At 41.0% G+C, this 126,531-nt stretch overlaps 2 long non-coding RNA genes across 2 annotated transcripts; both read left to right on the forward strand.

Annotated features, from left to right (window-relative positions):
• Positions 1-18,800: 18,800 nt before the first annotated feature.
• Positions 18,801-38,429, forward strand: LOC116467392 (uncharacterized). The gene is made up of 3 exons (XR_004247785.2): positions 18,801-19,053; positions 22,304-22,516; positions 38,264-38,429. It is a non-coding gene; the product is annotated as an uncharacterized LOC116467392 (long non-coding RNA).
• A 35,754-nt stretch (positions 38,430-74,183) lies between these two features.
• Positions 74,184-117,522, forward strand: LOC131380656 (uncharacterized). Its single transcript, XR_004247784.2, has 3 exons — positions 74,184-74,919; positions 111,105-111,266; positions 113,840-117,522. It is a non-coding gene; the product is annotated as an uncharacterized LOC131380656 (long non-coding RNA).
• Positions 117,523-126,531: the final 9,009 nt, after the last annotated feature.

Genomic DNA, 126,531 nt, shown 5'->3' on the forward strand with positions numbered 1-126,531 from the left:
ACCAGTAGAAGATGCTGTAAAGGAGCAGGCCCCCACCAGACATTGAACTTGCTGATGTCTTATCTTGGACTTCCCAACCTCTAGAACCATGAGGAATAAATTTTGTTCTTTATAAATTACCTAGTCTCAGATATTTTGTTATAGCAGCACAAATGAACTCAGTACTTATGAGGAACCACAAGTCAAGTGGGAGAGACAGATGCATGAACACAGCAGAGGCTATAACAGGGGTATGATGAGGTCCTGGAGCAGCTAAGCTCTGGGGGATGGGGGTGGGGTGGGGTGAAAAATCTTCTTGGTGATCATATTTACCCCAGGATCTGAAGGATGGCCAAGAATGCACCAAGCAAAGAAGGAAGGGAGGCACATTTTAGTAGAAGAAGAGCCTGGATAAAGGAAGACAGGTGGTGCCAGGGTGGCAGCACACACTGGGACAGCTGGAAATGTAGTGTGACTGGAGCATGATGCATGGGGACAATGGCTGGAAGTGAGACTAGAGAAGTAGGTGAGGGTTGGACAGGGGAAAAACTGTATTATGTAGAGTTTACTGCATTGCATGGACATCCTGATCAGATCTGTAATTTTGGATGCTGACCTGGGAGCACCACAGTGGAAAGACTGGGGGAGGAAGGGCAGCAGGAAAGCCAAAGGGAGTGGTCTAAGCAAGGCACAAGGGGGTGCTGCACTGGAAGTGCAATGGTAGGGATGGAGACAGAGGAATGGGCTACAGAGAAATAGGGTCAGCAGCTCAAGTGCTGGGGTTTCCAGCTAGATATGGGGGAGAGGAGTCAAGAATGAGACCTAGCTTGGAACACGGTGCCTGCTATGGAATGAATTGTATCCCCACCTTTATATTCATATACTGAAGTCCTAACTCACAGTGTGACCGCATTTGGAGATGGGGTCTTTAGGAAGTAATTAATATAAAATGAGGTCATAGGGTGGGACCCTGATTTGATAGGACTAGTGTTTGCCTAAGAGACATCAGAGAACTTTCTCTTCCTCTCGTGAGTACCTAGCAGGAAGGTGGCCATCTACAAGTCAGGAAGAGAGCTCTCACCGGGAACTGAACTGGCTGGCACCTTGATCTTGGATTTCTCAGACTTTGGAACTGTGAGAAGATAAATTCTTTTGTTTAAGTCACCCAGTCCATGGTGTTTTATTAAGGCAGCCTGAGCTAACTAAGACTGTGCCATTAACTCAGATAAAGAAAGAATACCAAGGGGACAGTATTTGTTTGTTGTAGTTGTTTATTTATTTATTTATTTATTTATTTTCTGTTGTGTTTCAGGCATGGAAAGCGTGAGATGCTAATAAGGCAGACAGGAGGAGCTGTCCAGCAGGCACCTGGGTCTATTGAGTAGGAACAATGAAGGAGCCGTCAGGTCAGGAGAGAGTTTAGGGAGTTCTTAGCACAGATGAAACAGAAGGCAAAGGAGTTGGGTGGTTGCCAAGGCAAGAACGTAGAACACATAAAAGAAGGCGACCCAGGGAAGGACGGGGGATCCAGACACTTACAGGCAGGAGAAACAGGAGGAGCAGCCAGAGAGAGTTGCAGGAAAGAGGTGCTCTAGAGGCCACGGGGGAGGGAGTTTCAAGGCCATTTATCCATGGTGTCTTGTACTGCAGAGGGCTCAAGTAGGCTGAAGACCAAAGAATAAAGCACTGAGCTGGTAATTAGGAGATAATTATTTGGAGCTGTGCCAGTGAAGTACTAGGGGTGAAGTCAGGTTGCAGGGCATTGCAACATGCTTGGGATGAACAGACAATGGGTATTGTCTTGGTCAGTTGTGGCTGCTGTAACAGAATACCATGAACTGGGAGGCTTATAAACAACAGACATTTGTTTCTCACAGTACTGGGGGCTAGAAGTTCGAGATCAGGGTGCCAGCATGGTCAGATTCTAGAAAACGCCGTCTTTGGGGTTGCAGATGGCTGACTTCTCATTGTGTCTTCCCAGGGTGAAAAGGGATTGAGAGAACTCTCTGGGGGCTCTTTTATAAGGACATTGATCCCATTCATGAGGATGACCTAATTACTTCCCAAAGGTCCTGCCTCCTAATACTGTCATAGTGAGATTAGGGTCTCAACATATGAATTTTGGGGTGACACAACTGTTTAGTCCATTGCAAGTATAGAATATGGTTTTATGATCTTTGCTTATGGAAAATGTAAGGAAGGTGGGACAGCAGCTTGAGGGAAGGCACACATGAGATAGTAATTTTCCCTTCTATCTTTCTCAAACTCCCTTTATGCTAAGGAGCCATAGACAGCTAAAGAAACAAAATTATACTTTCCTTTTATGCACATTAATCTCTTATTATTTTAGACTTTCAGGTGTCTGTTCATTGCCCAACTAGGGCAAATTCCCTGCCCCTTTCCGTGTAGAGTTTTCACCTCCTTGGTTCATTTCTATTATCCTCCTAACAAGCACCATGCTTTAACTGAGTATCCCAACTCCCAGAGTGGGGTCAGGGGCATGCATGTGTTTGTGAGTGTGAACATATGTGTGACTATGTGTCTCTGTGAGAATATATGGGTGTCTGAATGTGTGTACAAGTGTGTGAGTGATTGTGTGTGCAAGCATTTGAATGAGCGTGTGTGTGTGTGTGTGAACAGGAAGTGAATGCACAATGCAATTCCAGGGACCTATATTCTATAAATTGGATCAAATGTTAATGGCAATTTTTTGTTAGGCATATTTTACCAGAATAAAACAAAACCAAAACCAAAGCTCCCCACAACAACAATTTTTGTGGCCACCCTTCTTCCAACCTCAGATCACAGTTAGAAGAAAAAATGCTGAAGGAAACATATGTTTTTTCCCCTCCCACTGTACCTATCTCCCATTAGCAGAGAGCTGCTTGGGTATGCACGTGTGACTCTTTCCATCTTGGAGATTGGCAGTCCAAAGTGGGGTGATGGAGGCCTCTGTTTCAAATTGCTTAATAGTTGAAGCTAAAAGGCAATACGCATTAGAGCATTTTTCTTGGAACATCAAAATAATGTGTTAATTTGGGAAAAAAAGTGATTCATATGTGACCTTGTATAATATTTGACTTTTTAAATGCCACACATAGCATTTATCTGGTTTTTAGCCTTGCTGGAAAATGGCTGTATCCAGCAAAGATAAAAGACTTCCAGCTGGGATAACTATCCTATAATTAGTGATGCATTTTTTAAAAGGAAAACCAGAAATTATTGGAGACAGTCGATGTAAAAATCTGCACATTTCTAAAGTATGTGTGTTGCTAGCATGACAGGTTTAGCTCTATGGATGCAGCATTTTATACACACACACACACACACTCACATACACACAGAATGTACACACACACCAGTTCTTTTCCCAGGATATTTAAGGAAGTCAGTTTTCTTTCTATTGAATTTCAATAGAAGTCACTGGAAATCAAGGCTTAGTCTTGTGAATTTATGTCCACAATACATGACAATTTTATCATAATGGTGTGATATGATGGGACAAATAGTAAGATTTCTCCCCTAAGAGACTAAGATACCTTTGTTGTCTCTCAGCACAGGAAGCTGAAGCCACCCCCTACTTCATCAGGGCAATTTAGTCTCTCCTTCCTCAGTGCTTCCAGAACATTCAGCTCACATATGCCTAGCTGCATTTTCCATGTTGTTCTCCCCATTAGACTACGGGCAGACACATTGGTAGTTAGCACAGCTGGACAATGATTCTCAAATGTGGCTGACATCACAATTGCTTTGGGAGCTTTAAAAAATACTTAGAAGCTTGATGTGGTGGCTCATGCCTATGATCCCAGCATTTTGGGAGGATGAGGTGGGAGAATTGCTTGAGTCCAGGAATTTGTGACCAGCTTGGGCAACATAGGGAGACCCTGTTTCTATTGGGGAAAAAAAATTAGCCGAGGGTGGTGGCATGTGCCTGTGGTCCCAGCTACTTGAAAGGCTGAAGTGGGAGGATAGCCTGAGCCTGGGAGGTTGAGGCTGCAGCGAGTCATGATTGTGCCACTGCACTGCAGCCTGGGTGACAGTGTCTCAAAAAAAAAAAAAAGCGAGATCCTGTTTCAAAAAACAAAATTGATAAATGGGTCCCTGTGTCAATTCCTGTCCTCTAAGAATCAGGTGCCAAAACAGAATTAGACAGGTAAGAGATTGATTGAGAGAAATCCCTGGAAAAGATGAAGGGGGAAGAGTGGGAGCAGGCAGGGAGAGCCATCAGACCCCGAGGCAAGTGTGACCCCTGTGGACAGAGAGGGGAGAAAGAGGAGGCTTAGGCCAGCTGATCCTCAGACTGTAGCACAGTTCTGAGAAAGTTCAGGCTGGGCTGGTGGGAAGTCCCCAAGCAAAAACTGCTTGTCAGAGGATTTGTGTATGTGCAGGAGTGAGCCAGAACTCATATTCCACCATGCTCAGTCATTGGCGGCGAGCCATGTGTGAGCCATTGAGTGACCAACTGAACACTGTCCTAGTTTCCCTGGGACTGAAGGGGTTGCCAGGCTCTGGGACTTTGATTGTTAAAACTGGGAATATCTGAGGAAACCGGGACAAGTTGGTTTCCTCAGGACAAATGCAAGATGGGACCAAAAGGGTGGCATCTGGCGCCACTAGACCACTGTGATAATTCTTCCCTGGCAGGTTCTTTTGAAGGAGAGCTGAGTGCCGCTCTTCAGTGCTGCCACTGCCAATGTGACACCAACCAGTTCTCCAACTCTCTGGACTCTAGTGGGAGTCTGACAATTAAATTAAATTCTCAACTATCTCCCTGGAGTTAGCATAAGATTCCACATGCTAAAGGGCTCAGTCCCATGAGACTGCTGCACTTCAGATGCCAGCTGCCCATGGGGTCCCCAGGCAACCCATGCTTCTGCCCAGCCAACTCTAAATTTTAGGGTTCCCCTGGTTAGGAAGCCATCCTCACAGGGTTAACAAGAATTCTGGACAGAAATATATTTATAATTAAGCATTAATTAGGCTGTGCTTTGACCCACTTCCTTGTAACCAAAGTCACATAACACTAGATACTGACGGTTTGCATGCCCGCTGCTCCTACAGACAGGATTTCTAATGTTAAAATCATAAGACTTTTAAGAATTGCTTAAACAGAATCATAGGATCATGAGGATTTTGTTTAAGAATTGCTTAAGCCAACCCTGAATTCCACTGGAACAGTTGACGCCAACCAGTTGGTGTCAGAGGAACTGAATCAGCATGAGAATCTATATTCTTCACCTGCCTGTCTCATGACTTCGTCTGCACTCAGTCAACCATCACCACACTTCAGCCTGCTCCAAAACCCTTAAAAACCTTAGCCTCAGGCCGGGCGCGGTGGCTCACGCTTGTAATCCCAGCACTTTGGGAGGCCGAGGCGGGCGGATCACGAGGTCAGGAGATCGAGACCACGGTGAAACCCCGTCTCTACTAAAACTACAAAAAAATTAGCCGGGCGTGTTGGCGGGCGCCTGTAGTCCCAGCTACTCGGAGAGGCTGAGGCAGGAGAATGGCGTGAACCCAGGAGGCGGAGCTTGCAGTGAGCCGAGATTGCGCCACTGCACTCCAGCCTGGGCGACAGCGAGACTCCGTCTCCAGAAAAAAAAAAAAAAAAAAAACCTTAGCCTCAATCTCCTTGGGGAGACAAATTTGAGGTTTCCTCCCATCTCCTTGCTTGGCGGCCCTATGATTAAACCTCTTTCTCTGCTGCAACCTGCTATCTTGGAGTATTGACCTGCCATGCACATCAGGCAATGAACTTATTATGGTTACACTTCCCACTCCTTCTTCAGGTTCTGTGATTCGCTAGAATGACTCAGTGTTGCTGGTGGTGAATCTGTACAGGTCTGCAGTAACCTCAATTCTTGCCTCCTCAGAAGAAAGAATTCGACTGAGGGTCATAAGGCAGAGTGAGAGACCAAGGCAGGTTTTAGAGGAGGAGTGAAAGTTTATTAAAAAGCTTTAGAGCAGGAATGAAAGGGAGTAAAGTACACTTGGAAGAGGATCAGGCAGGTGACTTGAGGGGTCAAGTGCACAGTTTGACCGTTGACTTGGGGTCTTATACATTGTCATGTTTCTGGAGTTGTGTCTCTTCTCCCCTGATTCTTCCCTTGGGGTAGGCTGTCCTTATGCACAGTGGTCTGCTAGTGCTTGGAAGGAGCCGCATGTGCAGTGTGCTTACCGAAGTTGTATCCATGCTCACTTGAAGCGTTCTTCCCTTACTGACATAAGAGTTAAGAAATCACTTAGGAAGATAGTGTGGGTATGGGAGTCCTCAGTAGGCATTGTCTTTTTAATGCAAAGCAGCTCCAGATCATTTTCTAACAAAGAGCAGCCTGTAAAGTTGAGCTGTAGACATAGACAAGCCAGCTGAGAGTTTGCATGGGTGAATGCCGGCAAGAACTAGGGACTAGATATGTTCAAGATGGCGGCTCCATCCTCCCTTCTCTGCCAGCCATGTGTACAGTAAGGAAGATGGCCTGGCCAAAGCGAAAGTTCATTTGCATAATAAGATTAGGGTGGGTGACTGGCCTTCCCCGAGTGCTATGCAAACATCATAACTGATTGAACCAATCTGTGAACCCTACGTAAATCAGAAACTGCCTCCTCAAGGTGGACCATAAGATCCATCTCATCCACCACCAGTGGTCTTTCCTCTCGGGAGTCCCCTCTCTCTCATTAGAAAGAGAGAGATGTTTTTCTTTCTCTTTCTTCTGCCTATTAAACCTCCGCTCCTAAACTCCTCATGTGTGTCCAAGTCCTAACTTTTCCTGATGACAAACCCCGGGCATATACCCCAATGTAGCTGCTTTATTACTAGTCTAACATTCCTAGAGGAAGGTCATATACAAGTTAAACTTCTGTATTTTGCTACTTAGTGTGCATGCTTGAGTCTACTCACCCAACTCCTGAGATCTTATTGGGAAACTGCTGATCACGAGTTTCAGTTTTTTTCTATCTATTGAGAGACTGCCTTTCCCTGGCAATGGCTGTGACCAATTATTATTTTAGAAAAACTTTATAACAACCATCTGACTATCACCTGATGGTTGCCTGATGTTCCTGATTGCAGGGAAGAAGGAGCCCTCCCCTGCCCTGCTCATGCCTGACTAGCCACCTGCTGTAACAAAGGGACTCAGAAAAGTGCTGTACTTATGGTTCCAGCTTTATTGTCAAGGATTCCACTCAGGGACAGCCCGTGGAAGAGGCACAGAGGGCATGGCATTGGTGGGGGGAGGAGCATGCAGAGCTTCCATGCCTTGTGGGGGATGGACTAGGACACCCCCCTCCCAGGACTGCTGCATTCACCAGCCTGGAAACCCTCCAAATCTCATTCTTCAAGAGTTTTTATTGAACTCCCTCTCTAGCTTCCCTCCCCTCACCTCCCCGAAGGCCTGGGTTGGGTGCTGGGGGTTAGGCTGAAAGTTCCACCCCCTAATCATTTGCTCCTTCTGGTGACCAGCTACACCCTGAATCCCTCTAGGGGCCCCACCTGAGCCACTTGTTAACATCAATTCAGGTGTGGTCTACAGGGGTTCCTATGAAGACACTCCTCTCACTCAGGAAGTTCCAAGAGTCTTAGGAATTTGGGCCAGAAACTAGGAACGAAAAGCAAATATATATTTGTACTACACCACAGCCAACCAGTTGATCTGTTTGAAATGACCTGGAGAGGGGCCCAGGCATCTGCATTTTTAAAAAACCACCCTTAACCCAGCACTTTGGGAGGCCACAGCGGGTGGATCATTTGAGGTCAGGAGTTCAAGACCAGCCTGACCAACATGGTGAAACCGTCTCTACTAACAATACAAAAATTAGCCGGGCATGGTGGCGGGCACCTGTAGTCCAGCTACTCAGGAGGCTGAGGCAGGAGAATCGCTTGAACCTGGGAGGCAGAGGTTGCAGTGAGCCGAGATTGTGCCATTGCACTCTAGTCTAGGTGACATAGCGAGACTCTGTTTCAAACAAACAAAAAAAACACAACACCCTTAAAAGAACTGAGAACTGGCCGGTGTTGAGAAATATTAGAAGGCAGTCTTTAAATTTAATTTGGTGAATGAAGAGAAGGAAGGAAGACAGGCTGGTATAGTTGTGAGGGAGCTTGCTTGGGAAAAGTTTGAGGGAGTGGCCTGGGGCTGGGTCCTGAGGAGTGGGTGGGATCTCTGGACCCTGTGCTGAGTGCTGAAGGCCTGCAGTTGGGGAGGAGGCTGATGCCTGCAGCCAGGGTCCTGTCAGCCTGGGCTGGGCAGACTTGGGCTGTCTGTAGCCTCAGTGCAAACAGTGATAAACGATGAAGAGCCGGACACCAAGTGGTTGGGTCTTTATTTCACACACTAAATCCTTGGTGCAGGAGAGGCCGATCTTGGCAGATGGACCCAGGCTTTATAATTACATGAGCAAAGGAGTGGAAGGCACATCCATCCTCCTCTGTTGCCCATGGGGAGTTCACATTTAAACTTCATGCTCCAGGAGATTCCCATGATACTGAAAGCCAAATAGAAGGGAAAATACAGAAAAACTTCACCAGGGGAGAGTCAGTTCCACAGGCAATACATACATTCTTTAAATCTATTATTATTTTTTTTTAAAGATGTGGATCTCATTTTGTTTCCCAGGCTGGTCTTGAATTCCTGGGCTCAAGTGATCCTCCTTCCTCAGCCTCCCGAAGTGCCGGGATTACAGGCATGAGCCACCGCCCAGCCATACAATACACACATTCTTTTAGTCTCCTTTTTACCTTTGTATTAGTTTGCTAGGGCTATGGTAACAAAATACTTCAAACTAGGGGCTTAAACAACACTTATTGACTCACAGTTCTGGAGGCTAAAAGTCCAAGATAAAGATGTCAGCAGGGGTGGCTCCTTGTGAGGCTGGGAAGGAAGAATCTGTTCCAGGACCCTCTTCCTTGGCCTTAGGTGGCTGTCTTCTCTCTGTGTCTTCACATCATCTTCCCTCTATGCGTATTTATTTTATTTTTTAATTTTTAATTTTATTATTTTTGAGGTGACATTTTGCTCTGTTGCCCAGGTTGGAGTGCAGTGGCGGTCAGGGCTCACTGTATCCTCAACCCCCCAGGCTCAAGCAATCCTCCCACCTCAGCCTCCTGAGTGGCTGGGACTACAGGTGTGCACCCCCACTCCTGGCTAATTTTTTTTTTTTTTTAGTAGAGATGGGGGTCTCACTATGTTATCCAGGCTGGTCTTGAACTCTTGGGGTCAAGCGATCCTCCCACTGAGCCTCTCAAAGTGCTCGGATTACAGGCATGAGCCACTGTGCCCAGCCCTTTGATGCATGTTTATGTGTTCGAGTTTCTCTTTTTAGAATATCATATTGGATTAGGGCCCACCCTTATCACCTCATATTAACTAATGATATCTGTAATGACCCTTTTTCAAAATAAGATCACATTCTGAGGAACTGGGAGTTAGGATTTTAACATGTGAATTTGGGGAGGGGACATAAATCAACCCCCAACAACCTCTAAAAAATAGTTCTCATTCCATCTTTCTTTTTGGTGCATATCAGAAAAGAGTAATGCTCTGGTAATGAAATGGGATAGTTCCCTTGACCTCGACCCCCTTTGAGGGGTGGGAACTGGAGTGACTTATTTCACTCAGCCTGCTGCTGGCCACTTCTTGTGAGAGGGAGCCTATGAGCAAGCAAGTGTGGGAACCAGAGGGAATAAATGCTGGAACTAGTCAGTCGCTCCTCTCTGGCAGAAGCAGGCTCTGTGCGGGCCCCACAGCAGCATCCAAGCCCCTGCCCTCTCAGCACCCTGGTTCTTGTCCAGCATCCAGTAAGAACCAGGTCACACAAATGGATTGAAGGGTAGTGTATGCAGAGGATTTTATTGGGCGATGGAAGTGGCTGTCAGTGCAATGGGGAGGTGGAAAGGGGATGATGCAGGAAGAAGGTGATCATTCCCTGAAGCGGCGCCATCTGAAGTTAGCCGTGTCTATCCGTAGTCTCTGACACTCAGTCGCTTCTCTGCTCACCACCCAGCCACTTGTATCCCACAGCTCAGCTGCTTATGTTGCTGTGCCAGCTGAAGTCTTTTTTTGGGCACAGGATGGGACATGGCAGGCCAAAAAGGCAACAATGGGATGAAAAAGATGAGGTCACCTGCTTTCACTTAGGGGCACAGTTCAAGGCTTAAGGGTGGGATTTAGCCCGGAGCCGAGCTATTCTGTATCAGTAATGGCAAAATAGTCAAATGATAGAGCTGATGGACTGGGTTACTGGACATTGGCCTTTTTACTTGGTTTGTAGGATTGATGCTAACTTGATTTATCTTGGTCTGTGGAGTTATCATAGCACTCTTGTGTTCTAAGAAGCTGAAAACAGCTCAATGAATAAGTGCCATGAAAATAAAATGTGCTGTGTCCTTTTGTGATGCAGAACAGATGGTTCTACATCCTACAGTTGAGTGACAAAGAACTTTGGTCTGGGGCATACCAGTGCCTTTCACAGGTGAGTCCATCTGAAAAAGAAAAATACATTGAAATCTCTGTGCCAAGGGCTTCATCAGTGAGACTTTCACCAAGGGTATTGGCAGTTTAGATGACCATTGAATTTTCTTTTTGTAAAATGAATTTTTGCTTTGAACCTGAAACATAGTCTAAAAATAATTTGTTTCTGGGCCAGCATATGCACCAGACCCATACACGGGCTTCAGTAGGCATCTCCTGTTCTTAGTGATGCTCCAAGTTCTTCCCAGAGCTGACACTCAAGTACGTTGCTATGTGGACAAGGCCGACCCTCTTCACAGGTGCTTTGGCCGATTCTTTCCATACTGATCAGAAGAAGCAGTGAAGGTTATTGTTGGATGCAATGTGCCTAAGGACATACATTTTGTGCTTTCTCTCCAGTGAGAGCAGCTGATGGCAGAATTTCATTTTGTCCAGTTATTCCCAAGAGAGAACAAATATTTGTGTTGCAATCAAAGAGAATCTAAGAATAGCAAAGAGCCAGATAACAGCATGTGGGAAGGACATGAGGAATGTGACACATTGACCCTAAAATGGGGATCCCTGTATGTACAGATGTCCTTAGCAAAGCGGCTGTTGCCATAATAATCATTACTGCTGCCTGGAAATCACTTTGCAGTGTACAAATCATTTTCAGATATGTTTCATTTTCAAATCTCATTTCATCTCTCATCACTGCTGAGGTGGGCAGAAGAGAAATGGTCTTCATTGACCATTGGGGAAACAGGGTCTGATATGGTTTGGCTGTGTCCCCACTTAAAATCTCATCTTGAATTGTAATCCCCATAATCCCCATGTGTCAAGGGTGGAACCAGGTGGAGGTGATGGGGTCATGGGGGTGGTTTTCCCCATGCTGTTCTCGAGATAGTGAGTGAGTCTCACAAGATCTGATGGTTTTATAAGCATCTGGTGTTTCCCCTGCTTGCACTCACTCTGTCCTGCTGCCCTGTGAAGAAGGTGCCTACTTCTCCTTTGCCTTCCACCATGGTTGTAAGTTTCCTGAGGTCTCCCCAGCCATGTGGAACTGTGAGTCAATTAAACCTTTTTTTCTTTATAAATGTCTCGGGTATTTCTTCATAGCACTGTGAGAATGGACTAATACAGGGTCTCATGGGGAGAAGTGAATTGTCTAAAGTCGTAAGAATAGGAGAGAATCAGCGTGAAAATATATTTTCTTCATCTCTCTGTCTCCTGACTTCACCTTGCACCCAATCAACTATCTCCACACTTCAGCCCATTCCCAAACCCTTACAAACCCTAGCCTCAATCTAGGAGAGACAGGCCTCATGTATTGAGACCCCTGGGCCAGATGTCTTATTTTTAATTTTTAAAAATTGTGGCATGTACCATTCACATAGAAGAATGTATAAAATATATAGGTGCAGTTTAAAGGATGAGGATAAAATGAACACCATATACCCACCACTTGGGTTAAGACACAGGACATCCCCAGTCCTAGTCCTGTGGAAGCCCCTTTGCTCCTCTCTTAGTTCATTGTTCTCTTCCCCCAGAGGTAACTAAAACTGTGACTCATATGCTGATTACACTCTTGCTTTTCTTTATAGTGTTATTACATGAGTAAGTAACCCTAGTGATATTTATTTGGAAAAACTGAGCAGCAAGTACACCTCTAGTGTCATAAGAAAGGGGAAACATTGCCACTGTCAGATGAAGGCTCCTGGAAGAAAATAAGCCGATCTCTGGGTCATAGTAGGGCTTCAGCTTGCCTAAGAACTTGCAAGAGCCCTCTGGGGAAGTCAAGGCAAGGCACTGAGTGTATCCTGGGGAACCTGGGCTCAGGACATTCAGGGCACCTGGCAGGGCTGTTGTGTGGAGCAGGTATTGGATGATAGGCAGAAGAAGGCTCAGAGCCATTGGCTGCTCTGTACTTCCTGCTTCTAAGCTCATTGTGGGCTCTCTCAGACTCCTAGGAGGGGTGAGTGAGCCTCCCCAGCTAAACCAGGCAGCAGTTTTCAAAGGAAGAGCAGAATCTTCATCATCTAAGTACCCAATAAGAATCTGTGGTTAAGAGCTTCTGGAGCCAGCCTGTCTGCTTTTGAAATTTGGCCTCTCCATGACCGTTGGGCTATTTGACTACTCTGTACCTCATTTTCCTTGCCTGTAAAATGAGGACAATAATAATACCTACTTAGTAGGGTTAGTTAAAGGATAAATTAGTTAATATTTGTGAAGAACTTAGAACATTGCCTTACACATAGGATATGCTACATAAATAGGTGTGTGCATTACACGCGTGTGCGTGTGTGTTTAATTAGTCAATCTGTGCTAGGCTCACCTAGCTATTCTGGGCTCAGGGTAGAAAGCAGTGGCATCTTGGTGATGACAACTCTCAGTGAGCCTGGCTCCTGTGTCTCACTGCTCCAATATGGACTGACTTGTGACTGGCACTTAATGATAATCAGGGTTCTGTGTTTATCATCCTTCTGCCGGCTCCTCCTTACCTGCATGTCTTCCTTCTTCTGAGTTTTTTTCCTCATTTTACTGGAACACATCCTCCTGGAGCTTTCTAGAAAGAGTGTGTAGAGTCCAAGGGAAAACTTCCTCTTTGCCCACTGAGGGTTTCACTGACATCACTGACAAGGGCCAGATTAGTAGCAGAAAATCCATACAAATGTATTTAATCATAGTTTTATGTGACCCAGAAGCCTTCAGAATGAAGATCCAAAAATACAGGGGACACTGTTCATTTTATGCTTAGGTTCAACAAGGTATGGATAGCTGTGTAGAAATATCAGGGGACACTGTTCATTTATGCTTAGGTTCAACAAGGTATGGATAGCTGTGTAGAAATATCATTGGGCAAAGAGGATATGATCTATTGCTAATAGACTTAGTGGGGAAACCCAGCCAAGATTCTTCTTGGCCTCTCTGAGCATTCATTCCTTCCTTCTGGGTTTGAGATAGGGCCCTCTCTGGAAAGGGGGTCTTATGATCTACGATCAAAGAAGGTAGGTCAGATAATTCTTTTTAAATTTTTTATTGTTTAGATAGAATCTCATAGTGTTCAGGCTGGAGTGCAGTGGCACGATCTTGGCTCACTGCAACCTCTGCCTTCTGGGCTCAAGCGATCCTTCTGCCTCAGACTTCTGAGAAGCTGGGACTACAAGGCTCATGTCATCACACCAGGCTAATTTGTGTGTGTGTGTGTGTGTGTGTGTGTGTATATTTATTTTTATTTATTTATTTATTTTTGTAGAGACAGGGTTTCACCATGTTTCCCAGGCTGGTCTCAAACTCCTGGACTCAAGGGATTCATCTGCCTCGGCCTCCGAAAGTGCTGTGAGTACAAGCATGAGCCACCATTTTCAGCCCAGATAATTCTTTATGGCCACTTTTTACACAGAAAGATGTAGGGAAAGTAAGACTAATATTTTTAGGTTTTGTGGCTAGCTTTGGGGAAAAGAGGTTCTGGTTTCTATGACCTGCCTTGGGGAAGAGGGATTCTAGTTTTTATGGCTAGCCTCAGGGGAAAGTAAAAGGCCAGAGACTGAAGGGTAGGAGAAGGCCAGAGAGTTGCTTCCAAGGCCTTTATTTTGAGACATGGTTTCCTGAGACCCTTTAAGTGCAATGGGAGGTAAAGATTTTGCATTTATAAGAAAGTATTTCCATTGATAATTTGGCTCATATAGCCTTCTAAATTAGATATCACAGTAATTATTTTCTTTTAGAATTTTAAAGGCATTGCTCCATTGTTTTCTTACTTCCAATATTACTGTAGAGAGTTCTGAAGCCATTTGATGCCAGATCTTTTGCATGTCATCTATTTTTTTCTCTCTGCAGACTTTCAGAATCTACTATTACTCTTATGTTCTGAAATTTCTCAGTGATGTGCCTTGTGGTAGATCTATCTTTATTGTTCTGGATACTTGCTGGGCGGGTTCTGCATCAGAAAATTCACACCCTTTGGATCTGCTTATTTTCTTGTAGTATTTCATTGATGATTTTCTTCTCCTCCCTCCCTCCTTCCCTTCTTTCCCTCCTTCTTTCTTTTTTTTTTTTTTTTTTTGACAGAGTTTTACTCTGTCACCCAGCCTGGAGTGCAGTGGCCTGATCTCAGCTCACTGCAGCAGGCTGATCTCAGCTTACTGCAGTGGCCGGATCTCAGCTCACTGCAGCCTGGACCTCCCTGGGCTCAAGTGATTGTCTGATTTTAGCCTCTCATGTAACTAGGACTACAGGTGTGTGCCACCACATGCCTGGTTAATTTTTGTATTTGTAGAGATGGGGTTTCACCATGTTGGCTGGTCTCAAACTTTTGAGGCTCAAGTGATCCACCCACCTTAGCCTCCGAAGTGCTGGGATTACAGGTGTGAACCACTGTGCCCAGCTGCTCATCTATTTTATTCTTTTTTTTCTGAAATTTCTTTTATTTGAGATTAAACTTCTGGTCTGCTAACTTTTCTGGTTTTTCTTTTACATTTTCTACATCATTGTCTAGGAGACTTCCTCAATCCTATCTCTGAACACTTCAGTTGAGTTTTTAATCTGTGCAATCATGTTTTTAATTTCCAAGAACCATTTTTGTTTTTTTTGTTTTCTGAATCTCCTCCTCTTCCTCTTCCTCCTCCTCTCTTCTTCTAAAAATGGCATCTTTTTATTGTTTCGGGATGCAAACTTCTCTTATCTCTTGCAAACTTCTCTTATCTCTCTGAGGAGATTAAAGCTATTTTAAATTCTTTTTTTTTCTACACAGTGTCTCACAGCTAATAATTTTTAGAACTAAGATTTAAAATCAGGCAGTCTGACCCCAGAGCCTGCTCTCTTGACCATTGTACTAAAATGCCTTCTTTGAAATAAACACTGGGTTCTGGCCAGGCTAAGAAGCCAATTAAGCAAAAACATCAATTTTTGTCCTTTCTGAAACCACACTAAAATTAAATGAAAGGAATTTTAAAAGAAAGACAAGCTCACAAGGACAAGGAGAATAACATAGCTAATGACAGCAACAAAATATCAGAAATTAGATTTTTGTAAGAAATTATTAATTTATATAAGAGCTTAACAGTGCCTGACACCCAATATGTATATAATAAATGTTAGCTAATATTAATATAACAACTGAAAGCACTTTAAAAATATTCTAAATATGTTGTATATGATTTAAGAGCTTCCTTGCACTTCACCAAGTTCTTGTTCCAAATGAGAATGTTAAAGAAGACAAAAAAGTTAACTTATTGAAATGATATTATAATTTTTGGACTGAGTTAATTTCTATTCTACAGAAAAAAATCTGATGTATAACACGTAGAGAAAAGGAATGCATTATGAAAAATCTGGGTATGATGTAATTTAATGATGGATGGTATATTAAACTATATATATCTTAGTTCAACTTGAAAACTCCCATGGAAGATACCAAACTAACATGAAAACAGCAGATAAATTATTATAGGAAAGTATAATCTTGATATGATGGCAAAATTAAATAATGTCAACAAATGTTTTTAAACACAGATAAAACAGCAACAAGGTGCTGATTTGGGGGAGCATCCAAGGGTGAGGTCTCAATCTACACCTTCAAGAAGCTCATTAAGGAAGATTGATGTTTGCTAGTTAACTATAAATCAAAGCAGAATTAAGTAATGATGTTAACAGAATTACAAGCAAAGTGTGACTTAGGAGTTTGGCAAAGGGAACAATTAATGCCAACCAAGAACACTGGCAAAGGCTTCATGGATGAGGGGGCATTTGAACTTGATTTTGAGAGTGTGCCAAGGATGGTTTCTCTGGTCAAAGAAACTGCAAGATCAAGGCCCTGAAATGCAGAAATTCATTGTCTGTTCCAAGTCTTGTCTGGCTTTCTATGTACTGTCCATTTTCACCTTTTACTATGTCTGTGACTGGGATGCACAGTTTAAATGTTAAATGTTCTTAAATTTGTCCATTGGTCAATTTTCTTTCTCAAGTAGACAGTAAACTTATTAGGGACAGATATGTCATGGAATTCTTTTGTATTTTACCCTGCTAATCTCACAGTGTTAGTACATAGTAACTTCTCAGCAAATGCTTATTGATGATACAGGAACTTTTGCTGCTTGGATAATATGTTTTAATATGGGAAAACTTAGAGTGCAACAGGAAAGCAGCAATCAGGAAACTATTAGAATTTTAGAATTCTCAATTGTTTCAAAAATATTTTTGAACTTGGTTGTGAGTCTAGAGACCAATCACAAAACAAAACTCGAGTTGTCAAGAAGGAATTTATTTATATTTGACATCAATTGCCAAAAAAAACCATTTGAAAAGCACTTTCCTCCTGCTGAAAGTGCTCACATGAAAGTATTTAGAACTTAGAAGTTCTAAGAAGTAACATTAGCAGAGCTAGATGCTATTAGAAACTGTGATTGGTTCTAGGATTCTAAAAACAAAAGGGCATACTGTTTGCTATTCTTCAAGTGGCATTTATTTCAGGAGTCTTTATTGTGTGACTGGGTGGGCTCTTAGAATCATCCAGGCCATCTACTTGACTGCCTAAGGAGATGCCTGCCCTCAGAGTTGGACTTGTTTCCATAGAGCAAACTTTCTATTTATTAGTTATCAACGTTAGAATTAAAAGCTCAGATTCGACAATTAACTCATTTTACAATGTATCCCAAATGCATGCCACTTGTCATGACTTCCTGTTGTATGACCACTATCCTACACAATGCAGGCAGTGCCTTCATGCCTGAACCTATCCTACTAAATCAGTCAAAATGGAACTCTGGTTTCTGCAAGATTTCAGCATGGAAGAGAAGATTCTAAAAGATGTACTTCTATACCTGGAGAAATGTTGAAGAAAATTATATGCATCTGAAAGCCCCTTGAGAAGAACAGATTCTAGGGCAATAATATAAGAGCTCATAAAGTATAAATCCTGGCAGACCAATTTAATTTTTCAGGGACATTGTGGCAAGCCTGATCGATGGAGAGGAAGCCAAGGATGTAATCTGCCTTGACTTTGTGAACATTTTAGGTTTATACTTACAAGCACACCCATCAGAAACAGAAAATAAGCTGCTTCAGGGGCACATAAGTTTGCAGTACTGAGATGAAGGCACAGCTCTTTCACTGAGCTCTGGCTTTATTTTTGCCAGGGATGTTAGTTCATCTCACGTCCATGACAGCATGGGGAGGTGAAGGAGAAGAGCTATGCAGCACAGGTTGCTATGATGTCCAGGGCATCTTCTTCTACAAGGAATAGGAGGCGAGCAGGACATAATAGCAATACTTGTTGTTTGTGCATTGCTCTTGACATTTACGAAGCACATTGCATGAAAAATGGAAATTGGAAGATGTGTGTGTGTGTGCCTGTGTGTGTGTCCAAGTGTGTGTGTGTGTGTGTGTGTGTGTGTGTGTGTGTGTGTAGGGGGCATGAGGAGAGGCAGAAGCAGCACTGGTCCTTTGTATTAATTACCTTTCAACTCTTACATCTTTAATGAGCTTGTTTTCAGTGCCTAGCAATGCCCTATGCTAAGAAGACTGGATTAAGCAAAGAAGTTCAAGCACTGTCCTTTTGAAGGATATTATAGTAACTGAATTTGCTCAATGGGAGGCTTTTTGCTTCATAGGAAAATCCCTGCACCAGATTCAGTTGAGATGAACTGAAGAAACTCACCTTTTGCCATTCATGTAGTGCCCACCCTGGAGAACTCAAATTACTGAAATTTGCCTCAGTAGGACCTAGAACTTTCTACGTTGGTTGCCTGTTTTGGATGGTACATCCCTTAAGGAAAAGGACAATGTTTTCTTCTGTCTTTGTGTTTCCAGAGCTTCCAAGCTTGGTGCCTAACAAATAATATGGGCTCAGGAAAAGTTTTGGGAGAGGGAACATGAGGCAGGGAGGGAGGCAATGTGCTCAGGTCATGAAGCTAAAGTGGGCCAGCCAGCTCCAAAGCTAGATGTGGCAGAGGGAAAGGAATCGGGGCAGGTGGGGCTCAGGTATTGGCAATAAACAGGCAGATTCTAGCAGGGGTGAGAGTAATGGGAGTAAGAATTCAATCTCAAAAAACGTTCTGCGATCCGGACTGGGAGGGAGTAGCACACAGGACATGCGAGGGAGGAGGGTAAGCAGGTCCCGATTTCTGCCAATGACCTTGAACAGGCCTCTAGGAGGCTCTTCTGAAAGCGGCCCTGCCCCTCCTCCTGGTCAACAAGACTGCCCTTTGGAATCTGCTGTTAACCAAGTCTAAAGTTATCTTCTGCCCCCTTTCTCTGGCCTCCATAAGGCCAGAGAATATGTTCATAAAGGCAGAATCAGATGAAATGAATAGCCTGTGCTGCCTTCTTTTGTGTTAGTCTTATTTTCTCAAAAATCAAACTGTTTCTTTTTTTTAACATCCACAGCTCTGAACAGATACACGTAACAGGTGCTTTAGGAGCTCTGGGATGAGCAACTTTCTGTATCCCTGATGGAAATGCTTACAGAGTCCATCCTGCTGTCTGCTTCCTTTTGGGTCAAGTGGCGTCTGTCGGGCAGCTGCACATTGGATGATACTTCCTAGAGTGCGTTGGTGTTCTGCTGCCAGGAAAGGTGCCCTGTTGTTTAGAGATGGGAGAAAACAGCAAGAAATGAGTTCTAAGGATTTTGGTAAGCTTGATTCGGGGAATTGAGTCTAAAGTAGATGTTAGGTAAGAGATGTGGTGGTATGTGTCAGGGCCAGGGTGAGGCCAAACTGAAAGCAGGAGGGGAAAGGGGCAACAAGGCAGGGCAATGCAGGAGGCCGTGTGCCCCAGTGAGTCAGCAGACAGTTGTCTAGACATACCTGGAGATGTGGTCCCTGAGCTCATTGTTAGCTTTGCTTTTGGTTCACATTTGAGTGAGTGTCTGCCTCTAGAGAGGCCAGTTCAGGAGGGAAACATCCATTTTCCAGGAAGGGATAAGAGAAAGAGGGGCTAACCTTTAGCCTGAGCTGGTTGGCATCCAGACAAAGCGTCTCACACTAGACAGGTGACGGCTAACCCCCTCCTGTCCTTGCATGACTTTGCAAAATCTCCTGTTTTATTTTGATTACTTCCAAAAGATGGCCATCTAACCTGTTTGTACAAAGAAAAATGAGTATTCAGAACAGGAAACGTCATCCTGTGCACAGGGGGTAGCCGTTCAGAACTCTGACGTGCTTGACGCAATGCAGTATGCTGTGTTCAGGAAAAATTCATTTGGTATCTGTTGATGTCACAACCAAATATATGCCTGCTGCTAAGTACTCTAACTTTTGTTCATAAAGATGCAGCAAATGCTCTTGAAGGCAAAGAAAGAGCTTTGCACTGATGTTGCCTAGCAACCAATTACTCATTTTTTTTTTCAATTTGTTGTTTTTAAAAACTTCTACTATGTCATGTTAAATTAATCTGCGGCCGGGTGCAGTGGCTCATGCCTGTAATCCCAGAACTTTGGGAGGCTGAGGCAGGCAGATTATTTGAGGTCAGGAGCTCAAGACCAGCCTGGCCAACATAGTGAAACTCTGTTTCTACTAAAAATACAAAAATTAACTGGGTGTGGTGGTGCACACCTGTAATCTCAGCTGCTTGGGAGGCTGAGGCAGGAGAATCACTTGAACCCAGGAGGCGGAGCTTGCAGTGAGCTGAGATTGTTCCACTGCACTCCAGCCTGGGTGACAGAGTGAGACTCTGTCTTAAAAAAAAAATTAATTAATCTGGGTCTGAGGCACAAGTTTCCTATTTACTTAATGGCTGCTGTGCACAAATAAAAAGATGGTGGCACCTTTTTTGGGGTATTTAACTCCCTAACTGGGTTACAGAGTCTAGGGGCACTTGTCATCAACTTGAGGGAAATGTATAAACTGGGAAACGAGACCATCAAGGACAATATCACACCTCTGTCCTCTCGGCCTCCCTGGTCCTCTGTTGAAAGTTGAACACTGGGGCTTCTTTCCTTCCTGACCATTCCCCTCCTAATTCTGGACTTCAAGGTATGGGTACTGCCTCTTTACCAGTCCACATTTTGTCTGTTTTCATTTTCAACTGTCTGGTTCCTTTGCTTAAGATTTGGTTTGGTGGCGCCTATCCTGACTCTTAGGTGAGTGATGAAGTATGGCCCTCGACTGGTCAGTCAGGGGATTTGGATTCTAATCCTAGCTCTGCCATTAACTTGCTGACTGAACTTGAGTGAGTTGCTTAGTGTGTTTGTTAGAATAGGCTAAACTATGCTGCAAGAACAAATACATCTTGAAATCTCTGTGGCTGTGAACCACAAAGACAAAAACCTGATGAGTGCTGGACCATCTTCTAGAGCAGCTGCCTTCCATGGGGTGATCTGGAAATCCAGGTGGCTTTCATGCTGTGATTACTTCATCCCAACATGGGAGTCACCAAAGGGAAGGAGAGAGAGAGGGACATATCAGCTTGTCACAATTCCAGCCAGGAAGTGGCATGTCATATCTGTTCACAGTGTATGGGCCGGGACGGGTCACATGGCTGTAGCCTAACTGTGGAGGCAAGGTGTGGTTAGTGGGAGGACAGGCTGGAAAATGAAGAACATCTAAAACATTTGGGGAACAGCAGCCACCGCTGTCACTCTTGGCATCTTTGAGTTTCAGCCTAGTCATCTGCAAAATGACAGGGTTGGACTAGATAATTCCTAAGGGCCCTTTTATAGCTGTAAAGATCTAGGAGGTATGACTAACCAAACCACCATGATTCTAGATTAAGTATTTAAACTTCTCCTCTAAGCATAGTTCTATTTTTAAGAGGAATAGATTAGCATTATCTTCACCCACTCGCTTTATTGTCCTAAATTGAATAGTCTCACTTCTTTTACCATAAAACTCTTCCTTTTAAAAAGAAAAATCAGACAAAATACAGTATTTTTATAGGCTAACCCTCTTTCAAAACAAATTCTTCAGGCTGGGCACTGTGGCTCATGCCTGTAATCCCAGCACTTTGGGAGGCCAAGGTGGGCGGACCACCTGAGGTCAGGAGTTTGAGACCAGCCTGGTCAACATGGCGAAATCCCGTCTCTACTAAAATATACAAACATTAGCCAGGCATAGTGGTGCCAGCCTGTAATCTCAGCTACTCGGGAGGCTGAGGCAGGGAGAATTGTTTGAACCGGGGAGGTGGAGGTTGCAGTAGGTCGAGATCATGCCACTGCACCCCAGCCTGGGTGACAGAGTGAGACTCTATCTCAAAAACAAAACAACCCTAAATCAAAAAATTCTTCAGCTGGAAAGACTTAAGAAAGCTCTAGTTATTTATTGTCCTAACTACTTCTTAATCAGATGCTGTAGAAAATGTACAGTATGCAGACACAACTCATTTTTCACCAGTGAAAATAATGATTTGAGTTTGTGTATTACATGATTATAAACTGATATCTAAATTGGTACTGAATTTCTCAGAGAAGTAAGCAATTTTAAGTGAAGAACAGATACAAGGGAGGTACAATTTAAGTTTACTTCTCTTTTTGAAAGATATGTCCCTGAAAGTCTATAAATAAATAAATACTTTTAATTCCATCCTTATCCTTTGAAAAGTGGGACTTCTGGCAGCTTGGCAAATAAATAAAGTTTTATTGGCACACAGCCACACTCATTTTTGTGGTGCCAATATCTGTTTTTGTTCTACAAAACTCTCAGGCCCTTTTCAGAAAACCTTGTCCAACCCCTGAGTTAGGCAATCTAAATGTTAACCTGGTAGCTTATAGAAGCATTGAGAGTCAGTACGGATGACAACAGTAGTTCTCAAACTTGAGTGAGCATCAGAATGAATAATTTGTTAAGGGCTTGTTCAAGCACAGAGAGTGGGACCCCATCCCCCAGTGTCTGATTCAGTAGGGTCGAGGGTGGGGTCTGAGAATTTGCACTTGGACATGTTCCCAGGTGACGTCAATGCTGCCGGTCTGGGGACAGTACTTGGAGAAGCACTGGAGTACAGCTGACCCTTAACATGGGTTGGAACTGTGCAGGTCCACCTATATCTGGATTTTCTTCTGCCTCTGCCACTTCTGAGACAGCAAGATCAACTCCTCCTCTTCTTCCTACTCAACATAAGGACGACAAGGATGACGATGATCCATTTCTACTTAATGAATTGTAAATATACTTTCTCCTTTGTGATGGTTAATACTGAGTGTCAACTTGATTGGATGGAAGGATGTGAAGTATGTTCCTATGTGTGTCTGTGAGATATTGCCAAAGGAGATTAACATTTGAGTCAGTGGACTGGGAAAGGCAGACCCACACTTAATCTGGGTGGATGCAATCTAATCAGCTGCCAATGCAGCAAGAATAAAAGCAGGCAGAATAACATGAAGACTAGACTAGCCTAGCTCCTGGCCTACATCTTTCTCCCATGCTGGATGCTTCCTGCCCTTGAACATTAGATTCCAAGTTCTTCAGCTTTGGGACTTGGACTGGCTTCCTTGCTCCTCAGCCTGCAGATGGCCTATTGTGGAACCTTGTGATCATGTGACTCAATATTCCTTAGTAAACTCCCCTTTATATATACATTTATCCTATTAGTTCTGTCCCTCTAGAGAACCCTGACTAATCATCCTTCTTATGATTTTCTTAATAACATTTTCTTTCCTCTAGATTTATTGTAAGAATACAGTATATAATTCATATAGTACACAAAATATATGTTCATTGACAGTTTGTGTTATCAGTAAAGCTTCTGGCCAACAGTAGGCTATTAATAGTTAAGTTTTTGAGGGATCAAAAGTTGTATGTGGACTTTTGACTGAATAGAGGTTGGTGCCCCTAACCCCTGTGTTGTTCAAGGGTCAGCTGCAGCAAAAGCATCAATTAAGAGAGAAACTTAAAGCTCTACTCCTGGCTCTGTTTTGATTTTCTAGCTGAGTAATCTTGAGCAAAGATTCAGTTTCTTCCCCTGCAAAATGAGGAGACTGGCCTAAAGTAGGCCTTTTCAACTACTGTCTCCTGACAGCCCTTGGGGAGCTGATCTGGGCCTTGAGCCGATAGCCTTCTACCCTAGCAACCTCCTTCATTTATCTCAGAGCGCCTTATAAATATTGTCATTTTCTATGTGTATATGACCCAAAAAGGACTGGGAAATGTTGCACCTGAAAACTGCTGAGGCCCTTTTGGCTCTAAATTATTATAGGCTTACAAGTTTTGATAAACGCCTCCATCTCAATTATATTCATCATCGCCTGCTGGCTATGGCTGTTAATTCACATCATGCATATGTGGTGCTTGCATGTCTTTCTTATCAATCACATTTTTTGGATGTTTTCCTACCTCATTGCTTACTTTTTCTCAGATTGAGATCGGTTGCCTGATATCCTACCTAAAGCACATGGACTTGGTGTTCATTTAGTCATTCAACACTCGGCACTTCCCGATGCTGGGGGCTGCATGGGATTTATTCCTTCTTCCCTTTAATAACACTGTATTCTCCAATAGTGATGCGGCTGTATTACCTTCTCCACCTCCTCCTGCTCTTCTCTGCTCCAACAGAGAGAAAAATTAGAGGCAGCTGTAAAGAGACAAGAAATCTTCTTTTCCTCTATTCATAGTTCTTCCTGATGTGTCGTAACTTAATACATGTTGATTAAATGAAAGAATAACAGATGGCACAGTGTGGTGTATGTAGGACAATAAATAATCAAGTGCAACTACTCATGATTGCCTACAATGCAGGTGCTGTCTTACTTTCTCTCTGTATATATGTGTGAATATATGCACACACAAACACACATATATACATATGTACTCACACATAAACATATTTTGTTGAAGTCATTGCCCTGCTGAATTGAATTCATAGTTATTCCCATGCAATTCAGTATGTATCGAATACCTACTAAGCTCAAGTTGGTGCAAGATGTTATATAAAGGAAACTTAGACACAGCTATTATTCTCAGTGAGCTTACAGTTTTGCTCTATAATTATTCTTTGGAAAACCAACTGAGAGAGGAGGTGGGTGAAAACTCCTTACTGAGAGACCATCTTTTGTTGTAGAATTGGTTTATAGTCTTTTTGTCTCCAAATGATATCAAAATGGAAATAATTTGGAACATGGTGAGCATGAGTCATCATCTGGTGAAGTGGGCACTGCGAATTCCAGAGGCAGCACAGCTAGAACAAAATTTATGAAAGTCAAGGTTGGAAGGAAGCCTGCCTCCAGAATAAGCTGAATGATCAAAAGTACATGGTGTACCTTTCTGCATTGAATAGCTCTGTTTTTTTCTGTCTATATGTTTTTTTTTCTGTCTATATGGGTTTCTAACTTCTGGCCTTTCAGCTTCACTTCTGTAGGGATTTGTACATTTGCTGTCTGGGACCAATGATTTGCTACCCAACCTCAACCAGACATGATTGGCATCAAATAATTGATTTGACAAATATTTACCAAATGCTTAGTATATGATAGAGGCAGATGTAGCTACAGAGATGAATAAGATATAGTTCCCATCCTCAGGCTGGTGGAAGAGAAAACATCATTAGCACCATGACAAGATAAATTCTGAGCAAAGGTAGAAGAAGCAGCTAACTACCTGGGCAGCCGAGGAAATCTTCACAGGGAAAAACACAGTTCAGAGTTGGCATCTGAGGGTTTTAAAGATTTTATTGTCCATTAAAATGGCCTCCAACATAATATTAGTGAATTTTTGGATTAAAATCAAAGCCCTGTAAATAGGATGGAGAACAGAAGTTGCTATTTACTGATATGACTACATTTAAAGGGGGTTGATGTGTTTAATGTGAAAGGAATGTGTTGTTGAGTACCTGCCTGAGTGTGAATGTGTCAGGATGGGTCTGAAGCAGTGCCTGGGAATAGAAGTGGGGAGACAGAATTGTTTTGCACAGTAGAGGGAGAAGGGTTGGGAGCCGGATGAAGTAAGAGGGATAAGAGGAAGTGAGAAGCCAGTTAGAGAATGGAGAGTGGGCTAAAGTGGCCTCAAGTGGCCAGTGGAAAGACTCCTTACTACTTGAGTGCTCTGAAATGTCAGGCATGGTTGTTTGTTTAATGAATGTAAGGTATCGTTTAATATTCTATTTGAAGTTGCCTGCATTGTTGAGATGTAACCTGGGTCTTTCCAGAGCTTCATTAAACCTAATACACACACACACACACACGCACGCACAAGTGCTTTGTGTGGGTGATAATTTTGTTGAAAACTAAGAGCTGTATTCTATGGCTGGTTCTTTGTGCTGCAGCAGACAGAGCATGAGCAAGTGGTTAAGAAGTTTCAAAATGGAGCTGATTCACAAGTGAAGGGTCCTCAGACAAAGGTGGATACCAGAATGTGAGCTTCCCTGGAATTTGCTAAAACCGTCACAGGAGATTTAAACTTTAACCTGGAATGAAGGTTCACAGCAATTTTATCCAGATATTGGTGGAGGGAAGTGGTTCTTACAGCCAATATCCAGATTTTAACTAGAAATAAAGAATTTGTCACACGGTTCCACCGAGTCTATGCTGGTGCCTTGTGTAAATAATAATTACGTATGTGAAATATATAGGATAAAATTAAAACCATGACACAAATGGCAGATTATCTCACACTGAGATACCAAATTGTTTTGGAACACACAATTTTTTTTTTTGGTAGCATTTTTTGCTTTATTCTGCCCACGCATATTTTGGAATGAGGTGAGTAAATAAATGAATGAACAAACAAATAAGAACATTTACAAATTAGCTTCTTTTTGAAACATTTACTTTGGCAGTGTTGGTTAATTGTATGGTTTGTAATGTGAATTTATCTGATCCTTGGCCAATCACACTAATTTTGTCACACATGATTTATTGTAGCTTTTAGATTCGTAAATATCTTTCACATTTGAAATTGCTGTTTGGCAATGAGCTGCTTAAGCATAAATTAGGAATTTGTTTCTATCAACTCAATCAATTGTTGGAGGAAGTCCTATATTTTATCTTTTGAAAAATAACACAATGTTTTTCTCTAGAGGTTTAATATGAATCTTTCAACAGTGTATTCATTGAAGGCCTACTACGTGCAAAGAACCGTTTTAGAGACTGAGGGAGGAGCAGAAGTGCTGATTCTGTTTCTGAGGTGGTAACTTGGAAACATGCCCAATAAATGATAATTAATAACACAAGGCAGTAAATGTTAAGAGTCAAATGAATCATAGATCACTCAGTACTTACAGATCTCAGGGGAGACGTTGAACTGGAGTGATCAGAGATAGCTCCTAGAAGATTTGAGTTATGAACTGCATTTAAAACATAATTTTTATATTTTAGCAGATTTATTGAGCTAGAATTAACATAAATGAAGTATACATATTTAAAGTGAAACATTTGACCCATTTTGGCGTACATACACATCCTTGAAACCGTCATCAAAATCAAGACAATGAACACATTCATGACCCCCCAAAGTTTCTTCATGCCCTTTTATAATTCCTCTCTCCACACCTTTCTGCCTCCAGGCAGTCACTGGGACTGCTTGCTAGAATTTTTTGTCTGGCTTCTTTCACGTAGTACAATTATCTTGAAATTCTGCCAAGTTGTTGCAAGTATCAATAGCTTATTCTTTTTTATTGTTGAGTAGTAACCCTTTATGTGGATATACCACAGAATGTTTATATCCATATACCTTTTGTTGGGCATTTGTGTTGTTTTCATTTTTGGCTGTTATTAATAGAGATGCCATGAACATTCAGGTTCAAGTCTTCGATGAACATATGCTTTTATTTCTTTCGGGCAACTATCTAGCTGTGCAATTGTCAGGTCTTATGATGAGTGTCCCTTTAAGAAACTGTCCAACTGTTTTCTGTTTCTAAAATGATTGTACCATTTTACATCCCCACCAGCAGTGTATGAGAATTCCACTGGCTCTGTATCCACAGCAATACTTGGTTTGGCTGGTCTTTCTGATTTTAGCCATTCCAATAAGTGTCAGCAGTATCTCATGGTTTAATTTGCATTTCCCAAAAGACTAATGATGTTGACCATCCTTTATTGTGTTTAATTACAATCCAAATAACTTCTTTCAAGAAAGGTCTATTCAAATATTTTGTCTACTTTTTATTGGATTGTTTGCTTTCTTATTATTGAATTTTGAGAGTTCTTTATATATTCTGGATCCAAGTGCTTTATTAGATATGTAATTTGCATATATTTTCTCTCTATTTCATCTTTTCATTCTATTAAAGTGCCTTTGGAAGAACAAAATTTTGTTGAAGTCCAGTTTATAAAGCTTTCTATCTTGTACGTCATGCTTTTGGTATTGTGCCTAAAATGGCTGCTAACCCAAGTTCACAAGGTCTTTCTCCTATGTTTTCACTTATACATTTTATAGTTTTTGATTTTACATAAAGAGCTATGATCCATTTTGAGTTATGAACTAAATTTTAAAGAGAAAAGAGGAGAGTAACAAAATATATGAAAGCAAAACTGTTAAGGCTGCTGGGTCCAAGGTGTGGTCTGGGCCTAGCGAGGTGACTGGTGTGGGTGAAACTTGGAGGCTGGGTGCTCCCAGTACACCAGTCACACAGCGTCCTCTTGGTTTCATGAACATGTCAAGCTCCTTTTTGCCCCCAACGCCTTGTGCATACGAATCTCTGGACTTGGAATGATCTGCCTCTCTGCTTAGCCAATATGTCCTTTTGCTGACAACTCAAGTGTCTCTTACTCAGGACTTGTCTGACTGTCTAGAGCAGGGCTGCCATGCTGTGCAACTCCATGTGTGAATGCTGCCTCTGGAGTGGGACAAAGTTATGATGTTCCTCTTAATTAGCTCAAGAAACTTGCTATACATTTTCTTAACACAACTTTTTTGATATAGTGCTTATTACCATTTGTATGATTGTGTTAATATTTGATTTAAACCTCTTCCCCAGGAGACCACAGATTCTTGAGGACTGGTCCATGTCTTGTTTGTTTATTAATGAATCTCCACTGACTAGCACAGTGCCTGGCATATACTAGGTGCACCATAAACATTTACTGAAGGAGAGAAGAAGGAAGGAAGGATCGCTTCCTTTCAGCAGTAGAATCAGCTTGTGGAGAGTCTAGAATATCAGGATAAATGATTTCAGCTTTATCCTAGGCAACTGGGTTCTATCTAAACATCTGAACAGGGAAAATGCCATGAATGTGGGCGTGAATGGTATGTATTAGATGGATTTAAAGTATGAGAGTTAAACTTTCAAAAAAACAAAGTATCTGAAAATATATTTGGAGGAGAAGAGGTAGAAATGAAAAAATGGATGAAACAGCTATGATATAAGAAATCTATAGGATACATTGGCTGATGGGAACTGGGGAGGAAAAGGGACAGAGTGAAAGTTCACTCAGGTCAGGGAGCTCAGATTATTTGGAGAATGATATTGCCACATTGGTTGAAATGAAGATACTGAGAAGAACAGAAAATTTTATAGGAAAGATATGAAAAAACACTGTTAGTAAGTTTTAAAATATTTGCTTACATATTAGTCTCTCCTCATCCGTGGTTTTGCCTTGCATGGTTTCAGCTACCGGCAGTCAACAGTAGTCCAAATGTATTAAATGGAAAATTCCAGATATAAACAATTCATAAGTTTTCAATGGCAGTCAACAGTAGTCCAAATGTATTAAATGGAAAATTCTAGAAATAAACAATTCATGAGTTTTCAATTGAGTACCAGTTCAAGTAGTGTGATGAAATCTCACACTGTCCCATTCTGTCCTACCCAAGACAGGAATCATCCCTTTGTCCAGTGTATCCATGTTGTGTGCATTACACACCTGTGAGTCATTCAGTGACTGTCTTGGTTATTGGATTGACTGTCATGGTATTGGAGTGCTTGTCACCCTTATCTTACTTCATAATGGCTTCAAAGTGCAGGAATAGTGATGCTGGCAATTCAGATATGTCAAAGAGAGCCATAAAGTGCTTCCTTTAAGTGAAAAGTTAAAGTTCTTGACTTCATGAAAGAAAAAAATTGCATGCTGAGGTTGCTAAGATCTATAGTAAGAACAAAATTGTGAAGAGGGAAAAAATTCATGCTAGTTTTGCTGTCACACCTGAAACTGCAAAAGTTATGGCCGTAGTTTGTGGTAACCTTTATTATAGCATATTGTTATAATTGTTCTATTTTACTGTTAGCTATTATCGCTAATCTCTTATTGTTCCTGCTTTATAAATTAACATTTATTAAAGGTATGTATAAGAAAAAATAGTATGTGTAGGTCTTGGAACTCTCTGTGGTTTCAGGCATCCACTGGGGGTCTTGGAATGTATCCCCTGTGGATAAGGGGGCCTACTGTATTTTAACCTTTACTTGTCCTAAGTAAATATTATGTCTCTGTATTTTTATGCTATCTTAGGAAACATATTTTGGGGAAAAATTGTACATCTTTTGCTTATAGCAAAATAACTATGCAAAATTATCTAGAATACTGATTTATGATTTCTATAAAAATCCTATTTAGCCAGCCCCAGTGGTGAGTGTCTGTAGTTCCAGTTACTTCGGAGGCTGAGACAGAAGGATCACTTGAGCTCAGGAGTTTGAGGCCAGCCTGAACAACACAGTGAGACCCTGTCTCTAAAATAAAACAAAAAACTTATTTGTAATTATCCTGTTTGTTTGCTAAACTAGTAAGTAGTGGGGCATAGATTTTATCCCAGGCCTTTTGGCCTCTTAAGTCTGAATTTGTTTCTTAGTACCTGAAAGCTGTCTCAGCACTACATAATCTGGAAGCTGCTAAGAACTGTTAAAAGAAAAATCTTGGCCAGGCATGGTGGCTCACGCCTGTAAGCCCAGCACTTTGGGAGGCTGAGGCAGGCAGGTCACTTGAGGCCAGGAGTTCAAGACCAGCCTGGGCAACATGGGTGAAACTGTTTCTATTAAAAATACAAAAATTAGCTGGGTGTGGTAGTGCATGCCTGTAATCCCGGGTCCTTGGGAGGCTGAGGCAGAAGAATCGCTTGAACCTGGGAGGTGGAGGTTGCGGTGAGCTGAGATCATGCCACTGCACTCCAGCCTGGGCGACAGAGTGAGACTCTGTCTCTAAAGAAATACATAATCTTCAGACAGATTAAATTTAACAGAGTTCATTTGTGCAAAGAAAGATTCATGAATTGGGTAGCACTCTCAGGACAAGAAGCTGTTCAGAGACCTCCATCCAGAAGCATGGGCAGTGAGCTGTTTTACCCAGGCTGGATCATGGGGCTCGGCTCACTCACTGCAACCCCGGTTCACACCTTTCCCTGCCTCACCTCCGAAATCCGCGCCTGGCTAATTTTTGTATTTTTTAGTAGAGACGGGGTTTCACTGTGTTAGCCAGGATTGTCTCGATCTCCTGACCTCGTGATCCACCCGCCTCGGCCTCCCAAAGTGCTGGGATTATAGGTGTGAGCCACCGCGCCTAGCCAGCAGTGAGATTTTTATAGGCCAAACACAGAAGCAAAATAAAAAAATTACCTGGTTGTCTATAGCTAGGCATTTACCTTATGGGCATGGCGTGATGAGGCATTTGCCTTATTTGGTCTGATCAGTTGGATGCCTGTGATTGGCTGAAATCCAGCAATTTTTATTTACAAAAAAAATACTAAAATGTTATTAAAAAGTTAGGTTTGGGTCTGTTTATGTACTAAGTTAGACTGTGGTTTGTTACATAAGAATTCAAAGTATGGAGACAGCCTCAGGAAAATGGTCTCCTTATTTTGCCTTAACGATCCCTCCCTTTCAGCCAGCCTCTTAATTTTGAGAGATTCACTAAAACCTTGTGCATTGATGTTATTCTCTGTTACCATCATAACAGACTTCTTTGGTTGCTGTATGGAATTCATAGTCATGATATTAAGTCAGCTGAATAATGCTTCATGTTCTCTTTGTGTTATTGTTGCTATAACTGGAGTGAGACCATTTGACATACAGTAGATGACTGCATACAAGCAGTTAAGGCTTTTTAAAGGATACAGCATACCAGGGAGACTACTATGATGACTATCAGGAGGATCACACCAAGAGACTGAAATATGCTTCCTAACCAAGGCCCTTGTGAACCAAACCAATTATAATTAAATAAATCAAAGAATGATACAGAACAGAAATGTACTTGTTTTAACCAATTATCCAGTTTGTTGATTTCTTAAAAAAAAAAAAAAACAGAACAAGGTTGTTTTTCAACATTTAACTTCTATACAACCCCAAAATAAAACACCATAGTAAAATAAATGGGAAAAAACATAATATTTTATTTGCAAAGCTTGACAAAATGTTAATATCTTTAATGATAAATGAACTCTTAGAAATCAGTAACAAATAGACTAACATTACAAGGGAAGTGAAAAAAACACAGGAAAATGAAATAACACAAATGACTTACAAGGCTACGTGAAGATGATATAGCTTAACATTAATAGATGAAAAAGCAATTTCACTATAAATTACATTATCAGTGTTTACAAATATTGATATCTAATGTTTGTATAGTTTTAGGAAGTGGGAAATCCTCAAATACTAGGAAAATTTACTCCGGTTATAGGAAATTTACACAAGTATAGATTTTGCATATACTTTGCCCCAGCAGTTCCAGTTCATGGGGATCATTCCAACAAAGTAGTAGTTGGATGCATTTATATATATATATATATAAAAGCAGGTTCACTACATAGAAAATCTTTAGCTAATATGTCATCCCCCAAGAAACTACTTATGTACCAATTGGTTTATAAAATAATAGATGGGGGGTAGAGTTAGGAAGAAAAATGGCATGTAAGTAAAAAGATAAGATTTCACAAAATTCTGTGTTCTTTGAATTCTCGAAAAAGATCATTCTTTAAATGGATCAGTTTTATATTTACCCTGTGATAAGTGAAAAATTATAAATGTATACACTTCATACTTATGCAAGCACTGAGATGAAACCCTTTTAATTCCACTATCCTGGCTTCTTTGTTCAAAAATGTCTGTCATTCCAGCTCCTGAGATTGAGTCCAATGACAACCATGTAAACAATCACCGTGACTACTTAAGATCTACTTCAATGACACTCTTTAGGTCACTTTTCAAAAATGAGCTTTCTCGGTTAAGTTTTTCTGATCTGCAAGGAATGTCCACTGCAATGCATGTGAGGAGTCTCCATACGTCATGAAGACCATGCTTTGGTTTTGGTGAAGATGATGGTAGAAACAGTGGCACAGGTTCCCTCCTTCAGTCATTATGATCATATGGCCAAGACAATGAAGAATGCTTGAATGAGAATACTGCAATAGGTCATTCAGTGATAACTGAGGTTTTACAATACCTCAGTTATTGTACAAGTTCTTGGATACAATATCCAAGTTCAGGAGGAAGTGTTAGCTAATGTACACAGTGCCCCTTGTTCATCTAACAGACAGTCCAGGACAATTTGATTATCTACAAAAAATTTAGCAGGGGAGTTTAGAGAAGTTTCTTGGGCACCTATAGCCTTTGCAGTAAACTTAGCTATAGTAGCTGATGTTTGAGACAGATTTTTAACCATAACCTTATTTACATTTGTGCCAAGCCAATAAAGTAACATTCTACCAAAAGATGCCCATTTAGAGGAATTTACACAATTAAATCTACTCTATGATAAGTCATGGACTGCAGAGTTTTTAATAATGGAATCTTTAAGGACTCAAAAGACCAGGCAGCCATCCAAACCCTCTGTGAGTCCATGCTTAACATTAAATTTATATGCTTTTAGATACAAATTTTGTTTTTCCAAGTCAGGTACATATAACACTGCTTATTAAATAGGTTATTATAGGTGATTTGACTTGGATCAATCTTATGGAGTTCATTCAAATAGCATATTCTAACATTTTCAATACTAGCTAACTTAGCATGAAAATCTGCTGAGGAATTTGCTTGGTATTCAATTATTTCTTGTTCTGCTTGATGTTGGGTTAGCAATTCTATGAACCAATCAGTTCCTTCATTAGAGTTCTGGGACTTGTTATCCAGTTCAATGGTATGATCTTAAAGTTATCAAAACCCTGTACTTGTCAGAGTCCTTTCCATGAGTCACCTCAAAGACAAACACTAGGTTTGTAGTTGCTTGTAATAGTTTTCAGGAAAGTACCAGAGTAAACCAATTAACTGTTTGTGGATGACAAAATTTTAAATGGCCATGGTGAAAATCTGATGAGGGTTCATTATACCACAGTTGACAAGGAAATTTTATTTCTGTGACTTACACTATTTTAAGATAATAACTAAAATTATGACTGGTGGCATCATACCAAATCTATCAGATTTCTGGGCATTCTGTATAATTTATGAAACACATATTAATAATATATGGCTTCAAGAAGGTTCAGCATCACTTATTAGACAATACTTCCCAAACAATTTAACATATCAAATAAGCCTAGTTAGTTTCATATCTCTCTTCATAAGAAGAGAAACAAATTTTTTTGAAACACTCTAGCGACCCATCTGGAAGCTCCCAGAGCTAGTTTGAGGTAGAAAGATCTTAATTTAGGATTTGGTATTAGAAAGTTGTCAGGAATATCAAATGGTTTGAAATATTTGATTAAAATAGGATCACAAGTCATTGTGAAACAATACTTATTCATTTAACTAGAGCGTGAATTAAAGTCTTCGAAGGTAAATACAGAATGCCATATAGTTGTAGAAAAAACTTAGCTCTTTCAATATAGAGGATTTAGTTTTCTTAGTAATCAAAGACAGGAAATTATCTTGATAAAACACATAATCTTTGTTTCCTAGGCTAATTACTTAATAAGTAAAGAAAAACTTGTCATAATTTTTTATAAAGAACAGACCAATACTCCAAGAAAAGCTTATTGTTTTAACAGAAAGGACCAAATTCTACATTTGCATCAGTGTACTTTTGGTATTAATGCTCAGTTAAAAAAAACCTTATAATTCCCTTCAAATTTTAGCCAGTTGATCACACATAAAATTCCTTTACCAAGATTCCTCTTTCACAAACCTACAACTTTCTTATATCCATTTAGTTTTTGTTCTACACTTTTCAAAGTCTTTCTCCTTGTGGAACAACCAGTCACTCTACTTTGGGATAAAAATTAGTCTCCTTTTCCCTTTACAAAACAGAACACATACATCATAGCTTTCCTTGCAAAAACCACATCTTATCTTCCTTGTATGCTGGCATATGTTGTTGTTTCCCTTATTATTTCTAGTAATTTTAATTACATATCTTATTTAGAATTTTTAACTGCTAATTTCCAATGAAAACAAGGAAGCAAGCAATTGTGAACGGCCTGCAACATACCAGCATTTTGTAATTTAACATCATTTTATAATTCTAGAAGCATCTGCTTCCTCATGGTACAATTTTTGAATGTGGCACAGGACATGTTTATTAACAGACCTAGCTATCTTTAGTTTCTCTGTAATAAGAAGCTACAGGGAGGCAAAATTTTATCTGTCTTACAGCTTTTGGCTAGGCCTGAGAATTAAATCATTATTTGTATAGATTTCCCTCAGCCTCCATTTAATTGATGACAAGAATGTTAAAACCTCCCTGTATAGAGAGGACATCTTTTATATAGGAATTTTATCTCATTTATACCTATTTAACTCATTTAAAAAACAATTACACTTAAATGTTATGAAAATGAGATCATAAACACCATTATTTTAAGTTATTTTCCTTTTTTCTTTTTTTTTGGAGATGGAGTCTTGCTCTGTCACCCAAGCTGGAGTGCAGTGGCATGATCTTGTCTCACTGCAACCTCTGTCTCCCAGGTTCATGTGATTCTCCTGCCTCAGCCTCCTGAGTAGCTGGGACTACAGGTGTGTACCACCACGCCTGGCTCGTTTTTGTATTTTTAATAGAGATGGGGTTTCACTATGTTAGCCAGGATGGTCTCAAACTCCTGACCTCAGGCAATCTGCCTGCCTTGGCCTCCCAAAGTGCTGGGATTACAGGTTTCAGCCACCACACCTGGCCAAGTTATATATCTTTTAATATAGCGATAACTTGAGCTTATTTTACTAGTAAACTTAGGTAGAAAAAGTTGTACATCTGTATTATATTTAATGCTGATGACTCTGGAGACATGCCTATTTTTATCAAACCGACAAACTTTAACAAACTTTTATTTACCGAAAATTCTCCCAGATCACGTGAACTTGAAAAACAGTTTAGTTTCAACCTTTCTGAATAATTTAAGGAATAGTTAATCAATATAAGAGCTTATTTTTCTGTTAGCCAATTAAATATAGCTCTTTTACAAATTAATTTTGTCAATATTCTCCAGAGGTAGAAAAATGTCATGCATACATTCCCATAGGCAGACATAAATAAGCATGCAGATCAAGGCGGATCTTAAAGCTTTTATTTTAAAATTGTAGCTATATGCCAGGTACTAAAATACAAAGTTTACTAATTTATTAAAAAATACCTGTATCCAAATTGTTTTTCTCTGGCCAATGGAACAATATTACTCACCCTGATGGCTGAAGTTTTTTACTAATATTTGTGCAAAAGATTTCTAATATTTCTCATTTGCCTTTTATAAGGAGTCTTTTAGAAAGGCATTGGTTCCGGGTCTACAAATTTAGTACATAAAATTAACCGGTGTCTCAGAAAGTAGAGTCCCAGACTCCTGGATTTCCAGATTCCTTACATTTGAAAGAATCCATTTTCAAAAGGTACCTACCTGAGGCCTCTAACTGGACCCAGTACAATTATTTATTGGATCGACTCCTATTCCAAACTCTGGTAAAATAATTACTCAAAAAAGTTGAAGAGCTCAAAATGCAAATTCACGAGCTTGAATTTGGAGGAGACTCACTTACAACTTCCAGTTATGATGAGAGAGTAATGGGAACAGTAGGCCTGAGGGGTAGCTTTGCTTCATCACTCAATGCTCCTGGAGGGTCACTGGAGGTCTCTTCTGTATTCTGCTTCTGACATCAAAGTGTTAAAAGAAAAACTTTAGACAAATTAAATTTAATAGTTTATTTGAGCAAAGAATGGTTCATGAATCGGGCAGCACTCAGAACCAGAAGACGTTCGAAGAGTTCTGCACAGAAGCATGAGCAGTAGACTTTTACAGGCTGAACATGGTAGCAAAGTAGAGAAATCGCCTGACTGGCTATAGTTAGACATTTGCCTTAGGAGGCATTTGCCTTATGTGGGCATGATCTAATCAGCTGGCTGCCTGTGATTGGCTGAAGCTCAGCTGTTTGTGATTGGATGAAATCCAGCTATGTGTTCCAAAAAATAAACTAAGTTAGGTTTTGATTTGTTTCTGTACAAGTTAGGTTGTGGTGTTATATAGGAATTCAAAGTACACAGTCAGGCTAATGGCCTCCTACTTATTTTGCTTTAATAGAACACATTTTGTATGTGACCTGGCAGTGTCTCTTTATTACCCTCTGCTTTCCTTGATGGGCTGCTCCACAGCCATTGTAAACTTTCACTTCTCTACTAGATTTGGAGGAAGGGCTGCCTGTTGGGGGAGCTTTATGACTTTGAACAAAATTCATCTGTAAAATGAGAATGATTATAATATAGAGTTTGAATGGGATAGTACATGTGAAACTGCCTGGCACATAGTGTCTAATTAATGCTATTTTCTTTTGTACTGAAATAACAACAGCCTATAGTAGGAATGAAGACATTTGAGGTTATCAAATGTATGTGAGAATATATGTCAATAAGATCTCCCATCAACTAACTGGTATAGGGGAGTAATTTGGTGTAATATTTTTTGGAAAACTGTTTGTCATTGTCTTAAACAATTGAACCATCAATACTTCTGTGATGCAGAAATTCCACTTCTAAGTATGTATCTAAGTGTAATTCATATTCATACCCATTATGATGAAATATGTATAATAATGTTCATACATGTATTTGGAAGAACAACAACAACAAAGGCATTGATAATAGACATTCTAGTTTTATTCCTGTTTTTAAATGTGTTTCTTAAGCATGAGGTTAGATTTGGATTGAGACAGATTTATTTAATCATATTAAAGGAGTATTCATCTGTTTCTATTTTATTAAGAATCTTGACTAAGAATATATATTGAATTTATTAAACACAATTTCAGCATCACTCATGGAAAGTACATTATAATTATATGATTATATTAATTTTTATTCATAGAATATGATATGGTAAAGCATTAATAAATTAATTTTATTATTGATAATTTTTTTATTTCTAGGATAAAGTCCACTAAATCGGATGTGTTATCCTATTATAGCTGGATATTATTTGTTAATATTTTGTTAAAGATTTTTCTATTCATATTTATACAAAAGTTTGATCTATACTTTTCTGTTTAATCTTTGCTAAATTTTGGTGTCAATATTACTTCATTAAAAATATTTAGAAGTTTTTCTTCTTTTTTCATACTCTAAAACAATTCAAATAATGTTGAAAATATGTATTCTTTAAAGATTTGCCAAATTTCCCTGTGAAACTATCTGAGCCCATTGCTTTTTTCAATGGGAAGTTGGTAAGAGAGAGCTTTTTTGCAGTTTCCTCTATTTTTTTCTGTAGATACTAGTTTGTTCAGATTCACTGTTTTGTCTGAAGCTGGTCTGGGCTAATTGCATTTTTCTAGGAAATTATATATGTTATCTGGCTTCTCAAATTTATTTGCACAGAGTTGAGCAAGGGAATCTATATGGTTATTGTAATTTTCTGTAGTTACAGTTATTTCGTTCTTTTAAAAAAGTTTTGCATATTTGTGGTTTATTTCAGTTTTTCCCTGTTGTTTGTTGCTATATAACAAGCCACTCAAAATCTCAGAGGCTTGAAACATCAAACATTTATTTCTTGCTTGTGGATCTACAGGCTGGTGGCAACTCATCTAGGTTAGGCTGGGCTCTAGCTTCCAGGTTCCATGTTCCATGTGTTTCTCATTGTTTTCAGTTTAGTGGCTACCTGGAGTCCCGTTGCACAAGATGAATGGCAGTAGCACAAGAGGACAAATGGACATGTGATACCTCTTGAGTCATCCATCCTGGTACTTGCATGCTGTCATTTATGTCCACATTTCATTGGCCAAGACAAGTTCTATGGTTAAAACTAACATTAACAAGGTGAGAAAATACAGTCTGCCCACTATAGTTGGTGTAACTGTAAAGTCACATGGCAATGGAAGTGGCTATATAATTCTAATACTGAGTGGGCATAAAGAATGAAAGACAACAATTTATTCTGCCACAGTCCACTTATTTATTTATGTTTACATACCTCCCACGTACAAAATACACTTAGTCTTATAAAAGTCATGCCAAAGTCTCATCCAATTATTATATCTGGGATTTCATTTATATTAATTTTGAATTTGGTTCCCTTGACTGAAAGAATTATGAATTTAAAGAAATTATTTCCCCTTACTTATACAACATGCAGTGATGGAGCAGGGATAGGCTAACCTCCACAAGTATGCCCATTCAAAAGAGGATGCTGAGGATGTATACGGTCATCGCTGGTCTGTAGCAATCAATACTCAAGTCCTATGGGCAAATATTGCCTGATTACCTTATCTTGGAAGTAGAGTATTTTTCCTTATTAGCTTACATTTTGTTCCCTGGGAGTATGTCCTCATTTCATTGTTCCCCGTGGCTCTTGACTCTGCTGCCTGGGAAGTTCTTCCTTTATCCTCATATTCCTTAGCCACATCTGAAGTAATCATTAAAGAATATGCTATTTTAGCTTACTTCCTGCCAGTAGAAATCGGAGGAGGCCAAAAGTCTTTGACATCTTAAATAATTATAGTCTTAATCCTGACTGGCAGCACTTTTAATGATTTATTTCATAAGTTCTATAAGAAGAAATAGTACAAAACATCTACTTATCACAATGCAATGATTCTGGTATGTAATTAAAATAAAGGCTGAAAATAAAAAGTGTCCATCAATCAGAAAATTTAAATGATTTCATAAAGAACTTTTGGCTGAAATCTTTGAAATCAAAACCAAAATTTTAGAATATCTAAACAAATGATAAAAATACTATATGTAAGAACCTACAAATTTCATCTGATGGAGAGTCAGCAGATCCTTTCACCTGCGTAAAATGGCTCCTAAAAAGTCTATTGATGTGATCTTCTGATTTTCTCATAGCACCTGTAATTCTAGATAGGGAAGCATATTTCAAAGAGAAGTATGGGTATGTCTGTCAACAAAACAGGGATCAAATATTTAGAAAACCCATGAAACTTTTGAGACACTTGGATATTGATTTATACTTTATGAATATTTGTTCTATGAATAAATGTATTTATAATATATATATAATATAAGCTCTATAAATTTTTTTGGCACATAAATAATAAAAACTATTGTATCTTCAGATTGCTGTTTTATTCTGTTAGGACTTTTGCCACAAATTTAATCTTGCTTTCAGTCTTTTACAAAATTGAAAAATTGAAATTGTCTTCTACTTTTGTATTTTCTTGGTTATTTGTTTATCCTTTAATTTTCAGAATCAGTTTGTTTAGGTGTGTTTGTATAGGACGTAGAGTTGATGTTTGCTTTGGATTTCTTTTTCTTTTCTTTTCTTTTCTTTTTTTTTTTCTTTTGAGACAAGGCTTGCTCTGTTATCCAGGCTAGAGTACAGTGGCAGGATCATAGCTTACTGCAGCCTCGACCTCCCGGGTGCAAACAACCTTTTCACCTCAGCCTCCCAAGTAGCTGGGACCACAGATGCATGCCACCACATGCCTGGCTAATTTTTACATTTCTTGTAGCAAAAGGGTCTCACCATGTTGCCCAAGTTGGTCTGGAACTCTTAGGCTCAAGTGATCCTCCTGCCTTGGCCTCCGAAAATATTGGGATTACATGTGTGAGCCACCAGGCCCGGACTTGAACAGCTTCTTTTTAAAGGTGTTTTTCCATTCATATTTACTAATATGGCAGATCTATCTAGTCTCAGTTCTATTACTTTAGCTGCATCCCACAAACTTTGATATGTTGTGCCTTCATTTTTGTCCAATTAAGTGTACTTTCTCTCTTATAATTTCCTTTTTGGCTCATGAGTTATTTACATGTATGTTGCTTAACTTCCAAATACTTGAGGATATTCTGGCTATTTCTTTGTTCTTACAAGCCTATCAAACGTGGTCTTTATGTCTGTTACTCTTTTTTTGAATCTGTGAACTTGCACTGCCTCTCACATTCTTTTTCTTTCCTCTTTCAGTTTCTGTAAAATATATAATGTCTACATTGTTAGGGCTTATGGCATTTAGTTTTTGTTCTACCTCTGTTTTTTATTTTATATTTTTTAGTTATAATTCTACCATTAGTTCTTCTTACATCTTTGGCAGTTTAACCAGTCATCTCATGATTAAAGCCTTTTCTAAAATATACTCTCCAAGAAAGCTTATTATAAAAACAGTATTCCCCAAGTTCATTGTATATAATAGCTCTGTGACTGTTGCCTTTATGCTTGACAGTCTGTCTACAAAATTCATGGGTCACATTCTTTTTTCTTTGAGGATTTTGAAGTTCTTCCAGTATTTCCGAGAATTGAATATTGCTGTGATAAAGTCCAAGGATAGCTGAAATATTTTTCTCATATAAATGATTTGATAACTTACTTTGTTTTCTAAAGTATTATTTCATTATTTTTGAAATACAGTAAGTTCAGAGTATGTCTTGCCATTGAACATACTGGGTCAGTTTCTGCTGGGAGGTGATGTCCATTTAATATGTAAATTCAACATATCTTTTGTTTTTGGAAATAATTTGCCTTACTCCAATTTTTTCATTGCCTTCATTTGGATCTCTTTTTTTTTTTTTTTTTTTTTTTGAGATGGAGTCTTGCTCTGTTGCCCGGGCTGGAGTGCAGTGGCGTGATCTCGGCTCACTGCAAGCTCCGCCTCCTGGGTTCACGCCATTCTCCTGCCTCAGCCTCCCGAGTAGCCAGGACAACAGATGCCCACCACCACATCCGGCTAATTTTTGGTATTTTTAGCAGAGACAAGGTTTCACCATGTTAGCCAGGATGGTCTCGATCTCCTGACCTTGTGATCTGCCTGCCTCGGCCTCCCAAAATGCTGGGATTACAGGCGTGAGCCACAACACCCGGCCCATCTTGATCTCTTTTAAACAAGATCAGGCACGTTCAGGGAGGCATGGCTGTAGACTTGATCTCTTTCAGGTACCCATAATTTTCTTCTTAATATTTTAAGTATGTTTGGGTGCTAATTTCCATTTCTTGTTGTTTTCCCCAGTTTTATCTTCAATATCCTATGCAATATCTATCCTACTTTGTGCTTCTATCATTTTAACTTTTATTTCTGTGATGATTTTTCTTTCAATTCTTTTTTGAAATTTGCTAGTTCATGCTTTATTTTCTTCTGTCTTGACTAACTCTTCACTCTGTTTTCACTGCAGTTGCTTCAGAAGGGCAATTGATTCAAGAATTTTAAATTGACTATAGTTTTTGGTCACTCTTTTCATCTACTACTTGTCAGTGAATGTTCATTGTCTACCATTTATTTTCTTTTCCCTTTACTCTCTCCCTACTCCCATCATATCTAACCTATTTGGAATAGTTCTTGTGATGCTTCCTTTTGATTACTCCGTTGATTGAAATGAATTTTTCTTGGAGAAGCCATTTTCAGAAGTTTCATGTTGGGGAGGAACTAGGACTATGTTCTGGGCTAACTGGAATTTCCCTCATGGCCCAGGATTCTTGTGTCAGGTTAATTAGCCTTTACTTCTTCCCAGCCCTTAGAGATAGCTCCCATAAAGTTTTCACCGAGTTCTATCTCTGCTATTCTCTCATTGCTAAAGGGACAAGGTGCTTCTGGTAAATATGCTGTCTATGTGATTTCTCATGCAGTCCAACACTCTCTGCTTCCTAGTTCTGGGGAAGCTCTCAATGCTAGTTTATGCACTCCTTCTACTGCTGCAAATGAATGATTTTTATTTTGTCTTTGTCTCTCACTGCCAAGAAATATACTTTGCTGGCTCATCCATGATCCAGGGTCATGGTCTTTTTCCCCCCTTCACTTTCTGCCACATATATCTCCACTTGATCTCTGCTTTTGGCAGCCTTTCCATTTATTTGATGGCATGGGGTTTTCTCTTGCCTAGTTTTACCATAGATAAGTTTGCATTTCTTATTTCTCATTATCTTTGTGGCTTTCAGAACACTCCCAAGAAAATAAGGAAGATATTCTGACTTTAAACCCATCTTTAAACTAGAAGTTCAATTTATGATTTGTAAAGACAGGTGGGCTTTTTATGACATTGTATTGCAATGTGTTGATGCTAGTTTTGATAACAAAGACATTTTTAAGAGCACCACAATGACCAGTATTTTGATTTTACTTAGAAAAAAGAGGGCATCGAAACGATCTTTTTTGAATGAGTTTTCCAAAAAGCTTCAGATAGTATCAAAGTTGTATATGGCATATCCCCAAAGAAGTTTTTCTGATGTCCTTAATCATGATTCAAATGTTCATTCATTTTATGATTTTTAAAATATATAAAAGGAAGATAATATAAATAATATATGGAAGAACTTCCGTAATATTGAAGTAAATTGAAGCCAATTTAATGAGCATGGATCCTTGTTTGCCTTGTTTTATCAACCTATGTAGATTTCAAAAGTTTTGTCAATTGAAAAACCCCAAGTTCTATAAATTTGGAAAGGAGAACTTATTTATTCTTTTGAAAGTAGCTGTATCAAATAATGTATATACATATTTTCAAACCACAACATTAAGATTTGGAGATGGTGGCTGTTGCTTTATTTGTGTATTTGTTTTGCACTTATGCTCACAGTAAGCAGAAGTATTCTCAAGTGAAAAATATATAGAGGGTTACAGCCTCTAGGGTGGCCATCATCCTGACAGATTTGGAAGTGTAGTCTCTGGCAGGGACCTGAAGGAGGCACTTTGAGGGAGGGGAAAGTGGGGCTGGGATTTATGCTAAACAGGTTGGCCCGGTACACATATTCAACAGGTTATAGGAGGAGCTACAGATATTCATGAAGTGGGGCCTGACACATGAACAAACATGCATGTTTCATGCATCCTATGTTCACTTTGGTGTGGAGCCGTAACGTTTAAATGCATTACAGTTAGGCCTTATATGTCAAAAGGTGAAGCAGGGAGATGACACTCAAGTGTGCAGTCTCTTTAAACGGGCTGGGACCAGTCCATGGTCTCTGGTCTTTTATCAGGAAAGTTACTGAAATCAGTCTTGTCCAATCAAAGTTATAGTTATGGCTTGTGGAACAGGGGACCAATGAGTCAGCATCTGGTGGTAGAGGAGCTGCAATTATTTCAATATTGCTTCTCTTAAGGCCTTTGCTTGTTTAGCTTCTATAGAAGAAGAAAAACCTGTGCCAGTTAGAACACAGTTTATTCTTTAAGTGTAGGGGTATGTGGCTTAATCCTTGACTGAGTGGCCTTAGGTCCTGTTTGTAGTTTGGTATCTTATTGCTACAGAGTCCATTCCATCAGTCTTATGAACTCTATTTTAACACTAATGCTGATCAGTTGTGTCTAAACCACACAAAGAGGAGATATACCAATGTGTGTCCAACCTCCTGTCCTGTCATGGCCAGGAACTCAGTTTTTAAGGTTTCTCTGGGTCCTCTTGGCCAAGAGGGAGTACATTCAGTTGGTTGGGGGCTTAGGATTTTATTTTTAGTTCTCAGTTTTGTACTGTGAATGCTAGTTGATTAAGTGAGAAGTTTGTGGGAATTTTTAAAGAAAGGATAGATATTAGATTGCATTAAAGATTACCTCCTTGATTAAACTATTGTATTAGGGAGAAAGTAAGATTGGGCCTGAGTAATTTTGAATGTAAGAATGTCACTGTATAAACATTAGCGGTTTCTCTAATTGATGCTCCTTTATTAAAATATCACTTTTTATACTGATGAAAGAGAAAAACATTAAAGGAATTTTTATCTTAAAATATTCTCATTTTTATAATTTTGGGGTGCAGGTTTTTGGGAGTTTCTCTGTTTCTCACTCTTCAAAGGATAAAAGTCCTTTAGCCAAAAATAAAACATATCACATTACATTTTATTAAAGTAATTATTGTGGCTGAAAATAAAGGGTATTACATAACACTTTATTAAAATAATTCTCTGCAATTGACATCTATATTTTTTTCACTTGAGAATACTTCTGCTTACTGTGAGCATAAGTGCAAAACAAATACACAAACAAAGCAACAGCCACCATCTCCAAATCTTAATGTTGTGGTTTGAAAATATGTATATAAATTCTTTGAGGCACCTACTTTCAAAGGGTGGAGCCTAATGCCCTCCTGTTGATGGAGGCTAGACTTAGTGACTTACTTCTAACAGAATATGGTGAATGTGATGGTGTGTGGATTTTGAGAATAACTAAAAAAATCATTGTGTTTTTTCTCTTGATCCCTCTTTTGGATCACTCACTCTGAGGGGAGGCCAGCTGCCATGCTGTGAAAACACTCAAGCATTCTCACAGAGTGTTCAAGTGGCAAGGTACGGAGGTGCCCTGGCAACGGCAAGGAACTGAGGCCTTCGTCCAAAGCCATTAAGTGAGCCATACTGGAAGCAGGTGCTCCGGTCCCTGGTGGTCTTGAGATGACAGCAGCCTCAGTGTCTTGACTGCAACCTCAAGAAAGACCTTGAGCCAAAGCCATCCAGGTAAGCCACACCTGAATTCCTGACCTACAGAAATTGTTAGCTAATTCACTTGTTTTAAGTGAATATGGTTTTGGATAATTTGTTATATGGCAACATATAGCCAAAACATTTCATGTGGCCAATTTCACTCTCTCTGTAAGGACACACCAACCTATAGTCCCTGGAGTACACAGCAACCCATTTAATTTTGTACCTATAGTCCCCGGAGTACACAGCAACCCGCTTAATACCCAGCACTTGTTTGCTTACATTTTAGTTTCTTGGTTCTGTTTTCAAACATCTTGCTATACCTACATCTCTTTAACAGTCGAACGAATAATAAAGAAAAATATGAAAGCTTCCAAAAATTTTTTTTGGATTCAATTAAGTCAAAAAAGACTTAACATTTTTGCCAATTGAAGCAGACCTCTTGTTCAAATAAGCATATCAGACGCCTAAGTGGCTTTTGGCAAGAATTTCTAGAAAAAGAGTGATTGAAATTAAGACTTCTATGAGCCTCACTTCCTAAAAATGCTGCTAGTAAATAGAAAACAACAACAATAACCAACCCTTTTATCTCCCCTGCTATTCCATATAGGCCATAAAAGGAGAAGGACTTGAGGCTAATTATGAAATAACAGCCAAAACCTGATAAACAAGACAAAGGGCAAGCTCAGAACTGGAGACAATGGCACAAGAAAATGAGAAATAAACAGCCACATATAGGCAGCATTATCAGTGGTTGCATTACAAAGTGACAGGGGCTAAGGCAGGTACTTATAACTGGTGCTTTGCTAGATTTATACACCAACTAAATTCTAAACCTATTTTCTGCCACATGGAGTTAGGTTGTGGGGTGATGAGTGTTCAGTGATCAAACAATTCCTTCTACCTCATCTCCACTTAGAGATCAGTTGATTATTATTATTATTTTATTATTATTTTTTTTGAGAGAGTTTCGCTCTTGTTTCCTAGGCTGGAGTGCAATGATACAGTCTCAGCTCATTGCAGGCTCTGCCTCTTGGATTCAAGTGATTCTCATGCCTCAGCCTTCCAAGTAGCTGGGATTACAGGTGCCTGCCACCACACCTGGCTAATTTTTTGTATTTTTAGTAGAGACGGGGTTTCACCATGCTGCCCAGTCTGGTCTCAAACTCTTGACCTCAGGTAATCCACCCACCTCAGCCTCCCAAAATGCTGGGATTACAGGCGTGAGTCACCACACTCAACCTAATTATTTTTGAATGCCTTATTAGGAGCTAGAAAGGTTCTTCCCCCAAATATTTCCTCTACTTGAATTATACCATTTTGAATTTTATCTCAACAGTCACTAGAAGGCAGGTGTGTTCCAAAAAGATCTATTCAGATGATAGTAAGTGAAAATTGGTTCATTTTGATGGAAGATCAAAATGTATCATTTAAGAACAGTTTATTTCTTCAGAGAATTTATCTTAACACATCACCTCATAAAACTGTTATGAGTATAAATTAGTATATGTAGTTAGTTTATGAAACATGCTGTCTTTTGTGGGAGTAAATCATGAAGAAGCTTTATTTTCTCATACTACTACTGTCTTTCAACAGCGTCTTTAAAAGTGCTAGTTAAATCCCCCTCTCCTGTCCTTTAGCTGCATTTTAGTTTCAACTAAAAATGAAACAATAGCGGATTAAATGCTTATTCATCATTCTTCCTGGACCCTACTTATCACTGATTTATTTTGTTGTTGTTAATGCTCATACCAGTGTGTTCCTGGTCGCTTTCAGGTTTTATTTTCACATAGTAAAAATTTCAGTTTTATTTTAACTATTAAAATGTTGAGCCCAATCAGTAAATGTTGAAACTTGAAATGCTCATTCAATTTAAAGGTTCTTGCTTCCCCACCTCAGCCCGGTTTTGACACATGCCTGGAAACCTGTTAGTGGGAAGATAAGGGCATGATTGTTTCATTTGCTTCCTGCTATGGTCCAAATGTTTCTGTCCTTACCCCCAAATTCATATGTCAAGATCCTCACCCTCAAGATGATGGTATTAGGAAGTGGGGCCTTTGGGGGGTGATTTGGTCATGAGGATGGAGTCCATGTAGATGGTTGTGAATGGGATTAGTGCCTTTATAGAAGAGGCCTGAGAGAAACCCTTGCCTCTTCCACCATATGAGGATGCAGTGAGATGGCAAGATGGGATTAGATTGTAGACACTTACCTGACACTGAATCTGCAGATGTCTTGATCTTGGACTTACCAGCCTCCAGAACTGTGAGAGAGAGATTTCTGTTGTCTACAAGCCACCCAGTATATTCTGTGACAGCAGTTTGAACAGACTGAGGCACTTCCTTCTGTCTTCTTTGTGCTTTCTCCCCACGTTCTAGTTGCCCTTTCTGGCCCCTCTAGGGTTAAGCCCAGTGGAGGGAGGATTGGTGGGAAAGGTCAGAGTCTTTCCTGATCAGAGTTGCTCCTGATGGCCGAGCAGGGAGAGAAGGCTACCATGGAGCAAGGTAGCACCCACCAGTTGCAGGGAATGAGAGCTTCCTGGAGTGTTTTTCTAGAGTGTGCCCCGTGGAAAATAGTTGAGTTTGAGTCATTTTAAGAGGACCCCACCTTCAAAAAATCAATGAATCCAGGAGCTGGTTTTTTGAAAAGATCAACAAAATTGATAGACTGCTAGCAAGACTAATAAAGAAGAAAAGGGAGAAGAATCAAATAGACACAATAAAAAATGACAAAGGGGATATCACCACCGATCCCACAGAAATACAAACTACCATCAGAGAATACTATAAACACCTCTATGCAAATAAACTAGAAAATCTAGAAGAAATGGATAAATTCCTCCACACATACATCCTCCCAAGACTAAACCAGGAAGAAGTTGAATCTCTGAATAGACCAATAACAGGCTCTGAAATTGAGGCAATAATTAATAGCTTACCAACCAAAAAAAGTCCAGGACCAGATGGATTCACAGCCAAATTCCACCAGAGGTACAAGGAGGAGCTGGTACCATTCCTTCTGAAATTATTCCAATCAATAGAAAAAGAGGAAATCCTCCCTAACTCATTTTATGAGGGCAGCATCATCCTGATACCAAAGCCGGGCAGAGACACAACCAAAAAAGAGAATTTCAGACCAATATCCTTGATGAACATCGATGCAAAAATCCTCAATAAAATACTGGCAAATCGAATCCAGCAGCACATCAAAAAGCTTATCCACCAAGATCAAGTGGGCTTCATCCCTGGGATGTAAGGCTGGTTCAACATCTGCAAATTAATAAATGTAATCCAGCATATAAACAGAACCAAAGACAAAAACCACATGATTATCTCAAGAGATGCAGAAAAGGCCTTTGACAAAATTCAACAACCCTTCATGCTAAAAATGCTCAATAAATTAGGTATTGATGGGACGTATCTCAAAATAATAAGAGCTATCTATGACAAACCCACAGCCAATATCATACTGAATGGACAAAAACTAGAAGCATTCCCTTCAAAAACTGGCACAAGAAAGGGATGCCCTCTCTCACCACTCCTATTCAACATAGTGTTGGAAGTTCTGGCCAGGGCAATCAGGCAGAAGAAGGAAATAAAGGGCATTCAATTAGGAAAAGAGGAAGTCAAATTGTCCCTGTTTGCAGATGACATGATTGTATATCTAGAAAACCCCATTGTCTCAGCCCAAAATCTCCTTAAGCTGATAAGCAACTTCAGCAAAGTCTCAGGATACAAAATCAATGTACAAAACTCACAAGCATTCTTATACACCAATCACAGACAAACAGAGAGCCAAATCATGAGTGAACCCCCATTCACAATTGCTTCAAAGAGAATAAAATACCTAGGAATCCAACTTACAAGGGATGTGAAGGACCTCTTCAAGCAGAACTACAAACTGCTGCTCAATGAAATAAAAGAGGATACAAACAAATGGAAGAACATTCCATGCTCATGGGTTGGAAGAATCAATATCATGAAAATGGCCATACTGCCCAAGGTGATTTATAGATTCAATGCCATCCCCATCAAGCTACCAATGACTTCCTTCACAGAATTGGAAAAAACCACTTTAAAGTTCATATGGAACCAAAAAAGAGCCCACATCGCCAAGTCAATCCTAAGCCAAAAGAACAAAGCTGGAGGCATCACGCTACCAGACTTCAAACTATACTACAAGGCTACAGTAACCAAACCAGCATGGTACTGGTACGAAAACAGAGATATAGACCGATGGAACAGAACAGAGCCCTCAGAAATAATGCCACATATCTACAACTATCTGATCTTTGACAAACCTGACAAAAACAAGCAATGGGGAAAGGATTCCCTATTTAATAAATGGTGCTGGGAAAACTGGCTAGCCATATGTAGAAAGCTGAAACTGGATCCCTTCCTTACACCTTATACAAAAATTAATTCAAGATGGATTAAAGACTTACATGTTAGACCTAAAACCATAAAAACCCTAGAAAAAAACCTAGGCAATACCATTCAGGACATAGGCATGGGCAAGGACTTCATGTCTAAAATACCAAAAGCAATGGCAGCAAAAGCCAAAATTGACAAATGGGATCTCATTAAACTAAAGAGCTTCTGCACAGCAAAAGAAACTACCATCAGATTGAACAGGCAACCTACAGAATGGGAGAAAATTTTTGCAACCTACTCATCTGACAAAGGGCTAATATCCAGAATCTACAATGAACTCAAACAAATTTACAAGAAAAAAACAAACAACCCCATCAAAAAGTGGGTGAAGGATATGAACAGACATTTCTCAAAAGAAGACATTTATGCAGCCAAAAAACACATGAAAAAATGCTCATCATCACTGGCCATCAGAGAAATGCAAATCAAAACCGCAATGAGATACCATCTCACAGCAGTTAGAATGGCCATCATTAAAAAGTCAGGAAACAACAGGTGCTGGAGAGGATGTGGAGAAACAGGAACACTTTTACACTGTTGGTGGAACTGTAAACTAGTTCAACCATTGTGGAAGTCAGTGTGGCAATTCCTCAGGGATCTAGAACTAGAAATTCCATTTAACCCAGCCATCCCATTACTGGATATATACCCAAAGGATTATAAATCATGCTGCTATAAAGACACATGCACATGTATGTTTATTGTGGCACTATTCACAATAGCAAAGACTTGGAACCAACCCAAATGTCCAAAAATGATAGACTGGATTAAGCAAATGTGGCACATATACACCATGGAATACTACGCAGCCATAAAAAATGATGAGTTCATGTCCTTTGTAGGGACAGGGATGAAGCCGGAAACCATCATTCTCAGTAAACTATCGCAAGGACGAAAAACCAAACACCGCATGTTCTCACTCATAGGTGGGAATTGAACAATGAGAACACATGGACACAGGAAGGGGAACATCACACTCAGGGGCCTGTTGTGGGGTGGGGGGAGTGGGGAGGCATAGCATTAGCAGAGATACCCAATGCTAAATGATAAGTTAATGGGTGCAGCCCACCACCATGGCACATGTATACATATGTAATAAACGTGCACATTGTGCACATGTACCCTGAAACTTAAAGTATAATAATAAAAAATGAAGAGGACCCCACCTCTTGAGATCTGCCCTAGGAGGCTAAAGTAATCCTAATGGGGAAGAGTCCTGTGGGATATTTTGTTGAGGAGAGATTCCATGGGGCTGCTTAGGGGAGCAGTGCTAGGTACTGGTCACTAGTAAGTCCCCAGTAAGGGACCCACCCAGGTGCTCCACAGAACAAGAGTCAGCCTTTGTGTATATGCCATCCCCAGACGCCTCCTGGGTTCAAGCGATTCTCCTGCCTCAGCCTCCCGAGTAGCTGGGATTACAGGCGCCTGCCACCATGCCTGGCTAATCTTTTGTATTTTTAGTAGAGACGGGGTTTCACCATGTGACATGTGACAACAGCAGCTGACATCAGCACATGTTGGGTGAAGTTTTATCTGCTCCCTCCCTGCCCTTTTCTCCAACCAGTTAGAAGCAGGTGGTAATGGAGAAGGAGACAAAGTAAAAAAAAATTACAGAACTTCAACTATTGCCTGTCGCAGGTTTCTTCAGACTGAGTAAGGGTTGGGATTCAGAAGGAGGGGAAGCTTCAAGTTGGTTGAGTGTTCTAAGCTGTACTGGACTTTTGAATACATCAAAGTGAGGGTGTTTGTTAATATCTCAAGGTGACTTGCAAAATATCATCTGCCTGACATATTGGCCAGGTGTGTGATGGGACTGTACAACTGAAAGTCATTGGCAGGAGAAAAACAAAATTGTTTTACCTGCTTGTACCTTCTGAGTCTGGACTATTTTTTATTAAAAAACCAACTGACCTGACCCGACAAAAAAATCCATAAAAATCGAATAAAACATCTAGTGCCTGGCACATAGTAAGTGCTCAGTAAACATTATGTTATTATTGTCATCTTCAATATTATTACCACACCTAATTCTTTTATGCTCAGACCCTTTGGTGGAAAATGTCATGGAACAAGAAGGATGAGAGATTCATAGAGGTTATTTTGCATAGCTGTTAAGAGGTACTCTATTAGGGTACAAATAAGTACCTGCTAATTCCCATTTTCTGTTTAATAAGAGATACTCAATTAAGATTTGATGGTTTTAGTACTAATTTCCTCTTGGCTAAGCTGAAGTAATGATGGAGAATGAGGTGGTTCAGGTGTACTAAATCAAACGCTGGAGGGATAGGGGAGACAGAGAGGCCCATTGGAGAGGGTGCCCTACTTTCAAGCTTCATGAGATGATTGTAATGTAGAAATAGAGAAGGGAAGTGATCAGAACGAATTTTCTCACCCTCCGGGGATCCTAGAAAAGTGGTAGAATTCAGGCCAGATAAGTTTATTGCTGCCTTTATGAGGCAACACTTGTTCTAACCTGGATGTGACTCTTATAAAAATTTTTTTCAACAAAAAATAAAACAATAGCAGATTAAATCCTTATTCATCATTCTTCTTGGACATTACTCATCACTGATGATTTCTTTTGTTGTTGTTGTTGTTGTTGCTAATACACTTTTTATTTTAGAATAGTTTTAGATTTACAGAATTATTGTGAAGATAGTAGAGCTCCTATGTTCCCACATCCAGTTTCCCCTACTCCTAACATGTTAACATTAGCGTGGTACATTTGTTACAACTAATGAGCCAATATTGTTATGTTGTTATTAACTAAAGCCCATGCCTTCATTTATATTTCATCATTTTTGTCTCTGATGTACATTTTCAGTTCTCGGATCACATCCAGTACACCGCAGTACATCTGGCAGTCCTGTCTCCTTTGGTTCCTATTGGTTGTGACAGTTTCTTAGACTTTCTTTGGTTTTGATGACCTTGATAGCTTTGAGGATTGAAATACTGGCCAGGTATTTTGTAGAATGTCCCTTCCTCTTATGTTTTTCTGATGATAGACAGGGGTTATGGGTTTTTTGGGGGAAGACCACAGAAGCAAAGTGACATTCTCATGATAGCATATCAAGGGTACATATTGTTAACATGACTCATCGCTATCGAAGCTGACCTTGATCACCTGAGATTGTGTTTGTCAGGTTTGTCTACTGTCAAGTTACTCTTTTTTCTCCTCTTTCTATACTGTTTTTTAATTTTCTTTTTCTTATTTTTTGAGACAAGGTCTCACTCTGTTGCCCAGGCTGGAGTGCAGTGGCGTGATCACAGCTTACTGTAGCTGTGACCTCCCTGGGCTCAAGTGATCCTTCCACTTCATCCTCTCAAGTCACTGGGACTACATGCATGAGTCACTATGCCCAGCTAAATTTCTGTAGAGATAGGGTTTTGCTATGTTGACCAGGCTGGTCTTGAACTCTTGGGCTCGAGTGATCTGCCTCAGCCTCCCAAAGTGCTGGAATTATAGGCATGAGCCACTGGCCAAAGTTAATTTCTTTCTTTTCTTTTCTTTTTAAATTTATGTCCATGTTTACACATTACTTTTTTTATACTGTGCTCTCCAGAAGGAAGTCACTTTGTGCAGATCTGAGTATCTTTATAAATTTGTTCAAATTTTACTGCGTGGGAGATTTGTCTCATGTTCAACATTCATTTAATCACTTATATCAGTATGGACTTGATACTGATTTTATACATTGGGTCATAATCCAACAGTATGTTATTTTGATGCTCAAATTATCCCTCCTTCTAAGTATTGGGAGCTCTTTGATGTACCCCCATCATTGTGGAGTGGTTTTCTTTCTCTTTCTTTTTTCAGTTTTTATAATTTTTTAAATATTCTCTTACCTTATGGCATTAAAAGATACTCTAGGCTCATCTTGTATATGGCCCCCTTCTAGAATGAGCCATTTCTCCAAGGAGCCTGGGTTCCTTTTATTGGAGGTCATATTAGAAACAAAGAACAGGGCAGTAGTTGTGCTTGTTGCTCCTGTTGTGTTTTTGCTTCTAGCTTCTCTCAGCTGACAGAGTGAGGATATTTGTGTATTCTAACCAGTGTTTACACACATCTATAAACATTTCTATATGTAACCATCTGTATCTGTATTGAGTTGAGCATGAGTTTATACTGCTGTCTCCAGTTCTAATCCATTACCACAGGGATCATTCCAGGCTCCTCTTTTGCTTATTTGTAATCTCACACTTCAGTGAGAAACCTGGCTCCCGCCATCCTCCATCCGTTCACTCTATTGCTCAAGTCCCATGTACACGGAGAGCGGTTTCAGAATTGTTATCCTATGCTCTTACAGGAACCAACTTTAGCAACTAGATTGTGGTGCTTATGCATATTGCCTTTTACCTTTAGTCTTACAGACTCTACTTATTTCCAAAGGTATTTAAGTCAGTATCTTATTCCCCTATTCCCTTAAGTGAGATGTTTCATAACATTTGTAATATCATTGGATTCTTTTGTCACATTCTCCATTCCATCCTATCTTAGAGTAATGGCACAATCAAAGGTAGCTATTGCTGATATATAATATGTATTTATATATATCTGGGACGGGGTCTGGCTCTGTTGCCCAGGCTGGAGTGGTGCTGTAGTGGTGCTATCATGGCTTATTGTAGCCTTGACCTCCCAGGTCCAAGTGATTGTCTTACCTCAGCTTCCCAAGTAGCTGACACTACAGGCATGCACCACCACATCAGTCTAATTTTTTTGTATTTTTTATAGAGACAGGGTTTTGCCATGTTACCCAGGCTGGTCTCAAACTTCTGAGCTCAGGTGATCCACGTTCCTCGGCCTCCCAAAGTGCTCAGGCTACAGGTGTGAGCAGACGTGCCTCGGCCCACTAGCATATTTTTTATTTATTTATTTTTCTTTCTTCTATTACACGAGGAAAAATTAGTAGGCAACCTCTAACGTATTTTTTAATGGTTGCCTAATATTCATGGTTCAATGGCCCATAATTTACTTAGACAACTGCCTATTGACAAATGCTTAGCCAATTGTTCCCTATTGGACAATGGCCTATTATTGGACTGCTATAGATACCATGGTCAATAACGTTCTTATATATTAATCTTTGTGCACACTGATCATTTCATTATGGGAAATTTCTATAGATAGTTAAATCACTGAAGTAAAGAGTATGAACCTTTTTAAGGCCCATACTATTTCAAATTTTACCCTCTGAAAAATGTAAACTTCACCAGAACTAAATGAGAAGCCTCAAAAGACTGAAAATCATGATTTAAAATGTTTTTTCAATTTGACCTATCAAAAAAAAGGTCTGTTATGTGAGGTTGAGTTTTTTTTCCACCATTTGTGTCTCTTCATTCTTTCATTATCTCATGTCCCTTACTTTTTTTTTTTTTTTTTTTTTTTGAGATGGAGTTTTGCTCTTGTTGCCCAGGCTGGAGTGCAGTGGCGTGATCTGGGCTCACCGCAACCTCCGCCTCCCAGGTTCAAGTGATTCTCCTGCCTCAGCCTCCTGAGACCACCATCCTGGGTAATTTTATATAATATATATATATATATATATTTTTTTTTTTTTTTTTTCTCGATGTTGGTCAGGCTGGTCTCAAACTCCCGACCTCAGGTGATCCACCCGCCTCGGCCTCCCAAAGTGCTGGAATTACAGGCATGAGCTATCACACCCGGCCTATTTATTTATTTTATTTTATTTATATATATATATTTTTTTTAGTGTAAGCTTTGTTTTTCATCTGTAGCTGTTCATCTAAACTGGAAATCCGATGCTTCATTTGTAGCAAGTCAATGACCTTCCCCTGTCATTAGGAATACTGAATATTCTTGCTTTGTGGAACTTCCCGAGGGATCTTGCTTTCTGGATGCAAGGAGTGCAGGGGGATTTGCCTTTCCCCCTGACTAATCTCCAAGAATCCAGGCTGAGGCTCTTCTCTGTTTGCTCACAGATGCAGGATTTACTTCCTCCATAACTATAATTACCAAGGAATTACAGCAGTTGTTTTTATATTTCTCTTTAAAGTGCTGTTGATATTTGAAGGTTCTTCTCATGTGATCACTTTTCTAGATAGGGTCTCAGGACTCTTCAGATGGAGTGAGGGTTTTATATGGGTTTTTAATTTGTTAACTGATGTGTCTGTGTGCATTGGAGATGTTTCTTCTTTCAACCTATACAAAGAAGTTTGCATCCTCAAAAAGATTGATCACCTCAAGTGATGCTTCTAAATTTGATACTTGATGACAAATCTCTCAAAAATGTCTATCTTGGGCTGAGTCAAGGGCCTTCTTTTGCTCAGTTGGATCACATAGTCTCCAATTCTTAGAGTTCTCATGGTTTTTATCTTAGGGGCTTTGGCTTTTCAACCTGGAGCCTTGAACATTATACTAGTCAGTGTGAGAGAGTGGAGAGACCCTGGCGGTGCTGGCTGGTGGTAGTAGTCCCCATGCTGCAATCCAGTGGTGCAATCTTGGACAAGTTTCTTGACATTTCTGAGCGCCAATAAAAATGGTTAGTGGAATGAATAAGAAAATTAGACACTGTGGTTCCTCAATCCCTGAGGACCCTTCTGGCTCCACATCTAATCTGAATTGGTCTTATGGTCACATATCATAGACTTGGAAGGTAACAGAAAGGCCCAACCTAAAGGCTGTAGCTATGTTGTTAAACTCCTTCAACCCCTAGGGAAGGTCATATTCCTGCTCCAAATTCCTCCCTTACCACGTGTGGAGTCAGAGGCAAGGGGCCAGCAGCTATTCTCTTAGATGCAGTCAACTTCCCTCTTTACCTCCCCTCATTCTTGCTAAATTTAGCAACCTTTTCTTCTTTTCTGAAAAGGAGCTCTAAAAATCACTCTTATCCTCAAACTCAAATTATGCTTTGAACCAGAAAGTGTTCAGAATTTGGAAATGCAATGTTTTTCAAGTATTTAAATGAGAAGCAGAGACACCCAAAGACTATTTCATCATATTTTAATTCTATTTCATTTAGTGCTAATTTAAAACAGAAACCTGTGGAGTAGAACCAAGGAGGCAGCCATAAAGTCAGGAGGTAAAAGCCTGGGAAAGCAGATAACGTCCTTCTCCTCCTCCCTCTGACGACTGACTCATCCCCACTCTTCACTGTCTTCCTCCTGTCCAATGCTCAAAGTTACTATGTTTGAGTTAATAATTGCAAGAGATTCACTGGTCTAACTTCATTGTCTCTTCTCAAGTAACATGCCACCTGTCATGATGATTTTACTAGCTCCTTTGCAATGGAGCCTGTGCAGTCTGCTCTGCAAATCCAATCAAATCCACCAGTAAGATGCAGAGGCTGCTGGAGTAGATGAGGTTGACAGCTGGGGGTCTCAGAGAGAGATTTATCAGCATCTTCAACTGCACACTCTTCACTTGGCTCATTGACTACCAGTGTTTTTTATTTTCTGTTTTCTCCTTGTTCTTCAGAAACTCCAAGAACACTGGAACTTCCTGAGATTTCAGGCATCACTGAGAACTTCCTAGCACAAATAGGAGGACTAGTGAGACACAGGCTTGGTTGTGTGTGCTTTAAAAGGCTCCTTGTGGCAGGGCATGGTGGCTCATGCCTGTAGTCCTAGCACTTGGGAGGTAGACATGGGAGGATTGCTAGAGCCCTGGAGTTCGAGACCAGTCTGAGCCACATAGTGAGACCCTGTCTCTAGAAAATATAGAAAAATTAGCTGGGTGTGGTGGCATATGCCTGTAGTTCCAGCTACTCGGGAGGCTGAGGTGGGAAGATCATCTGAGCCTGGGGAGGTTGAGGCTGCAGTGAGCAGAGATCGCGCCAAAGTACTCCAGGCTGGGTGACAGTGTGACATCCTGCCTAAAAAAGAAATTAAGCCTCCTTGCTGCACTCCAAAAGCTGATACTGAAAGACTTGATGCAAATAAATGCTTTCTCTCAAGGAGATTATAGCAGGCAGAACTCACAGTCCAACTACCCAGCAGGATTCCCAGGGGCCCTTGCAGACAGTTTTACCAAGTACCAAGTGAAGCCTGAAGCTGGTGATGCCTTTACTTTAGTCTCCTACAATACTTTCAAAATGAGGACACAACAGGCAAGAGGCGACCAAGCCTCCCTAGCCTGAGGTGAGTGAGAAGACACCACCAGCTCTACACAAGTGGAATCATTCATGCCCTTGCTTCTCCAGTGCTCTCCTTACTCAGAGTGATGTAATTTGCTGGGAAGGAGATCTCGGGCTCTCGAGCTCTGTGTAATATTCAAATTCTCATTATGTAGACATGGTTGAAAATGTCAGGGGAATAATAACTAGAATTTCAAGATGCCCCCGATACGGTTTGGCTGTGTCCCCACCCAAATCTGATCTTGACTTGTAGCTCCCATAATCCCCACATGTTGTGGGACAGACCTGGTGGGACGTAATTAAATCATGGGAGCAGGTCTTTCCCTTGCTGGTCTCATGAGATCTGATGGTTTTATAAAGGGGAGTTCCTCTGCACATGCTCTCTTTGCTTGCTGCCATGTAAGACATGCCTTTGTTCCTTCTTCGCCTTCTGCCATGATTGTGAGGCCTCTGCAGCCTTGAGTCAATTAAACCTCTTTCCTTTATAAATTACTCAGTCTTGGGTATGCCTTTATTAGGAGCATGAGAAGGGACTAATACACCCCCTTTTCTCCCCTCAGGGTCACCTGCAATCCTTGGTGGGTGTGGGTGAGGGCAAGTAAACTTGCACCCCACCAGCCTTTTAAGAGATGGAGTCCCTAAGAACCTGGTCCACCAGACACTGGGGATAATGAGTTAGGACTAAATAAGTGTGACAGGGACTCAGGAGAACTAGAATTTCACCAACCTCTGTCAAAAGCAAGCCACGCCCCCTCTCTGGACTTCTGACTCTTCAACTGTAAATGTAAACTCTGAAATTCTGATTTTGAGGGGATTATTTCAGGAGATACAGTAAGATTATCCTAAACCTGTTTGAGAAGGCACAGGAAGATGAAGAAAGAAACACAAACTGGGTTTGTCCTCAGTTTGCACACAATTATGAGAAGCATATTTCATATTTGACTTTGAACCACAGCCTTTACCTGCAGATAAATAGAAACACCGCAACTTGGAAACCACAAATCTGTCTTCCGGGGTGAAGTGGCGATAGAACCCTTAAGGAGCTATGCTTGGGATGAACAGTGTCTGCTGTCATTGTAGTGAAGGGAGCACTTCAGGGCCCCCGTGAACTGTCCAGCACTGTCCAGTGCAGGGAGTCAATGCAGGCCCCACTCTGTGAATCCAGACTGAGTCGGCTTGGCCCCAAGGATTTCCAGGTTGGCCCCAAGTGAATGCCATCTGGCTGTAAGCATGGTCACACTCTGCCACAGAGCAGAATATTGCAGAATATTGTAGGATTTTGATAAACCTAGGGTAAGTCATGTTCTTTAGACTTAAGCACATAGTAAAAGCCTGCGACAACAGGGGAACTCATACAAAGAAAGATAGTCCTGTTTCCTATGTGAATGTTATAAACAGGCTTAACCACGTAATCAGTGCTTACTGCAGGCATTGTGTGCCATACACTCTGGGCACAAAGGAAAACACCAGGAGAAGTAACAACAGAATAATTTACCATTTACCCACTGTATGATCTTCCTTGGGCAAGTTACTCAACCTGTCTCTCAGATTTCCCAGTTCAAAATGAAAAGGAGGATAATGACACTACTGACCCTATAGGGTTGTTAAAATAAGGCATTTAGCAGACTAGCTGGCACCATACCAAAAATGTTAATTATTATTGTTTTTATTATATATAAAAAGTAGTGGTAAGCTTCTTGGGATTTTATGAAATTTTATGAGAACGCTTTACTTTTATCATGTCATCGGATTCCTATAACAACCTGGCAAAGAAGGCATTCTCATTTCCATTTTACAGATAGGAATGGAAGCCTACCTAGGATTACACACCTAAAAAGAGGAGAGAGGGCAAATTTGGATCAATTCACTGCTATTTTCGCTTCACTAAACTGCCTCCCATAAAGACTAGGAAAACAGAGCTCATGTACTTAAGAGCTCTGCTATTTATGAGGGTAGCCAAAAACTCAACAAATGAAAATGACATGGGATAAATAAGTGTCTGATACAATAGTGCTAGCAGTGCTTAGACATTTGCAACTAATTCTAGGCAGAATTGTGACTCAGCAATTGCTGCGGAAGTGCTGCAGTAGAGGGGCATTGGAGGAGAGGTTGGCTGCTACCTAGTGTTCACCCACTGGGCTGCTGTGGGCTGCTGTGGTTACTGGTCCATTACTAGTCTGCGCATGGGACATATCTAGCCATTGAGTGGAATTATGGCTCTTTCTTTTTCTTCAACTTTTATTTTGAGTTCTGGAATAAATGTGGAGGATGTGCAGGTTTGTTACATGACATGTAACACGTGCCATGGTGTTAGGACTAAATAAGTGTGACAGGGACTCAGGAGAACTAGAATTTCACCAACCTCTGTCAAAAGCAAGCCACGTCCCCTCTCTGGATTTCTGACTCTTTAACTGTAAATGTAAACTCTGAAATTCTGATTTTGGGGGGATTATTTCAGGAGATACAGTAAGATTACCCTAAACCTGTTTGAGAAGGCACAGGATCTGCTGTACAGATCAACCCATCACCTAGGTATTAAGCCCAGCATTCTCCCTCCCTTGGCCTCCCACCTCCACTGACAGATCCCAGTATGTGTTGTTTCCTACCATGTGTCCACGTGTTCTCATTGTTCAGCTTCCACTTATAAGTGAGAATATGTAGTGTTTGGTTTTCTGTTCCTGTGTTAGTTTGCTGAGGATGACGGCTTCCAGCTCCAACCATGTCCCTGCAAAGGACATGATCTCAATCCTTTTTATGGCTGCATAGTATTCCGTGGTGTAGATGTACCACATTTTCTTTATCCAGTCTATCACTGATGGGCATTTAGGTTGAATCCATGTCTTTGTTAATGTGAATAGTGCTGCAATAAACAATCTTTATAATGGAATGCTTTATATTCCTTTCGGTATATACCCAGTAATGGGATTGCTGGGTCAAATGGTATTTCTGTCTCTAGGTCTTTGAGAATTTGCCACACTGTCTTCCACAATGGTTGAACTAATACATTCTCACCAACAGTGTAAAAATATTCCTTTTTCTCCACAACCTTACCAGCAACTGCTGTTTCTTGACTTTCTAATAATCACCATTCTGACTGGTGTGAGATGGTATCTCATTGTGATTTTGATTTGGATTTCTCTAATGATCAGTGATATTGAGCTTTTTTTCATATGTTTGTTGGCTGCATGAATGTCTTCTTTTGAGAAATATCTGTTCATGCCCTTTGCCCACTTTTTAATGGGGTTGTTAGGTTTTGTTTTTCTTGTAAATTTGTTTAAATTCCTTGTAGACTCTGGATATTAGATCTTTGTTAGATGGAAAGATTGTAAAAATTTTCTCCCATTCTTCAGGTTGTCTGTTTACTCTGATGATAGTTTCTTTTGCTGCGAAGAAGCTCTTTATTTTAATTAGATTTCATTAGTCAAATTTTGCTTTCGTTGCTATTGCTTTTGGCATTTTTGTCATGAAATCTTTGCCTGTGTCTGTGTCCTGAATGGTATTGCTTGGCTGTCTTTAGTTCTGCACTCCCGTCTGTTGGCTTTCCCCTCTCTCTATCTCCAGTATCCTAGTGTCCTTTGGATCTCTCAATCCAGACGTCTGCTCTTCAGAATTTCATCACAGCAAAGATCAGATAAATTCTTACAGATGAAGGTGAAAATGACTGGGTTTTATATGGACCTCCTTCCCTAAACTGTGTTCCCTACCCTAATCTAAACCCTGGAATGTAGATACTCGTACAAGGCAGAAAGCCAGAAGACAAAGAGGTGGTGGATATTTAGGCATGAATAATTTAGGGTAGTGAGAAATTTTGAGGAAAGAGAGGATCTATTGGAGCCATTTAAAGATGCTATACAATTTGCCCATTTTATCTGCTTTTTAAAATTTTAGTAAATCTGAAATCAATAGGATCTTAAGTAAACAAGCTCCAAAAGGTCAGAGATTACATCTTTCTTATTTACTGTTATATCTACAGTACTGGCACAATCCCTAGTACATAGCAGGTACTCAATAAATATTGGTCAAGTGAATGAATTATTTGATGAATGACTCAATGAAGACTTACATTGTAGATTTACATTAAATTCATCCAACCTAGATGAGTATTTTGACTGGCTGGCCATGAAGGAATCTTGAAATTTTGACTGGTTATAGCCTCAAGATTGAAAAATACTTTTATTCTCATTTTTACAAAAAGAATCTCTTGAACAAGGACGAGGATGATAAATTGAATGAAACATATTGCTCATCTGCTATAGAAAAAAATGTATTATTCAACAGTTATTACTATCATATCATAGCACCTGTAGTATGTATGTTTCCTTTTTCTAACACATTGGAATGGTCAGGAATTGACTTGACATTGAATGATACTGACACGTGTGTTTCTCCAGCATCTCCAGCAAATGGTCCTAACACAGACTTTGCAGCTCACGGAGAACTGGAAGGCTGGCATCTTTAGACATTGGAGATAAGTTATAGAACACTATGCAGTTACCAGTTTCAGTGCTGTTTATTCCTTTGTATAAATCCACATTTCTATCTGGTATCATTCCTTCTGCCTGAGGGACTTCATTTGACATTTCTTGTTGTGTGAGTCTGCTGGTGATAAATTCATCTAGCCCTTGTATGTTTTAAAGAGTCTATGTTTAATGTTCATGTTTGAAAGATACTTTCACTGGTTATAGAATTTTAGGTTGACAAGTTTTGGGGAGTAAAGGGTGGAGTGGGGGTACGTTAGAGATGTTACTCCATAGTCTTCTTGCATGCAGTTTTCCTGATGAGAAATCTGTCCTCAGCATCTTTGTTTCTCTGTATTTTACCTGCCTTTTTCCCCTAAAGGCTGCTTTTATAATTTTGTTTATTAATTTTTTAAAGCAAGTTATTTTGATTCACTACGGTGTAGTTTTCTTCATGTTTATTTTGCCTGGGACTCATTTAACTTTTTAAATATGCGGATTTATAGCTTTTATCAAATTTGGAAAATTGTTAGCCTGTTTCTTCTAGTTTTTTTTTTTTCCTGTTCTTGCCCTCTTTGAAGACACCAATTAAAGACATATTAGTCCACTTGAAATTGTATTACAGCTCACTAATACTAAGGGTATTTTTTAAGGGTTGGCTTTTTCTTTATGTTTCATTTTGGCTAGTGTACATGGCTACTTGCTTCAAGTTTATTAATCTTTTTTCAGCAAAGTCTACTTTGCTTTTAATCCCATCCAGTATAGTTTTCCTCTAAGACACTGTTTTTCACTTGTAGAAGTTCAATTTGAGTTTTTTAATTTAATTTTTTTTTTTTTTTTTTTTTACAGAGTCCTTCTCTGTCGCCCAGGCTGGAGTGTAGCCACGTGATTTTGGATCACTGTAAACTTCACCTTCTGGGTTCAAGTGATTCTCCTGCCTCAACCTCCTGAGGAGCTGGGATTACAGGTACCTGCCACCACTCCTGGCTAATTTTTGTATTTTTAGTAGAGACGGGGTTTCACCATGTTGGCCAGGCTGGTCTTGAACTCCTGACCTCAGGTGATCCACCCGCCTCTCTTTTTAATTTTTAAATTTTTGTTTTATTTTATTTACTTATTTTTTTTGAGACAGGATCTCACTCATTTGCTGGAGTGTGCAGGCATGATTGTAGTTCACTGCAGCCTTGATTTCCTTGGCTCAAGCAATCCTCTTGCCTCAGCCTCCCTAATAGCTGGGACTACAGGTGTGTGCCACCATGCCTGGTTACTTTTTGGGGGATTTTTAGTAGAGACAAGGTCTTGCTATGTTGCTCAGGCTGGTTTCAAGCTCCTAAGCTCAACCGATCCTCCTGCCTTGGTCTCCCAAAGTGCTGGGATTACACATATGAGCCACCATGCCTGGGTGAGTTTCTTTTTCATATCATCCATGTCTCTACTTGACTTTTTAACCATATGGAATACAGTTATAATAGCTGTGTTATGTTTATCTTTCCTAAATATAATATCTGTATCAATTCTGGTTCAGTTTTGATAGATTAATCTTTCCCTTCACTATGGTTTATATTTTTCTACTTCTTTGCATACCTGGTAATTTTTTATTAGATCCCAAACATTATAGACAGCACCTTTTAACAATTCCTACATATATTCTTGAGCTTTGTTCTAGGACATAGTTCAGTAACTTGGAAACAGTTTAAGCTTTTCAGGTCTTGCTCTTGGGCATGACCTGAACAGCATTTAGACTAGGACAGGATTTTCCAACCTCAGTACTTTTGCCATTTTGTACAAGATAATACTTTTCTGTAGGATATTTAACAGCATCCCTGGCCTCTACTCACTAGATGCCACTAGAAGCTCCCTTCAGTGTTGACAATAAAAAAATATCTCTAGACATTGCCAAATGTCCCCTGGGGGCAAAATGTTCCCAGGTTGAGAATGACTTATGTAGGATTAATTTTGCCCACCACTGCAGCAAGAGCTTTCTGAATATTCTATTCAATTCCTGGTGAGACTTTGCAGCCTGACTGGTGGAACTGAGCATTATTGCTAGTGCTGTGTGCCTGCTTGGTACTTGCTCCCTCTAATCCTTTAGGGTGAGTCTTTCCCCAGCCTCAGGGAGTTCCCTTACGTTCATATGCTGACCAGGACTCTACTGAATGCATCATGGGGACCCTATGAATATCTCACCTCTCTGCTATTCTGTTCTGCAAATTCTAGCTGCTTGGTCCCCCAAGATCCCCAACTTAATCTTTTTGATTTAAGGAGTCTGCTGGTCTCCGCTTGCATCCACTCTCCCTGGGCTACAACCTGGAAACTCTCCCAGGGCAGTAACTTGGAAAATCATGGGGCCCACCTTGTTTGTTTCCTGCCTCTCAGTGTTTATTGATATCCTTTGTATTATGTTATCCACCATGGGTTTCAAATGTGTTTTTCATTTGGTAGGTAAAAATGGTGTGTATATTTTATTTAAAACTTTTGTCTCATTTTTCACTAGTTGAAGTTGAATTTTTTTTTTTTTTTTTTTTTTTTAAAGACAGAGTCTTGCTCTGTCGCCCAGGCTGGAGTACAGTGGTGCAATCTCGGCTCACTGCAAGCTCCGCTTCCTGGGTTCATGCCCTTCTCCTGCCTCAGCCTCCGGAGTAGCTGGGACTACAGGCGGTGCCCGCCACCGTGCCCGGCTAATTTTTTTTTTGTATTTTTAGTAGAGACGGGGTTTCACCGTGGTCTCGATCTCCTGACCTCATGATCCACCCGCCTCAGCCTCCCAAAGTGCTGGGATTACAGGCGTGAGCCACCGTGTCCGGCTGAGGTTGAATTTTTTTTTTAGTCATATTCTTTTTTTTTTTTTTTTAAAGGTCTTGCTCAATTGCCCAGGCCAGAGTGTAATGGCATGATCTCAGCTCACTGCAACCAGGGTTTGAGTGATCCTTGTACCTCAGCCTCCCAGGTAGCTACGACTATAGGTGTGTGCCACCACGCCTGGCTAAGTTTTGTATTTTCAGTAGAGATGGGGTTGGCCAGGCTGGTCTTGAACTCCTGGCCTCAAGTGATCCATCCACTTTGGCCTCCCATAGTGCTGGGATTATAGGTGTGAGCCACCACACCCAGTTAGCCATATTCTTTGTTATTGAATTATATGAGCTCTTAATATATTGAAGATATTAATCCTTTGTCTATCACATTAGAGGCAATTCCCCCCCTCCACTCAGTTTGACACTTATCTTTTAATTTAGATTTTTTTTTACAAATAAGTTAAAATTTCCATGTAGTCAAATCCGTTGCTCTTTTCTTTTGTAATCCTCTTCCTGCAGGTTTTATATTTAAAAAGTCCTTCCCATTCAGACATTAAATAAATATATTTTCTTCTGAGTTTTTCTTTTAATGGTTTAATTAAAATTCTTATCTCTCCAGTCCAGATAGAATTTATCAGTGAATGGAGAGCTGAAATGTGTATCTTCATGGATTTCCCCCTCCCCCACCCCACAAATAACATCCTGTTTTCCCAACACCTTTTGTGGAATAGCTTATCCTTTGCTCACCGGAGTGTTTTACAAAATTATTTAATACACCTTGGGTTCCTGTGTAGCAGGAGGATCTATGTCTGTAGCAGCCATTCTGTTTCCCAGGTCTAAGCTGAGCATCTGTTCTCAGGCCTGAGGTATTTTTGGACTTATACATCTCAGTGCACTGATGAATCGCCAGCACTTCCCTCTTCCTTGGCCAAAGAGCTCCAGGTGGAAACAGGGTGTGGACACCTACAAGTGCCATAATGGGAGCTATTTGCAGTAGCCACCGATCCTCAGACACCTCAACCCTGGTCACTTTCTTGTAGGATTAATAAAACAATCTGCTTCACATGGCAGCTCTTTCATACCAACACATGCATTCACACACGCACAAGCATGGTGCTATCTTGTCAGCTTATCACCCTCTCTGCCTGTCACTCTATCAGTTGATGAGCCAAAGTAGGGAGAAGGTGAGAAGAGAGATTGCTGGTGCGTATGAAACTGTCAAAAATCTAAATATAGGTCATGTGACTGACTAAAACTCATCTCCACAAACTCCATCCCTCCTTAGCACATTTTCTCTGATCTGCATCTCTAATCTGCTCGTAGCCCCTTCACTCATGTTTCCTTTAATTTTTCTACCTTTCTGATGACCTCCTCGCAGCAGGGGTATGTAGAACTTTTCACAAGAATGTAGTGGCTATAGGACTCTTCGCCAATACTCTGATTTTTATTCCTTTACGCACAGAGTGGGATTAAACTCAGGCATTTTCCAGTGGCGTGCTTTGGCCAGGGAAATATGAGCAGAAGATTGAAGAATTAGTGTGTTATTTGGTATAAAGTCTGAGTCTTAGAGCAGTCAGATGGCTGACTGCTCCATCAACTTGTGTCCCAATATGAGTAGAGCCTCAAGACAATAATGAAAAACATGACATGCAAGTGAGAAAGCAATCTTTGTTGTTTGAAGCCACCGGGATTTGCAGGATGTTTGTTCCAAGGTGCATCTAGTCGAATCTGACTGATATGTCACATACTCTGTGTTCAAAACAAATGAATGGGCATCTGGTTTGTGAGACATGAGGATGTATCTGTACCTTGAGCAAGTTATCATTTTCATCTCCTAAGAAACTAGGCAGGGTGGAATGGTCAAGCGTGGAGAATGGCTTCCTCCTTCCCCATCCAATCAGTGGAGCTGCAGAGAGCTCCCAGCCCATCAGTGACAACAGCAGAGACAAATGTTTTAAACCTGACCGTCCTTGTCCCTTGGATGCAAGGCACCATGGTTGCTTTTCTTAGTACTGGCCAGGAAGAAAATCATAGCCTCAGTCTCCTGTGGCTCAACTCTGTTTGGCCTTTATGATAGACACTTAGGGTTAGTATACCAGATGTAAAGATCAGTTCATGTTCATGTTTCAAATGATCTTGCAATTTTTTGCACTTCTCTAGCAGGTGTTCTGTGAAAGCAGGGCAAGAAATAAAGAAATTCCAAGCAGATGCTTAATCAGTGGTGAGTGCTGACATTTCTACATCTTATCTCAGGTCTAAAGCAAGGTCAGCCTATTTAATTTTGGCTTCAGTTGGCCCTTTGCAATCTGGAGATCTTTTTCATTTGCCCCCTTGTCTACAATATTATAGCCAATAACCTGATTAGGTAAATTCTTCAGCTCAGATTGTTGAATGGGTGGTCATTTCTTATTTTGATGAGTTATTTCAAGGGTTTTTCATAATTTGGATTTGAAAATATTTTATTGTGCCTTATTGATTCTAGCTTTCATATTCTAATGCTTTTGGCTCATTTTCTTGCCATCCACTCCTGTCTGCTGTGTTTAAGCCTCACTGATGGGTACTAATTGGGTGGAAGGTCAATGTAAATCAGTTACTAGGCTGAATTAAAGTCGATTTTTAAAGAAATATATTTTAAATGCAAACAGAAACTCAAACTAAATTTTCACAAAGTTCTGACAGAAGGCTTCCAAGTAGAAGTCCTGCTGAGCTGCTGTATTGATGAGATAAAACTCATTTATAATTAGCAACCCTGTTTGCATACAAATAGTTAATGGGTTAAAGTCCTTAAAAACGACTTGCTCTCTTCCAGAGATTGAATATGCTTCTGCAATCATGCACAGTCTAATCAGCTGCTTTGCAGAACATCTTTGCATTGGCCACATTGAACCCCAGTCTAACCTACACAGAAGTGTAACAAAGACTGAGTTCATACATTCTGAAGAAATAAAATGTTACTGAATGAATCCAGGTGTTTTTGAAGTAGTAATTGAGTTTTAAAAATAATCTCCAGGGCATGGGGCTTGGTGGCTTATGCCTGTAATCCCCGCATTTTGGGTGGCTGAGGTGGGCGGATCACTTGAGGTCAGGAGTTCAAGACCAGCCTGGCCAACAAGGTGAAACCCCGTCTGTACTAAAAATACAAAAATTAGCTGGCCATGTTGGTGCGTGCCTGTAATCCCAGCTGCTAGGGAGGCTGAGGCACGAGAATCGCTTGAACCCAGGAGGCCAAAGTTGCAGTAAGCCAAGATTGAGCCACAGCACTCCAGCCTGGGTGACAGCCTGGGTAACAGACTCTGTCTCAAAAAAAAAAAAAAAAAGAAAAAATCTCCTTGGGGCCAGGTGCAGTGGCTTATGTCCGTAATCCCAGCACTTTGGGAGGCTGAGGCAGGAGAATCACTTGAACCTAGGAGTTTGAGACCAGCCTGGGCAACATAGCAAGACCCTGTCTATACAGAAAAAAAGAAAGTCCTGATTTACCCATTTCATCCGAGAGGACAGGAAGAGAGCAGAAATCTCAAGAAGTTTCTGTCGTCTACAGAATGGGTTGTTTGAAATAGAAGTTACATCATAGAAATTCTAGAAAATAATATTTCATATGAAGCTTTGGACGTGGACTGAAATTGAATCCTACAATCATGCCCTTATCACATAACTCTAGATGCCATTCATGTAGAGTACAGTGTGAATGGTGTCCCATTAGACTTGAGCCAGTGTAGGTATAATGCTGTTGGAATTTGATATTTACTTGCCTGAGCTATGGATGCTAGAACATGTGTGGCTCTTGCTCTTTTAGTTGACAAGATTGCAGGCATTCTTCATGACTCAGATTGAACGTCATTTCTCCAGAGCCTTCCTATTTCCACTGTTTGTATGGGTCATGGTTTCAGCAGGAAACAGATGCATACACAAGTTCGGTAATTTGAGGACAGTTTACAAAGGGGCTATTTACAAAGGTATAGGCAGGGCATATGGAAATTACAAAGGATCAACTGCAGGACCTTTGAGCTTATAAAACGTCGGGGCCTGAAAAGGCAAAGGAATAGTGCAGTCACTAGGACCTGGTGCCAGTAACTGTAAGGGGGCAACCACTAAACGGAAACTGACACCTTTATGGCCAAGACACAGTGGCCAATAGGGGGGAAGCTGGGGAGTTGAATATCCCAACTCTGCTCCACAACCTTTCTCCCATCATAACCCTCATTAGCTGAACCCAGCTGGAAGTAAGAGTTGGGCAAGGGAGGCTGCTGATGCAGTCCAAAGAGGTTAGTGTATTATTTATCCATTGCTTTATAACAAATGATTCCAAAACTTAGTAGCTTAAAATAGCAGACTTCGCCTCATAGTCTCTGTGGAGCAGGAATTTGGATAGCTAGATTTTGGCTCAATGTCTCTTAAGAGGTTGCCTTTAAGAAGTCAGCTGAGGCTACAGTCATCTGAAGGCTAGAGAATTTGCTTCCAAGATCCCTCACTCACCTGGCTTTTAGCTGGAGACTTTTTAGTTCCATTATCACAGGGGGCTCCTCTATAAGGTTACATGGGTGTCCTCATGACATGGTAGCTTGCTTCCCCCAGAGCAGGTGATCTAAGAGAGAGCAACTGAGAAGTTGTGATATGTATGATGACCTAGCCTTGAGAGTCACATACCATCACATCTGACACAGACCAGCTCTCATATAACATGGGAGGGTGTTATCCAGGAGCAGGAAAACCAGAGGGCAGAGATCACTAGGTGCCACCTTGGAGGCTGATTATCACAACCAGCCTACCTGCAGGATGCAGACCTTTGAAAGTAGATATAGAAATGCAGACAGAAGACATCCAGCACAGCCCCAAGTAGGAGTACCCCTTCTCTAATCTGATCACATAATAAGTTACCCATATCTTGACTGCAGCACCAATTATATTGCTTAAAATTTGTTGTTTATCTATCTATCTCTCTGGAATGTAACCTCCTTGAAGAGGAGAACTGTCTTATTCTTTCTTATGTCTTTGGTGTTTACACAGTGCCAGGCTTATGATGGTTCCCCCAAATACTTGAAGTTTTTATTTTTTTATTTTTAAAAATATCTCTTTCATAATTTATTATATTGATTACATGTTGAAATGATATTCTAAATATACTGAGTTATATAATATACAATATTAAAATCAATTTTACCTATTTATTTTAAATTATTTAAATTTGGTTGTAAAATTTAACATTATATGTGTGGTATATGTTATTATATTATTATATTTTTATTGTATAGCCCTACCTTACTGTAGGGTTAACTCAATTCTGTTACTGAGTTATTTTTTCACATTCTCTGGATAACACATGTTTCAAAGTTCAGAAATACTTTATTAGTATTAACATCTTCAGTAGTGAATAGTCTTTCTGGAAAGAATTGTGTGATGACTAAAATTATTTTTGAGATAGTTGTATTATTAGTTGCTCTTAAAATGTTCATCATCTCGCTAGCACTTTCATAGAATGTTATAGGACTTGTGATACTCTGGAATCTGAATTTTGGTTCTTTTAAAGGTGCTTTATCTGTGTAGATAGTTGTTAAATTGGCGTCCTTGCCAGGGAGACCATTGGTGGAACCTTCTAGTTCACCACCTTGCTCTGCCTCCAGTCTGAAGTCTTGAATAAATGAAATCTAATAGCATTCTCTTGATGGTCTACAGTCAGTGATGTGGACTTTCCTTCATCTTTCTCCACCCCCTTCATCTTCCCTGCAGTTGCCCAGTGCTGTCAAAATGCCTTTGTGTCAATTAGAAAATTGACCTAATATGTGAATGCATACATCAGATGTTAGTGACTGTTAAATCCTATGTTTGCATATAACTATTTTTAATTTTAAGAAAGGAAAGATGAGCTGGAGTGTTAGCAGCCCATTACTTAATAACCCCCATGTCATTCCTCTGAGTTCTTTGTTAACTATTTTGGCTCAAGTTCTATCTCCCCTTGATATGACTTGGGTACTCCGTACTTGTGCCTCAAAGACATCTTGATGTGAAGTGCCCATGTGAAGGGGAAGGGCAGTGGCCATCCAGTTGTAGTAGGAAGTTTCTTGGGCACATAGTCCAGCCCTTAAAAGCCTTGGGCTTTGGTTCTTTAATTGAACAAAATTAAATAAAATGTAAAAACCTGAGAAATGATGAAGATTTTTCTGTGCTTTTTCTGGTGCTTTGTGAAGCACCAGTCTATTATTTCAGACTTCAAATGTGCATTTTCTTCATGTTCCTTGTTGAAATTATCTGCAAATTCTATATAAAAAAGGGATTACTCTATCACCAGCAAAAGTATCACATATATTTCCATAAAACACCTGTTCTGTATTTTGGCCAGTATCAGTTCAAGTTCCAAATATATAAAATAAAAAATATATAAATAAATATATATATGTGTGTGATAACGTTTTAAAATATCTTGATATCTTCAACCCCTAAACTTCTCTTTATGTCTAAATTATTTATCAAAACTGTTTATTTAAAACAGTGAGATACCATGATGCACCTATTAGAATTGCCAAAATCCAGAACACTGACACCACCAATTTCTGGTGAGGATATGGAGCAACAGGAACCCTCATTCACTGCAGGTGGAAATGCAAAATGGTACAGCCACTTTGGAAGACAGTTTGGTGATTTCTTGCAAAATGAAACATACTCTTACCATATGATTCAGTAATTGTGCTTCTTGGTATTTACCCAAAGGAGTGGAAAACTTATGTCCACGCAAAAACCTGCACATGCATATTTATAGCAGCTTTATTCATAATTGCCAAAACTTGGGAGCAATCAAGATGTCCCTCAGTAGGTTAATGGTTAAACTGTGATACATCCAGATGATGGAATGTTACTCAACACTAAAAAGAAATGAGCGATCACACCATGAAAAGACATGGAGGAAACTTAAACAGTTATTACTAAGTGAAAAAAGCTAGTCTGAAAAGGCTACTTACTCTATAATTCTGAATACATGACATTCTGGAAAAGGCAGATCTATGGAGAAAATAAAAAGATCAGTGGTTGCCATGGGGTTAGCCGGAGGGAGAGATGAATAGGAGCCCAGGGGATTTTTAAGGCAGTAAAACTACTGTGCATGATACTCTAATAGTGAATATATGTCATTATACATTTGTCCAAATCCATAGAATGTACAACACCAAAGTTGAGCCCTAATGTAAACTATGGACTGTGGGTGATAATGGTGTGTCAATGCAGGTTCATCAAATGTAATAATGTACCTCTCTGGTAGGAGATGTTGATAACGGGGGAGGCTATGCCTGTGTGGGGGCAAGGGATATACAGAAAATCTTGGTACTTTCTGCTCAATTTTGCTGGCTGGACATGGTGGCTCACACCTGTAATCCCAGCACTTTGGGAGGCTGAGGCGGGCAAACCACTTGAGGTCAAGAGTCCGAGACAAGCCTGGCCAACACGGTGAAACCCCGTCTCTACTAAAAATACAAAAATTTGCTGGGCGTTGGTGGTGTATGCCTGTAATCCCAGCTACTGGGGAGGCTGAGGCAGGAGAATTGCTTAAACCTGGGAGGCAGAGGTGGCAGTGGGCTGAGATCACACCACTGCACTGCAGCCTTGGAGACACAGTCTGTTTGAGACAGATTCTGTCTCAAAACAAAAACAAAAACAAAAATTTTGCTGTGAAACTAAAAGTGCTCTGCAAAACAAAGTCTCTTAAGAAAAAGGGTTGGGCTATAAATATTTTACTAAAGCAAGGGAAGAGGATCTAATGCCCCAGAGGAGAGATTTCTAATGAGGGATTTGAGGCTCTGTCATGATATAGGGGGGTTATGGGGAAGATTCTTGAGGCTAGAGAAGCTCCCCTGGAGCCTGGGGGGTGGCCGGTTCCATATATGTCCAGAACCACCTGAGATGTTTCCATCACTTTTGTATTTATTAGCTGTGCTGTCTGTCTCCTTGGCATTACCACTACCTCTAAGATCTCTGCAGAGGGAAAGTTAGGAAATATATTTCTCAGAATCTTCTTCCTCTGAATGGTCTTGGGTTAGAGTTTCCCAAAGAAAGGCAAGCAGGTGATTCTGGGGAGGCTGCTGTAGGCAGTGGTAAGATCCAGGGCAAGGCTCTAGAAAGCTCTAGAATAGTGGTTCTCAAACTTAAGCTGGATCAGAAGCACCCAGACAGCTTGATAAAGCACAGACTGCTGGAGCCCATCCTTGGAGTGCATGATTCAGTAGGTCTAGGGTAGGGCCTCAGATTTACATTTCTAGCAATTTCCAAGGTAAGGTTGATGCTGCTGGTTCCCATGCCCACTTAGAGAATCACAGCTTTAGAAAAATAACTGCTTCAATGCTTCCATTTCCTTGAATTAAGACTCATGATGTAGAGAACACATAGTATGGCCCGTGTTTTCCAGAGTACACTTGACCAGTATTCAGTGCATGAACATACAGAGCTTTCTGGCGTGCTTAAGTCTCCCCAAGAAGCATGATTACTGAATCATATGGTAAGAATGCTTAAGTTTAGAGAAGGGAATCAGGCAGGCTGGCATTGCTTCCAGGACCCATGTGGTTTCGATTTCCATGAGGCAAGGCCCCTGCTGCTATGCTAGTCTTCAGCTTCCTGTGGGGAAGGGACACTTGGGCCTCTTGCACCCGGCACTTCTGACTCTTTGCTTATTGACACTCCCCAGCTCTATGGAACATGCCAGGGCAGGACAAAGCCTCCAACTACTGGCCCTGGAAGATAGCTGTGTCAGTCCATTTGTACTGTCATAAAGAAATACCTGAGGCTGGGTAATTGATAAAGAAAAGAGATTTAATTTTCTCCTGGTTCTGCAGGCTGTACAGGAAGCATGACTCCAGCACCTACTTCTGGCGAGACCTCAGGAAGCTTCCGATCATGGTGGAAGGCGAAATGGGAGCAGGCATGTCACATGGCAAGACAGGAGCAAGACAGAGAAGAGGGAGGTCCCAGACTCTCTTAATAACCAGATCTTTTGTGAACTCAGAGAGAGAACTCTCTCATTATCACAAGGATGGCACAAAGTCATTCATGAGGGATCCGCCCCCATTACTCAAACACTTCCCACCAGACCCTACCTCAAACATTGGGGGTCACATTTCAACAGGGGATTTGGAGGGGACACACATCCAAGCCATATCAACAGCCCAGGGAGTTGCCCTGAGTCACAGCTGATAATAGGTCTGCTGTGATGGTGGGGACATGTATGGCTGGCAGCAGGCAATGTGACATCCAGTGGCTGTTGCAGTGGACGGGGGTGACCGCAAGCAGCTGTGTATAAATAAGAACAAAGTTGCTTCTTGTAAGCAAAGGCCTGGATTTGTGGTGAGGCTAAGAGGCTGAGTCACCTGTGGGCCACCTCAAGAGCTTTGCCGTGGCAGCCGAGGGACTTGAGCACCACATTGAAGGGGCTGCTGGCCTTAGACAGGTCTCTGGGGCCACGACTTATAGAAAGAACAGTCAGAATACCCAATATTTGCAAATCTGTAAGTGACCTTTTCTGAAAAAGAAAAATACAGGTAAAGAAACAGACTCAGAGGCTAAGCGGCATGACCAGAGTCAGTTAGTGGGAGAGTCAGGACCATGACCAAGTCCTTTAACTCCGAATTCCATGTTCAAACTAGCTGCCTGCAGTCCCCTCTGGGAACCCTGGCTCCAGGACAAAGGGACAAAGGGGACCACCGGGAGACACCACATGCTTAGGGGTTATGGGGAGCACCTCTTCCATGTCCCACTTTGGACACTGTATGTCTCACCTGTTGAACTACTCAGGTTATCTTTTCATTGCTAGTAATGTTAAATTTTGAAATAATTATAGATTCACAGTAATTTCACCCAACTTCGCCCAGCTGGTGCATCTCACGTAGCTGCAGTACAAGGTCAAAACCAGGGCAGGTTGTCTTGAAAGGAGCAGTTTCTCCCACAAATGTCCTCCAAGCCCTAAGACACAGGCATTTAGAAAATCCGGTAATTGCTGTCATTTTCATTATCAGTTAAATGAGTCCCCTAATGTTTCAGGACAACAGATGACATGAGATGTCCCTGCTGGGGAGAAAAACTTGATGACGCCATTGGCAAACCAGCTCCTGAGATTTGTATCAAGGCCTCTGCATCTCACAGCTACCTTGTGTCTCCTCTATTGAAAAGCGACTGGGACTTTCAGACATTCTACTACCGGCAAATTCTGAGGTTAGTGGATATAGTAAGATTGGCAGACCTCTCTGGAATTGTTTATGTAGCAGAGAAAACAGAATTTAGAGCCAGGCAAATCTGAGTTTTAATCCTTCTAATCAATCATGCATTAAGTATTGACATTTCTTCTGGTATTGCCTTAAAATGTTAAGGAAAATTATAAGTAATTTCTTGTAACTTAACTTTTCATGTACATCTGTTTTATTATGCCCACTAGATTATAAACTGCTAAATCACGTGTTTTGCTTTTTTTTTTTTTGCATTTGCCCCTATGGTGTGATGATTAGGTCTAGAAACACTGACAAGATTGTTGAAACACAGATAGGCTGGCTTCAAAACACTGAAATTCAATGACTATGCAAGGTATCATCTGCTAATTTGTAGTTATTAAAAAAATAAACTCACTGGTAAGCAAAGCAGGTATGTCGCCTTAGAAGTGGCATGTGAATGTTAATTTGGAGTTTGGTAATCAGTTTAATATTGTCCATCTTAAAAATCATTTTCTTGGGTCAGGAATGGTGGCTCATGCCTGTAATCCCAGCACTTTGGGTGGCCAAGGTGGGCGGATCACCTGAGGTCAGGAGTTTAAGCCTAGCCTGGCCAACATGGAAACCCCATCTCTACTAAAAATACAAAAATTGACTGGGCATGGTGGTAGGTGCCTGTAATCCCAGCTACTCAGGAGGCTGAGGCAGGAGAATTGCTTGAACCCGGGAGGCGGAGGTTGTAGTGAGCCGAGACTGTGCCAGTGCACTCCAGCCTGGGCAACAAGAGTGAAACTCCATTTCAAAGAGAAAAAAATCATTTTCTTGTGCTGTAGGTTTAAATACTAAGAACCCACAACATGAAGACATTTGAAGATCTCAGATGAGATCTCTCGGTGAATTTCAGGTCTCCTAAGAATTATGTTATATCCCTAAGGATACACATGGTTTTCACAGTTATTACGTGTTAGATGAAAGACACAAAACAACCGTTATGGACTATTTGTATCCCTTCAAAATTCATATGTTAAAATCTAACCCCCGATGTGATCATGATGCAGCCTTGAGAGGTAATTATGTCATGAGGGTGGGGCCTTCATGAATGGGACCAGTCCCCTTATAAGAAGAGGCCAGAGGGCTAGCTCACTCTCTTCCTACCATCTGAGGATACAATGAGGAGACTGCAGTCTGCAACCCTGAAGGGGGCCTTCGCCAAAACCTAACCATGCTGGTGCCCTGATCTCAGGCTTACCAACTATACCAACCTTAAAAAAATATGCTGGAAGTTTTTTTTTAAAGGGAAAAATAGGATTAGTTCCAGTGCTCCAAATAATGACAGAAATTGCTGAATACAAAAGCTATAGGTATTTATTGAACAGACGTGAGCTATGCAAGGGTATACCTTGTGTGTATACAGGTTGCCTTCTTTGTTTGCTTAATATTTTATCATAAAACACCCATGTTATAATGTATATGGAAACAACAGTGCCAGGTAGAAGGTGGATGGGCAATGAAAAATAGGTTATGGAAAATATACTGAAGCAAGATGTTTCCATCAAAACCAAGCTATTAATGTTCGGGTTTGGCAGTGACCTTCAGTCTATCAAACAAGGCTTTGGGGTTCAGGTAGTACAGAGAAAATACCCATAGACAGAAACCATAGGCATGCTACTTCAATCACAATTAATGTCAATATTGCATACATGTTCTTGACAATGTATATTGTAGCCAGCTTCTGTGGCCACGGCTGCTATTATCCCTGCCTTTTTCCCTGTTTGAAAAGAATCTTCTCAGCAGAGCTACAGTCAGTAGAGGGTGTGTTTTATGTTATTGTGTTTGTGCTGGTGTCCTTTGTGCTACTGGTAATTACTCAATTGTTTCAACCGGCAATATCATTTCCAACACTAAAACATGATCATTTCTAGAAATAAGTCATCATGATATTAGTGTCTTAGATTCCTAATCATTCGATGCTAATGATCCCTAAGCAATTTCAAAAGAGATCACTTTGCTGGTTACAAAAATAATGATGCCGAATATGGATTATGACTGTTCCTTGTGTGACTTGAAAGCTTTTCACCCATGTGTTTGCAATGACTGCTGTAAGAGCCTCATAAAGTTATTCAGTGCTTTCCCAGTGATGTTTAGGATAACCTGAGTGAATTCTTTGTTCATTTGAGGGCGGGAAGGTGTTTTTATAGCTTGTATGGTTCTTGACAACCAGACTTGTATTTGGACAATCAAAAATTGTGTGTTCTTTGCTTAGTGCCATCATGAAGAATTTCAGGAAGAGACGTGATTTGACCTTAGTGTTTTAAATGGGCATGGTCCTGCTGTCAAGTTCAGCAAAACAGCAGCTACTGCTGTCTGATGTACCCTGAAAGCCCGATCAGTCAGATCAGCCCATTAGAGACCTGACCTCATGGACCCAGTTGCAGGGTGGTGGCTGGATGATGGGCTGATATAAGGACAACTGCTCCATTGTGCTCAGCGCTGCTGGGTTGTACTGCATGAGGAGCCAAGCTCAGTTTTATTTCTCTGCCCCTTTGCAAACAATTATTCTAGCAACATACACTAGGCATACAGAAAATAATATGAAATGGATTCTGATGTTTCTTGTGCTTGGATTAGTTTGCTTCACTGTAGCCCTTGAACTCTTGAAACAGAAGTATCAAGAACCTGCTCTTCTCTTAGTGGGCTCTGACCATGTGGTGCCCCAGAAGTTATCTCCAAATATACTTCAAAATATCAGGCAGAGGTTTCCTGTCTAAAGTTACCATGTGCCATATACCTGTTAAGGTGGCCACCGGTGGCATCTTTCTGATGATGACCCTGAATGTTCACAGTGATGCTTGAGAAAGGGGGAAAGAGGCAAAATATGCTGGTGAATATATTGAGTGTCTTTTGGGAACTTTGTTCTTTTCACTAGATCGTCTTTCATGACACTCAGGGGAACTTAGGCTTTTGTTTTGTTGGACTGTCTTTTGTTTTTCAGCTTGTGTGTTCATTGGAAATTCAGAGATAAGCCATTTGTGAACTAGGGATCTAGAAAACTTGTCACCAGATGACACATCTATTTTAGGGGCTGCTGAGCTCCAGGTGGCCTGATTGCTTGTCTCAGGCTCCCCCCACCACTGGAACTCCATGCATATAGTCTCAGCTAATGTGGAACACGGTGGGTGTCTATCCTGAAGGTGGGTTCCTTCTGGGATGCCACCTGTGCAACCAAGTGAGTCCCGTCTGGGTTTGATGTAAATTCTACAGTGTCACACAGTTTGGGTTATAATATAGGCTGTATTGGGAAGATGAAAAACTAACATAGGCCAATGGTTGTTGAGAGAGACAAGGCACTGGTTTCCTGATTCCCTCATTATCCCAGGGAGGTGTGTGAGGCCAGGGCACCATTCCAGTGTTTGGACCCCACACTCTAGGGGATTCCATTTTTCACAGGGCATTTAAGAGAAAGTACCCATGTCAGTGGGGGAAAACACACTCATTATCCGGCAGCTGGCAGTCTGAATTTGGGCTGCCAACTGTAGGTAGGAGTTATCTGGGAATGTTAGCTGCCTAGACCTCGAGACATTGGGCATGAAGGAAGTTATGCACCCCACTTCTAGAAGGAGGACGTTACTCATCCTATGGGAAGCTAATTCCTTGCATGCAGCCCCATCTGCTGATTCCAGCTAATTTGTTCAGGCCACCCAGAGACAGTTCCTAGGGCTACATTCAGACGATTCTGGTAATCACCCCACAGGGCCATATAACCATGGTTTAACAACAAAGAGTAGGACAGAAAGAAAAGAATTACTTTGGCCCCAGTTAATTATATCCATCTAGTTTTATGCCATTTTGACCATTAATTGAGCAGAAAAGAAACACTGAAGGAAAGAAAAATATTCAAGCACCCTAAGCAGACTTGTGATCACCTGGAATACTATGTAATAATTTTAGATCAATGGCTCTGCGGACATTTAATGAGCAACTACTATGTGTCTATCACTGTGCTAGGTATTGGGGTGACATAGTCTCTGATCTTAAGGACCCACAGTCCAGTGTACCCCATAGGAATATAATAAATATTCATGACTGATAATTGATGATGCTGAATTACATGGGTTGAATCTTAGGGTAAGAGTGATAAAAGAAAAAAGAAATAATGCATTAGGTGCAACTATTTTCTCTTTGGGTGCAGCTCGGAAACTCTGCTTGCATTAACATCGTGGTAAAATCTAATTGTTGGTAACAGCCACAGGCAGTGGTGTGCTGCAGCCAGTTTGCACCAGCCCACAAGAGCCAATTGTTAGATTTTCAGCAATTTTGTGAGCCAGTTGGTAAACATAGCCAATATAAAAATTAAATTATATAAACTTACAAGTAAATAAATTATACTAAAGACAAAGACAGTAATATTTAAAATTCATCTCTTCTTAAACATTTTAGTGCTCTTAAGGTAATCCACATCGCCTGCATCTGAGTGGTGGAAATGTCCTATAATGCTGTGCTATTGCACATCTCTTCTCAACTCTGCATTCAATGATGGCACCATTGTAGTTTGAAATTGGCTGTCATGTATTATTTACACCATGGAAATCAGCAGATACCACGAATTAGGGCTTGATTTACTACCAAAGCTGAAAAAAATTTAGTTTAATGAATACAATTAATATAAGGGTAAAAAATAGTTTAACAGAAGATCACATATCAGGTTTAATGACAATAGATTTATTGGGGAAAAACTGGATTGGGATAAAATTCCACTTGTCAAGCACAGTCAAATTGCTGTTCTAGGTTGGCTGTGGTGTGATGGTTAATTTTATGTGTCAGCTTGACTGGGCCATGGGATGCCCAGATAGCTGGTAAAACATTACTTCGGGGTATGTCAGCGAGGGTGTTACTGGAAGAGATTGGCATTTGAAACAGTAGACTGAGAGAGATGATGGCCCTTCCTCTGTGGGTGGGCCGCATCTGATCTGTTGAGGATCGGAACAGAACAAAAAGGTAGAGGAAAGCTGGAGGAACTCTGCCTGACTGCTTCAGCTGGGACATTAATCTTCTCCCGCCCTCACTGCTTCTGGGTCTCAGGCCTTCAGACTTGGACTGGAATCTACACCATCAACTCTTTGACTTCCAGGCCTTCAAATGACACCACCATCTTTCCTGGGTCTTCAGCTTGCAGGTGGCAGATCATGGGACTTCTCAGCCTCCATAATCATGTGAGCCACTGTATTATAATGAGTCTATCTATCTATCTATCTATCTATCTATCTATCTATCTATCTATCATCTATCTATCATCTGTGTATCTATCTATCTCTATCATCTTTTTATCCATGTAGAGTTTCTATCTAGGTAGACAGATAGCTCTGAGTATCTAGATAGGTACAGAAGTAATATCCTATTAGTTCTGTTTCTCTGGAGAGCCCCAACACATAAGGATTTGGCAAAAATCAATGGAAACATTCTGTAAGAATAAATGAGCTCTATGGAATTGGCAATAAATAATATTTTTTGTAAATTGTATACTATACATCCTTTATATTATTGAAATTTATAACAAACATACATATTTACGTGTGTTTTTTTGGAGCACCAGTTTACTCTACATGTATTTACTGTAATACCACTAAGTACAAGCCCATCATTGAAGCTGCTAGCAGGAGACAGACTGTTAAGACAGAGGTGGTTTCCTCAAATGAGATGGAGAGAAGGAGGCAGTCACTGCTGGCCTCCTGGAAGGAGAGCCCTCTTCACCCTTGTTCTCCAGGTCCTTTCTCCTTAGCAGCTCACCAGAGCTCCCTGACATCCACCTCTCAGGGTGCAGAGACTGTAAAGGTGTCTTTCCTTTGATCGTGAAGACAAAACGGAATTAGAAACACTTTATTTTTAGTGCAAATGATTGTGGCAAATCATTTGAAGTCTTCATATTCTTTTCTCATAAGTATGCTGTATTAGTTTGCTAGGGCTGCAGTAACAAAGTACTGTGAATTACATGGCTTAAACCACAGAAATATATTTACACAGTTCTGGAGGCTGGAAGTCCAAGGTCAGGCTGTCAGCAGGGTTGGTTCCTTCTAAGGCTCTGAGGAAGAATCTGTTTCCTGCTTCTCCTCTAGCTTCTGGTGGTTTTATGGCAATCTTTGGTGTTCCTTGGCATCACCCAGATCCCTGCCTTCATCTTCACATAGGTGAAGGAGGAGTTGATCCCATCCTGTGTCATCCCTGTCCAAATTCCCTGTTTTACAAGGACACAGTTAGATTAGGTTAGGGGTCACACTAATGACCACATCATAACTTGATCATACGCAAAGACCCTATTTCCAAATAAGGTCACATTCACAGGTACTGGGGATTAGGACTTCAATATGTTTTTGGTGGACACACTTCAACCCATAGCATTTGCTCAATGAACAATGAAAATAAACCTGAACTCCAAGGGATAGGAAATTGGTGCTTGGAGTCACAAGGTGGTTTGATGAAATTACAAATTCTTATATAGCTAAAGATGACCATATGGAGCAGAGGCTGTCGGTGATCCCCTAAATCCAATTCTTGACGTTTTGCATAATAGTAGCATTAATAGCTGAACCACAGCCACCAGAATAAAGATTTGATTTCCAAGTCCCCCTTGCAGCTAACTGCAGTCATGTGATAGCTTCTAGTACATTTAGGAGGTGTGGTTTGCCTCCTTCCTACCTATTCCAATCCTATTGCTTGGAATACAGTTGTGATGGTTTATGCGCCATCTTGGACTATTTGGGTGGAGGCTGCACCCCGGGAATGGCAGAGGAGAAAGCTGGAAGGCACTTGGGTTCCCCAAGGAGCTTGTGAAAGAGCTGCCACACCCACCCCAGATGCTCCCCCTCTGCACTTTAACATGAACGAGAAGCAACCTTCCCTCTTTATTAAACCCTGTTTATTTTGGGTCTTTCTCACTTTTCACAAATATATTGTATATTTTGAATTTGTTCTACTTCGCCAGGGATATTCAGGGGCTCTCACATAGCTACAATTATGTGCCTATTTGTCTTTTCTCTCCTTATATCTTAAGGGGGAGCATGGTTTAAAGGAGTGGTTTTTAACCAGAGCAATTTTGCATCCCCTGGGTAATGTCTGACACTGTCTAGAGATATATTCGATTGTCACACTTGGGGGAGAGGTTCTACTGCTGTGTAGTGGGTAGAGGTCAGGATGCTGCTAAACAGCCTACTATGCCCAGGATAGGTCCTCACGACAAAGAATGATCTGGCCCCAAACTGTCAATAATACAGAGGTTGAGAAACCCCGGTTTAAAGGGAAAAGCATAGACTTTGGAACCAAGCTGGCATGGGTTCAAATCCTGGCTCTGCTAGTTATCATTGTGACCTCGGTTATATGGGCCTCTACACTAGTGCAATCAGGTTACTAATATCTACTGTTTAGGGCTGTTTGGGAGGTAGGTGAGATCATCCTTAGATAAGGCACACATCAGGCACTCAATAAATGGTAGTTTTCATTCCTTGAAAGGATTTCTTCTTCAGTACACTTCTTGTACACCAGGGAAGGGGAGGCCTTGCCTGCAGTTTAAATACTCAGGAAAATCAATCATCATCACTCACACAGGCTTAGTCGTGCCCATGCCCCTCAGCGTTGCCTGTCAAGGTCCCCAATCTGATTTTTAGTCCCTCCTGCAGCCTCAGTTCTTGCCCCTTTCAGTCTGCATGGGGGACTCCAGCCCCTCCAATCTGCACATACCTCCCCCATGACTGAGCACACCCATTACCCTCTCTGCCTGAAGCACCCTCCACACCTTTATTGGCAGATCAACTCCTCACTCTGCAAGGCTTGGTGCAGAGGCACCTTTTCTGGAGGTGTTACAGATGGGCAGACAAAGACACAGATAGACTAACTTGCCAAATAGTACAGAATTAGTACTCATGTGTTCTTAATCACTCCCCCCAACACTGCAAGATCTGAAGATAAAAACAATATTGGGAATAAAAGATTTAGGGCTAGAAACTATTACAAGGCAAGCATCTGTGTAGTTAGTTGATCTCTGAGAGCTTAATTTACAATATTAACACATTTTATTCATTCCGAAAATGAAACACGTGTTTAGAAAAGCCAATTATTAACAAAATCAGATGGAAAGGGGTGTAAATTTTCTCCAGGAGCTTACCAAATGCACCAGTGTGGGTGCCCCTGGGAACTGGTGAAAACTGATGACTTATCATCATAAATGGAGATTGAAGTCCTCCCGCCCAGGTGAGGTTTGCCCTGCCTCAGTTGACCGGGACATGAGATGCATGGTAAAGGTTTTGGCTGTCATTTTCTATCAGGACAGTGGGCAAAAAACTGTCAGAGTCACAACAACCCCACCTTCCCCATCGTTATCCTTGTGGTCTTCCTAACAGCCCTGAAAGGAGAGAAAGACAGGGATTTGACCTCCATTTCACAGATTAGAAAACAGAGGCCCAGAAAAGTTACGTGAAGGCATCTATGCTCCATCCTCCACTATTTTGGCATCTACTTTGACGTTTATCCATATGAAACCATTTTCTTTCAAGACGGCTTCCCGGAATTTTAGCAAGAATTTGAGAGCCAAGTATAAGGGGAGCTAGTCCCTCTGCCTTAGAAGGGAAATGTGCCCAATTTATTTTTGGTTTGACATTCTACTGCCGGATGTTTCCTCTTCGCTGCTGTTGTTTGTAGTCAGGCCCCAGCTTTTAACATGCTGGTCTGGGGATGCACCTTAAGACTGACCCAGAGTAAGGACATTTTGATGCTGACATTTCCTGTCTCAATTTCCTTCCCTGCTTCCTTATGATTAATGGTCAGGCCTCCTCCCACCTGCGTTCCTGCCTTCCAGCCAGAGATGCACTATCCGACAGGAACAGAAACTGTTTGCCTGCAGTTTTGTAACTAAAAATAACAATGAGAAAAATGTTCAATTAATCTCTTGCCTCCCCAGCCTGCCTTGCACTGGCTCTCTGGGTCGTGCTCACATGTTAGGTCGGGCAAGGTGCTAGCCAGTTGCAGAGTCTCTTTAAACTGCTAAGGAAAGCAGAGGCTGGAGGATTCCAAGCCAGGTCACAACAGGTAGCAGGCAGGACCTCAGGCCTGCTTTACTTTAAAAATGATCTCATGTTCACTGAAAGATTACTGTGTGCCAAACACTGTGCTAAGCATGCCATCTACATGATGTCATTTAATCCTCATTAATCAACCCAATGAGATAGTTTGCATCATCTACATTTTAAAAATAATAAACAGAATCAGAGAGGTTAAGTAAAGTGCCCAAGGTACACAGCTATTAGAGACAGGATTTAAGCCCAGGATTCTCTTGATGCATTTTCGTGAGCATCTGATTTGGTTTTTCATTTTAGTAGTTATAATTATTAAAATTGTAAACACTGAATTAACAAACCATTTTTAAGTCTTTAGTATTCACTGGGAAAGATGTCAAGTTTAGGGGGAAAAGAGAAGTAAGAATAATTCCTGCCTTCAAGAAGTTTTCCATTAAGTGAAGCAAGTCTGTTGTCTCTCACTTCTTATACTGAAGAAATATGGGAGTTGTTTGAAATAAAATCGTATTTGTCCCACTCAATCTCAACATGACATAGTTGCTCTTCTATTTTGGACCCACTAGCAGACATTTGATGAGTGTTTTTTTTCCCAACCATTAAAAAAATGTAATTCAGGTCTCAAGGAAACGATTACTCCTTTTCTATTGTGTTTTAACAGGTAGCACAGAGGGGTCAGTAGACCATTGGTAATAGACAGAACCTGTATTATACCCAACAACAAAAGGATGCCGGACCACCCCTGCCGCATGTCAGTAGGAGGCAGTCTGGCTTTGCACACACTGTGTGCCTGGGCTCAAGTGGGTTTCACAAATCCACGTGCCGTGGAAATTCCCATCACCAACCTTTTCAGAGCTTTCTGGCCCTAAAAGCAATGCATTATCTAAACCTGAAGACATAAATGTTGTGATTGAGACATTTCAAAGAAACTCTTATTAACTTGTCTTAGTTGAACTTTGGGAAGAATCTTACAGGGACTCAGATCCATAGCTGCTGTGTTTTACCATCAACTCCACCTTGTCCGTGGATGTCGTGCCTGCTCAGCACTCTCTCAGGTCTCACCCACCTGCACTAGTCCCTGAAATGGGCTACCACTGCTCACCTGAATGGCTGCCTTCTTGTATAGCTAACTCAGAGGATTCAAATATCTATGCCTTCCTCGAGGAATTCTCAATCTCCCAAGATATCATCAGTTGTGATGAAATGATTGTAGGACTTTAATATAACCCTGTCAATGAAGACACCAACAATATGATATTTGTAATAATAATGGCTGACAAGTTTACCTCTGAATTATCTATAAAAAAAAACTTGTTTGCTAAGAAAACAACCCCTAAAGATGAGATTATGGGAATCCTGTTGAATTAAAGGGAGCCAAAAATCATATATGCAATCATACATTGCATGAATTGTACCATTGTCTAGATGAAGTGGTAGAAAAGTACATTCCATTTGTGGAATCAAGTTCTGAAGAAACTCTGGAAATTTTGAGTTAGCGGTAATCTTGAGTCAGTCCATTTACTAGAAAGAAGAAGGCAGCCTTTCTTCAGATGTTTAAATCATATTATAGACTTTACACTTATAGTAGTCCAGTTTCTTTAAATTAATAGATGAACTAAATTAGTTTTACTCTATTTGGAGATCTAAGTAATTTGGCTAGTTTGACTAAATGAGTTTTACTCTGTTTTTGAGCTTCATATAGAAGCAAGAAATTGACATAATTATCTAATGACTTTCCTCATCACAAGATATTGGGTCAATTTCCTCTTTTTCTTTTTCAGGAAATACCTATTGGTGAGTGCCAAATAAAGCTCCTTAGGAAGCATCAGGAGCTCTTTAAATAAGCTGCTGGAAGCCACTTTTCATTTCTTTGCTGACAGAGATGAGTGCCTATATCCTGGAATTAAACTTGGGCCAGAAGGACTTTGTCCCATCTGCTGGTGTGACAGAAAGGGTCCCAGGAGGGCATCTGCCCTGAAGTCCCTCCTCCATGATGCCAGGCATCTGAAATTCCACTTTTAGAGATGACCCCGATAGACTCTCAGTCTTTAAAGATTCACTCATACTAATGCAAATATTTCTGCGGGCCATAAATTAAAGCCTTGGGGCAGTTACCACTCACTTTCCCACTGAGAAAGCCACCCACGAGCTCCATCAAAAATGTGCCCAGGCAGACACTTTCAGAGGGGAGGCATGTGTGGGGATCCTGGGGTGGAGGAAGGGCACTGAGAGCAGAGATGACAGTAACCAGACTCCATCCATGACCCCCATGGCCCTCTAGGACCTGGGCCTGCCCTCCTGTCCAACCTCAGCTCCCACCATTCGCATCTTGGCTTCTTGGCCTTTCTCTTTGTGGACACGCCATCCTCTTTCCTGCCTTAGGGCATCTATGGTGGCTACTTCTGGAATATTCTTCTCCAAGACCTTCTTATGACTGGTTCACCTTATTATTAATGTCTCCAATAGCTCCAATATTCCTGTCTCTGAGAGGCCCCCGTTAATCACCAGCCTCAAGTCATCCTTCTTCCATGTGTACCCCAATCACTCTCTATTATGCTCTCCTGGATTGCTTTATTCCTAGCGCTTCCATGTTGAAATTATCTTCTTTATCCGGTTGACTACTTGGTTATTTACTGTTTCCTTACTAGCCTTTGTTTTATTATGTGACTTTTGTTTTTTATTAGAAGATTATGTTTTGCCTAATGCTGGACCCTTTAATCCACATCCTCTTGGAATTACCTACCATTGATGTGTTAGTCTGTTCTCACATTGCTATAGAGAAATACCTGAGGCTGGGTAATTTATTTAGAAAAGAGGTTTAATTGGCTCATGTTTCTGCAGACTGTACAGGAAGCATAGTGGCTTCTGCTTCTGGGAAGGTGATATCGTTTAGCTGTGTCCCCACCCAAATCCCATCTTGAATTGTAATCCCCATAATTCCCATGTGTCATGGCAGGGGGCCGATGGGAGGTAATTTAATCATGGGGGTGGCTACCCTCATGCTGTTCTCATGATAATGAGTGAGTTCTCACAAGATCTGATCGTTTCATAAGGGGCTTTTACCCCTTTTGCTCTGCACGTCTTCTTGCTGCTGTCATTTGAAGAAGGACGTGTTTGCTTCCCCTTCTGCCACGATTGTAAGTTTCCTGAGGCCTCCCCAGTCATGTGGAACTATGAGTCAATTAAGCCTCTTTCCTTATTAAATTACCCAGTCTCGGGTATGTCTTTATGAGCAGCATGAGAACTGACTAATACAGGGGGCCTCAGGAAACTTACAATAACGGTGGAAGGCCAAGGGGATGCGGGCACATCTCACATGGCCAGAGCAGGAGGAAAAGAGAGAGGGAGAAGGTGCCACCCGCTGTTAAACAACCAGACCTTATGAGAACTCTCTCACTATCACTAGAGTAGCACTGAGGGGATGATGCTAAACCATTCATGAGAACTCCACCCCTGTGATCCAATACCTCCCACCAGAACTCACCTCCAACATTAGGGATTACAATTCGACATGAGATTTGGGCAGGGACACAGACACAAACCATGTCAATTGATTCGATACTCAATATTTTTTATAGTGTGAATAAATGAAGCATCAAATATAAACTTATTACTTCAAGGCATGAGCTTGTCTGTTGGAATCAGTAACATGAGGCCATCAAGAACAGGGAAGGAGCTGAGATTTTATTTTACCTGCAAGCTAATGAGCTAGCTTGCCACAATTTCAGATATACTGCAAGAAGATATGATATTCCTGTCATAGCAGTAGCCAGAGTATTAGGAGTTGCTGCAATTTAGGCCCTAAGCCTGAATTTCCATAGGAAAACATATAGAGGGCAACCTGAGTGGGTACATTATAGGGGAAGAACCCTGAGCTTAGGAATCCCAAACAGTTTATAACAGGAAGTAAGCCTGCCTGACTCTTTTCCTGGAGGGAGAAATTATCTTTAATTATACTGGACAGTAGACAAACCTGCTCTTTGCTCCAGAGGAAGTCACAATCTCTGTATTCAAGCATATTCTTTTTCAGCGTATTTGATTGTATAAAAACATCTTTGAAAAGAGAGTCCACTCTGTTGGCAAGATATATAGAAATGTGAGAGACCCATGGAGAGGTGCCTCCTAACAAAGCCCATCTTCCTGGTCTATCTTTAATCATTCCTTTATCCCATCTCTCCTTCCTATCCCACGAAAAGCTCAAATAATGTTTGTTTGATGGAACACTTACTGCATCCCACCTCACGTTTCTTTCTTTAGGGAGATAACTTGTCAGTAAATGGACCCATTCTTACTGGAATGGCTGTGTGAGTAGCCCTGTTTCTAGAAGTGTGGAGCTTTTCTTCTCAAACCAGGATATCTGTTTGTTAGTGGGTTCCTAGCAGAGTGCCATAGGGCAAAGAAAGCCCTGGGGTTAAAAATGGAACACTTCCCTGGATCACAATTTTTCCTAGAAAAAAATGGAGAAAAGTCTATTAACTTTTATTAAAATACACGTAAATATATTGTGCAGTGAGTGCACATTCTCAAGGATTTTAAAGATAAAGAAAAGATTTCTTTGGGCAGTACTGCTACCTCTCCCCTGTCCCAGAGCATAGATGAACTTTTTCTTGCTGCTGTAGTGGAAAAATTTTAAGCTGTTTTATAGAACAGTGTTTTGCAAACTAGGGGTCATGACCTGGTAATGGGTTGTAAAATCATCCAGGTGAGTCTGGCCAACAATTAATGGTAATTTAAAATATTATAGAATGGACAATATCAGAGGGCATCTGTGATGGTTAATATTGAGTGTCAACTTGATTGGACTGAAGGATGCAAAGTATTGGGTGTGTCTGTGAGGGTGTTGCCAAAGGAGATGAACATTTGAGTCAGTGGACTGCGAGAGGCAGACCCACCCTCAATTTGAGTGGGCACCATCTAATCAATTGCCAGCACAGCTAGAATAAAGCAGGCCTGAAAAGGTGGGAGAAACGGACTTGCTGAGTCTTCTGGCCTTCATCTCTCTCTCATGCTGGATGCTTCCTGCCCTCGAACATCAGACTCCAAGTTCTTTGGTTTTTGGACTCTTGGACTTATACCAGTGGTTTGCCAGGGGCTCTCGGGCCTTTGGCCACAGACTGAAGGCTGCCCTGTCAGCTTCCCTACTTTTGAGATTTTGGGACTCGCACTGGCTTCCTCACTCCTCAGCTTGCAGACGGCCTATTGTGGGACTTCACCTTGTGATGGTGTGAGTCAATACTCCTTAATAAACTCCCCTTCATATATAAATCTATGTTATTAGTTCTGTCCCTCTAGAGAACCCTGACTAATAAAGACAAATATTATTTTATTAAACATGTATTTCAGATTGTGTGTGTGAATGAGCTGGGCTGCGATGTTAAATGTATTTCTCACTTTGAGTTGCAGTCATAAAAATTTAAAATATACTACTCTAGAGGATGTTACAAAATCTAGAAATTATTGTTCATAAATATCTTAAAATCTATTGGGGAATTCAGACATGGGAACAAAATTAATACCAAATGGTGATGAAGACTTCAGAATCAGACTCTCAAATTTCTAGATAAAAAAGGTGAAAACATAGCAAACATGATGGATGATAGAATAAAAATGTCAAATAATCTCAGATTAAATTGGAGAACCATGAATGGAAAGGTAAATGATCAATGTGAAGTTCTGATTTTATATTTGAAAAAAAGGGATCCACCAAATTAGGAAACTACTGTTTCTAGGTCAAGCTGGATTATGGTTCTTGTGTATTTATTGCACATTTCATCACATCTGTGGAACTCTCTTCAGTTTGGGGAGTTTGTTTGCAGAGGCATTTATACACCTGGTAGATGGCATCTGGAAGAAGATGACCTGCAATGCGGAATTTTTACTTGGACAAGAGAACACTAGGGGAATAAAGGAAACAACATTTATTGATCATGTACTCTTATTTCAGGAAGCTTACACAACTGTCTTTATATATTTGGAAAATTTCAGCTGAAAGAGAGAGGGAGTAGAGATTGTGTCTGGCTTTAGACAGCTGCCAAAGCTATGGCATTATAATAGCTTCCATTCATCGAATGTCTACGGGTCACCAGGCATTGTAATTGACACACAGCGATATTTCCTAGACCAACAACCATTTATCAAGCCCTGACTATGTGTCAGATATGATGCAAAGCATTTTACTTGGACTATTTTATTTAATCTTCCCAATAATCTTTTGAGGAAGGTGCTAATTTTGTTTCCATTTGTAAATGGGGAAAGTGGGTCTCTGAGAGATAGTCCCTTGCTTGGCATTGCACTGTTGGAGTAACCTGGGTATTTGCTATTGTCAATAAAATAGAGAAGGGACTCTGTTGCAAACTGTCACTTTAAAACTTGTAAATTATTTCTTAATTCACTGAGACTTGGTTACAGGCTAACTTTGAAGACCCCAGTGACATCTGTTTTTCCTTGCGGAGCCCGAGATTCTGCATCTCAAGATGGTTCTCTGGGAATGAGATGGGAAGCCGCTGAGGAGTGAGCAGTGATGCTCCGGCTGCTTGGCTTCACTCGGAGGCGAGCTTTTCTTGCTGCAATGTTCTCTTCCAGCTCTCCCTGGCTCTCATGCCCTGGAGCACTTTTGGCTTCTTACCAGGCATCTACTTTAAACACAAAGCACAATTTTGCAATTTCATCATCATTTTCTGAATCCAGGGTAGTGCGTAGTGATGGTTTCCAACTGTTAAAGGTTTGATTCTGCATCTGTGTACTGGTCTGCAGTGCCGCCACCCCAGATGGAGGGCTGGTCCTGAGCCTTCACTTTGAACTTGAGTGCAGTTGGGGGCTTGCAGCTTAATGATTGCAAGGAAAAATGACAACAGATAAAAGGTCCCTTGAGTGGACGGAGGTGAAGGAGAAAGCCCTGAGCCCTTTGCAGAGGAGCACGTGGCTGAGGTTGAAGCAGGAGCAGCCTCTGGGTGTTGGCTCCCTGTCCTGCGAGCCTACGCTGCTGTGTCAGGGACATGCGCTAAGTCACAGCCACCTCTCCAGGGGCGTTTCTCGATCATCAAAGGCTTCTGTGGACCCCAACTGCCTCAGAATTATTTTGAGGTTTAGTGCTTCTGTCAGGAATTTCTCCCACCTAAACAAATTCTTCTTCCCACCCCCCCTTTTTCTCCCTCATCAGTCATTTGTTATCATGCAGTGAAGCTCTGACCTGGCAAATTTGAGATAAGTTTCATGTTTTTCTTATGTGATGCAGTGACAATCTCATATCTGGATCTTTGGGGCTTCTCCTTCTGCCCTTTTCTGGCTGAAATGGGCTTGGCAATGGTGGGGAATGGGTAGGCAGTTGTGTACAGAAGCACTTCTCAAATTTTGATATGCTTGCAAGCCACCTGGGGGTTTTGTTAAAAATGCAAATTCTGATTCAGTAGGTTTGGGTGGGCACCTGAGATTCAGCATTTCCAAAAAGCTCCCAGATGATTCTGATGCTACGGGTCCAGGGACCATACTTTATGGGTTTTAACTTTGCCTGAACATGAGAACCACCTGGGGGAATTAAAAAATTACTAATGCCCATGCTCCATTCCAGACCCAATAACTCAGAGTTTACAGGAGTGGGATCCAGACATAGGTAATTTTTTTTGTGTGTGTGTAACATTCTTCAGGTAGTTTTGTTTTGGAACCAGAGTTGATAAACATTAGATTTGGATTAGTGGGAAAAACTATTAAATTCAGAGACATAAGCCAAAGTTCTATCCCAATTATACTACTTCTGTCAGACCTCTGAGCCCAGGCTAAGCCATCATATCCCCTGTGACCTACACATACACATCCAGATGGCCGGTTCCTGCCTTAACTGATGACATTCCACCACAAAAGAAGTGAAAATGGCCTGTTCCTGCCCTAACTGATGACATTACCTTGTGAAAGTCCTTGTCCTGGCTCATCCTGGCTCAAAAGCTCCCCCACTGAGCACCTTGTGACCCCCCACCCCTGCCCACCAGAGAACACCCCCCTTTGACTGTAATTTTCCTTTACCTACCCAAATCTTATAAAACGGCCCCACCCCTATCTCCCTTTGCTGACTCTCTTTTTGGACTCGGCCCGCCTGCTCCCAGGTGATTAAAAAGCTTTATTGCTCATACAAAGCCTGTTTGGTGGTCTCTTCACATGGACACGAGTGAAAACTTCCTTAGCATGTATTAGAAAGATGCACTTACTTGCACTAGTTATGACATATAATAGTAATGGTGTTTTCCTCCACTCAGCCATTTAGTTTTTACCATTTTACAGAACAATCCTTGACGGCTCTCCATTCCATGTAACATACACTCTCGGCTCCTTGTTTGGCATTAGAAATCCTCCATATTTTGTCCATCTGTGGCCATTTCCTACTTGCTACAGTTTGATTTGTTTGTCCTCTCCAAATCTCATGCTGAAATTTGATCCTCAGTGTTGGGGATGAGGCTTAACAGGAGGTGTTTTCATCCTGGGGGTAGATCCCTCGTGAATAGATTAATGCCCTCCCTGAGACTGGGAGATTGCAGTGAGTGAGTGTTGCTCTATTAGTTCCTGCAAGAGCTGGTTGTTAAAAAGAGCCTGGTCGCCTCCTTGCCCTCTTTCTTGCTTTCTCTCTCACCATGTGGTCACATGCTGGCTCCTCTTCACCTTCCACCATGAGTGGAAGCTGTCTGAGGCCCTCATCAAAAGCAGATGCTGGTGCCATGCTGCTTGTATACCCTGCAGAACTGTGAACCAAATAAACTTCTTTTCTTTATAAGTTACCTGGCCTCAGGTATTCCTTTATAGCAACACAAATGGACTAAGACACTACTGCACATGAATTTTGGCCCCATCTTATCCCTGGGCACACTATGAGCTTTCCAATCACCTGCTTTGGCTTACATTAGTCCATCTGCTCTGCAATCTCCTTCTACTATGTCTTCTTCTCCGATTCCTCATAATATTTGGTCACAGCCATCCTTCAAGGCCTACTTCCAATTTCGGTTATTCTAAGACACCTTCCCTTACACCCTTTCTAGTGAGTATGAATTCATGTTTTATCATACCTTCCCTCTCTCTTGTATAATTTACCAGTCTACTTTGTGTCAGTTATTTTTATGAATATCCTTTTCCTGCTTCAGATTGTGAACTTCTAGAGGACAAAGACCACCTCTCATTTCTCTTTCTATCCCTCCTCGTGTTATAGGAGTTACTAAGAAATTATTTTAGGCAGATAGAGAGGAAAAGGGGTCCTTTTCGTTTCTTTTAAAGCAGGCCCAGAAACATTTCTCGTCTAGCAGGAAAGCCCTGGCTCTTGGAGCCAGTGGCAAGCTTTGATATGCAAATGACAGTCATTAGAAACTGGGTCCACCCAAACATGGCCATTCCCGCCCTCTTCTTCTTGCTCTTGCCCCCACATGTGCCTGGCAACATGGCCACCCCCACATAGCCCCACGTGTGTAGAACATCGTGGTGCACTGCATTTGCATATTAAAAGGCTAGGGTGGGATGGCCAATTTTTTCATGGGCTACATGAGTGACAAACCTGGTCAAACCAATCCCCTGAGCCCTATGCAAATGAAACACCACAACCTCCAGCCTCTGCATATAAGCAGCCACTTTTCCTCCTGCAAGAGCTGGTTGTTAAAAAGAGCCTGGTCGCCTCCTTGCCCTCTTTCTTGCTTTCTCTCTCACCATGTGGTCACATGCTGGCTCCTCTTCACCTTCCACCATGAGTGCAAGCTGTCTGAGGCCCTCATCAAAAGCAGATGCTGGTGCCATGCTGCTTGTATACCCTGCAGAACTGTGAACCAAATAAACTTCTTTTCTTCCTTGCAGGGTGTTCTCTTTGTTCGAATCCCCGCCTCCCTCAATCTCTGTACGGGGGAGCTGAGAACAGTGTCTGCAAGAGATAGATGATGGCCAGGGCTTTGGGTTCAGAGGCCTCCTCAGTCATAGCCAGACAGTGCGTCCAGCATGGAGTGACTCTTTTAATCTGAAGTAAATTCAAAAAATTCTGCACAGTCCAAGTCATCTTTGGTTCAAAGGCAGGCCATGTCTCTCTGACAGAGAACAGGAGAAGCTTGGGTTTGACTTCATCTTGGAAGGTTCACCTGGCATCTCAAACTGGGAATTCTTGAACTGGGAATGACTCAGGATGGGGTCGTAGTTCTTGAGGATGCTTTGTGCTGGAGGGAGGGGAAAGGAGCTAATGTGTATTGATCACCAACCATCTATTAGGCAGAATATTTTATCTGTATGATATCATTGACTGTGAGATGAATATTATTGTTCCTGTTTTAAGGATAAAGAAAGTGAAGATCAGCTAGATTACTTAACTGCCTGAGGCCACACAGTTAATACATGACATAGCCCAGGTTTGCACTAAACTCTGACTGACTCCAAAACCAATACTACCTGTTTTGAAGGAGAGAATTTACATCTGGTTGTCCCCCATCTCAAGCTGACATTCCCTTCTCATGAAGATAAAAGACAATCCACACTGCTCCTGTGTCTTCTTGACCAGGACTGGGTTAATCTCTTTGGGGACCCTCCTCCTCCTATTCATTCTAGATTGTAAACTCAGTGAAGGCAGGGATGGAGTATTTAACCATTGCTGCGGTCCCTTGGGATCCACTGGGGTTTGGTTTTAGGAGCCCCCACCACCTCAAGATACTAAAATCCAAGTCCCTTATATAAAGTGGCGTCATGAGGATCCATGGACGTGAGACCCATGGATACAGAGGACCAACTGCATATCTTGCTCTCCAGTAGGAGTTAGAATAGACCAAAGATTAATTCTACAGGCTTTGTTATCTGGCGATGGCTGGGGTTCTTAGCCTGCCACTCAATAACTTGGTAATCTTGGCAAACTACCTGAATTTCCTGAGCCTTGATTTCTTTTTACATGGTGGATTGTGGTGAACATTAAGTAGAGGAAAGTACTTAGCTGAGTTCCTCACACATAATAGACATTCAATAAATTTTAGATAATCCAAACTCTTCCAAATATTCTCTAGTAGGGTGACTCTGGACCTAAATGGACAAACACATGTTGTACCTTTCTATAATTCAACTTAATTCTAATGTAGATCCCCTTTCTTCTGGGAAGAGTGGAAATACTCAGTGTGAGTCTTCCCTTCCCTTTCCAGGTGGGTATATGTGTGGGCTTAAGTAGTGCAAGGCACGATAGGAAGGGGAACATCTGCTCCTTCATGGCATCAGTCCACAGAAACATCGATTATTCATTGGGTCTTCTGTTGATTCCTGTGCAGATCCATTCCCTCTCAAGAGCCTTGCTTCTTTCTTGGGGCTCAATCTGGGCCAAGAGATCAGTTTCTTCTACCATTGGGTCTCACCAATCCTCTCATGGGTTTTGCTGTCCCCATGAGACTCTAACCAGGAAGCAAGACCCAAGACCTTCCATCTGGGACCTGCCAATATTCTCTTCCTGTTGTTGACTGACTCCACGCAACACAGACATGCTGACATATACACTCACTGTCTGTCTCTCTCTTTTATCTTCCACAAGTCTGGAGAATCTTTTTCTAGCCTGAGAAGGAGAAAATGTCCTCTCTTACTCCCGGTGGGCAATTTGTCCAAGCTTTCTATTTCTCTAAAGGCATCTGACTTTGGAACCCAAAAGACAAAGGATTCTTTTTTATCCTCTCCTTTGCTCAAAGTCACACCTTTCCTCTGAGGCCAGGAGCAGAAAATGGCTTAATTAGGATGTGGGTGGAGGGGAAGAGGGCAACCAACAGGGGGAAATAGATGTGCAGGGGAAACCATGGGCTGGTGTTTGAGAGGCATCCAACCATCTCAGCTCCCCTTGGCTTCATTCTCCTCAGAGGTTCAGGTAAGACCCTGTTTTTGCCTTTCATCCTTCTTGTGTTCTTAATCTTTCACTTTGCTAATTCTGTGGGTATTCTGATTCTCTGTGTGATGAAAGCTTTGCATGCAATTGTTCCTGACGGCTTTGCCTTTCCGATTAGATGGTAAACTCATTAGTAATTTCCTACAGAGCCTATCTGTGTTCTCAGGGAGTGAATGTTTCTAAAGACTGTTGACTGACTCACACACAGAGGTGCGGGCGCATACACTGCTGTCTGTCTTCATTTTCTTTTCATTTGTCCTCATTAACAAAGAGGCTCTTATAAACGTTTCTAAGTCCTTGTTATCACATGAGGCTATTTCTATATAAATAATTATCTCAAATTACTTACGTGACATAAGACAAAAATCCACAAAAGAAATGTAGGCCTCTTAAAATATGAACTTTGAGTGATTGCTTACCTAGAAAGTCAGATAGCCTGTTTTAAAATATATCAACCACAAAATATTTCTTCCTGAGTCACATGATGTTTATCCTTATGGAGCCCAGGAAGGACAGAATGTATAGCATGGTGGGACCTCCACAGAGACGCAGGAAGGGAAGTCAATCAGGACTGAGCAAAAAGCCATTGCTCATGTTGTGGGCAGGGGGCAGGGGATGTTGGGGGAAACTAGACTTCTAGTTTCTGGTCAAGTATGAGAGGGACTTGGAACAATGAGGAAAAAACTGAACAAACTGAAAAATCAACAACTCTTCTTCTATCCATCAGAGAAGTGAGGTCACAGGCAAAATGCTGTCCCTAAGATTGAAGAGATGAAGGCAGATGGAGAGAATCACAGCTTACCAGATCAGAAGCCCCAAAGCAGAAAACTCTTCAGGAACCAGGACCAGGGTAGAAAAATCTAAACTCAAACTGATGAATTTCTCAAGGCTCATTGTGAACAAGCCTGAGAGTTAAAAACACCACGGGGTCTAGGTGTAGGGTGAGGTGGGGTCCTACTCTTTCATGAGTTTTGCCTCCAAAAGCCCTACAAGGTTCTCACAGTGAAATCCAGAAAAAAAAAAAAATCCCTTTGTCCTTCCAGCAGGTGAGAAAAAAAAAATAGCCTTTTTGAATTATACCCAGAAAATTCTGTGGTTTTTGTTGTTGTTGTTGTTTTAATGAGATCTGCTCTCAAGAGAAACTATTAAACTTTACCAGCGCTTAAACTACGGGGGTTTCACAAAAGACTGATTGACATGGGCAATGGAAATACCCAACTTCGGTACCCTCTGGTTTTCATGTTGGGAGGTGGGAAAAGGCAGTAGGAAACAAAAGAAGCAAAACTGAGAAGTGCTTGTGAAGGTTACAGCCTGAGGACACGAGCTCATCTGAAAACTGGGCCCTATTTATAGTACTATCGAGCACTTCTCCTTCCCCACATATAACCATCACATTAATAGGGCCTCTGTGGCATAATAGAGGATTACAACAGAAAAAAGCATGCAGCTCAGACATTATTTAAGAAGAGTTTGGAAAAAACGGATCCAGGTACTGAGGCTAGCACCAGAAAGGGCACCCAGGTGGCTGGGATGCCACAGTGAAGTGAACAAGAAGATGAGGCCAGGATGGGCCCAGCAGTAATGTGCCAAGCTCTGTACTTGGGGAAAAAACCAGCATAGAGTCTGCTACCTTGCAGATATCCATCAGTGACTCACAAACATCCTTGTAAAATTGCATCTATGACAAGGGACCCGAGGTAGAGGTATATTGTGCTATGAGAACCTATCACAGGGGAATTTGGTGTAATCGTGGAGGTCACAGAAAGCTTTCCGGAGGAGGGGCTTGAGGAAGATCTAAGAGTTGAGTGAGGATGCTTTCTAGGCAGAGGGAACAGTATGTGCAAAGGTTCTGAGATGGGAGCAGCGTGGTGAGTATGAACAACTGCCAAAACCTGGAACCCAGAAATCTTGAGTCTATGAGAGAGATTGTCAAAAGAGGATGGGTTTTGTTGAGAGGTTGGAAGGAACTGCTGGTTGATACTTACGAACTAGGCAATCTGTGTGTCGCAGACATTTTCTTTAAACCCCTAGGCAGTTTTAGAAAAATTTAGATATCACATATGAATGATATCCCGTCTAAGAATAGCATGAGACAAAGTAGGATGATGGCGTGTGTGTGTGTATAGGTATGCCAGTTCCAGAAATCATTTATATAGTCTAGCAGGAAGCTGAATCTGGGGTATAGGAACTTGATGCAAAAGTTAAAAAAAAAAAAATAAGGTGAGAACTCAGCCTGAACAAAAAGAGTCATGGCCTGAAAGTTGGAAGACCTTCATCCAGGCCCTGTCTGTGACTGCTCTGACTGTGAGCTTCTCTAGCCCCTTTAACTGCATACAGGGCAATTTTCTTATATCCAAGATGGAACTATTTCTTGATCTTGCCAGCTCTTGGGTGTGGTGAAAAACACCAAGTTAACATATGGAAAGCAGGTCTGTAGGAAGATGGTATAAACAGTATAGAGGCTGTCACTTCATTCATTCATGGCACCCATTTCAGTGGACACGTGTCTATTGAGCATCCTATATGCTAGATGCTAGGAATGCAGTGGTTAGTACAACCTGCAGGGTCCCTACACTCAGAGCTTGACTCCTGCCATCTGGCTAATGTCACTCAATGAATGTCAGTAGCTCTGCACAATCAAGGGCTGGATTAAAAGATAGAACAGGGTTTTTTGTTTTTTTTTTTTCTTTCATGGAACTCAGAGTTCACTGAGAAAGACATCTAATAAACTGTGGAGGGCACCATGAAATAGGAGTAAAAGACATGGTGGGGGGTGTTAGCAATTGAACTGGTGGGGATGCAGACAGGTGATTAGGAAATCTTTCAAAAGAGTTGAGTTTTGAAAGGAGGCAGGAGGGAGGATTATACAGTGATGTAGTTAATCAGTTTTTTTATTAGCATAAAATGTTTGACGTACTGGCACTTCTGCAAAAACTCAATATATGTTGCAAAAAACCATGTCTTCTGTAAAATTGCAGATTAAAAATAATAGGATTTATGAGGAAAATGGGATTAGAAGGATCCCTCAAAATCAATAGCACTTTGTAACCAAAGATAGATAAAAGCAAAAATAATCCAATAAAACACTAGCCTGGTGAAACCCGCATGCTGGCCTGTGCACCTAGTATTGGTCCTTTGCAGCCCAAAGCCCTGGAACTTATGCGTGGTTCATTTCTAATAGTGACAATTTTCATCAACATTAAAATTTAATTCAGGGCAAAGTTTTCTTCATCCTTTTCTTTCTTAACATGGAGAAAATATATTTGCAGCCTTTTCATCTGTAGTTGTAGCTTCCCCAAATAGGTTTAAAATAAATGTGGTTGTTTATGAAGTCTCTAAAGCAGCCAGTTTTGCACTAAAGTAACTTCTGTAGGATTTTAAGCTTTTGTCTTTATGTCTTCATATATTTCTAAGGCCTTTTCCTTATTTTGGAGAAAGCTTGTACTTGACTGCATGAAAAAAAAATGTGCTCAGGAAAATGACAGAAGCAGTCACAAAATTTCTGGATGCAAACATCATTCTTTCATTTCACAATCAGATGTGAGCTAATTTGTGTTTAAGAATTAAGCATTGTAGCAGAATTGATCATAAATCATTCCATGAAACAAAGTCCCTGGAAACTTGTTCATCGAAATAAGTGGTATTGTCTGCACAGTATGAAAATGGACAGATAATATGCTTTATGGCAACAAATGCTCAAAAACTTTTGGAAACTCTTCATTTGGAAATGCTTTCAGAACATGCTGTGGGCTGAATAGTGTTCCTCCCAAATTCATGTGTTGAAGCACTAACCTCCAATGTGACTGTATTTAGAGACAGAGTCTTTATGGAAGAAATTAAGGTTAAATGAGGTCATCTCCAGGGCTTTCTCTAAGAGATCCAATCGAGGCCAATATAGGTCCCTATTCTGATAGGATTAGTGTCCTCAGAAACAGAGACACCAGAGTGCTCTCTATCTCTCTGTTACTCTCTCAGTGTCTCTGCCATGTGAGGACATGGTGAGAAGGTGGCCATTTGCAAGCCAGGAAAGGAGTCCTTACCAGATCCAGCCATGCTGGATCCCATTCGGGACTCTCTCCCGTAACATTTCTTGTGTTTCACCCTCCTGGTCTATGGTATCTTGTTATGGTGGCTCAACTGACTAATACAGAGCCCTTATGCAGTCTTTCAAATATCCTCAGAATAGTACATTTTTGTCTTAAGAAGGCACATTTTACATTTGGAATCCACTAAATATTTGAAGCCAAGGATATAGAACAAAGTGGATGAGTGAACAGCATAAGAACATTTTTCAAAGTAAGAAAAAACAATGAAATGTAGTTATAAAGTAAAAACATTGCTTTGGACTGGATTTGGGAGTAATTTACAAAAATGAGCAAAGGACAGCATCTTTGTGATAATTGTGCAGTCTCCAACGGAACCACTTTGAAGGACAAAAGTCATTTACAAAATTATGTTTTTTCTGAATTACAAAAGAACAAAGACATATTAATTCATTGTAGAAAATTCCAAAATTTTGGGAAATTATAAATGAATTTAAAAAACCCAGAAATGTACTATCAAACCATCTCCAGAGATAACCACTACAAACATTTTTAAGAGTTTATTCCAGAATGCTTGGCCCCCAAATATCCACACGTGCACTTACACAAGCTCATATATTTGGGATCACACTGAATATGGTGTTATGTAACTTGTTTTGCTTCCTTTTAACATTATGTTATGAGTATTTCATAAGTAATTTAGCAGACTTGAAACAATGCAATTATATGTTTGTGTAATTTCCATTCTATAAATATGCCAATCACCTTTTCAAATTATCTACTGCCAGACACTAAAAATGTTCACATAGTTAAATGTTACAAATAATAAGATTTAAAATGATACAGTATTCCATGAACTTGTCCAAAAATGGATAATTAAAGGAGTTCTTGAATCTCACTTCTGTTCTAGAAAGCTAAGTGTGCCAATTCCTCCCAGTGGGGACAATTTTTGAAGAAATGAGTACATAGTAGAAAAACCAGGGTCAAGAGTTTTAAAGTAATCACCAGATAGTCCGTATTTTAGGTAGAATTACATCACCAGTGTGGACTCTTAATCCTGTAATTGGCTCCAATCTTCCCACATGTACCATAAATTTAATCAGAGTGGTCTAATGTCTCGAATCAATGTTTCCAACTTTTTGCAGTAAACCACTTAATGCAAAATCCACAGTTCTATAAAACCCAATTACGAAACTTTCTCCTCTTTATAATCAGTTAATCATAAAGCTCTCTTGTATATACTCAGCAAAAGAAAGACAAATGATACACACCCTAGAATTCTCTAACACAGCTGAGTTTTAGTTTTTCTTGAAGGAACAATCACAGAATGTAGGCTACAATTCCATGCAGTAGTTATAACAAACTGAGAAGAAACAGACCAAGTCAATACTGTTTTATCATATATGTCGTTGCTCTAGATTGATAAAACTTTTCACAAAAGTTTTATTGACGTTGTTTTTCTCATCCTATGCCATTTTATGTCATTATTTGGCAGATCTTGAAGGGCAGAAGAGGAAAAAGTGGGAAGATGTTTCCAAAGCCACATCCCAGTCTTGGACCAACTTGAGTGTGTCTGGGTGGCTGTGACAGAGGCATGGGGGACCCTAGACCCGAGAGTGGCATCTTCTGCCTGGTTCGTCCTTTGGGTTTCTAGAGAATGGGACCGTTATCCTCAGCAGTGGAAAGGCCTTGCTGAGGGTTGCACACGCTTAGGAGACACCTGAGTCAGGGAGTGCAGTCACTGCAGATGCCACACCTCCCCGTTTCCTGTCCCAATTACTTGGGAAATAGGTCATATGCAGATTTTATTGGCTGCATGTGGACCTTGCAGAGGAACCCACATACCCCGAGGAACAGGAACCAGAAAGGCAGCTCCCCATCTCCTTAACTGCTCTGACTTCTGCCCTCTCTTTCTCAGCCTTAGCTAAAGAGCTCATCCCTTTCTCCTACGACTATTTTAATAGTCTCCAAATTGGCTTCCTGACTCTGAATAGGCTTCCTGACTCCAAATTGGTTTCCTATCAGATCTGTCTTTTGGAAGCTTTAAATGTTTGGTTCTTTATAGCCTGCAGGATTAAAATCCAATCTCTTAGCATAACATTCAAGGCTCTTTGAGGTCTGGCTCCATGCCTACCAGACTCCACACTCCGACAATGTTGAAATAATGACAGTTACCTGAATGCATCTTGCTGTTTAAGATTCTACAGGTATGACTTTGGGCAAGGTACTTATCTCCTCTCTGTTTTGTCTCATTTAGATGTGAGGGTAAGAATAGAATCTGCCTTGTTGTAGTGTTGTGAGGATTAAATGAAATAATATGCAAAAAAGACTTATAGAGAAGTCTGGCACATAGTAAAATGCTCAACAAATTCTATTACTGTTACTCCCTCTTCCTGAACTTCTTTATTTTCCATTTTAATCTGTCAGGTCCATGCTTATCTTTCGAGAGGCAAATCAAATGCTTCCTCCTCTGTTCAGTGTTTACTTGCCTCTGCTGAGTAGAGATCATTGCTTCTGTTGTCTCCTATTGCACTAAGAACCTACCACTCACATCATGAGGTACACCCTTTGCAGTTATTTGCTTACATATTTTCTTTGCCATAAGACTGTAAGCTCAGTGAGGGCAGGTACCATGCCCCAGTCATCTCTGTAGCTCCCACTTAGCACAGAGCTTAGCACATGGTAAGACCCTCACTTGACTTTTATTGGATGGGTTAGGATTAGGAATCCCCAGCTGCTCGATACTTTCCCAGCCTGGCACTCATATATGAGAGTGGGTGTTGGGTTCTCATCGTTCGACATTGCAGGTCAGATGCATTTCATTTGCACAGCTATGTAAGATGGTCCCTGTGCGTCTGCCCACAGGAAGATGTTGCAAATGTCTGCAGCTGATATCCCCATCCCCTAGAAACACCTCTCAGCAAATTTCTATGTGCTGGATTCAACATAAGAGCCACATCTCAGTGTGCAAGGGAAGACAGTTTCTGGGCCTGTGCCTTTCACCTGACAGATACCCAATTTACTGTGTCCAGCATGCTCAAGTCCATTCTACAGCAGTTAAGAATATTTTCATTGTGCTTCGAAGTGACATGCTAAGATAGATCTGGCTGTTGGGGTGGGAAGGATCACTAACTACATTTTCCAAAATTAAAGTTTCTTCTTGTAATTACCAAGTAAAGTTGTCCATGCAGGAGTACCAGCTCTTCATAAATCTCCTAAATAGCTCTTGTTTAAAATCTGATATAATTCCAAAATGTCCATAAAGATGATTAGAATATAGCACAGAATACCTGGCCACAGAGAAACCTATTTAAAATCGGTTCAAGGCTGATCTTGAAAAATTGCAAGAGGGGAAATATGTAAAGCAGGAAAAATGTGTTATAAGGAAAAAAAAGTGTGAGACTCCTTCTCCATGAGAAAACTGTAATCAGATTCCTCAGCTCTGCTGAAAGGATGATACTGGCACTTCAAAGTCTTTAAAAAATTATTGAGCTATGAGGCATGAGAACAGAGTGCTAAGTAGATAATAAAGATTACAATGGGGATAAAAATTTGAAACTATCCAATATTAGGAACCATTAAGAAAATTACACTACCTCTACAGTACTATAAAGGCATTAAAGAGGTATTAATAAACATTCTTTAATGGCCTGGAAAATACTAATGAATAATATTATGCCAAAAAAAGTACTTACAAAACTGTATACACAGGATGATCTTGAGTATGTACAATGCATTGTAAGAAATAGAAGGAATTGGTCATATCTGTCATGGTTGTTACCTTTTAGTAGGTGGTAGTGGAATTATAATACCCTCTTCCTGCTCCTGTCTTTTACCTATTTATCAAGTTAAATTAAAGTAAAACGTTTTCTTATTATTTATTTTAGTGAAAAAATCTTTGATTCCTATTTAGAACTGAAGTTTGCCAGTGAGTGATTGGCTCTTCTGAAATATTCTCTGATAGGATTTGGATCTGTGTCCTCACTAAATCTCACATTGAATTTTAATCCCTAATGTTGGAGGTGGGGTGTGGTGGGAGGTGATTGGATCATGGGAGCAGATTTCTCATGAATGGTTAACACCATCCCGTTAGTGCTGTTCTCGGATAGTGAGTGAGTTCTGGCGAGATCTAGTTGTTTAAAAGTGTGTAGTACCTTCCCCCTTGCTCTCTCTCCTGCTCCTGCTCCTACTTCACCTTCTGCCATGACTGTAAGTTTCCTAAGGCCTCCCCAGAAGCTGAGCAGATGCCAGCACCATGCTTTCTGTACAATTTGCATAATCGTGAGCCAATTAAACCTCTTTTCTTTGCAAATTACCCAGTCTCAGGCATTTCTTATAGCAATGCAAGAATGGACTAATACATCCTCTTGTGGTTGGGGGTGGGTGGTGGGTAGCAGAGGCCTTGGGAGAACAGACTTTCATAAAGTATCAGATAGTCCAGCCCTGCTGGAGGAATGTACCCATCCCTGGTAAGTTCTTGCTGAGGCTAGGGAGAAAATGGGGGAGTTAGTTTCCTGTTTCCCATATGGGTTCCTGTTCTAGCTCCATCCCAGCTCCCCACAGCCGCTGTGAGAGACTTAAGGCTTGGGCAGCTCTTCACAGCATCGGGGGAAAGATGGAAGCCACCTGGACAACAGAGAGCCAACTGAGAGATGGGCTTTGGAGCTGCCATAAATGCACAATGGCTGCATTTTGTTTGTACTAGAGGTGAAGTGAAAGATGTGCTCTTTAAAAATCACTCTGAAATTTATTGCTTGGAAGTAGGATTTGAAAAATAAATAAATAAAGTGAACTTCCTTGTTAGTATGAACTGGAGGGAAATAACAAGATTTGAGAAGGTTGATGGTGACATTGATCAGAACACTGCATGTTCTTACTTATAAGTGGGAGCTGAATAATGAGAACACATGGGAGGGGAACAACACACACTGGAGGCTGTCAGGGGGTGGGTTGGGGCGAAGGAGAACATTAGGAATAAATAGCTAATGCATGCTGGGCTTAATACCTAGGTGATGAGTTGATAGGTGCAGCAAACCACCATGGCACATGTTTTCCTATGTAACTAATTTGCACGTGTACCACAAAACTTAAAAATAAAATAAAATAAAATAGGTAAAAGTCTGTCTCTGGGTCCTGGCCTCTAAAACAATGTTGTCTTGGGCCAATTAACCCTTTTGGGCCTCAGTATTCTGATTTATAAAATGGATTTGTATGAGGGGTCAAAAGTCAACATTTCTAGAAATGCCAAATTGTTTTGCAAGTGTATGTATTCTCATTGCTTCACTAACACTTATTATCTTTACCAACACTTGTTATTGTCAGACTCCTTGGTTGCCTGCCAGAAGCAAAGGTAAGTCCATTTTGGAGGAAGATGAAATCAACCAGAGCCTCAAATTATTTTACCATTTTTAGTATATATTTCCTAGTATGAAACAGACAATCTGGCATTTGGAGACAAGTATTGATCCATAAACCCAGCGAAACACGTGACAAAATTGAATAGACTTATGAGGAATCTAACAAGTAAAGATATTATACATGGACTTTAGAATAACTATGCTTAATATTTTTAGGGATTTAAAAGACAAGGTTGAGAAAGAGAACTGAAAATTATTTTTTTAATAACTGAATAAAAATTATAGAATTAAAAAATACAATAACTAAAAGAGTAATGGATTTGTACGTTTAAAAGTGGTTAAAATGTCAGTTTTACATTATATATATTTTGCCACAAAAAGAGAGGGTAATAGGTTTAACAGAAAATTGGACATTGTTTTCAGAGGTAATAACCTTTGAACTAAGGGAAAGATTGGAAGAAAATACTCAGACTGAAACACTGAAAAAGAATCGAAAGATAGAAGCGAGTGTAAGAGATACTTGAGATGTGGTAATAAGGTCTAACATAAGTGAAATTGGAATCCTAGAAAGAGAAGAGAGAGCTTATGGTAGAAGCAAATGAGATAGTGGACAAAGGCACCCAGAATCAGGGAGACAGGAAAAATATTTGGTAAGTGGTTGGGACAGGCACTGATCAATCAGAACGGACATGGCAGGAGTCAATAACTGGCAGGGCATGGTGTTGTGTCCCAGCTGAATATCAGCCTGCCTTCCACTAGGGGACACAGCCTACTCACCACCACGCAGCTCTGCCTGGAAGGCTTAAGCCTGCCAGGAGTCATATCATAACCTCTGCTGAGACAGCTACCCTGACAAGGGCAAGAGCACCTGTTCCCCCTCTTCTATTCCTGCCTCAGCTGGGACACAAGCCCCCCTGCAGGCAAAATTCTTCTAGCTGGAGTTACGTCCTGTTCATTCAGAGACATTGATGTCCATCCAGAAATAAAGGGGATGCCAGAGAGCAGACAGTGCCTGTCCTAGTCAGGCTGCCTTTCACACTCTTGTTGCTGTTACCCTGCCTCCGAGGCCAGCACACTGCCTGACAACTTCCCATCTCTTAGACCTTTGGTTTCTTTCATCTCTCTAGTTCTGTGGATGCACTGGTCTCTGATCTAATTTCAGCTTCTGACACCACTTTTCTTCTCATTCCTCTGGGAGTAACCAGACATAGCCCTGAGATTGCACAACTTCAGGGGTAACTTCCCCCAGCATTCAATGTGCAGGGCAGGCCTGGCAGGCCATGACATAGCATACAGTGTGAATGATGTACCCTGGACATGGGAAACCCCACAGTGTTATGATCAGTGTATTTGCAAGTGGGGCACTCTGTGAATCCTGAGGTGCTAGCTAGTTGAGAAATCTTCTACATTTTCGGCTTCAGCTATTGTTTTGATGTGGCGACCATCTTTTCCTCTCTCTTTCTTGTTGCATCTCTGGGGATGCAGATCACAGTATTCACTCCTCTGACCACAGTGCAAGCAACCCTACCTGCTTCGCTCCTCATAGTTCTCATTGGGGATAAACATGTGACCCAGGACAGGCTAATCAGAGCCCTTCCCTGGGATTTTGTATGCATGCACCAGCAGAAAGATGCACCCCTTTTGCTATGGGATTGCAAATGTGGAACTCTAAGCCCAGAATTGTCTATGGCCAAGCCCTGTGCTTATACAAACCATAAGGATTAGGAGGACATTAGGCCAAGTGTTGAGAGAGAAAGAAGTAGGTAGATGAAAACATATTATTTGAGTCCCTTAGACTGCCTAGTTATATAAGGCTTTACAGGCCCAGTTTTGCTCAAGATAGTTTTAGTTGAGTTTTAATCTCCTCCAGAACAATCCTGAAAATAAGAAAATCTTGGTACCTTAGGCATTTCTTACACAAGGGCTATAGTAGTAACCACAAAATGCATATTATTTCATAAGCCCATAAAATGTGGCAGGGCAGAGATGAAGGACAGTCTCTGGCAAGTGATTTTAAATCAAGTTAAAGCAACATTAAGTGACACACCAGCAGGCAGCACACACACCTAGCCAGCCCTGCCTGGAACTCCCGCAGATGGCAGCCTCTGCAGATACACTGGAAAAGCATTTGAGCCAATTTGGGCTGCAATTTCCACCCTAATTTTGCCTGGGTATAAAGACCAGTATCCGTGCTGCTCTGGGACCTGCCAAACATTTCCTTCTTCACCAGACAGCCGACTTTGAGAGGGAAAGGCAGGACAAAACATCTCTAGTTTTTCTTGTCAGCTCAAATGAATGGAAAGCTGACTATTCCACTGCTGCTAAGTGTACCCAGGCTGACGCACTGGTTGCCATGGTGCCTGAGTGCACTCTGCCACTGCTGAAATCTCTGCACCTGTACCTGCAAAATACCACTGACGGAGAGCTTATTTTTGTGATTAAAGTAGTTAGTCATGCATTAACAGCACAGGAGAACATTCTGCAGACCTGGAATGTGATGTCTCCATAGGTCAAATAGGAACACTTTATGGATGCACTTTAGCAGGTAGTTCAATGTCATTTAAAAGCATTGGCTGAGAAGCAGGGGGGACATCAGATCTCAGAGGGAGCACAGGGGCATGGAAATCTTGCTCTGTGGACAGGGAGGTCAGACAGCAAGTGGCTGAAGGGTTGGTGTGGACACAGAGAGAGTCATAAAGAACATAGCTTTGCTGGTGTTTGAAAGCCTCCAGTGGAGAGACAAAATTGCAGAAATCTCAGTGTTTTGTTGGTGTGGTGTTAGAAGGCCAGAATGATGAGAATGGTGAGAAGACAGCACCCATCTGGGTCTCTTTCTTCCCATTTTCCATACTGTAGTCCCTGTCTAGGTCTGTATTATTGCTTTTCCCTGGACTATTGCAGTTAATGCCTAATCTTCTCCCTAGAGTCAACTGTCTTCTTTTTCAACTTATTTGCCATTCAGGTGGAGGGAGGTCATCATTCTGTTGTTTGCCCATTATACTCCCCTGCTCAGGAACCTTCAGTATATCCTTTCTGCCTTCCACATGGTCCTCAAGGTTCTCTATGATTGTCCCTGACTTTCCTTTCCAGGTCTGTCTCCTACCCCTTGACTTCATACACTAGATTCTTCCAGATGGAGCCAGGTGTTTACTCACAATATCCTCACAGTGTCTTTGAAAGCTGGAATCCTCCAAGACACATATCCCTGAAAACTTCCTCCATGAATCCTCCCATCTTCTTCTGAGCAAACAGAACATCTCCCTTTCCCAATTCTCCCTTCACATGGCACGTGTCCATGATCTTGAATTATAATGGTTTCATAATTCTTTGTGAGCATCTTGAGTAAAAGATCCCACTTATTCATCATTATATCATACATGCAATTGATTTTCTTTCCTCCCCTCTCCTCAACAAACCAGTTTTACATCTTATTTGTGAATTCATTTAAGCATCATTTTCTGTCTATAGATGTGTCAGCCCTAGAATTCTCCTCTGAACCAGTTTTAGCATCTTACCGGTTTCCTCATTAATTAATGAATTAAATAAAATCTTTGACACATTTGTTTTTATTGTTTTTTAAGTTTTATTTTAAGGTCAGGGGTACATGTGCAGGTTTGTTACATAGGTAAACTTGTGTCATGGGGGTTTGTTATAAAGATTATTTCATCACTCAAGTATTAAGCCTAATACCCATTAGTTATTTTTCCTGATCCTCTCCCTCCTCCCACCCTCCACCTTCTGATAAGTCCCAGTGTGTGTTCTTCCCCTCTATGTGTCCATATGTTGTCATCATTTAGCTCCCACTTGTAAGTAGGAACATGTAGTATTTGGTTTTCTGTTCCTGTTTTAGTTTGCTAAGGATAATGGCCTTCACCTCCATCCATATCCCTGCAAAGGACATGATCTCATTCTTTTTAGACAAATTTATTTTGTATTTGCATGAGAGCCCTGATTACATTCTATTTAAAAAACTATCCTATAACAATTTATTCCTGAATATGCATTTGTCCATTCATTTCCTCATCACAAACACTAAACACCAAAAATATGGGTGCAAATAAGTTATTTTCATAAAGTTAAATGAGCCCATTTGTTAATTTATTCATCCATTTGTTCATATTTTGAATATTTATGATGTGACCTCTCTCATTAGAATCATAAATGTTATATTTATTTGCACTAAAATCATACGGTTTTATCAAGTCTTAACCATCAACATTTCTTACAGTAGGCACTTTGAGACTGTAATTTGATGAGAATACTGGGAAGAAAGGACCTTGACCTGGCTGTAGGTGACATTTGGAGAGTGTCTGGGAGCATCATGACTCAGCAGTGAGAGGCTCTGGGTAGAGGAGGAAACCTGATAGGCTCTCCCTCAGCAGCGGGCTCCCTCCCCACTGGCGCATATGGAACTTGAATCTTTCCGTCTTCTACTCTGGCTTCTGTGGCTTTTGCAGTGATCTGAAACGCTTGGAGGAGACTCAGGGCATAGAGCCATCAAAGTTAATCAGAGCTTGGAAATGTGAAGGCTTAAAAGCAAAACTAAAAGAGCTAAGATGATTTATGAATGAAGAGAAATTTTGTGGCTGCCTTAAAAATCTGTGAAAAGTAATTATAAAGAAAGATGGTGACCAACTTCTTTTTAGTGCACATTGAGTAGGTAAAGAAATAGGTTTTGATGTAAAAATTGCTTAGTAGTGAGTGCTGTTAAATATCGGAATTGATCAATGAAAGAAGTTAGGAGCTCTCTTCTGATGGTCTTTAGAAAAGCAGATTGCACATTTATACTACAATGCGCACATGTATGGCTTTATCTAGAGGTCACAGGGATGATGAAATTATTTCTTAGATTTCTAGGTAGAGACAAGTTCTACGACTCTCACCTGGAATATATCCTTGAGATTATGATTTGCTCCAGGTGGATGAGGACCTAACACTAATGTGAGAAGGCATTAGCTAAACTTGTCTTTGGTTTTCCTGCAGCTGCCTTCTCTGCAATGCTTCTGAAGATACACTTCTAATACTTCTAATATTTGCTTAGTACTTACTTTGTCGGAAGGCACGGGGAAAAGTCTTGGTTCATGGAATCAACAGGTTTTACTTTTGGGTCCTCTCTTTGCTATGGCATCTTCTCTTTATAGCAAGTAACTCCTCTCTTCGGTCTCAGTTTCTTGTTTGTAAAAAGGAAAGATTATCTCTTACCTCAAAGGATTTTTTGTGTTTGTGAAAACAAAGTCTAATAGTGTGTATGAAGCACTTTATAGTTATAGCACATTGTTATAAGTGATAAGTAATAAAATGTTACCCAATATTAATGTTTGCTTTGTATCATCATATTATTTCAAAAGTAACAATGCTCTATTTACATATAAGTGATCACACCATAATTTATGTAATATTAAATATTATCCCACTTCAAATATAGATTCACATACAGTTTCAGTCCTAAAGGGCTCTTTTTTTCCCATGAGGATGCAGTATAAAACATGCGCATGGGATGTGCACACACACACATGTGCACACACCTCACACATACACACATACCACACATACATGCACCACACACACCTTACACACACACAACACACACCATACACACACGACTTAGTCTCACCAAACTTGAGCTTGGGGGCCTTTTTGTGGCGGGCAATCGGATTACTCATTTATTTTGGTAAGTAAGGTTGAGCTTACTGCCTTCCCCTCATGTCCATCACTACATTCACTGCTGTTACAGTAAGGCCAAGAAAAATCACAAGGAAATTGGAGAAGGGGAAAAATGTGTAGAAAATACATAGGAAGGATAAAGTTAGAGAAGGCAATGCAAAGCCAGGCTGTTCCCATCCTTTTCCATCCCTTAAGATTTTTCCTTATCTCTGCATCTGAAGGAGAAATATTCAGCAGAAAAAAAAGCGAAATGCAGAAGAGCCCACCCCAAGCTTTGCATCTGCAAGTGAGCAGTGGGAAGAACCCACAGGCATTTGGTGAACATCCTCTCGTGGCAGGTGTGGAGCTGTGAGGAGCAGGGGCAGGAGACGGAGGACTGGAGGGTGAGCTGACATCCTGCTTTAATTCCTGGGCCCTAGCAGTTGCCTGTCTAGAGAAGAGCAGTGCTAGGGGTACAGGCTTTGGAGAAAATGTCAATTTCTGGCTTGAATAACACTTATATAACTTTGCATTTATAATCTTGCTTCTCTATTAGGGAGCAAACTATCAGATTATCTGATTTCTAGATCATTTGTAGAAAAAATGGCACAGCCTGAGGCCTGGCTCAGTTCATGAAATGATTCATTTGGAGCCTGTTCACAGAGGCACCTCAACTCACTAGAATATGCTCATGAAATCTCCTTGCTCAGTTGAATTTTCACCAATAACTTCAGCCCAAAGATACTATTCTTTTGGGTAATGAGTCCTGTGATGTCATGTTAGCCAGATTCCATATACGCTTGAGAAATCCACAGATTCCATAACTTTCTATTCACTGTTACTAGGACAGTCTAATTCTACACTTGAAGACACAGTGTTGTTCACTCTAAGATGTCCAGCCTCAAAGCTGCTTTTCTCCCTTTGTCTAAGCAGAAGCTGTCCTGTCTGCAGCACTAAGAGAGTTCTCAGCCCTGGCTCCAACTGGGAGCTTCTAGTTCTCTCTTAGGCTGAGTGATTCTGGGGTGGGGCTTGAGTGGGAGTATTTCTTTCTGACCTCTCAGTGATTTTCATGTGCCGCCAAGGTTGAGCACCGCTGCTGGGAAGTAGCACTGGTGGATGGGTGAGAGGAGGCGGTACATCGTGCTGGTCCCCACAGCTTCCCTTCAGCTCTTTTTTTTTTTGAGACAGAGTCTCGCTCTGTCGCCCAGGCTGGAGTTCAGTGGCGCAATCTCGGCTCACTGCAAGCTCCGCCTCCCGGGTTCACGCCATTCTCCTGCCTCAGCCTCTCCGAGTAGCTGGGACTACAGGCGCCCACCACCACGCCTGGCTAATTTTTTGTATTTTTAGTAGAGACGGGGTTTCACCATGGTCTCTATCTCCTGACCTCGTGATCCGCCCGCCTCGGCCTCCCAAAGTGCTGGGATTACAAGCGTGAGCCACCGCGCCCGGCCCCCTTCAGCTCTTTCAGGGTACATGGCAAGAAGGAGGAGGGAAAGGGCCAGTTGTTCTGTTTAATGGAAATGGGGGCGGTTGTCTTCTTGGCTGGTCACTGTGGCCCCCCAGCTCTGGAAGGCTTCTGAGTGCTGGTTCTCTCCGGAGGCACAGCTGTGGAGTCAGTAAGATGGTGGAAGCCCAGCTGTCTTCCAGAGTGCCTGCTCCACCCCAAGGAAACCCACACTCTCCTGCCATGCCAAAGGTTGCTGTGCAGGAGGCACCCCTATAACTGTTCTCTCCATATCCGCCAAATCCACCTCTCCATCTAGCTCTAACTCCCGTTTTCCCTGCTCAGGTGTCAGACCAGGACTTGTGCTGGGTAAATAGATACCTGCATTAGCCAGCGTTCATCCACATAAACAGAACCAGAACTAACAGCAATAAGATGTCTATGTGCTTATGTATATGTGTATATGTATTTCTGTGTATAGTACCTATAAACCTATTCATCAGTCTACCTATCTACCTACCTATCTATGGAGAGGCATTTATTTTAAGAAATTGGCTCACATGACTGTGGGAGCTGGAAAATCTGAAACCTGCCTTAAGTCCCCAGGCAGACTGGAGGTGGAATTCTTTCCATTCTGGGGACCTCTATCTTCCTCTTAAGGCCTTCAAATAATTGGAAGGGTAATCTGCTTTACTCAAAGTCTGATTTAAATGCCCATCACATCTAAAAAATACCCTCACAGCATCATCTAGACTGGTGCTTGACCAAACAACTGGTCACCATAGCCTAGCCAAGTTGACACATAAAATTACCTATTACAGTGTCCAACTGGTGAAATGTATGACCCTTGGTTCCAGGGGGAGGAAATATTCCCATTTTCCTCCAGGAAGAAGGTACCTGGAGGGGCACCCACCCTCTCCCCTCCCTGCCCTCTCTTGTAGCTGCCTAGGGTGAGAGGTGGAAGGAAAGGGACTTGGTCTGCACTTTGGTGCTTCCCCTCTGGCCTAGAAGTGGACTGCTGCCAACTTATTTAGCATGCAGGGCAGCTAGTCTATTTTGTTCTCAGTTTAGAAACTTAATAACAACTTTAGGGTAACAGGAGAAGCCCCACTCAATATCCACGCATACATTGAATATTGTAGATGATTACGTACCCCCAACACATGTTCTGTTTCTTATATACATCTGGAGCCACCTTAAAAACTTGGCAACCTGAGATATGGAAAGATCCCTATTTAAGAAAAACCCAGAGCTACTAAGACAAATACAGGTCAGAAACTTAGAAGGGTGCAAGAAAGAGGCTGGATTGAATGGTCTGAATTCTAGGTATATAAACCCTCAAGTTCATATGTTAAAGCCCTAACTGGCAATGTGACTGTATTTAAAAATAGGTGGTTTAGGAAGTAATTAAGGTTAAATGAGGTCATAAGGGTAGTGCCCTGATCCAATCAGGCTGGTGGCTTTATAAGAAGAGGAAGATCTCTCTATCTCTTTTTCTTTCTCTGTCTACCTTTCTGTCTCTTTTTCCTCCAGTGAACTCAGAGGAAAGGCCATCTGGACACACAGGGAGAAGGCGGCTGTCTGCAAGCCAGGAAGAGAGCCCTACCAGACACCTTGATCTTGGACCTTTCAGCACCCAGAACTGTGGGAAATAAATTTCTATTGTTTAAGCCCCCCAGGCCATGGTATTTTGTGACAGCAGCTTGAGCTAAGGCAATCACCCTGATGGTGAACCTGTCCTTGTGGAGGTGAGATGGGAATTTCGATGAATGCTGCTATGGTTTGGAAAAGGTTTGCTTGGCCCCACCAAGTCTTATGTTGAAATTTGATCCCCAGTGTTGGAGGCGGGGTGAGGTGGGAGATGTTTGGATCATGGGAGTGCACCCTCATGGATGGCTTGGTGCCCTTCTCCTGGAAGTGAGAGAGTTCTCACTGTTAGTTCCTGTGATAACTGGTTGTTGAAAAGAGCCTGGCAGCTCCTCTTCTCTCTCTTTTTTTCTCTCTTGCCATGTGATGCTGGCTCCACTTCACCTTCTGCCATGATTGGAAGCCTCCTGAGGCCTCACCAGAAGCAGATGCTGGATCCATGCTTCTTGTACAGCCTGCAGAACTGCGAGACACACAAAAACCTTTCTTTCTAATTACCTAGCCTCTGGTATTCCTTCACAAATGGACAAAGACAAATACATTCATACATAAATAAATGCACACATGCATATATGTAAGTTTATACCAACATACATGAATACATGTATAGTTAAGTGTACTCAAACATACAGAGACATACACACATATATAAGTGTACACACACACACACACACACAGAGTTATGTATTCATGACTTTCTTTTCCAGGATGAATAAGGCTTTTTCTGCCTTATTGGAAAAACATTTCTTTCATTACTTCCTAATCCCTCCACTGCCATCTCATTTAACTCCTGAACTCCAGTTGGCAGATGTTAATATATCCTTATTAGGGACAAGTGTTTTGGATCAATTCATACATCTTTCCATATGGTAATGGAAAGTTTTAATTGCTTGGAGTGAGCTATTTGATCAGTCTGTTTGCCCATTTTCTTTCAGAGGATAAAAGGGTATTTGTTAGGCTCTGAATGCAAGAGAAAAAAATGCAAAGCCCACGTTTAATATCCTTTGGGTACAATTTATATTTTAAATTTCATAATTGTAGCCTTTCCAAATCATTATTTTTTAATGTAGTTAAATATAATTCATTAGCACGGTGCTGAAAATAGCTATAACGTTTGCATCACTGTAGTCTCGATGTAATCAGCAGCTTCTGAGCCCACTGAGATTTTTGTTGCTCAGTTCGGTAGGACAGAATGGCCATGCGTTCTGCTGCGTGCAGGGAGAGAGAGTTAGTAGCTTCTGCTAGTGAGGGGTGGTGGTCCTCAGTTGAGCTGGGACTAGATAGCTCTCCCTGCGTGCCATTCTATGAGTGGTGCAGCCATTGGCTCCCCAGAGTATTAAACCGGCAATGCTCAGGGGCCGTTTTGGGGTTCATTGCAGCCTCCTAGTTTTTTATTTACCTTTGTTTGTAAGATTCTTGTGGTCTACAGAGAAAAAAAGGAGCAAGTATTAAGAAAAAAGTCCTGAGGTCTAATTCTGCCACATTTCAATATTTTCACATTGGCTTTTGTGAATAAAAATGTGGAGTAAGAACTTTGAGAGCATGATGCGAAGGCTCAAGACAGAGGAACAGACCCACGGAATCCTGTCTCCCCTCCATTCCACTTTCCCCTCTCCTCTGAGCCCCCGGCAGCCGCTCTCACTCTTCTCACGTGGGTCCTGCGCACAGCGCTCTTCTGTGCTGCTTTTCCCTGTCTTCTACCATAGTTTTTTCTTCCTTTCTCCCATCCTCCTCTATTCTTTTTCACCGTTGCTGACCCATCAGTATTGTTTTCCTCTCAAGCTGAAGTCCAACGTGGATCCTTTTGTGTCCCATTGAGTGCAAAGGCCACACAGCCCTCAAGTCTCCTCAGCTGTTAGGCTTTTCCTGGGACTGATCCCCAGGGCAGGTCCCGGGCTCCACGGGGCAGCGCTCAGCGCAGGCGTTAGGAGATGCTAATGAGGCTTCCCAGGCCAGGGGACTGGCCTGCATCGCACCACCCAGGGGCCCTGTTTGCCAGTCAACTGCTCTGCCATCGTCCAGTTTGTGCCTTCATAGGGCCCTCAGGTACCTGCAGCCCCTCCTCAGCATGAAGGTGAGGCCAGGGCTTCTGCCCTTTTCTCAATCCACCTCTGCGTCAGCATTCGCTCGGGGAAAGCCCTGCCGCTCTCAGAGACAGGAGGGGAGAAAACTTTGTACCCAGTCTCTTCTTCACCATTTGTCTTTTGCTCTCAGTTATTTTCTTTATTTCAAAAGACAGGGTAAAACTTCTTAGGACTGTAAGTTTGGATATTGCTAGGACTGCTTTTGGGGGGAAAGCCTCACAGGGAAGGAAGACATATCCATTCTTTTTCACCCTTTGGGGATTTTGGGGTGGCTTATTTTCTAAATTACTGATATGGTTTGGCTGTGTCCCCGCCCAATATCTCATCTTGAATTATAATCCCAATAATCCCCACATGTCAAGGGCGGGACCAGGTGGAGGTGATTGGCTCATGGGAGCGGTTTCCCCCTTGCTGTTCTCGTGATAGTGAGTGAGTCTCACGAGATCTGATGGTTTTATAAGCGTCTGGCTTTTCCCCTGCGGGCTCTCGCTCACTGGGTCCTGCTGTCCTGTGAAGAAGGCGTGTGTTTCTCCTTTGCCTTCCGCCCTGATTGTAAGCTTCCCGAGGCTTCCCCAACAATGCAGAACTGTGAGTCAATTAAACCTTTTTCCTTCATAAATTACCCAGTCTCAGGCCGTTCTTTATAGCAGCGTGAGAATGAACTAATACAATTACCAACTACAAGTACTATTTTTTTCTAAAGGAGAGAAACATGTCATTTGTCTGAGCCCTTATACTTCTAGTCCTCTGGGCTTATTTTTGGAGTCTATTATTACAATCATATAGGTCCAGAAAGACGTAACAGAGTCAAGTTGTGAAGGAAGGGACTAAAAACTTTATCTGCTCATTTCCATCCCGCTGCTTTTTTTTTGCTTTAATCTTTACTGCGCTTGATTGCTGCATGTACCCATTTACGGATATTTTATAACATTCAGTAAATAACACATTTTAAAACTTATAAGTTTCAGTTTTTGTGTGTTTAACACAGTGCCACTGTCCTAGGTATACAATAAATATCAGCTATTAAATTTACTACTTTCAAAAAAATCTCCACTTATTTTATTAACTCTTAACCCATACCAATGCATGACTAGCTTTTTCCCTCTACTGGTATTTACTTATAAAAATGGGATTAAATAAAAGAAAATGTTTTCCATTCCCAATTATATTCTTTTATTTGTTCTCCGCTAAGCAATTTCTCCAAACTAGCCATGATTGAAAATAATGATAATTTAAAAAAAGGCATCCTAGCTTTCTTTATTCTGATTTTGTCCACCCTTGGCTTACTTTTAAAAATAATAATGTTGTCATTTCAACCTGTCTACTTGGAATATAATCCTTCTGTCTCTAGGGGAAGTAATGTTTCTGAAGAGTAAAAAATAAGAATTTTGATTTGAACTAGAATTCATCTTGAAAATCTTGAAGTCACACATATTTACTTGATTCAAGAAATAGACACAATGTCCTAAAGGTCAGAATTTAAAGTTGGACCCCACTAATGGAAGAACATTTTTTCTTCTGAAATCACTTCTGTGTTTCACGATTGACAAATGAACTAGTGAGTGAAAAAGGTATTTGGAGGGTAGATATCTCCGGTGTGCTGAGCTAAGGAATGAATCACTCAATCACTTACCACAAGTTTCTTGAGAGTCTATTGTGTGCAAAGAACTGCATGTTTTGTCTGTGCTGATGAGGGGAACTCAATACTCAACAATATTTAACAAAAATTCATAGACTGTAGCAGGGACTGTGCTAGATGTTCTACGTATTTCTCCATCAATCTTCTGAGCTCCAGAGCAACACTGATAAATGCCTGTGAAAAATTTCCCTTAGATATTGTTCACGGACCCCTCAGTTTGGCATGTCCAAGATAGAACTTACCATTTCACTGTCTTTATTAATGGTGCCTTTTCGTTCAGACATTCAAACCAGAAACTCAGTCTTCCCTGGTTCATGCCTTTCTTCCATCAGCCTCTCTCCATATGATCACACGACATCACGTTCAGCTGATTCTTCCTTTTATTGGTTGAAGCTGTTTCCTCTGCCACCCCACTGCTGTCCCAGTGATCACTCTTGTGTTTTCTCACCTCAGCATTTACAATGGCTTTGTAACTTGTGCGTCTTTTAAAGTTCTTACTATATTTTCTATGTGCTTCCTACTAGGGTGACCAACCATCCCAGTGTGACCTCAGTCCAAACTGAGGAGATTCCTGGGATGCAGGACTTTGTAAACCTTTCAGTTTTAAAATAGGACAGTTCCAGGCAAACTGGGACAGTTGGTCACACTATCTGTTACTATCTTTCAAGTCAAAGTCTGGGGCAGGTGAATCAGATTGACTGAGAGTCAATCATGTAGTATAGCAAAGGAGATTGAGAAAGTATCTGGCATTTTTCAGCTTTTCTAATGGAAGTTGGGTTTCAATTCATAAGGTATGGGAGTCCCCAGCTGTAGCAAGAGGGTTCAAAGTTTGGGGGACAAAAATTAATAAATATCTTCATACACTGTTTCTCTGTATCCAGTCTCCCCAATTATAATGCGTTGTGTGTTCTGAGTTAAGGTAAACTTACTTTATTTATTTTTTAAGTTCAGGGGTACATGTGCAGGTTCGTTACATAAACTCGTGTCATAGGAGTTTGCTGTACAGATGATTTCATTACCCAGGTATTAAGTCTAATGCCCATTAGTTATTTTTGCTGATCCCCTGCCTCCTCCCACCCTCCACTCTCTGATAGGACCCAATGTGTGTTGTTCCCATCTATATGTCCATGTGTTCTCATAATTTCACTCCAACTTACAAGTGAGGACATGTGGTATTTGGTTTTCTGTTCCTGTCTTAGTTTACTAAAAATGATGATTTCTAGCTCCATCTATGTCCCTGCAAAGGACATGATCTTGTTCTTTTTTATGGCTGCATAGTATTCTGTGGGGTATATGTACCATGTTTTCTTTATCCAGTCTATCACTGATGGGCATTTAGGTTGATTCAGTGTCTTTGCTATTGTGAATAGTGGTGCAATGAACATATGCCTGCATGTGTCTTTATAATAGAATAATTTTTATTCCTTTGGGCATATACTTAGTAATGGGATTGGATTGTTGGGTCGAATGGTATTTCTTGTCTTTTTTTATAAAGTGCATTTTTTCTATTATTATACTTTAAGTTTTAGGGTACATGTGCACAATGTGCAGGTTTGTTACATATGTATCCATGTACCATGTTGGTGTGCTGCACCCATTAACTCGTCATTTAGCATTAGGTATATCTCCTGATGCTGTCCCTCCCCTCTCCCCCCACCCCACAACAGTCCCCGGAGTGTGATGTTCCCCTTCCTGTGTCCATGTGTTCTCATTGTTCAATTTCCACCTATGAGTGAGAACATGCAGTGTTTGGTTTTTTGTCCTTGTGATAGTTTACTGAGAATGATGGTTTCCAGCTTCATCCTTGTCCCTACAAAGGACATGAACTCATCATTTTTTATGGCTGCATAGTATTCCATGGTGTATATGTGCCACATTTTCTTAATCCAGTCTATCGTTGTTGGACATTTGGGTTGGTTCCAAGGCTTTGCTATTGTGAATAGTGCCACAATAAACATACATGTGCATGTGTCTTTATAGCAGCATGATTTATAGTCCTTTGGGTATATACCCAGTAATGGGATGGCTGGGTCAAATGGTATTTCTAGTTCTAGGTCCCTGAGGAATCGCCACACTGACTTCCACAATGGTTGAACTAGTTTACAGTCCCACCAACAGTGTAAAAGTGTTCCTATTTCTCCACATCCTCTCCAGCACCTGTTGCTTCCTGACTTTTTAATGATGGCCGTTCTAAATGGTGTGAGATGGTATCTCATTGTGGTTTTGATTTGCATTTCTCTGATGGCCAGTGATGATGAGCATTTTTTCATGTGTTTTTTGGCTGCATAAATGTCTTTTCTTGTCTTTAGGTCTTTGAGGAATCGTCACAGTGTCTTCCACAATGGTTGAACTAATTTACACTCCCACCAACGGTATATAGGAATTCCTTTTTCTCCACAACCTCGCCAGCATCTGTTATTTTTTTACTTTTTAATAATGGCCATTCTGACTGGTGTTAGATGGTAGCTCATTGTGATTTTGATTTGCATTTCTCTAATGATTGGTAATGTTGAGCTTTTTTTCATATGATTATTAGCCACATGTATGTCTTCTTTTGGAGAGTGTTCATGTCCTTTGTCCACTTTTTTTTATGGGTTTTTGTTTTTCTTGTAAATGTGTTTAAGTTCCTTATAGCTGCTGGATATTAGACCTTTGTTGGATACATAGTGTGCAAAAATTTTCTCTCATTCTGCAGGTTGTCTGTTTACTCTGTTGACCAGTTTCTTTTGCTGTACAGAAGCTCTTTAGTTTAATTAGATCCCATTTGTCAATTTTTGCTTTTGTTGCAGTTGTTTTTGGCATCTTCATCATGACATCTTTGCCCATGCCTATGTTCTGAATGGTATTGCCTAGGTTGTCTTCCAGGGTTTTTATAGTTTTTGGTTTTACATGTAAGTCTTTAATCCATCTTGAGTTAATTTTGGTATATACTAAGAGGTAGATGTCCAGTTTTAATCTTCTGCATATGGCTAGTCAGTTATCCTAGCACCATTTATTGAATAGAGAATCCTTTCCCCATTGCTTATTTTTGTCAGGTCTGTTGAAAATCATATAGTTGTAGAGGTGCAATCCTATTTCTGGGTTCTCTATTCTGTTCCATTGGTCTATGTGTCTGTTTTTGTACCAGTACCATACCATGCTGTTTTGGTTACTGTAGCCAGTATAGTTTGAAGTTGAGTAAAGCTCACTTTCTACCAGATATCCTTCTATACCCTTGAAAATCTACTCCTGCTTCCTTGCGAAAGATAAAGTCCAAACTTCTTAGTGTGTCCTATGGCCCTTCATGGTTGAAGCCTCATTTCCAGCTTCACCTCTTGCTATCCACCTCCTTAAGTTCTCCCTGCAGCTTCAGGGGCACCTCTTATAGTTCGTGAATCATGGCATGTGTCTTCATGCCTTCATGGGTTTAGTATGGGTTGCTCCTTTTGCTATGACTATGCTTTGCTGTCAGTGCAGTTGTCTCTCCTCTGTGGCATCTTACTGATCACGCCAGTACCAGCTATCAGGCCAAATCAGTTGTTTGTCCTCTCTACACTAACATTTACCATGCTGCATTGCCATTTGTTACTTGCATGTCTCTCTTTCCCTTTATATTTATGAGTGCTTCAAGTGCTGGACAAGGTGAAACTCCAATCCCCTTTTCTATGAGAGATGGAGAAAGAAAGCATGACCAAAGGCACACATAAATAAGTGGTAGTCACCAAAATCTAAATGAATTCCATGCCTATGTGTAGTAAGATATTGGTTGCTCCTTAAATACTTATTTCTCTACTCTTACTTTACTAAGAGAACCTCCCAAATTTAATGGGCACATGGATGCATATCATCTGCCAATTTTTTCCCCTTCATGCTGGTTGGAATGTAAGTGTGATGGCAGGAGTTGGAACAGCTGTCTTTGACTTTGAGTTAGTAGCTGATGTTGAAGATGACAAATTAACAAGAGAGAGCATGGATCTCCAACACCTGGAGCTAATACAGCATCCTTGCATTATTTATACTTAGACTCTTTTGTGAGAGAGAAACAAACTTCTATCTTATTTAATTTGACTTTCATTGCCACAGCTATACCTGTAACCTAATTAACATGAGAAAGGGGAAATGTTAGAGGTGAAATGGCTCTTTTGTATTGTGACTTAGATCAAAGTCTGATGGAAGGAAGGGTGTGAGAGAACTGAACAGACACAGACAAGCATCATTCTTCTGGTTTTGTCGGTGTGAAGGATGGACAACTTTTTATTACAAATATTTCTCTGAATCAGCATTTTCCAATTAATTTCTTCAAATCTTTCTATAAGGTGTCAATCACAGGTGGTAGACTAGAAAAGGAATGAAAGGAGAGTAAGAACTAGAAAGCATTTTGCTCTTCTTTCTTTGATAACTTTTTAGATCTGTCTTTTGGGTGATCATGATGATCATTAGAATGTCAGAAAGATCTGCTTCTAAGACCCCATGCTGGGCCCCTGTCAGAAATGCCACAGAGCAAGACATGGTTTCTAACTTCAAGAAGATAAACAGATAAGGTACATAGAAGCAGAAGACAAAAATGAGTAGGTAGGTAGGTAAATAGATAGCTTGATAGATAGGTAAGTGATAGAGTATTGCTTACTGAAATCCACTGTTCAAAATCAATCAAATAATTGAAAGACTATTCAAAAGAGGGAGAGGTAATGTGGTACAGTGGCAAAATTAAAACTTTGGGATATTTGGGAACCTGGCACCCAGTTCCTTGTTAGCTGTTTGACTGTAGGTAAATAACTTAATTTATCTGAGCTTCACTCTCTACTAAGAGTTGGCTAATAATATCCATTTCCTATGATTGATATGAAAATTAGACAAAAAGTGGGTTATTATTGAAATGGCTATTATTATTATCTGCCTTCATATTTATGTCTTAATCTATGTGGAATTTTGTGTATAGGGTCAAATAGATATCTAATTTTGTTTCTTTTTCCGTGTGGGTACTCTATTGTCTCTACACCATTTACTAAAACAGAAAGTCCTTTCGGTTACAGTACCATCTTTGTCATATATCAAAGTTCCATGTAAGTTTGGGCCTGTTTCTGAGTTTTCTTTTCTCTTCCATTGGACTGTTGGTCTGTCTTTGAGCCAAACATTCCCTGTCTTGTATATAATACCTTTGTAGATGTCTTTACATCTGATATGGCATTTCTGCCATCTCATTCTTTCTCAGAATTGATTTGACTATAGTCCGATGTAAATTTCGGAATCAAGATTCATAAAAAACACTGTCAAGATTTTTATCAAATTGCATTAATTGTATAGATGACTTAGGTGAGTATTGAAAGCTTTAAGGTACTGAAAGATGTGTGAAATATGATAGCCAGAGAGCAATGAGAGGAGTAAGGAGGGAGTCATATCAGAAGGAATGGCACGAGGCAGGAAAACATAGGGTGTGTTTTGTCCAGTTTGGTGTAGCTTGACTGGTGAGTGATGGATACTAGAAGAGAGACATAAAACAGGCTTGGAAGGCAGCTGAGCTGTCAACTATAAAATGGAACGCATAGAGGATAGCCTGTGCCAACTCCTTAGCCCAGAAAGTCCTGTGACATTCACTAATGAAAATCAATTTCCCATCCAACTTTGTGAAATCATAATGCAACAAAGACTCAAGCAAGTAAGAAAACTTAGAGAGACAGAGGAAGTTTAGCCAGATGTTAATCAGGCAGTAAGCTTTGAAAATGTTGCTCTCAATGGGGGCCCTTTTAAAATGTGACATTATTTTACCTGTGGTTACTAAATCCATTAGTAAACATTCTGTGGGAATATGAGCTAAGAAATCTACATTCTCTGATTTTTCCAGATGTGCAATTAGCTTGACCAAAAACATGCTCAGCCAGAGGCACTCCTTAACTTCCAAAAGTGGAGACTATTTACCCCAACTGAACCTGCTGGGGTAAACCAGTTGACTCTACATGCAATGCACATTTGATTTTTCTGTTGCTTTACCATTGAAATTTTCAGAGCCTGGAAGGATACACAGTTCTGCTGTTTTTATGCAGAACCCATGCTGGCTGAGCCCCCTGCAAAGCTATTTTAAAGGCCAGATGGTTATTAAAATGTCCAAATCAGTGTTTGCAGAATCACAGCATTCGTGAGGTGGTCAGACATAAGGGTGGGCCATTTATCTAGCCTAGCCTTCTCATGCCATAGGAAATGAAGTCAGCCCGGAGAGATGATTGATGGCCTCTCAGTGAAGCAAAACATTTGGGACAGAGCAGGGTGTAGAATTCAGATCTCCTGAGTTCTGTTTCCCTGGCTCAGCCATGATATTTACCTTCTCCTTGGGACATCTTTGTCGTCTTATTGGTTACTTTTCTGACAGTCGCCAGAATCAAAATGAAGTCACTTCTGTTAAAACAAAACCCTGACAAATGGAGCCAGAGAATGCCATGAGGAGAGGATTTTCAGGCATAAATGCCTGATAACAAAACCTATCACAAAAAACTTCACAAAAACCATGACTTTGCACAAAGGCCATTACAACTTTACATAAAACACACTTTTGCAAGGACATCTGCCAGCAATTGTCTGTCCAAGCCCATAGTGGTATCATCCTTGTTATTGATCCTTGTAGCCAAGGATAATTATCTCAAAACAACTATGTAATCCTTCTCACTTTTCCTTTAAAAATCATTGTCTTCCTTTACCCCCCTGAATATGCAGATAGTTTATTTTGGCATATGTATGCCCATTGCAATGTCTTATTCCCGAAATAAATATAATTTTCTTTTAGAGAGGCTCTCTCTTTTGTTATTTAGATTGACACTCTCCTTGTTCTCTGCAAATAAACTGCTTGTTTTTTTTTGTTTTCTAGTTCATTTTGAAAGATCTGGATTTGAGCTCTTACTAGTTTTATGTGCTTCTTGGCTTGGGGTTGTAATTGTATTACCTGTATTGCTCAGTACACACAGCTTGAGAATAAAAACAGGGTCACAAAACAACAGCATTCCTCTGTCCCCAACACTGACTGCTCTACCCTAACTCCAGGCCCACCAAGATTCTTCTTAAATCATTCCAGGAGCCCTCGAGGAATTACCTCTAGTGAGCTTCACAGATGAAACTTTTTTTCACGGTAACTCCTGCCATTTTCCTCCTCCATGTGTTCCAATGATGTCACAAATGGTGACTGGGGCACCACCGTCCGCAGAAGATGTTCACTTGGTGGTGCCTGCCCAGGACATCATGGCTGCTGGCAAAAGTGCCAGCCCTCGAGCTGATGCTGCTTCTGTCTGGACCAAGGATGCTGGTATGGCCTTGGGTCCACTTGGTCACCCCACCCTCCTACCAATGCTAGGATCTCTGCATGAATTTCTGAGAGAGGCTGGAGGAAAATGTGAGTGACACAGATCATGCTGTACATACAGTTGCACTTCCTTCACCCTTAAATTGTTTTCAGCAGCCTGAACTTGTGTGCTGCAACTTTTGTTCCCTGAGGATGAGATTTCCATTAATACCTTTTCCAGGTAGACTCTTTATTTTTTATTATACTTTAAGTTCTGGGGCACATGTGCAGAACATGCAGCTTTGTTAAGCTCCATCCTATTTGGGAAAAGGTTCCTTTTGTGAGACACTACCTCACCTCCCACTATGAAAATCAAAGGTGGCCAGGAACGGTGGCTCAGGCCTGTAATCCCAGCACTTTGGGAGGCCGAGGCAGGTGGATCATCTGAGGTCAGGAGTTCGAGACCAGCCTGGCCAACACGGTGAAACCCCGTCTCTACTAAAAATACAAAAATTAGCCAGGTGTGGTGGTGCATGCCTTTGATCCCAGCTACTCAAAAGGCTGAGGCAGGAGAATCATTTGAATCCAGGAGGCGGAGGTTGCAGTGAGTCGATACTGCACCAATGCACTCCAGCCTAGGAGACAGCAAGACTTCATCTCAAAAAATAAAAATAAAAATAAAAAATAACCAGATATTCCCTTTCCTATCACCTGGCCACTAGTAGGTGATTATTTGACCCAGGCTTGGCCAACTCTTTGCTCTTCTCTGGAACCTTGACTCTTGAACTAGCAACACAGAGTTGGAAGAACAGTTTAGGATTTATTCATAATGAGGGCAATCAGCAATATAGTTAGTGGTGTCTGTGGCAGTGGTTGGGGTGTCCTGAAAACACAACATTGTCCTGGAATGGGAGGGAAGAAGGTGCTGTTGATGACATTCTATCTGAATAATGCCTGTATCAGACACATTATTGGACATCTCTCTTGAGATAAGGACATAATGTTTATTTTTATTTTTTATTATACTTTAAGTTCTCGGGTACATGTGCACAATGTGCAGGTTTGTTAGTATACATGTGCCGTGTTGGTTTGCTGCACCCATTAACTCATCATTTACATTAGGTATTTTCCTAATGCTATCCCTCCCCCATCCCTCCACTCCACGACAGGCCCTGTTATGTGATGTTCCCCACCCTCTGTCCAAGTGTCTCATTGTTCAATTCCCACCTATGAGTGAGAACAATGCAGTGTTTGGTTTTCTGTCCTTGTATAGTTTGCTCAGAATGATGGTTTCCAGCTTCATCCATGCCCCTACACAGGACATGAACTCATCATTTTTTATGGCTGCATAGTATTCCATGGTGTATATGTGCTACATTTTCTTAATCCAATCTGTCATTGATGGACATTTGGGTTGATTCCAAGTCTTTACTATTGTGAATAGTGCCGTAATAAAGATACGTGTGCATGTGTCTTTATAGTAGCATGATTTATAATCCTTTGGGTATATACCCAGTAATGGGTTCACTGAGTCAAATGGTATTTCTAGTTCTAGATCCCTGAGGAATCACCACAATGACTCCCACAATGGTTGAACTCGTTTACAGTCCTA

The sequence above is a fragment of the Hylobates moloch genome, unplaced genomic scaffold (genome assembly GCF_009828535.3).
Source record: "Hylobates moloch isolate HMO894 unplaced genomic scaffold, HMol_V3 SCAFFOLD_4, whole genome shotgun sequence".
NCBI lineage: Eukaryota > Metazoa > Chordata > Mammalia > Primates > Hylobatidae > Hylobates > Hylobates moloch.